Source organism: Salvia splendens, chromosome 1 (assembly GCF_004379255.2).
Source record: "Salvia splendens isolate huo1 chromosome 1, SspV2, whole genome shotgun sequence".
Classification (NCBI taxonomy): Eukaryota; Viridiplantae; Streptophyta; class Magnoliopsida; order Lamiales; family Lamiaceae; genus Salvia; species Salvia splendens.
This window is the reverse complement of record NC_056032.1, coordinates 3,356,733-3,485,461: the sequence shown is the minus strand read 5'-3', so window position 1 is coordinate 3,485,461 and position 128,729 is coordinate 3,356,733. Positions and strand designations below refer to the sequence as shown.

Here is a 128,729-nt window from a genome sequence, read left to right as displayed (position 1 = left end):
ATTTATTTGGCCAATGATTTAAGAAAAGGTACTCTTCAATAAATAATTAAATAATTCTTAATTCATTAATAATTAAATAATTCTTAATTCATTACTAGCGGTGTGGACGTGTGGCGGTAGATTAGTGCAATATTAATATAAATCATAGGCCAAATAAATTAAGGATACTGCAACGAAAGATGTCAGCTAATTGAAAAAGTTTTAAAGGCGGTAACAATTGGAATAAAACGGTGGCGTATTATGGCACAACAGTTCCTGCTGTGTTTTCACCACAGCAGGGGATCCACTCCCGAAAAAATAGATAAGTTAAGAAACATAGGGAGAAATCCATGACTCCTAGCTCAACAGGTTGAGAAGGGAGGCAAGGATACCGCCCATTCAGGAGGTCTTGAGTTCGAATCCTGGATGGTGCTACCTGAGATTAATTTCCCATGTGGGCCTTTACAAGGTTTGTTGCCTTGGGGCTTGGCAAGCTGATGAGCCTTGACCCGTCCGGGACAGCGCTGGTCTACGGGCCGAACCCGTCGGAGGGTGGCTGGTCTACGAGCCTGACCAAGGCTAGTTCACGAGACTGAATCCGGCTGGAGGGAGGCTAGTTCACGAGCCACGAGGGGAAGGGCTAGTTAGCTTGCTAAATGTATCACGAACTCCGATGGTAAATTATGAGAGAGGAGAAAATATGAGAGAGAAATTTTATATTTTAAGAAATTAGACTATTTTATATGGACATCCCAAAATGGCAAAATAAGACTATTTTTCGTGGACGGAGGGAGTAGTTGTATACAACATGTCCAACTTATCTTTTAATATTCCCTCTTCATTTTGAAGGAATACCCACTGGGGTGAATTTAAAATTTTATATTTATCACGTTCCATCATATCTTTGTCCCATAAAAATAAAAATAAAGATACTTTTTTTCCATTTCACAAAAATATCTCATTTCCATTTATAGAAAGTTCTCCTAAACTCGTTACCCATATACATCAATTTAATTACAACTTATACCACTAGGGTCACCATTAAACACTAGTAATAATGTGTATCTCATTATCTAGTAACAGTATTTTAACTACCCTTCTCCGCATCTCTCTTACTTTACCAATTATCCATTAATTCTCGTATCGTCCCAAATGTTGATGCAGAAACGCTCTGATACCAAATGATGCAGAAACGTATGAGAATAATTGAACTGGTAAATAAAGAACTCAACTAATTGAGAACTTCAGAGTATAAAAACTCAATGTAAAAATAATATTCAAAGTCTGTCTTTTAAGATTAACAATGAGGCCTTTATATAGGTAAAGGGAAATCCTAAACTTATGGAAAATAAAACTAAAAGGAAAATAACTAAAAGAAAAATAAGCAAAAAAGGAAAACCTAATTTATTAGAAGGAAAACAATTACTCTTAATATTTTTCCTTCTACGAATTCTATTAACTAGGAAATAAATAAAACCTAAAATATAATTTACTTAGCCTCCAAATCTTATATTCCATAACTGCATCAAATGTCTTTATTTTTTTTGGGACGGAGGAAGTATAAAAACAACTACTGCTAATAATTTTTAGTGCATTAACTAAGTAGGCTTCTTTACTAATTTCTTTAGCTGTGCTAGCTTTCAAATTTTCTATTATAGTGTTGAGGAGCAAGAGCATGACCATGATCATGTTCATGGTGTTTTGAAGGATGAGTATCTTGACGACGGTCGTGGATGTGATGAGGAGATTGTGTGTGGTGGGCATGAGGAGATGGTGCATGATAATGGTTTAAGACACCTCTCCAACAAAAAATAAACTCACAACTTGATTTAAAGGAATAATCATATGATTATGAGTCATTGGAATCACATACACCTACGTCTATTACAAAAAGCTCAAAATGTCGCACAGTAACTAAAATCATATCAAATCCAAATAAATTAAGAGAAAATTGATTATGACATATATTTCGAACATTGTCGTAAATTAGCTCATTGAATATGGTTTTAAACCGATTTTTCATGTCTCATCTAAAATAATAGGAGTACATATTATCACCATAAAATAATTATCGATTTGTGCACCATTACATTATGAATAATACCTGATGTTTATCATATAATTATTTAAATCATAAATAATGTCTTGTGTATAAGAAACTCTCATAACAATGGAAGTGCTAGTTTGTTCTCTTAAAAAATGAAAACATTTCAAAACAATTCAGGTGGAGGAGCATGAAGGTGATGGTGGGGAGGAGGAGCATGGCGGCGGCCGTGTTTTGGTGCGTCGTGGCTATGAGGAGGAGGAGCATGACGGTCACGACGGCGATGGCGGTGACACTTGAGCGACTCAATATTCAACATCTCATCATCACCGAAATCTTCATTTAAATTTGAATCTAGCAATAATGCATTGTCATCTAAATCACGAGCAAGATATGGCGTAATAATAAGAACCAAGAAACCAATAAGCATTAAGAGAGAAAAAGCACGAGACATTTTATCTTCTATAAATAAAATTGTTTTCTGATGAGAGAAATTGAAGAAGGTTTATAACATTTTATAGTGGAAAAATGATAGTAACTAGTTAAGTTCGTGGGTCAATAATATAGATTACATATCTGATCTCATCGATATTCATTTAAAAAAGAGATATTTAGCATTAATGCAATTTCTCAAGTTAGCCCCCTAAATTTAGGGGATTGAAGCTATAAAATCACACCCCGATTACAAATCCGGCTAGCCCATTCAGGTTGGCGGATTAAGCGGGTCAGTCGGGCAGGCTTGGTCATGGGCTATAAGAAAATACTACTTCCTCCGTCTCACTTAAGATGACACATTTTCCTTTTTAATTTATCTCAATCAAGATGACACATTTATATTTTTGGTAATTTTCTCTCTCCGACTAATACACTAAACTACTTTTTTCTCTTTCCAATTAATATTCAACTTTCTATCTCTCACCATTTAATACTTTCATACACTATTTCTCTTTCCAATTAACCACATTAACCAACAACTTCTAAAGTTCCGTGCTGACTAAAAAATGTGTTATCTTAGCTGGGACGAAAGGAGTATGATTTTTTACTCGTTTTTCGTTTGTCTTACGTCGTACCATTTCATTCGAACCATTCATCAATAGTTTTTTATCTTTCTAAACCATATACTCCTCCGTCCCACTTTAGGAGACACATTTTTTTTGGATGTCACGTTCTAATTGACACATTTTCTAAAAGAGTAAATTGCTCATGAACTTTCAAAATAGTTTAGTTTTTCCCATGAACTTTAAATGTTGCATGAAAAGTTATGAACATTACCGGACTGCGCTCGCAGGAGAGTACATTTTAATTTAATAAAAATATACACAATTCAACTACTCCCTCCGTCCCCGATTAATTATCACTCTTTGACCGGGCACGAGTTTTAAGAAATGTAAAGAAAAGTTGGTTGAAAAAATTAGTGGAATGTGAGACCTACTTTTTTATATTGGTTTTATAATAAAATGTGAGTGAAGTGAGTTAATGGAATGTGAGACCTAGTAAAAATAAAGTGTGACAATTATTGAGAGACGGACCAAAATGAAAAAGAGGGACGGGGGAGTAATTTTCATTCTAGTGGGTACTTTTTTTTTTTACCAACACAAATTGTCAAATTCTCAATCAAACCCCTCCATTTCATCGTTATCTCCTCCTCCGATCGCCGCCGCTCCCTCGGTAACCGCTGCCATACTCAAGCATGTCTGTCTCCGTTGCAAGTCCGCCCCCCTCTCTCCGTCGGGATCCGAGTTCAGAGCCTCTGTTAGATTTTGGATACCGTAAGTCTCTTTTACTAATCTCTCTCTCCATGTTTCCAGTAAAACGTTTAATGTATGTATTTGTGTAAATTTTTGTTTTGTGATCGTGATTTGTGTAATTTGATTGATTTTGTTTCTGCGTGGTCGGATTTAGATGATTGGTAAACTTCAATGAAAAATGTATGCGACTTTACCTACCTATGTATTTCAAGTCAAGAGAGTTGATAAAAGGCTTGCTGTATTGGTTAATTTGGAAGTACAATAATCTGATAGTTCTTTAGTCGTGGAATGTCCATTTCTCTACATGGTTGAAATTCGAAGAAACTTTTTTGAAAATTTTCATTGGCCGATGATTCAGATTCCTGGTAGGTTTACTTGCTACCATATGGTTCATACCATTGTATCTCGTGTGATATGTATTGTTGCAGTTATGGTCTCAGTGTACATCATACTTTGTGGGATGGCATTCTCCCTCATTTTCTCCCCTTATCGCATTACCTTGTTGGGCATTTTCAGGAAGAGGGAATGAAGATACTGGAGTATCCAGTAAAGCAGCCCCACTCAAGAAAAAATATGCTATCAACACCATGAAATGCTTCGGGGTCGAATTATCCCCAGATAACATTGCTGTTGCTATGGTATATTTTGTTCAGGGTGTTTTGGGCCTTTCCAGGATTGCAGTCAATTTCTACTTGAAAGATGATCTGCATCTAGATCCTGCTGAGGTAATCATACATATTGAATTAGGTTGTAAATACTGCATCAACATACTACCTGCCTTAATCTTGAATAGCTTTTGGATGAACTAGTTCCTGAAACCTTATATTGGAATATGTTTCTATGTTGTACAAATTACAAAAATGTTAAGACAAGGCAGTGTTGATTGCTACTGCTCAAGCCTGCCAATCTAGACTCTACACGAATTTTATCTGTTAGTTTAAGTTAGTAACTTAGTATTGCCAAGTGTTTTAACAGCTGATGGGAGAAGTGATTATTCATATTGTTGTAAATATTACTTCGAAATTATTCAATGACTAATGATAATTTTCATGACCCTATCATATTAACCATTGCTGCTTGCCCTAATTTGGAGATATTGCTGGATAGTGAATTGAAAGTAGCATATTCTTAGAAAAAAGATTGATGACTAACACTTCTTTATGGTTGACTAGACAGCCATCATATCGGGTGTGTCATCATTACCTTGGCTTGTCAAACCCCTGTATGGATTCATTAGGTGCCCATCATCTTACCATGTTTTTATTTGATCTCCTTACCTTTCCCTTTTTATTTTGGATTAAATGCAATATATTAACTGTGAATGCTCTGCAGTGATTCCGTGCCGCTTTTTGGCTATCGAAGGAGGTCATATTTGGTCTTATCAGGACTTCTAGGAGCTCTGTCATGGAGTTTGATGGCTACCTTTGTCGCCAGCAAATATGGTGTTGCCTTTTGCATACTTCTTGGATCGCTTTCTGTAGCATTTTCAGATGTAGTAAGTACCAGTGTTTAAATTATGAGATTGGTGTGCTTGGGAGGCTGTGAGAAGTCTCTTACTCCTTTACAAATCTCACCTTAGCCATCTTGATATTTTAGTTGATCTGTGCATGAATTACATCCACACCTGAATTTTAGGTGCATATTTTCAATATTCCTCATCCGTTTTCCTCATAAGTTCTTCAGCATGTGCACTATACAGCCTGCCTAGATGAAACCATTTTCATTCTTCCACCTGGTAGCCTATTGTGATAAAGGGGGGTGGCGCAGGTTGTTGACTCTATGGTTGTAGAAAGGGCTCGTGGTGAATCACAAAGCATGTCCGGATCTCTTCAGTCTTTATGCTGGGGTTCTTCTGCTTTTGGAAGCATTGTGAGTTCTTACTTCAGTGGATCCTTGGTGGGTACTTATGGAGTTAGGTATGACGGATCTATCTTCTTTTTAACATATATGGCATTTGAACTTATGAATTCTAAATACTTGCAGGTTTGTCTTTGGTTTGACAGCTTTGCTTCCCTTGATAACATCTGCAGTTGCAGTCCTTGTGAAAGAACAGCCGGTATATGGCTCGACGAGGGGACATAATATTTCGTCGGACACTAATACGGGTTTTATAGCAAGCTCAAAAAGCAGCATACTGCAATTGTGGAGTGCTGTAAAGCAACCCAATGTGTTACTTCCAACCTTATTTATTTTCTTATGGCAAGCAACACCACACTCTGATTCTGCCATGTTTTATTTCACGTACGTGGTGTTTTCATCTTTGAGATCTTGATATTTTCAATAGTTTCATCTTAGTCATCATGTTACAATTTAGATTATTTCTATTTCCAGTACAAACAAACTCGGTTTTACCCCTGAGTTTCTGGGACGTGTTAAGCTTGTAACTTCTGTTGCATCACTGCTTGGTGTTGGACTTTACAATGGTTACTTGAAAACCGTACGCTTGAGAAAAATATTTCTAGCTACTACCGTTGTTGGTTCAACCCTTGGGATGACTCAGGTATGTTTCATGCCCTTCGATACGTGGCCTTTCAGGTATTTTCATCTTCCCGTTTGTATCTTCCCTTTGAAGTGGGTTTCCATGCCATCTTTTAGGTTGTGCTTGTCACTGGATTGAACAGACGGTTCGGCATAAGTGATGAATGGTTCTCAATTGGCGACTCTCTGATCTTAACAGTTCTTGGACAGGTCTCTCTCTCTCTCTCAATCTTTCATGATTAGTCCATCGGCCCGATGAAGAAAACTGGTACCTACTGAAGGTTCTTATCTGCAAGGTTAACAATAAGTTTCCATGACAGGTGTCATTCATGCCTGTTCTCGTGTTAGCTGCTAAACTATGCCCGGAGGGCGTGGAGGCTACTCTTTTTGCGACCCTCATGTCAATTTGCAATGCTGGGAGTGTCCTCGGAGGCCTGATGGGAGCTGGACTAACTCAGCTCTTTGGTGTGACAAAGGATAGATTTGACAATCTTGCCCTTCTCATTATTCTCTGCAATCTCAGCTCATTGTTACCTTTACCACTACTCTGCCTCCTCCCTGAAGATATAGCTAATGCTGATTCGAAAGATTCGAAAGAAGACGACGACATTGAGATGAAATCTAACTGAACCTGATCTTGCCGTCATTGTTACTGTAAGAATAACCACTGGCGGCGCATATTGTAGTTAGAAAAATGTTGTCTAATGGTCTCCCACTCTAGTTTAATTTTATGTCTTAGGGTGAGAACTTATTGGGGGATGACTGATAACAAACTTATCGTCACTCTCCCCTTGTAATGTTGTACTATATTAGTACAAAGTTATCATTTTATCATCTCTCTTCTTTGCATGAAAATGCATTATTGTTGTTTTCATACATTTATTGCCTTGATTGATTTGAAGCCATAAATAGAAATGAGATTATGAAAGAAATTGAAGTGTTAAGAGGAACCTCCCACGTTGGGAAGTTGTGTGTGTGGTCACATCTAACTAGCTCAACCAATTTTTTCAACAACACTATAATAAACAACCAAAACCTACTTCTGTCATAAAAAAGAAAAGGATGATTGATGTCCCTAGTTTGTTCCCTACAAATCTGTATAATGCATTAGCTTGAACATGATGTGTTTCTTCACAAGCTTAATATATATATGTGCCTGTGTTTATTATGTGCTTCTTTAATGGAATGGAAATAAATCAATTGGTCGTACTCTCAATCAATACATGCTTCTTTAAGAGGTTTTATGTATTTTTGGCATTTTTTTAGTGAAAGCTTAATTTAATGTTTTGTATATTCAAAATAATTATATGCGAGTAGTATTTATTTCCTTTTGCAATAACTTTCAATATATCTTTATACATATATCTATTTTTGAAGAAGTAATATTTTCTATAAAACATTTTTGAATTGGTCATTTTATCCTAACCCAACTACACAAGTGGTTCCTCGGGTGTCTCACTATTGATTTTTAAATTTATTTTTAAAATTTTCTTTGATTTCAGTTACTTGTATATTTGGGTTATCAGTTTACAATTATTAGGTTCATAACTAGGGATGTCAATTCAACCCGAAATCTGTGGGTCGGCCCGAATAGCCCGATAAAATGAGCGGATTAGGGCTGTAATTTTATAACCCGGATACAAAACGGGCTAAACAGGTTGGCCCCGAATGGGTTGGCGGGTTAAACGGGTTGGCCCGACGGGTTGCGGGTTGGGCCGATGGGTTGCAACTTTTAATTAAAAATATTGAGTTTTAGGAATTTTTTATATTTTTGAATTTCATGTGGCACAATCATTAGTCTTTTTCAATCTACATTCTACACATTTCCATTCAATCCCACAAATATCAACTTTCAAGTTCAAGTTCAACCTCAACTCATTATTCCATCGTCTCATCATGTGCCACTATTGTTTTACTACCACCAACACTACTCACTAGTACAAAATTTAGAATTTAACCCATCAAAATCTCAATATATTTATCATTTTAATAATGATTCATGTAAGATATGATTTTTAATTTTAAAAGAATTTAATACGAACAATACCAAAATAATGACTCGAACACAAGCTTTAATTGATTAAGATGAAAGACTTCTTTCCAACTACTTTATTGAGGAAAACAATGAAAAATTTGAAGATTTTATATGATTCTATCACTAAGAAAAAGAAAAATATCCAAAATTTAAAATCATTTTATTGAGAAAATTTTGATTACAAGAGATTATTTTTGAAAGTTTTTTTTGGCTCGAATAGCCCGATAGGTTAGCCCGAAACCTGGCGGGTTAGGGTTAGGGTTGAAAATTTATGACCTAAAAAATTCATAACCCGAAAAGTTCGCACCAAAATAGCCCGACAACCCGAGTGGGTTAGCCCGAACCCAAACGAGTTAGCCCAATTGACATCCCTATTCATAACATTACATCTGATTAAGGACAAGACTACTGAAAAGAAAAGGAATTTCAATAATTTCTTAGGCCATCCACAACGCTGTTCCTATACCGTTCCTATCTCGTTCCTTAAACCACTATTTGAGGGCCCCACTGTACTTTTTTACTCCATTCCTTAACTAAGGAACGGAACCTGCAACCCTCCGTTTCTTATCCGTTCCTTAACCGTTCCTTAAATTACTATTCATTCAATTTCATTTTTTATTTTTATTTCCAATCCAATTCAATTAAAACAAACATACTTCATTAAAATTAAAATAACATTACAACATAAAATATAAATACAACTTAAAATTCAAAAAAATAAAAAAAGACATAATTAAAATCCTAAAAAAAATGACATAATTTAAAATATAATTTTATAGAGACATCCTTAAATGTTTTATGTTTCACTTTCGATGTGGGACAAAATCATTCAAGGATGTCTCTATAAAAGAGAAACAACCAAGAATGAGTTTGTCCCACATCGAAAGTGAAACATAAAACATTCAAGGATGTCTCTATAAAAGAGAAACCACCAAGAATGATTTTATCCCACATCGAAAGTGAAACATAAAACATTCAAGGATGTCTCTATAAAAGAGAAACAACCAAGAATGAGTTTGTCCCACATCGAAAGTGGAACATAAAACATTCAAGGTTGTATCTATAAAAGAGAAACAACCAAGAATGAGTTTGTCCCACATCGAAAGTGGAACATAAAACATTCAAGGTTGTCTCTATAAAAAAGAAACAACCAAGAATGGTTTCATAAATTCGCAAGTCCATCAAATATATATGGGATATTACGAATTTCTTGTATTCATTTATTTGTAAAAATTGTTTTTAATTATAAAAACAATTTTTATAAATAAAAGTATTTTTTTTAAAATTCGATTTTTTTTAAAAAAAAAATCGAATTATTGCGTCACCGTGACGACGCCCACTCGCGGGGCAGCGAGTGGGCGTCACGCACGTCGCGGGGAGAGCCACGTCGCCGAAGCGCGTGGCGGCACAGACCGTGCCGCGTCTCGTGCCGACGGCACCCGGGACGGCATGGGCACGGAACCGTGACGAAACGTAGCGCCGCAACGCGTTCCGCTACGGTTTCGTTCCGGAGGAACGAAACGCGGAACGCCCACGGCCCGCGTTGCGGGTGCCCTTAGAGCTTTAGATTGATGGAAAAGGCAAACGCTTAATTTTGCCAACAACATCATGAAAACTTATAGTTGGGCCTGCAATGAAAAACATCTCTAGTGATTGAATCCATTATTATACCTAAAGGTAGGGATTCAATACTTACAATAATAATTAAGTGGGTCGTTACACAAAATTAACTATGCTAACGACATGATTAATTATCACTATAATCGATGCCTGTAAGCACATATGTAATTGGCCATCTATGTGAAACGTTTAGACCCAATTAATTAGCAAAATTGATTTGTACAAATATATGCTTTAAAATAAGCCAATCATGACAAAAAACAGGATTTAACACATCATGATTACCATGCACAGTCTAGCAACCTAAACCCAGTTACTATTTTGAGAGTAACATTCTTATCTATATCTACAACCATTCTCTCAATCCTTCAAACTCAATGCAAATTACACTCAATTATTAAAATATCTTAATAATCTTATCTTTCGACGTGAAGTGAATTCATCATTCGATGTCAAAACTCAAAATTAGTCGATATATTATTAAAATGTGTTAAAATTATTTGATTTTGAAACAAGATCATAAAATGGGATTTAAACTGCAATATTTTTGCACATTTTTTATGGGAAATGCTATGTGGCCACATTATGGCTGGCCATAATAGGATATTTTGGTCAATATACATACCAAATAATTAATAAATTAATAAAATCATAAAGATATTCATATATTCTGATTTAGAAGTAGTTATAGATATTAAACAATTAAATTATAAAATATAAAACAATAAATTAAAGTTTAAAAAAACCGAGTGGATATCTAACATAAGAAACGCAAATGAGCTACATATTCAAAGTTCTAAGATGATTTGACGACTTAGTCTTTTATGTGTATTATTTCGGGACAAATGATAAATTAGTCTTAGATAATTGTTACTTTTAAGATGAACTAAATCCAAGTAAATAAGCATTAAATGTAACAATATTTTATTTTTATGGCCAGCCACATTATGGCCATTTAGCACTACTCATTTTTTATACATGCACTTAGGTGGCTTACATCCAAATAGGAGTATATGTTTATATAATTAAACATCAAATATACGTAAAATTACATATTATCCATGTGAACACCTGAATTTAAGAAATTGGTTGAGGGAAAGGGGCGGTTGGGGGATCAATATATACTTCTAGTTGCATGTCAGTAGCCATGAAGGAATATTAAATAAATACAAGAAGTATAATGCTACCAACAGACAAATCTAAAATTGCATATGATGTGCTGACGTGGATAAACAAGAGGCCATGTGGAGGCCTCATTATATAACAATGGATCTTTGACCAACTTTAATTCTCAAGAATTACTAAACCAAAAAGGTTAACAATAAAACCACATCTAAACGATACTCCATATGACAATATCTTTATTTTTCTCTTTAGTATAATAAAAAGGGATAACTGCCTTAAAAGTCACCAACTTTGCCCGAATTCCAGTTTTTTCCACGAGCTTTAAAATTGGCGTATAAAGTCACGAACTTTGCATTTAGTCTGGTATTTCCCAACCCGACCCGACCCTGTGTTTTCCGGCAACTCAAAATCATATGTGGCATGCCTGAATATTGACGTGTCCGGCATCGGAAAATAGTAAAACGACGTCGTTTCTAACCCCTAAAACGACGTCGTTTTACGCAGTTGCTCTTCCTCCCTTCCTCCGCCAGCCATCTTCTCCCTTCCTCCGCCAGCCCTCTTCCTCCCTTCCTCCGCCACATCCCCACCCCCGCCATCGTCAACAGCCCTGGTGGAGATACAAGGCAATAAACAATAAATCGCAGCCGCAATTCCGGCGATTATCCCAATTGTTCCAACAATGGCGAAAACCAACAGACTTCGCCGCAAACCTCTTGAAGGGGAGCGATCGACGACCACAGACGGCTGCAGAAATGGGGGAATTGAGGCTGCGAAATCGCAATTGCCGCAAATGTGGCCATTTCCGGAACAGAGAATTTCATAAGACGGTGTTTTTTAATTTTGTGCGTTAACTGTTAAATTCAGCTCCTCATAAACCCTAATTCTTCCATTAATGGCGATTTTGGAAACAAATTCATAGCTCAAGCTTCAATCTTCCGCCCATGGCGGCCACAATTCTCCGCCGCACTCTAATCTCCTTCTACTCCGCCAACAATTCCTCACTCCTGCTCAAATCTCATTTCTCTGCCTCCCCCTATTTCTCAACCACCGCCACAAATCCGCCGTTAGACCACCTCACTATCACCAAGTTCGTAATCGACGACCACCGCCTCTCCCCGGAGGCGGCGGCGCAGATCGCCTCAGGAACCAAAAGGCTGCCGATTCAATCTTAATTTTGTGTTTTTAAGAAATATTTTTTAAGTTTTTAATTTTTTAATTTTGTGTTTTAAGTTTTTTTAAGTTTTTTTATTTTGTGTTTTAAGTTTTTTTTAGTTTTTTAATTTTGTGTTTTAAGTTTTTGTGTTTTAAGTTTTAAGTTTTTTAAGTTTTAAGTTTTTAAAGTTTTTTTAAGTTTTTTGGAGTAATTGTTTTAAGTTTTTTAAGTTTTTTTTTCATTTTGTGTTTTAAGTTTTTTAAAATTTTAAGTTTTTTAATTTTGTGTTTTAAGTTTTTTAAAGTTTTTTAATTTTGTGTTTTAAGTTTTTTAATGTTTTTTTCTATTTTTTGAATTTTGTTTTTTTAAATTTATTTCTTTAATTTTTTTCACAGTCACTACATGATGTCCATGTAAGCGGCCACGAGACGCCACATTATTTAAAAACGACACGTCAGCTCACCATTTCGCCGGAAAAACAATCATGGGAAATCGGCGACTAAGTGCAAAGTTCGTGACTTTATACGCCAATTTTAAAGCTCGTGGGAAAAACCGGAATTCGGGCAAAGTTGGTGACTTTTAAGGCAGTTATCCCTAATAAAAATGGGATGTCCAATTTGATATGATAAACACAAGTTCTATATGAACAAACATTACCTCTTAGGGTTATTTGATAGTATGTGTTAGATTAAGATTAGGTTATTAATCTTAGTCTAACATCGTAAAAAAATGTTTGGTATTAAAACCCCTTCTTGTTTCACATCGACAAATTAATTAGTGATCTTAACTTCTCTATAAATGAATAGATAACCATCCTTTAAGGGATTTTAAGAGGGTGGGTGACATATTTCTAACTTGGTATCAGAGTGGGGGTATCAGAGCGGGGCTCAAGTCGGTGATGAGTTTCTAACATCCTCCCTCTCTTTTGGCTGACGACCTAAACTAGAGCCGCCCTGCGTCACTGCTGCCTTCACCTCACGCCACTTTCGGTTGGCCGAGAATGGACCTCACCATCGTTCTGTCCATTCATCAATCAATAAGGGCTAAATAATCAGCCTCTTTTAGCCACAACTAACATTTTTAGGATCATGTTAAATTTTTTTTCATTTCAATTACAGCACCGGGATTAACATCAGCCACAACTCAAAATATTCAAAATTAAAATAAACGACTAAAACTAGTTAAAGAAATTTATGCATAATGACTAAATTTACTATGAGTAATAGATAAGATTAATTGATGAATAAAATTAGATGCTATTGAATTTTAATTAATAAAAAGTAAGAGGCCATGATTTCCCAACTTAAATACTAGTATCTCTATTCACTGCCCACCCTATAGCCTAAAATAACTATTCCGCCAACCCTAGAAAATAGGAGTATATTAGATTCAAATATTTAGAAAAATTCATGATCTTTACCATTTTATAGTTATTGATCTTAGAAGTTGTATGCTTTTTTTCAATTTGAATGTTTATACGATTGGTAAATTTAATTATGATCATGAAATATGACTGATCAATATTATAAAAAACTAACCGATAACAATTAATTCATAGTACTACTATATATAACCCAATCAGGATAAATGTGATAAATTATGGAAATAATGATAGACGTCTTCTCAATTAAACATCCTTTTCTAGTGAGATTTTAAATCAATATTCTAGTACCCCATTCTCTCATACTCAAACTAAAATGATAAAAAAAAATCTTCATTGATATAACAATGAAAGGTTGTGGTAACCCGTATTATACATATATTTTAAAAATCAGTAATAAATCCTCAGTATATATACGAAAGTTTTTATAATTCATCTTTAACACATACTCTAGTAATTAAAAAGATTAATAGAACAAAATTGTCTAAAGCAAATGAGCAATCCAATTTTTTGGCCCACTATATAGAAATTCAAGTCAACACAATTATTTAAAACCAGTACCGAAGAAAGCAACCTTATATCACTGCATAAAAGTAGCAACCACTAAACTATGTCGAAATTTTTGTTAACACTATACATGTAGTATATATCATTCTTCAATAATTTAAACGAACGTGTCGCTTCGCTCTAATCAATGATGTGTTCAATATTGCGTGAAAGAAAAGAGATTGGTGCACAAAGTCATAAAGATTAAAAACAGTGGAAATTAGGGTTTAGTTACAATTACAATTTAACTGTGTCATGTTGCCTCAATAGTTATTTCAAGGTATTAAAATTAAGTTAACAAAATACTCAAGACATTCAATTAGCCGACAAAAAAATGAAAAGATGGACTAAAATACTCAGAGATTCAAAGATGATGTTTACATTCAGATATAATGCACCATATAACATTTATCAAACTTATTTATTTTATCAAATACTATAAACTGATTTTACTTCCTTGATATTGGATAGTTGCATGAGTAGGTAATCCAAAATCCATGTGGATTATGAATTGGATATAAAGTATAAACTAATGATGTGGATATATAGTTAAGCATTTCTTAAGACTGTATGCGATATTTGATTTGGAAATAAATTTGAAAGATGGGTCAATAATTGTTGAAATTTATATACCCCAATATAATTCCGTGGGCACAATTATAGTTCTATGGTTAGAATTATGTGCTTGTCTGACTCAAATAAATATTGCTTTAATTGCCCAATCATAGACTCTGGGCAGTTGACATTAATTTACAGACAACGAAATCATCTTTCAATTTTTTTATTTTAGTTACACTTGCCATAAGTTCTATTCAAATAAAAACTAATTCCTTTTTAATGAATTAGCAAATATTTAGTTCATTAAAATAATTATTCTTATTAAATCATCATCTAGCTAGAATAAATATAAAAGAGATAAAAATATATATTAAATCATCTTTCAATTTTAACTACTTGCCACAACTTATTTTTCTTTAATTTAATCCTTTTCGTTTCTCCCATGTCATTGTCTCATGTCAAGATTCTGCATACATTAAATATGACATGAAAGAGTTGAAAATTGAATAAAGTTAACTAATGTAGAAGAGAAAAGGAAACTTTTTCAGAACAAGAAACTCGTGGAGAATTACATCGTTACGAGTTCAAAATGTAGGTGCTAAGTCGTGAACAATTTATGTCATTAATCTTATCCGTTTGAAAAGTGAAAGGAAAGAGTATTCGATAAAATGTAAACACGTGTAGATTGTGTAATTAAAGGAACATAGTTAAAATATCGTTGTAGTACTAATTTCTAATGCTCTTAACAAATTATTATTAGAACTAATTCAATCTTGTGCCTTTTTTTTGTTTTTTCTTTTGCCTTTCTACTTTAAGCAATGCATACAATCCTGTCATCATTTTGTATCAAGAAAATATGAGCAATTATTAAATAATGTTATGCTGGATGTCATTTCTCAAAATAAATATTCTTACGATAATATATCTGGTCTGCCTCTAAAGTGCTAAAATCATACTATGACTTAGGATTATCTAATATGCTGAACATTATCATAGATGGACTAAGGGGTCGTTTGATAGCCTGCATAGCCAAGAAATAGATTAGTATCTAGTTATTTTCGTTCATTTGATACCCTTGTTGGGCCACCATATCAGCCCGTTTTTGTACTCTGGCCCGCATAGGCCCGCAGATTGAGCAACAAATGCACAGATTATTATCTTGGACTGTTTTTTTTGGATAAATAAGCTGCATCAATTATTGGACCCACAAAAGGCACGCAAATTTCATTCTTCCACTTGGTGGTTTCTCAAATCTTCCCACATACGCCATTTTTGACTTCATTTGCTCTCAAACCCTAGCTGCAAATTCAATTGTGCATCTCAGTTGCATCTCAGGTTGGAGGCGATGGCGGTGGGGCCGGGAACGCGGCGGTGGTCGCTCCGCAGCTTGACGAAGATGAAGATGAGGAGCAGGTGAGGGCTCCGATGGCAGATATGTTGATGAGGTATTGGATGTTGTCGTGCCATGCGTCCTCGATGCTCCCGTCTCCGTCGTCGGAGGGCGAGAAGGCGGTGTCCGCCATGAACGGCGGCGACAGCGTGGGGTTCATGGCGAGAAGCGGAGATTCAGCGCCTCTGAATTGGGAATCGAATGATCGGAATTCGATAAATATTGAATTCTGATTTGCAATTCATCCGAGGGTTATGGATCCTTTCAAATTGGGATTTGGATTGGAAGATGTCGGTCTATAATTCTTTGTTTCTGACAGCAATCCAACCCAAGCAATAAGATTATTAATGAAGGTTTTTTCTTTTTATTTATTTTATTAGTTTGATCAAAATCTTTATTTTTGTAAGTTTATATCAAATAGTAAAAAAAAAGTATGAAATTCATAATTATAAAAATATGTTTGAAAAATCGTAAAGTTTAGACTGTTTTCATTATTTTATGATGGAAAAAATTATATGGTTACATTTTTCGTTTTTTTTATAGACAACATTTTCTAATTTATTGATTTGTAGTATATGGTTGTAGCATATCATGATTTTTCGATAATATGTATCAAAGTATCAAACAATGACAAAAGAATAAGTAGGCAATATATCTTGCCTATCAAACGGCTGTTAGTGATAACAAATATTGGCCTACGGGCCCTCCATTCCTTGATTACTAACTGGGCCCCTTTTATCCTCCATGGGCTATCAAACAAGTCCTAAGTGTTATTAGGAATTATTCATCCAATCAAATCCAAAGAAAGGGAATGGCCACATTGTTTAACATTCCACAGCCCTATATGTGACCTTATAACATGGAGTAAATTATTACAGCTTTCCCTCTGATCTACTACAACTTCTCTCAAGAAAGAAGAAAGAAGCAAGAAAGCTATATATATACATAGGTGTGTGATCAAATACTAACTTTTTATAGTAATAACTAATAACTAAATATCAATTTTGTACGTTAGAAATATCAACATAAAGACATAAATTTATCAATCTTTCTTGCGTTGATAAATTATGTCTTTGTGTTGAAATTTAAATTTACATGTTATTGATATAATTATGTCTTTGTGTTGATAATTTTAATACACAGTATTGAAAGTTATTAGTTATTACTGTAAATTAGTTAGCACACTAATGCAACCCTATATACATAGAGGGTTGTGATATTGATATTTTTTAGCCTAATTGAGAATTGAGATGCATTATCAACCACTCATTTTTATTAAATTAGTGGTCCAGAATTTGGAACATGGAAAATATTTTTAGATTAATTAATTATGAAAGGGCAGAATGATAATTTCCCTAAAATTTGCAGGCCCACTCTACGGATCATGAGATCAGGGAAGAATCCCAACCCAAATAATGGCGAAAGTGAAGAATTTCTCCACCCCCTTTCCGCCGACCTCCCCTTCACTCAGTGCTTCGAATCTGCGTGCCAAGCCGCTGTCCTCCGCTACAGCTACTCCGAGGACCGCGATCTCTACGTCGTCGGGGATTTGTACGACAACGAAGTCCTCACTCTTGCCGTCATCGTTGTTCCTCGCCGCCGTGTAAGCTCCTTCTCCACCCCTAATTTTTCTCCTAATCTCTAATTCCGATGTGAGGTATTCGATTTGAGCGACTGAATCGCTTAATTGTGAGCTGCAGGGGAAGGCAGTGTATCCTAGAGAGAGAGGGGAAGAATCAGAAAGATACGATCCAACGTATTTGCTTCCGTCGTTGCCGGAGGTTGAATTCGCGGAGGTGTTCGATTCCGCTCTCAATTTGATCGGCGAGAGGTTCAATTCGAACATTCCTTTTCTGTGGAAGATCAATCACGTCCTAGGTTTGGGGAAGAAGAAGAAGCTAAGGGGGAAAATCGACGAGGTTCGTGAATTCACGAAGAAAATCACGAGAGAGAAGGAATCGGAGCTGCGGCGGCGACCGACGCTTGAATCGGAGGATTTACTCTCTAACTTTCTCAGATCTGGTCAATCTGACAAGGACTTCGTCGTTGACGTCGTGATCTGCTTCATCCTCATCCGCGAAAAACAATATCACAAGTTGTTGACAGGCTGTTGACATTTTGTATAAGTTGTTGACATTTAATATGCAGACTATTGACATGGGTTGTATGATCATGATGCCAGAACTTGTGTCAAATAAAAAAATTAAGATAAAATAGTTGTTATTTTTTAATTACAAGAATTGTTTTTGACTTGTTGACACTTTATACAAGTCATTGACAAGCTGTGAATTGTTTTTGCGTTGTTGACATTTCAACTTTTATTTTTCCGCCATTTTAGAAATTAAATGACGATAATACTCATAGTTCACATAATTTACTTGCAGTTGACATTTCAAAAATTTTGTGGATGAGTGGCTGAAAATGCATTTCAATTCTCAATTAAGCTAAAAAATCTCAACCTAAGAGGACCCTATATATATATATATATATGTGTGTGTGTGTGTGTGTGTGTGTGATAAACTACAAACCCTCTATAATACAAACTATACAAACTTTAATCCTACTCACTTAATACAATTAATCAACGGTTAATATAAGAGATTTTTCTAATGTCAACATTTCCTACAAATCTGTACACTCCGTTGACATCGAACAATCAGAATTTGTACACCCCGTTGACATAATTTGTACACCATGTTGACATCAGCCCCAGTTGACAGAATTTATACACTTCGTTGACATCAGTTTGTATAGTTTGTATTATAGAGAGTTTGTATTTGATCACACCTCTATATATATATATATATATGATTTGGGCATGTGTGTTGAATAAAATGGAGATAGAAGTGGTGAAGTGTGAGTGCTGCGGGCTGAAAGAAGAGTGCACGGAAGAGTACATAAAGTCGGTGAAGGGCAAATTCGAGGGGAAATGGCTGTGCGGATTGTGTTCGGAGGCGGTGAGGGATGAACTCAACAACCAATCCGCCATTCATGAAGCTCTCAAAGCTCACATCTCCTTTTGCCGCAAGTACAAATCCAACCCCGCCGTCCGCGTCGCCGACGCCATGCGCCAGATGCTCCGCCGGAGGTCCTCCTAGTCCTATAATTTGTTACAATTCTCATCAATTTCCAATAATATTTATAATATATCTTCTTTGTACAGCCAATTCTTATCCTATGTTTTCATCAATTTCTTATCTTGTTTTCATCAGATTTTGATCCATCATTAAATGAAAAAGAACACATAATTGTGAACAAATTTAAACTTAACAGATCAAACTTTTAGACTTGTTTTCCGTCCATTACACTAAAATGTTTAATGTTTTCTGGCCATGCTTTAAAAATAAGTAAACCGACTTAGGGTGAGCTCAAAGGTATCTCTGATCATAATATGGCCAAATATAATAGAGATGTATTCATAATTTAAATATGAGAGTACTAAATTAGCACAATATATAATTAATTAGTTAAGTGACTTGATCAAAGAAGGCAGTAATTAACAAACTCAACTAAATCACAACTTGAATTTTGATGATTTCATCAAAAGCAACCATCATGAGCGGTCAACTATTTTGCGAACGTGAGATAGATACCTACACTAGACGAATATTTAATTAATGTATACTACTATTTCACAATACACCAATACTCCCGCTGTCCTCGAATATGAGTCCTATTTAGTTATGACACGAGTTTTAAGAAAGGTAAAAAAAAATTAGTAGAATAAGTTAGTGGAATATGAACCTCACATGTATATAATATTTTTATAATAAAATGTGAGTGAAATAAGTTGATGGAACGTGAGACCTACTTATTTATGGTAAAAGTTAAATAAGACTCTTATTATGAGACGGATACGGGGGAGTATAATATAGGAGTATTGATTTCTTCTAATGCGATTAAATTTGCAGTTGGAGAATGGCAGCCAAATCTTATTTAATTATGTATAGTTTATATATTGATTTCTTCTAATGATGCCACTCTGGAAAGTGGTAGTTGATTAGCCATAATTATGTAGCAATTAATTGGTCTATCTGCACAATGGTTTAAAATAAACGGAAGGTAATTTTATTTGTATAAAATTACTTGGCACTTATTTTTCCACTCAAAACAACTTCTAATTGTATTTTAGGATTTGCATTATTTAGATGCCTTATTATGCCTTGAAAATCAACCGAAAATTATTACTGCTTAATATTTTATTATATTTATTGTTTTTAATTCAATTTTACGATTAATAGTGACATAAAAATGAATTATTGAATACAAAATATGTATATTCTTGTTGGATCAGATTTAAGTTAAAAATAACATAGTTTCATATACTAATATTTTATACATTCACAATATTAGAAAGTGGTAACCGTACGTAGACGTAGGAAAGGTCGCAATCCGTTCAAAATTGAATATGCTACACATGAATTATTCATTCATTTGTGAAGCACGGCACATTATTGAATAGTAATACAAGTATCTTAATCGAACCCAAGTAGTAGTATTAATTGCTTTAATGGGATTTAGACTTTAAATGAGAATAAGAAATAAAAAATGGTGATTTATGAGGATAGTTTACAACCACAGCTACATGCGAATAACTTTTCTATCGAATTTGTTCCCTTTTCCTTTCAAAAATTTTGGACCACTTATATTTTATTTTAGTTTTGGAGCCGCTCGTTTTGATCAAAATTAGACGTTTTTGTTAAGAAACTGTTCACAATCTCATGCTCCAAATGTTTCATTTACTCCCTCCGTCCCTTTGTAGTAGAGACGTTTCTTTTCAGCACCGGATTTAAAAAAAATTGTGTTAAGTGAGTTAAATAAATGAATAATAAAGTAGAAAAAGAAAAAAAGGTAGAGAGATGAAGAGAGAATAAAGTAAGAGAGACTAAAGTAATAGAGAAGAAAAGTTGTTGCTTTTTGTCAAAAAAGGAAACGACTCAGCTACAGTGGGACAACTCAAATAGGAATACGACTCAGCTACAGAGAGACGGAGGGAGTATTTCTTACAGGGAAATGTGATTTCTATTTGTTGCACACTTTAATACAACTAGAATAGTATCGGATAAAGCTTTGTTTGGCACATATTCTAATTCTAATTGATTAATGATGCACATCCAACAATAGAATCTGACGTTGTAAATATCATATATTAGAATGACTTGAAATTCGCACGGTGATTGCGAATCGAGCTGAGCAATGATCGCAATGATGAACGGTGGATTTTGGCCATCTAATATCGTTTAGAGGACTTTGATTCCTCAGCTCGATTCGCAAGCACCGTGCGAATTTCAAGTCATTCTGACACAGAACATTTTCAGCGTCACTAGCGTCTACTACTGGAACTGGGTTGAAAAATGTAATGTACTGGTTGGAACCTAGTCCGATCAACATAGTTTGAACCGGGTTACATAAGTGATGAAAGATTTAATTTTGTAATATTAAATAATATAAAATCAACCTATATAGTAGATGATCGTATATTCCATTTTTCTAAATCGATTTCCTATAAATGATAAGTAATGGATTAAAGTCTATCACAATAATGTAGAATTATGTGATTAATTTATCATGGCACACTGACATATCTCTTTCTTATATAAGTACTTTTTGTAGATGAATATCGACACATGTAAATATTCATTGTACTTATATGTTACCCAACCCAATCTTCATCCTCAACAAACTTGAAAAAGAAGCCTCTACCACATACCACACCTTTATAAGATTCCACACCTTCAATTTTCACCACCCATAATCAATGTTTTTAATCACAAAATATTTTGATCTTATATTCCAATTCTATAACTATATAATATACGTAGCATATGCAAGAACTCCACTCCTCACAAAAAAAAATGGAACTAAATTCCCACACAAAGCTCAGAAAATTGCCTCACGTTTTTGGAAAAGTCTTGGAGCTTCCTCTCCGGTCGGACGCTGACGTGGCGGTGGAGGAGGGACCCGATTTCTTTCGATTCATCGCGAAGAGCAAGGTCTCGGGCGGCGTAGTAAGGGCTCACGCGGTGGAGATACATCCGGGCGTGATCAAGATTGTTGTTAGGAGTGATGATCACAAGCTTAATAGTAGTTGTGGTGTTGAGTTATTTATAGACAAGTTGGAGCTCGACACGTGGAGGTTCCGGCTGCCGTCATCAGCTCTGACGGAGCTGGCCACGGCGGCGATCGGTGACGGGAAGCTCGTGGTGAAGGTGCCCAAGGGAGGCGGCGGTGATAAGAGACAGTTGCCAAATGTATATGCATCCCCATTTCTTCCACAAAACATTAACCGTTATAGAAAAAAGGGGTTTGCATGAAATTTATTTTCTTTTTTTAATGTTAAGTGATTGTTTTCAAGTTAGAATATTTAAGATCACAATGCATTGTATGCATAGATATATATATTGAAAGTAGTACATTATTGTTTCTATAAAAAAAGATGGTGCATATGATACTTCTACTAGTTGATACGAAAGTGATAGTAGTAATATTAATAAATAGTACTAGTCTATAAACAACATATTGTTATGATAAATTGCCCGAAAACCAAGTTTGGTTAATCTCTGATTAATATCACGAGTTAGAAAAATATATAGTAGTAGTTGATTATATCTTTTGATATATTTCTCAATTTCCTATAACCTCGGGTTTGGAAAAAGTTATCTACTCCATTTGTCTCATTAAATACGAAACATTTGCTTTTCGACACGAGATTTTATGTAGTGTTGTGTTGTGAGTTAATGAAAACAGAATAAAGTAGTAATAGTGAATAAAAAGTAGAGATGATGTTGTTTCTAATTTAGAAAACGTTTCATTTTTAATGAGACATCCCAAAAGGGAAAACGTTGGGACATATGTAGTATGATGTAGTTGGAAAAAAATATTATATGGACAAAATATTTAACTACGTAAATGATGTTTAATATGCTTAGTCAACCACATCTTTAATTTTTACACATATACGTGTCATGTCAATAAATTCAATACTAGCAAGCGCCACAATATTTTTTCCCCAAGACAATTGAAAAAAAAATATGCCTAAAGATAATTTTCTTCATTTGAGATAGCCTTGCTTATTAAATTTTATTAATTTATTAAATTTTTATAAATTGAATTTACATGTTAATTTAAATTATGTAAAATATTGTGAACGTTGTGAATGCCTTTTTTCAGCCCAAAAATGAGCCATCTGACCGGACTCCTTTGAAAAGAGTATATGGCACTGTGGATATATATATATATATAGCCTTTACAAATAGTATTCCATCCGTCCACTAAAAATAGAAACTTTTGAAATGATACAAATTTTAATACAAAATTGGTAAAGCAAAAGAGAAATAGAAATAAAAGTGTGTAGTGGAAAATGAGTTCCACCTTATTAGAGAGAATGAAATTTCTTAAAATAAAAATTTTTATTTTTAGGAGATGAATAAAAAATGAAAAGTTTCTATTTTTAGGAGACGGGGAGGGAAGGGAGTAATAATTTATTTAACTCGAAATCAACTGATTGGTTAATAGATTTGATAAGGTAAGCTCGAAAATTTAAAACCCAATTAGTATGAAATGATAAGGCCCAACCAAGGCCCAAATATTTGAGTGGACCGACCTTGATGGAAAATTTCTTGTTATTTCACTTTGGCAATTGATGACAAGATTTTGTTATTTGTGGAATATACTTTGGTTTTCTCCTAAACTTAATAAAGAACTCTAACAACAAAATTATTGAATCAGTTATATTATGTAGGTTGTTCTTCAAAACATCCACTTTTGTATATAATCTAGGCTCAAATTTATTTATTTAAAAAAACTGATTAAATATCCTTTCTACTTTTACTATTTTTCGTAAATTAGCTTTACAACCAACTAACTCAATTCACTAATTCTTTTCACTCGTATTTTATCATAAAAATTTAAAAATAGAATTTATATTCCATTAAATTTTTTCATTAATTAACTTCTCTTTACATTTATAAAATTCATGTTGAGTCAAAATGAGACATTTAATAACACATTTTAAAAAGTTCAAATATTGCAAAACTTTCAATCTAAGTTTAAAGATATATGGTGATATTTTTTAAATAAAAATCGTAAATAATAATATTACAAAATTTTGGAATAAATTTAGAACTACTAGTTTTTCTAAATAAAGTAGTTTTGACTAATTTTCAAATAAATGGTCTAGTATATTCATATAATTTCAAGTAGTTTTGACTAAATAAAATAAATTGTCTTGTTTTAACTAATTTCAAAATGTCAAACATTTACTGAACTATAAATGGAAAATACAATTATATTCTTTTTATCATTTCAAGTAGTTTTGACTAACATTTGATTATCATTCACGGATTTGAAAATAATAAGGGTAGTGATTTAGAGACATAATGTCTCTATGCCATAACCTTAATTTAAATATCTATTAATATACCCTTATTTTAGATAAAAGGAAAATTAGTAGTTACGTATAACTGTTTATTAGGGAAGGAAAGTCAAATCTAATCAAATTAACTATCTATAACTAATTAATACATAGTAGTATCAATTAAGATTCACGTTTATTAGCAAAATTTTAACAAAATCTCAACTATTTTCACTACTTATTTTCTTATTGATATCCAACAAAATAATATTTATATTCAATTATTTTATTATTAAATAATTCTTAAAATTCTAAATAAAAAAAAATAAATTTAATTTATAAAAATTAGAAGTAAATTATAATTATAATAGTCATTGTCCTAATTATTTTATTATCAAATAGTTATGAAATTTGTAAGTTATAAAAAATACTTGATGTCTAATATAAAATAAATTAAAATGATACTCCATTAAATAGTAACATTTAAATTTTAAGTCATATAAACGATTATATATATTTAGTGTTAAATAGTCATTCACATAAAATTATTTTATTAATATTAAATAATCATTTAAATGATAAGTTATTGAAACAACTACATGTATTTGCACTCAATTTCTCAGTGTTATCGTTCAACGAAATAATATATTTGCATTCAATTATTTTATTATTAAAAAGTTATTAAATTTTTAAGTTGTAAAAATGGCCACATGTATATATCAAGATATATATTACTCTTGTTTCCAAAATAATGAACAGGATTAGATTCCATAATTTTAGGAATTGTTTAATATGAAAATAATTGATGAGACTTCTATTCACATTTTAATTCATTTTAGTGTATTATATATCAACTACTAATTGATATTAAAAATTAAGAATATAAACAATCACATGTTTTAAAAATTTTAAGAACATGTGCTTGATTGATCTAGCTGTGACATTCAAAAAGTTAAAAATTTGAAGAATGTAAAATTTTGGAATGCAAAAATATTAAAAATAAAATTATGAAACTTTAAAACCAAAACCGTGAACTCAACTAGTATTAATATACTATCATATATCAAATTATAATTTGTTGCATGATATAGTGAACCGAGCTAAGGAGTATAATAGTTTGTACTAAAAAAAGAGAATATAACTTAAAATAGTAAATAACGAGTTAAGAACATGTGATTATTTTTTTTAGATGTTCAATTGTAAAGTTCCAAATATTAAGAATTAAATAAATTAAATTTTTGAATGTAAAGAATTAAAATCATAGCCAGAAACTCAATGAGTATGATTATTATATACTTTGTATCAAATTTTAATTTATTGCATAATATAGTAAATGATCCTATAACTCTAATAATTTATAAAGAAAAAAAAGAAAATGTTAACTATATACTTTTAGAATATTAATAGATGGGTTAAGAATATGTGATTTTTTTTATTAAAATTTGATGTAATCTTTCAAAAATTAAGATTTTAAAAGAAATTAAATATTTTGAAAATAAAGATTAAAATTATAAATTTCTTAAATAAAAGCTCTAAACTTAATAATAATATATGTAGTACTATCATATATCAAATTTTTATCAAGATTTAATTATAATATTTCAGAAATTAAGAACTTATGAAAATTAAATTTTGGAAAGTAAATTATGTAAATAAAAATTCTTAAAAACGACACAGCAAACCAATTAGTATTAATATATGATATAGGAGTATCAAATTTCAATTTGTTGCATGTTAGGATGAATACAACTAAAATCTCTATTATTTTATAAAAAGTTACAAATTATATGTCTTTAAAACATTAAATAGATGAGTGAACAATATGTGATTTTTTTTTTATCAATTTCAACGTTAAGTTCCAAAAAATTGAGAATATAAATAAATTTTAAATCAGGGAAGTTAAGAATTAAAATTTAAATTATGAAAATTTTTTAAATGAAAACCATAGGCTTAGTTAGTATTCTTACACTCATATACTCAAATTTTAACGCATTGCATATTACAATGAATTTGAGCTAAAACTCTAATATTTTATTAAGAAAATGAGAAAATAATAATTATATGTATATTTAAAATATTAAATAGACGAGTTAAAAACTTATAATTATTTTTATGATAGGGGTTCATTAACGTTTCAAAAATTATAATTTCAGAAAGCAAATGATTAAAACCGAAATGATGAAATAGTACAACTCAAAACCGTATACTCAATGTTGTAGTTAATTGAGTTAATAACTCTAATGTTTTATTAAGAAAAGTAGAAAATATAGTTCACATATCTTTAACATAGTATTAAAGAGATGAGCTAAGAACGTACGAATATTTTTGATTGAGGTTCGAATTTGATGATCCAAATTTTAAGAATATAAAGAAAATAAAAAATTAATATTAATATTATTTAATTTTTTAAAATCAGAATCTTAAACTCTATTAGTAATACTCCATAATATATCAAATTTAATGTATAGCATGTTATAGTGAATTGAGCTAAAAATTTTAATACTCTGTATAAAGAATCTTAAGAATAAAAAAGTGATAAATTTTAATTTATCAATATTAAAAATTAAAGTTTAATTGTAAAATAATTAATTTTGGCCATATTTTGTAAATCTAATTCTTTTCGGTAACAAATTTTAATACTTTATATAGCTATTTATTTTATTAAAATATTTAAATTAAAATTCGTAAAAACTAATTTAATAAGAAATCTGTTATATAGTTCATTTTCTAATAAATACTAGTATATCATTATTTTGTTAGGTAGATAAATGTACACTAAATATATAGATTCAATGAAATACAATATTTTAAAATTTTAAACACGTGTTCTTAAATAAATGCTATAAGATGTAAAAAAAATACCATCATAAATATGAGGATTGCATGCTAAAAAAATTGTAAACGCATAATTAGTGTAATGTCCTCAAATAAGTATATTTAATGAATACTTTAATGTGAAGGTTAAAAAATAAATAAACATAACATAAATTTAAATAAAAATATAATATAGTACATAATTACTATTTTATCCTCGTTATGGCAATGCCATTATGTCTCTAAAACATTTTCCAAATAATAAATAGTCAACTGAAGCCAATTGCATTAATGGTAAATATTCTCTGTATTTAAAATCAGTACAATGAGTCGGATATTCCAAAGTTAAATAAATAGTCAACTATAGGGAATATTTTCTCTAGCACAAGACAATTGCATTAATGGTAAATATTATCTGTATCTCTTAAAATCAGTACCAAGAGTCGGATATTCCAAATTTAAATAAATAGTCAACTCTAGGGAATATTTTCTCCAACTCTGGACAATTGCATTAATGGTAAATATTCGTATTTTAAAGGGAAAAAAACATTTTAAGGTGTTGTACTAATATATATTTTAGGGTTAATAGCCATTTAAATTACGAAATTTCGTCAAATTCTAGTTTGTCCCATAAATTTTGTAATTGGAATGTTAAATCACGAAGTTTCATTTTTTCTGAATTGTCTCATCCATGCGCAAATCGACGTCTTTTTGTGACGTTACAAATGACAATATTTTAATCAAATAAGAAGAGAAATCAGAATTTAAAAGAAAAAACGTATTTATATTAATGAAAAACATCGTTTTTGAATAAAAGTTAAATGAAATAGTATTTCGTGAGATGTTTCAAATAGGGGGGACACATGATAGATGCCATATGGTGTAGTACTTTTTATCTAAAATAGTGCGTATACCATTTATATGTAGTGATAACATAAATGTAATACTTCATTCGTCATAAAAAAAATAGACTAATTTTTTTTATCATTTTTGGTCGTCCCCGAAACTTAGACCAATTTAAATTGGGACAGTTTTTAACTAATTACACATCACTAATAATGTGGGCTATACCATTCACTAATACCACTTCTCCTACTTTTTCTCATCTTTCTCTTACTCTTAAATAATGGAGTATTACACATCACTAATAATGTGGGCTATAAAAGATATTACATTCACTTAAATAATATTCAGCATGAATAGAAATACTGTTATAGATACAAATAATAATTTAGAAAAAGGATTCTTTGACCATAATTGAAAATATAATAATAGAATATTATATAGTGAACTGAAACTTAGAGTCGAGTGTCTGAGATCGATTATCGATAGATAAGATGATTTTACATTTTACTCTAAACAATCTTGTTAAAGTCTGTCAAGCTTTTAATTTATTGATTGGGTCTTATAAGCTGGATCAAATTAAAGAACCTTTGAGTTTAAGTACATCCCTTAATTCAATGGAAGAAGGTCCAGTAAAACTTCAAAGAATTAGTTGCACAACTCAACAAAATTCGTTCCAATCATTTTTAGAACATTCTACTTAAATTGAAATATATTAGTAATTTTTAGCAAATAATAATTAATTCATTTTTACTTATTTTCACTTCTATTTTATTCTCTATAGTACTTTTTCATTTTATTCTCTTTTCACATAATTATCCAAACATCAAATTTTCTTCAATCTCAACCCAAAAGAAATGAGAGAGTAATTAATATAGAAGCGATGAAAGTATTAAAACGTCATTAATATCAATTCACTTAGTTATCAGATCTGGGAAATTTAACATTAATGTGAAATTCAGTTTTCATAATTAAGTCAATATCATTAGTCAACATACTCTATACGCCATTCTTATTGTTGACCAACATCATCTATAAAATGGGAGAGACCTTATTCATTTCCTCTCGTCACATCACAACACAACACCAAGATAGCAAAATGTCTCGTGCATATTCCATCTTATTTGTTATTGGAGTTTTGATTTTATTTGTCACTCCAACTCTTGCTCGTAGTTTAAAAGACGAAGATGATAATGATGACGATGGCGAGCGGGAGCACTGCCCCGACCACTACCACCACTACAAGGGCAAATGTTACCGCCACGGGCATGAATACGATCCCTCTGCTCACGCTCCATCTCCTAAGAGCAGCGGTGACCACAAACAATGCCGCCGCCACAAACGTGTCAAATGCCGCGCTCCATCTCCATCTCCATCTCCATCTCCCTCTCCTCAGGGCAGTAGCAGCAGCCAACAACAGGCTCCCTCTCCATCTCCTCAAGGCAGCAGCCAACAGCAGGCTCCCTCGCCCTCTCCTCGTCACCTAGCTCCCTCTCCATCTCCTCAGGGCAGCAGCAGCCAACAGCAGGCTCCCTCACCCTCTCCTCAAGGCAGCACCCACGCTCCCGCTCCCGCTCCTCAGGGAAGCAGCCACCAAGCTCCCACTCCCGCTCCTGAGGGCAGCAGTCACCAAGCTCCCTCTCCCGCTCCTGAGGGCAGCAGCCACCAAGCTCCGGCTCCCGCTCCTCACCACCTAGCTCCCTCTCCTGCTCCTCAGGGCAGCGGCCATCAGGATCCTGCTCCCTCTCTGCCTCCTCGCGCTCCGGCTCCATCCCCTCAGGGAAGCAGCAACCAGGCTCCATCCCCCTCTCCTCGCGCTCCGGCTCCCGCCCCTCAGGGCAGCAGCAACCAAGCTCCATCTCCCTCTCCTCGCGCTCCAGCTCCAGCTCCTCAGGGTAGCAGCAACCAAGCTCCATCTCCCTCTCCTAACCACCACGCCCCCACTCCCTCTCCTCAAGGCACCACCACACTCCTCTACTAGAAACATTTGAAAGTCTTCGGATAATATAACTACTAGTTTTAATTTCAAATCCTGATAAACTTTTTTTATATGTAATAATATTACCTTATGAGTTTCTAAATCATCGTTGATTATTAATACTCCCTCCGTCCCGCACTACTCGCACGTATTTCCTTTTTGGGCGTCCCAAGTTACTTGCACTCTTTCCATTTTTAGTAAAAATTTTCACCTACAGCCGTCATTTTTGACTTTCCTATACACTCATTCCTTAATCTCCGTGCCGAAAAGGAAATGAGCGAGTAGCTCGGGACGGAGGGAGTATTAATGATCGGTTTTCCAACATGCATCTTTCATTTTATATTTGATTCTAGTATTAGTTATACATCATTGACACATATTCCAACTTTCGCTTACCTGACCAAAAATTGATAGAGCATAAAAACATACTCGAGAAATAAATTGAAACAATGCAACTATGCAAAGAGAGAACCGTTGCTTCGATGAATAGAAAAAGGCCGGGTTGTTACTATGGCCCGTCCATGAAATCTAATTAATTTTGTTTTATCATGAATTGAATGTTTTTCAATCATTGACCAACAAACTTAGTTGAGTGAGTACAAAAAACTAATCAGCAGGTGTTATGTATTCTTTCCAGAGTAAGTCAAAGTCAAAGTCCTGTTGGCAATCCAAATGGGTTAATTTCAGTTTATATTTCGAAATTTCAACTATAAAAATAAATTTTATTCTAGAGATTTAAATTCGGGGAAACAATAGTAGGAAAATGGGATATTAACTTCTAAATAAAGTGATGCATGAAACTAATTTCTCAGGCAACACTGCAAATTAACGAAGAAAATTGTCAAATTATACGATCTAAACGATGTGTTATAGGTTGTGGAATATAGATATTCACACCGTATGGATGACAATGAATCCTCCTTTTTTTCACGAAACAATGTTCACATTTCTCATTTCAGTTCATCCAACAAATAATGTCCATATATTTTTTTCATTTTTGATAAGTCAATTTCACTCTCCACTAACACATTACACTCACATTCTATTATATATAAAAATATAAAAATGAGACCTGCATTGTACTTACTTTTTCTCCCTACTTTCTTTCACATTTTTAAAATCTGCAGACTCAATATGGGACTTTTAAATCGTGGATGGAGAGAGTAGTGAGTTATTTAGATTTTATTATTGTTTATTTATTAGACTACCTGCTAATTAAGATTTATTTTCTTCTCTCAATTGGCGTATCTCTATTTTTCTTTAACTATTATATGAATAGTAGATTATTGAACTTTGTTGTATAAGATATCATAAATACATTTCTAGGGAAATTAAATTTGTGTCATATTTATTGCAATTAACTCATAATATACAGGATATCATTGACCAACAAATTTATTTAACGGAATAAACAAACTAATTTACCATTTTGTTCAAAAACAGATTGCTGGCTTGGCCTAATGGGGAAAGGCTAAATATAAGTTTTTTTATACTTCCACCATCTTATGTTATTCGCATTTTTCATTTTAGATCGTGAATTTAGGGTTTACTAGTATTTAGTATAATTAATTAAATTAATATTTTAAATATAATAAAATAACACTTAATTATTTCTAATATCTTAATGAATATTCTAATTCTTTTACTTAAACTAGAAATAGTACAAATAGTTTGGGAACCGAATCAGAAAAATACAAGTAACATAGGACATAGATATCATTTTATAAATATTAACTTTGCATACGCAAAGTCTAGTTTAAAATAAAATGTTTCAAAGTATTAGTACTTTATAACAAGAATCGTCATATTTACTCTTAAAGTCTTATTTGCTTTTCTGAAAATTATTATATATTTTAATTAAAGTTTCATTTATTTCATGTAATGTAGGAAATATATTTATAATTTTAAAAAAATCTGTATTATTTTTAAGAAATATCCTATTTTCCGTAAAGAAAGCACGTGCAATCGTATCTAAGTATTACGAAAATGCATTTATAAAGTGCGATAATAAAGTTATTTATTTGATTCTAATAAAAAATCTTGCTTTGAAAATAATTATTAGTAATAAATAAAAATTTTATTGATTTTAGGGAGTAATAGTTTAACGACATTGGTTATCAACTCTAGACAAGAAGAGACAGAGAAGATAGAGCTTCCCCTCAAGCAGCGGCGGCTGCTGCCATGTGTATAATCGAAGCCACGCTGTCCTTACAAGACCCCCGCCACCTATCATCATCCACTATTCCTTTCATTATTTAAATGTTTCATCTTAATCAGCTTCTGAATTGGGAAGTTATTGTTAAGAATGGATCAAGAACAACCGCAGAGGCCTCCTCCGCAACAGCCCATCAAATACGGCGATGTCTTTAATGTTTCCGGCGACCTCGCCGACCAGCCCATAGCGCCGCAGGATGCCTCCATGATGCAGGCCGCCGAGGCCACCGTGTTTGGGCAGACGCAGAAAGCTGGCCCAGCCGCCGCCACCATCTACGAGAGGGCAGGCCTCGTGGCCCACGAAGACGCCACCGAAGCCGCCCGGCAGAGAGGCGTCGCGGTGACGGAAACTGAATCTCAAGGGACTCGTGTGATTACGGAATCTGTTGCAGGACAGGTTATAATCTACTCTTTTTGCCAACTTTTTTTAGTTATGAAAGATAATTAAATACTCCATTAATTGGCTCGGTTTGACTCTGATTTTGAGTTTTAAGATAATAATGCAAGTGTAATGATGTAGCTGAGTGTCTGATCCACTTGTCAAAAATGGAAAAAGGCAAACGTGGATAATAGTTTGTGGACGATTCAAAATAGAAATTTGGACAATATTTCGTGGACTGAGAGAGTATTACTTATATTATCTGATATTCTGATTGAGAAAAGGTAGTTGGAAAGTTTTATGAGGCGACGCCAGTGTTGGCGGCGGCCGGAGCAGGGCGGCAGGCCATGGTGACGATAGGAGAAGCACTGGAAGCTGCCGGCCGGGCAGCTGGAAACAAACCTGTGGACCACAGCGACGCCGCCGCCATTCAGGCTGCAGAATGCAGAGCCACCGGCTCCAATCTCATCACTCCCGGTGGCCTCGCCGCTGAGGCCCAGTCTGCTGCGGCGTACAATGATGGCTTCGCCGGGAACGAGGGGAGAGTGAAGCTCGCGGACATACTATCGGTATCGGTTTATTACTCTTCATGAAGCTTAAGTACTATTTTTCCTATTTTAATCTTTTTTTTATTCTATTTAGGGGGCAGCGGCGAAACTGCCGGCGGACAAGGTGGCGACGCGGGAGGATGCGGAGGGGATAATGAGTGCGGAGCTGCGCAATGATCCACATCGGAAGACGCATTCCGGCGGAGTGGCGGAGGCGGTGGGGGCGGCTGCGAGTGTCAATGAAGAGGGCGGTGTTATTGGTGATACCACCGTCTGAACCTTTTGTGTCTATGTATGTACGTAGTGTAAATATAAGTGTTGTATGCTTAAACATGGAGTAGTACTAGTATTTATAAATGAAAACTTCCTTCAATATTATTTATTTTATACTTATTTATCAACTCAATTTCTAAAAAAATCTATATATTATTTGTAAATGAAATAGAAGAAATTACTCCCTCCCCTCCCCTCCCCTCCCCTCCCCTCCCCTCCACAATTACAAGAATTATAATAGAATCCACAATTACAAGAATTATAACGAGAATTATAATAGAATCCACAACACAATTCCACAATTACAAGAAAGAATTATAATAGAATCCACAATTACAAGAATTAATTATAATAGAATCCACAATTACAAGAATTAATTATAATAGAATCCACTATTACAAGAATTATAACGAGAATTATAATAGAATCCACAATTACCATAGAAATAATTATAATAGAATCCACTATTACAAGAATTATAACGAGAATAGAATCCACAATTACAAGAATTAATTATAATAGAATCCACTATTACAAGAATTATAACGAGAATTATAATAGAATCCACAATTACCATAGAAATAATTATAATAGAATCCACTATTACAAGAATTATAACGAGAATTATAATAGAATCCACAATTACCATAGAAAAGTGGACTGAAAATGTTAGTAAAAAATAAGTTTTATTTTTATATATTAGTTTTATAGTGAAATATAATTAAAATAAGGTGAGGTTTATTTTTAAATATAGTATAAAAGTAAAAAAAATAAAATATGGTTTATTTTTAAATATAGTAAAAAAGTAAAAAAAATATTTATTGATGAATTAATGAAATAGCAAAATAGGACGATTATTAGTAGACGAAAGTTCAGTCCAAGACTAAAAATTCACTAATGCAGACATATCATACGGTATATTTTGTGGCATATCTATTCAATCATAATACTCGCATCTGTCACCACTCAAAATGTACGTATTCATGAATGACATGAGATTTTATGAGGAGTTGTTAGGTGGAATAATAGAGTAAAAGAGTAGTTGAATATTTTAATGAGGAGAAAGGAGATAAAATTATTTCTGAATATAGAAGGTGGACATCTTCAGTGGGACAAACTAAAAAATTGGACATTGAACGGGACGGAGGGAGTACTATAAACTGTCTCCGTCCCATAAATATTGTGATACTTTCTTTTTCGTCTGTCCAATAAAAATATTTCACTTTGTTATTAAAAGTTCACCCAAACTTATTACTCATATTACATCAATTTATTTACAACTTACTCCATCACTAAGGCACACTAGTAAACACTAATAACATTATCCACTAACATTATTTAAATTATCATTCTTTTCGTCATTTTTCCTTTATTAATTATGCTTTAATTCCCATATCATCCTAATTTTTTTGGTATTTTTTTACGGAGGGAGTATTCTTTTCTCCTTATGCCTCTAGCCCCATAGCCGGTCCACCTATTTAATTCATTTTAATAATGGGAAAGAGTAAAATAAGTATGTGTTTATGTGTGGATGAAATAGGTATACTTTTAGTTTAGTAATATTGAATGTATAAATGAAGAGTCAAACTATACACACTATAAATATGTAGTCATGATGTGCCAACTCTTACATTGAAAACATAAAATGTCGAGTCTCATGTGGAAGAGCTTCAACTTTTGCTTCTCCAACTTCAAGTGCTTTCCAACCATATCCCTCTCTCCCCCGCCTCCCTCCGCCGCCGCCGCCGACCAAGATCACCAACTCTCTACCGCCACCAACCCCACACTAATCAAGAATTTCAACTCCTTATACGACGCCAACTACTCCGATTTCTCAGCCTCTAAATCCAGCCCCTTCTCCCCCTCCTCCACCGCCGCCGAAGACTTCAATTCCTCCTCCTCCGCAGAAGACTCCGACGTCCCGGATTTCACCACGGCCTTCGCCTCCCACCGCTTCTTCTTCTCTTCCCCCGGCACCTCAAACTCCATCGTCGAGCCGCTCCAACCGCAGCCGCAGCGGCACCCTGACGCCGTCGTAGGCGGCGGCGTCGCCGTCCATACGTACTGGCCGGATCCCTACTCCGATTTCCGGCAATCCATGTTTGAAATGATCGAAGCTCGCGACGCCACGGCTGATTGGGACTACTTGAATGAGCTGCTCTTGTGTTATCTATCGTTGAATCCCGGCCACACCCACAAGTTCATCGTCGGCGCCTTCGCAGACGTCGTCGTCTCGCTCGCCGCCAAGCCGCCGCCCGTGGACTGCCGCCGACGGCACGGTGTCACTTTAAGTTCATCTATGTAATGTTAATTTTTTTTAATTATGAAATAATCATCGTTATTAAATATGTTAAACAAAGAAATGTAATGTGTGGGGTATTGGTTAGAAGAGAAGTGAGATTTCTCTAAAAATAATGGAGTAATTTTTGGAAAAGTTTTTGTATTGTGTTTGTGTATAATGCTGTCCCAATGAAGAATGTCTTTTTTCTCGTTTTCCGATCGTGTTTTTTTTTTGTTTTGATTTATGTCCTTTTCTTGGGGGATTAAATATTTTTATGGGGTAAGTAGTTAAATAAGGGTAAAGGTTTTGGTGATCACAAATATTGGTTAATGCCTGCCGGTTGGTCGTTACTTTACTATTTCGAGAAATATTGTCATGGATTCTAATGCCTCGTATCAACAGTTAAGACAACTAGTACGGAGTTTATAAACTAAATAAGTCTAGTATATAAAGGGATCGGTCATGACCAATAAGCTAGAACGTTGTTTGTAAATAAAATAGTAGTACTAGTATATAACGGGACCAGTCATGATCAATGGTGACGTTGAGAAGCCGACCAGCCGAGACCAATTACTAGTAGCATTTTAGTACTAAGGTTTGAAAACGGCATTGGCGCCATTTATGAGCATGAAAATAAAATTTTGACATGATATATTGGTTCATAAATAATGTATTAGATGTCACTGTAAACATATGGTGTACATCAATGGTCATTTCATTCATGAAAATAAGGGGTTATCGATTCTAATTAAGATTAGTATTTTCGACTTCAATTATAAATAGAGTGGTAGAACAAATTTAAAAGAGGGGCATCTAAACATAATTAATTGCTAATATAGCCATGTAGTTAACTATGCACCAAACCCTAAATTCATACTAACAAAAAGTAAAATTGCTTTCACTCTTACAAAAATCTATAATATTGCTCTCTCGTTCTCTCTCTAAAGGCGTGCTCGATTCTTATAATTCTTTTCTGTCAACCCAAGTATAGACAAACTAATGAATTAATTTAAGATAAAGTATGGATTCCTTGAGATGTTTATTTCAAGCATATAGACAAACCATAGAGAATCCAAAGAAAGCCTTCTAACTACTACAATACACACTGCAATAAACAAATTAATAAAATAACTACAATTATGCCTAACAATTATGCTTAAGTTAGTTGGTTTAGATAATAATTTACCTAATTCCCATGCATGAATATTGAATTATTTAATTCCAAGACATGCCCTTTTTAGGTATGGACTGTTTAGTAGGATTTGTGTGCTATAATGGAAACAGTAAAAATTTGTTTAATCTTTAGCCTAAATTTGGGAGAGCGAGCTTAAGTACGACAAACTTTACTACTATTTTGTGTCTAGCTTATTTTTTTCGATAATATATTGAAAATAACTGGATAACTTAGTTTAACAAAAAAGCATGAGAACTTAATTTGATTAGTTGCCTCTAGTTTAATTAATCATGTCTGGGACCATATACAGTTACGTAGCTTCAGATAATACGGTTCGGTTATTTTTATATGATTAATTGATTATTGTATATAAATGACGTGACATATAAAATATGAAATTGAAACTGCTCAATTTAATATTTAGAGACAAAAACTATGTTATAATGAGAACAAACTGCAGGACTCTCAAATTATAGTAATGCATAGTTTCTTCAAAGATAATCATTCATAGGTTGAGTGATTAATTTCATGTTACAAAATCAATTATAGGGTGTACGTATTTATATGTATAGTATGTGTTGGCAATTGAAACTAAAATATAACATATAACTTGATACGATGTGGATCGTATCTGAGAGTTTGATCGTCGCGAGGGAGGTCGGCGAACGAGTTAAGGCTGTGTGCGGAGCCTTCTCCGTCAGGCAGCAAGTTAAATTTTTGTGAGAGAAGTTAAGAACTAGAGACGTTAAGGAAGACAAAATGTGTGGGAATAAACTTATCTCCCATTAATGTTGACAAGTCCCCTTTTTATATTCTAAGACCCTAGGGCGGTTCGACTTCCTATCTCCCGGGAAAGAACCACAAAGAAAACCCGAGATAGAGCTTATAACTACGCTCGACTCCCTACTCTATTACATTATATTAAAGAGCAAAAGAAAACACTAAACATCTAACGAGGAACATAGTCTTGGAGACGGCTTGGTTTCTTCCGTATGCGTCGAGCTCTTGAATCCCCTGCATTGTGTCCTTCAACCAGTTGAGTTGGCTGATCCTCTGGCAGTGTCGCTTGACTCGCTAGGTCCGTGGTGTTCTCGTCATTCGACGTATAGTGTGGCTCCTCGGCAGAGTTCTTATCAACTCCCCCCCGGTTAGATAAATCCTTGTCCTCAAGGAAAAGATAAGGAAAACGACGAGTCAAGAAGGATATCAGCTCCCAAGTTGGGGGATCATCGTCAGCTGCAGACCACTGAACCAAGCCCTGCTGCACAGCCTTCCCATTTTGCATGATAGTTCGACGGTCCAGCAGTTTGGTGGGTGTGACCACAGGACAAGACATAAAGAATTCCTCTGGAAGAGAAGCTGGTACATGTTCGTGCGATCCCTGCACAAATTGGCGAAGCAAACTAACGTGAAACACGTTATGAATACGGCATTGAGGTGGTAAATCGAGACGATAAGCCACCGGACCAATTCTCTCTGTTACTGCAAACGGTCCATAGAAACGCCTTGCTAACTTCGCAGATTGAGGGCGTGCGACAGAATGTTGGCGATACTGTTGAAGTTTGAGGAGAACCAAATCACCGACTTTGAATTGGACATCTCTGCGGTGCTTATTGGCTGTGTCCCTCATATGTTGTTGTGCACGCTCCAAGTTGGCCCTTAATGTCACCAGTAAGTCTCCCCTTTGCCGGATCAGATCTGCAACAGCTGGTGGTGTGGACAGAGACGGCGGTGCAGCAACCAATAATGGCGGCTCACGACCGTAAAGGGCGTGGAAGGGCGAGGTCCCAAGACCGACGTGATGGAAGCAATTAAGAGCAAGCTCCGCCCACGGCAAAAAATTAGCCCACTTTGATGGTTTATCTGCTGTAAATGCACGCAGATATTGCTCCAGGCCACGGTTTCGGACCTCTGTCTGACCGTCTGATTGTGGGTGATAGGCTGTGGTGAAATGAAGTTTCGTTCCACTTAAACGCAACATATGCTCCCATGTTTTGCTTAAAAAAATGGAGTCTCGATCTGACACGAGGGTCTTGGGAAACCCATGGTGCTTGACTACCGTGTCAATGAATAGACGGGCCACCCTCAAAGCATCAAACTTGGCCGGTAACGGAGCAAAATGTGCATATTTTGACAGACGATCAACGGTAACCATGATGACAGTGTAACCTCGAGAAGGAGGTAGGCCAGTGATAAAATCCATGGAAACGTCCTCCCAAACTTGAGCCGGGATAGGCAAAGGTTGTAAAAGACCAGCCGGTTTCTGAGTGGAGTATTTAGTAGTTTGACAGTCGACACAGGAGGCAACAAATTGCTGGACTTCCTTCCGCATATCAGGCCAATAAAAGCCTGCTGCTAATCGCCGGAAGGTGCGCTCCACGCCTGGATGGCCGGCTGCCGGAGTGCTGTGATGTTCAAATAACAGTCGAGCTTTCGATGGAGACGCAGGGTCAACATATACACGTCTTTTAAAATAGAGCAGTCCATCACAAAAAGATATATGTGGAGGAGCTGTGCCGTCCAAGACGGACTGCTGAAGCGCGCGCAATGTGTCAGACGCAGCTGTTTCAGTACGGAGAGCAGCCCATAATTCAGGCAGCGGCTGTGCAACCAAGGAGAGCAGCTCGGTTACTTGATCAGCGTCGGAATCACGTCTGGAAAGAGCGCCGGCCACTCGATTAGAAGTACCCGTCTTGTATTCGATTCGAAACTTGTAGCCCATAAGTTTTCGAACATATAAGTGTTGATCCGGTGTTTGAATGACTTGTTGCAGTAAATCCTTTAGACTTTTCTGATCGGTGCGAATTACAAATTCTCTTCCCAACAAATACTGACGCCATTTTTGCACGGCCTCTACAATAGCGTAAAGCTCTTTGTGATATGTGGAGGCACTCCGTCGACGGGGACCAAGTTTCTTGCTAAAAAAAGACAAAGGATGGCCATCCTGTAATAATACCGCACCAATACCAAAATCCGACGCATCCGTCTCTACATAAAAAACTCGATCAAAATTAGGCAGATGAAGTACAGGAGCTGAAGTCATGGCTGCTTTGAGAGCAATAAAGCTGTCATCCGCTGCACTGGTCCAATGGAAGGAATCCTTCTTCAATAAATCAGTTAAAGGACCGGCAATCATGGAGTAATGTGCAACGAAACGACGATAATACCCTGTTAGACCCAAAAATCCGCGCAATTGTTTAATTGTGGTAGGTTTCGGCCAAGACGTCATAGCATCTATCTTAGCCGGATCTGCCATAAGGCGTCCGTCAGTGATCAGGTGACCCAAATAATCAACTGTAGTGCTGCAGAAAACACACTTAGACAACTTGATAAAGAACTGATTATTGGCCAATGTAGACAAAACCTCGGACAAATGAGCACAATGAGTTTCCAAAGTGGGACTATACACCAAGATATCATCGAAGAACACAATTACCGATTTGCGTAACAACGGGCGAAAAATTGAGTTCATGGCAGCTTGGAACGTCGACGGCGCATTCGTTAGGCCAAAAGGCATCACGAGGAACTCGAAATGACCATCATGAGTTCGAAAAGCCGTCTTGAAGATGTCATCTTTATGCATGCGGATCTGATGGTAGCCTGAACGGAGGTCTAATTTTGTGAAGAATTTTGCAGATCCCAACTCATCAAATAATTCATCGGCTGTTGGGATTGGGAAGTGGTCTGGAACTGTGGACCGATTCAGGGCTCTGTAGTCGATGCAAAACCTGAAGGAGCCGTCTTTCTTCCTAACCAATAGGACCGGCGAAGAGAAAGGACTCTGGCTTGGTTGTATGATTCCTTGTTCGAGCATTGCACCCACTTGCTTTTCGATTTCCTGTTTCTGAAAATAAGGATATCGATATGGTCGAACATTTACTGGTTTGGAGTCCGGAAGTAAATGTATACGGTGATCAAACTGCCTGGTCGGAGGCATGCCTTCCGGAAGGCGAAAGATCTCTGAAAAACTGGACAGCAACTGCAGAATGGATGGTGGTAAATCTGGTGGAAATTCAGTGAGTTGTTGTTGCTGATTTTGGTTGGACTCGACTGGAATCCCAATAACTTCAAAAAGATCCACTTGATCTTGGCGTTCCATGAGCGTAGTTAATGCTCCACTGGAAATCCGACGTGGGAAGGCCGATATGCCCCGGAGAACGACAAGCGAGTCATTCCGATGAAATTCCATAGTACGAGCCAAATAATCGTGGGTGACTCGACCCAACGACTCCAACCACTCCATTCCCAAAATAATGTCCGGACCATGGAATGGCAATAGGTGTAAATCAATGGAGAATAAATTACCTTGCAGATCGAGCGACGTCTGCTTGCTGACATGAGAACAAAGTAAGGATTCACCATTACCAACATAAACACGAAAAGGATGTATATTAGTAAGAGGGAGACTTAGCTTTTCAGCGATACGAGGATGAATAAAGTCGTGGGAACTGCCGGTGTCCACAAGAACAGTGATTTCCATGTGGCTGATGTAACCACACATATGAATTGATTTGGATTGCTGTCGTCCGTCGATGGTATTCAAGTGTGATAGATCAGCCGTGATGACATTTTCCTCTAGCAAATCGGAGTTTGGTTCTTCTTCATCAGGGTCATCGGCATCCACACCCATGTAAGCTAGGAAATTATGCTTACAAACATGCCCTGGGGCCCACTTGTCTTCACAATACCAACATAAACCACGACGGGAACGATCAGATTTTTCTGAAGCTGACAGACGCACGACAGGCAGTTTGCCCAGCTCATGTCGTCGTGAACGGTCCCCCGAAGTTCGTGGATAGGCGGAGGGAGTTGACGCGGATTGAAGTGGTGTGGGTGAAGAAGTATATGGATTACGTGACTCCCTTGGAATCCATGGTTTCCTCACATAGTTGGAAGTTGATTGTGAGTGATCCGGTCGGCAGGCTGACAATTCTTTGGCCAAGGCAAACGCAGCAGCAAGTGTAGAAGGGCGATGTAGCTTGACCTCCCGTTGCAATGGTTGTTTAAGACCAGCGATATAAATGGGAAGAAGAATATAATCCGGAACGCCGGAGAGCTTGTTCTGCAATCTCTCAAACTCAAGCTGATAATCCGACACCGTGCCGGTTTGACACAATTTGGCGATTAAGCCAATGTAACTTTCATAACAGTCCGGATCGAAACGAAAACGAACGTCGGATAGAAAGTCTTGCCAAGTAACAAAATCATTATTAGAGCAATAATGTTTTATCCATTCAGAGGCCGGCGGGTCGAACAATGGGACGACATAGTGAAGCCTATTTGCATCCGGCATCATCATATGATCGAAATAATATTGGATTTTGAAAATCCAATTGGCTGTGTCAGTACCGTCAAAACGTGGAGGATCCAGTCGAACACCTCTGGGTTGATCATGATTACCGCGAGGCTGTCGATCCGACGATGGGTACCAACAGGAAGTAGGCCGAGGCCCGACCATTGGAGATGAAAACGGTCGGACGACGACGGTCGGCGTTGGGCCGTACTGTGAATGCACCTGATTAGGTGGTAGTATGTGTGGATGACAAGGTCGAGCATGAGCATATGGATCAGAGCCGTACATTGTTGAAGAGTTGAATTGGAGAGGCTGTTGTGGTGGAACAAATCCGGTTTGTGGAAGTTGGGAAGATGCAGTAACTTCTTGGTAGTGGAAAGGAGGAGTTATGAGCGGTTGTGGAGGAAATTGATGCTCAGTAACTGCTGTATTGAGCGGTTGCTGACTCGGTAGAGGGTGGAGAACCGCTGCGGAGAGTGGAATCGCATATGGTGGATCAGGATCGGGTCGGGGCGGAACACGATGATCTATTGTCCGGTGTTCAGATGCAGCCAATCGTGACTCCAATCTTGCAAACGAGGACATAATCCACTCCCACTGACCGGTGGTCATGACCCCCGAGGCAGGAACGGCCACCGTCGGCATGTTCGGATCAGGCCTAACATCATCACTTTGCGGCAACCCGAGTTGTTCCCGGCTGGGAATGATAGGTATGTCGTTGGGATTGGTAGCCATGAGAACGTCAATGAAGGCACCAGATGATACGATGTGGATCGTATCTGAGAGTTTGATCGTCGCGAGGGAGGTCGGCGAACGAGTTAAGGCTGTGTGCGGAGCCTTCTCCGTCAGGCAGCAAGTTAAATTTTTGTGAGAGAAGTTAAGAACTAGAGACGTTAAGGAAGACAAAATGTGTGGGAATAAACTTATCTCCCATTAATGTTGACAAGTCCCCTTTTTATATTCTAAGACCCTAGGGCGGTTCGACTTCCTATCTCCCGGGAAAGAACCACAAAGAAAACCCGAGATAGAGCTTATAACTACGCTCGACTCCCTACTCTATTACATTATATTAAAGAGCAAAAGAAAACACTAAACATCTAACGAGGAACATAGTCTTGGAGACGGCTTGGTTTCTTCCGTATGCGTCGAGCTCTTGAATCCCCTGCATTGTGTCCTTCAACCAGTTGAGTTGGCTGATCCTCTGGCAGTGTCGCTTGACTCGCTAGGTCCGTGGTGTTCTCGTCATTCGACGTATAGTGTGGCTCCTCGGCAGAGTTCTTATCATAACTGTCCCACATCGGTGTCAAGATAAAACTGAAACTAGTATATAAGTCTCATGGGCCCCTCCTCCTATCACCAATTGGTTTTATGATGGAACCCATGGATTTCTATCATGGTATCAGAGCGGGTCACCGATTGTGGGTCATATTTAACTGACCCAGCAATATATCTGCGCTGAAACCGAAAACTGACCCAGCAGTATAACTGGGCTGAAAATTTGGGCCAAGTGGTCCCAACCGTTCGAAAAAAATTGGACCGATTGTCCAATCGATTAGAAAAAAGTCCAACCCCTCCAAGGTTCACCTTGAAGGGTTTGAGGGAGGGTGTTGGCAATTGAAACTAAAATATAACATATAACTGTCCCACATCGGTGTCAAGATAAAACTGAAACTAGTATATAAGTCTCATGGGCCCCTCCTCCTATCACCAATTGGTTTTATGATGGAACCAATGGATTTCTATCCGTATGTATGGATTAATATACAGTTCTATAAGAACAAACAGGTGTTGGCCTGTTGGGACCATCGAGTCATAGACATTGTAATTTAATTGGTTCCCTGCTAATTAATGTGAATATTTTTGTCGCAACAATGTAGCTATCTTCGATAGTTTAATATTTTATTAATACTATCGTCCAATAAATTAAAGGCTATGAGCGATTTCTAAAATTCCATTGTAATATATAAATGTTGAGCCGGTTCTAGTGACGATTAATTTAATTGAAACCGACCAAACCTCAGCGTGAATTTTGAGGAAATTAATACAATAATAGTATTGCAATACTAATTGGTCATTAATGTAAAAAAAAGTTAAGGACACTAATAAAACCTATGAAGCAAATCTATAGGAAAACGACTTATGATTTGGGTGTTTAGAGTTATTTGACAAACTGATCAAAATAACATGGATTAATCACTAATCCCATCTTTTATTCACCTGCCACATTCATCAACTCACATATTCCAATTAATTAAGATTTTTTTGATATATAATCTTAACTTGTTAACTTCTACACTAATTGAATTCATAAATTAGTAATTAAGTTATATCCTCGGTGCATTCGAATTTATTCAAAAAATTAAAGATAAAGAGCAAACGATTGCATGATGGGAAATTGGTTTGGATGAAACCGCCACGTTGTTACACCAGAATCATATATAGTGAAAATCAGAGTAATAATTGGATGATGACAACGACTAAAAATTGAATGATGCCAAATCAAAAGATTGCTTATCAATGTAGATAAAGTAAATGTCACCTCAATCACTCTCACATAGTTAAATAAGCACATCTTTTTAGTCTCACATGCCTAATTTTGCATAGAATATGTACTATTCACTGCATGTTATTTTACTATTCATCATGGTCCATCCCATTTGTTATTTTGTCACATTATTGAAATTAGGAAATAAGATTCTACTATACGTTCATATGGAGTGATCTATTTCAAGAACAAAAAACAATTTGTCTTCTATTTAAGTAAACCTTGATTTTAGGTTTTTATTTTCCATCTCATGTTCCCATTTAATCATTTCTTCTATTTACGTAGCCCTGAATATAGTTCTAAATATATTTGGTAATGCTAAAATTCCAAACTTGCCCTTTTACTTTTCACCTCATCCTCCTCTTCTTACACACGCTGCTGCATTCAAAGAAATTAGGGATCTGTAAAATTCACTGTCCATTCCATCTCAATCAATTCGAAACTAAAACCTTTTAATCATAAATATCCTCATGATCGCACACGGACAGCTTTGATTTTTGAAGAAAACAAGCAATGAGCATAGGGTTGTTTACAAACATCCACAGATTTCACCGAAAATTTTGACAGAAACTGAACAGATTCAATTGCAAGTGTGTAGAAATAAGGCTACCAACTCTCGATGATTCAGAAACGTGAGTGTGAGAAACAGAGAGCCGGTGCCTGTTCATTATTCCATGGCAAAAGAAAGCTTACAGATTGGTGTGGCGTAGCACAGGAGTGTGTTCACTGCTCGAAGGGCTGGTTCTCAACCTCCTTCCTGATTGATTCAAAGAGCACCGAAGAAAGATATCGCTCCCCAAAGCTAGGGAAAATGGCCTGTACCCAAGGTTGAACAAGATGATTACTGAATGTGAAATCATATTACAAAATGGAATTCTGCAAGTCAAGTCTCAGCTATATAACAAGTACTATCATATCACCTACCACTATGTTATACTTTTACCTATGTAACAAAAATATGTTTCACATCGTATTGACTTTCAGAGCAAGAAAAATTCGACTAGGGATATTTTTGTTTCATTGGTATGTATGAACACATTTGGGGAAAAGTGTTAAACGTTGGGACATTTTTAGTATATTTTCATTTATAATCTGTTTTTGTAAAGCTTCCAAGGGGAAATACAAATTGAGGATTTTCACTATCAACGAGGATAAGAAGACTTACAACAATGAGCTTTCCAGCATTTTCAGGACGTTTTGCAATCTTGATAGCAGATGCTGCTGCTGCACCGGATGATATCCCGACCTGTTGCATATCATCAAAGTGAGAAACATCAATGAGTTCATTTCATACATGAAAAGATGAACCAAATAAATTGATAAAATCAAGCAGGCTATTGAAAAAGACTAAAGTAATGCGAATTACCAGTAACCCCTCTTTTGCCGCAAGAAGCTTAGCAGTCTCTATTGCTTCATCGCTTGAAACCTGGAAATATACAGGGGAAACACCCAAGTTAACACATCACACCTAAAGCTCAACAAAGGTACACGATAAGATTGAAAGAAATATTTCCATCTGGAATGGAAAGAATATGAATCTTACTTGAACTACTTCGTCGATGAGATCAACATCTAGAACACCAGGGATGAAACCAGCACCAACTCCTTGGATTTTGTGTGGACCTGATAATTATAAGAGAGGAACTTAAAGTTAAGTACCTACTTGGGTGGTGGAGTTAAATGGTGCAGGGTTTTACGGTTGAGTCTTGAATTTATATAACGGTTTTATTTTCAAAAGTTGAGCTTGTCTCGATGAGTAGAACCCCAAGAAGAGTATGCTGTATCAAAAATGTTCCTAATTGATGAATGTAAATTTTAATAAGTACACTATAAGACAGGTGATAAAGGTGATAACATGAAGTTATGAACAAAAAAGTGCAATTCTATCATTGGTTAAAATGGAAATAAGATAACAATTTATATTCTGTTATATTTCATGGGTATGTCCCGGTCTTATTGATAAAAACACGATTTTGATATTACTTATTTTAACAGAATTGCTATATGATTTCAGCACTTCTCAAAATTAATAGAACTCACCAGGCTTCCCTCCGGACAGAATAGCACTTTCAGTTGGTTCGAGACCATATAGCTAAAAGACAGATATAACAGAAAGTTAGAAAATCACAATAATCTAACAAATCTAAGACAGACAGATAGTGAACCAGATAGTTGAATTATGCAGAATTTATAGATCAGTACACAATCAAATCAACCACATGTATATACATTCTACAAAATAAAAAAGATGATCTGACCTTTATCTCGGGGTTCTGTTCTTTAAAATATTTTCCTGCACCTGAAATAGTGCCCCCCGTGCCAATTCCAGAGACGAAGCCATCGATTTTTCCATTTGTTGCTTTCCAGATCTCAGGTCCAGTGGTTTTGTAATGTATCTGGAAGATGTTTTTGATCGCTTAATAGATTTCCCCGGTTGAAAATTGTATTAACTATGTCTAGTGCCCTAAAAGTTACTTACCCTTGGGTTGGCTTCATTTTCAAACTGCTGAAAAATGTAAGAGTTGGGAGTCTTATCCCGAATCTCCTCAGCCTTCGCAACTGCTCCTTTCATTCCCTTAGCAGGATCTGTTAGCACCAACTCAGCACCAAAAGCACGGAGAACTATTCTACGTTCAAGACTCATGGAAGCAGGCATGGTAATGATTAGCTTGTATCCTTTAGCGGCTGCAATGAAGGCCAAGCCTATGCCGGTGTTGCCACTTGTTGGTTCAATCAGGACACTCTTTGGAACAAATTGTAAAATAGCAAGAATGGATAGTGCCAAAAACAAGAAAAATATAAATCAACTGAGCATCAATAAATCAGTAAAAAAGATAAACAGAAAATAAACATTGAATTAGTTGATGTGTGTTAATCTACCTCTCCCGGTGTGATAAGCCCTTTTTCTTCTGCATCTGAAATCATACTATGTGCAATCCTGCACGGAGAAAAACATAGATAACAAAAATCAGCTCAGCAGCAAAACTGACAGGATAAGAGTACGCAGTTATCCTTCATGAAATGAATGAGGTACCTATCCTTGACACTCGAGCACGGTTCCATCGACTCCAGCTTGGCAGCGACACGCGCAACACAACCCTCGGTAATTTTGTTCAAGTATACCAAAGGAGTGTTACCAATCAACTACAACATGAGGGAACTATGCTTAGCCAAGAAACCAAATTGGGAAGAACAAAAACAAAACAAGATTTTTAACACTCACACTCACACTCGCACACACTAGTACTCTCAGATTGACCATTTCGAGCCATTGATTAGCTATTTTTATTTGAGTTTCAAACTCATATAACAGAAATAAAAACATACGCACATTCGCACACTCACACACATACTGAGCATAAACCACATGCCAACAACAAAAGGATCACTGGTCAAACAAAAAAACAGACAACAATGAATCTGCGAAGACTTACTTCAGTAACATCATTAGCTATTCCAACCTTTTCCTCAGCCATATTTCTCGACTAATCCTGCAAAATCATCACAAAAACTTGTGACAGATGCACGAAAACACGCACAAAAGTCGAAAACTCTGCTTCTTCAAAGATTAAAACAGTTCATGATCAATTGGGACATACAGCAAACACATTCTCGGCAACTATAACGAATCCATCACAACAAAGTAAGAAACTAATAAAAATTTGACCTTTAAAAACCTTATCCTTATCAAATCAAATAACCCTGCACCAATTTTTAACACACAAAAATTTGATTCCGAAAAATTAATACAAAAATCAAGAAAAAGGTAAACCCCTTTTTCAAGAAAACAACAATTTATCCATTTCCTCGCCTAACCTAAACTTACTTTTTATTACTATTTTGTTCTTCCAAATAAAAAGCTGAATCGATCTATCACTCCATTTTCTTTTCAGCACAAAGCACAGAGAAGAAGTATACATAAACTAAACCGCCGCAAATCAATAGCAGAATTATGAGATTGAGAGAAGCAATCAGAGCTTAATTACCTTTTCGTAGGTTTTTTTTCCTTCTCCACTGCTGGTTGAAATAACGAGAAGTGAAGTGACCTGCTATATTATATGGAGTACATAACCGACTTTATATACTTCTACAACATTAAAAAAAATTAATCTACCAAAATTACTTAAAATCAATTAAAATAAATTATACTCCATATTCTAAGAAAGGCGATAATTACGATAATTACTATTTTTGTTTAAATAATAGTGATGAGTTTATGGAATGAATGGCGCCTAAGGCCATTAGTAATGGGGCGCCCTAAGGCGCGCCCTATATGTTATTAATTTAAATGTTATATTATTGTTTTATTAATTAATGTAAATGTTTTAAAAAATGTAATGCAAACTAAATTAAAAAAACACAACGATTAACTAAAAACCGGCGAAGATTGCATTCATTAAACAAAAGTTACACGTTTTGAGTTGGCTAAAATCTACGCAATTCCCAACTTCCGGCGCAGCTCATCGATCAGCCCCCAGAGATATTCGGCTTCGGCGGGGTCCGTACACTCATCGATTCCGTGTTGAATTCGGGATCGTACTGCGTGTTGTAGTCGAACGGTCGATATTCATCCGGTTCTGTACCCGGCCAACGAGCCTCCCCAAACATCGGACTCTTGGGACTTGAATCCATTTCGTAGTAATAATAAAAATTCGAGTTTCGAGAGTGAAATCGTGAAATGAAACGTTAGAAATGAAGGTGGGGTAGGGGTATTTATACAAAAAAGCGAAAACGCGTGCCATCGTCCGCCGATCGCGCAATGGGGCGCCCGATGGCGCGGACGATGGCTTATCGTCCGCGCCATCGTCCGCCGATCCCACAATGGCGCGGACGATGGCGCGGACGATGGGCCATCGTCAGCGACATAGGGCGCGCCCTATGGATCGGCCGCGGACGAAGGGGACGGACGATGGCGGGCACCCACAATGGGGGCATCGTCCGCGCCCGAGGACGATGGACGCCATCGGGCGCCCCATTGCGGGTGCCCTAATTATGGTCCGGGTACAACGATACATATTTTGTATTCGCATTGTTGAATCATTGAAAATCTGATGTTGATGTCATACATTAAACTTTGTCTTGGTTCTTTAAATATAGAAGATATTTAATATTTACGTATTTTTGTGGAAAAAGAAATATGTAGATAATTTGTTTAGAGAATGAAGATGTGTAGGTGGCCGTGGATAAATGTGTATATGAAAAGATCCTCAATCAATTAATACTTTGAATTGTAGAGTAGCTCTTGAATAATAGGCTAGGAAATAAAAACATAACCTAATGAGTACTACATTGCAAGCGACGACCATAGCGTATTAAATTAGTCACATATTTTGTCATACTTATAATTTAAGTCATTCAATGCATTATCAAGTGTAGACTGTTCTCTCTATGCCAGAACGTCAATTCCCTTTGAAATGGAGTCATATTAATAAGTAAATGCCAATACAATAGACAAATATTACTACTACTATCTATTTTTATTTTCTTAAGTACACTATAGTACATTTTATTGAAATACATTTTTATTCTTAATTAGTGACTTAATTTATCAATAGAGGTGAGGTGTAGTATACCATGACAAACAACACGAGAAATATACATAATGCCGTAGCTAGTAAATTTAAAAACAAAAAAGCTAGTAATATACTTTAAAATATGCAAATAGTGAACTAAGTTCCATCACTACCCAATCCATAGTTTAATTTGGATAAGTAAATAAAATAGACTACTCTACCATATATGCTTTGGTGGGCTGAATAAAATTCTTCAAATATGTAACATCATTTTAATTGCAGCCAAAGCAAACACTATTCAAGATAGTCAAAAGAGAAAAAATGAAGTTAAAATTTGGAACATCAATCTTTGTTCAAGACAAGCAGTGTTATACTTGAATACGGTAAAGACTTACCAGATTACAAGCAATTCTTGCATCTTGTCAACATCTCCAGTCACAAATAAATTCATACACAAACTGCATCATAATGTAACGTCAAGACGTGTGGTACCTACTCACCTGAACGATACAGGGATCATGTGCGATGTGTGAGCTCCCGTGCACTCACGATCGAGACCTTCTTCTTGAGCTCAAACGTAATCTTGTCCAGATCGGCAACAGTAGCTAGATGCCCATAAAACACCCTCTTCTTCTCTCCGGTTCTGGGATCCAATTTCACGAGATTTGGGTTTTTCTCGTCTTCCTTGGCAAGTGTTAAGGGTTGCAGATGGGCCCAGCTCTTCCGCCCTTGTCTCTGTCTCTCAAAATAATCAGCAAGCCTCCGAGCCTCCTTGAGCCCCGATTCGTCACCTGCGAACTTCACTGCGTGCATGCCAAGATGGCCTTCTCTTGCAAACAATGACATCGACTTTCCACTAGTAAATCCAAGATCTGAAAGACACAACAAGTGAAAAAACTGGCATGAGGATCCAAATACATCTTAACCATAATTCAATTCGATCGTCAAGACATATCAATCACGATTTGATACCACATAAAGAGAAACATGCCACCTACATAAACATTATATTACGCTTTGAAAGAGGAAATGACAATATATATATTCCGTAGAATACATCCTGTTGATTCCGTAGAAGAGACGAGGAGTGGGGGTGCTTGAAGAAAGCTAAGAGGTAAACATATTTTTGACCTCCATAAGGATCAGAATTGAAATAAAAATGATTAAACAGACTAATAACTTAGCAGCAAGAATAAATGCATATTGGCCAGCAACATGAACCAACAGTTCATTTCCATCCCCAAATCTAAGAGCAAATGCAGATACACAACAATGAGATGAAAGTGCTACAGAAGGGAATATCCTCTTCACGAAAGTATGACGTCCACCCAAAGTGGTCTATATAGGAGTATATAGAATCGGACTATGATCCGACACACGAACTCATTGTTCTAGTTGTTCTAAAGCTATTACAATAAATTAAGAAAATCAGCAGGTCATGCCAGAGACTGATGATGATTCTGAATCAGTAAGTATGTTTTAGTGCTTCCACACTAAAAAAAACGAGAGCCATGTAGCCCTAAAATGGAAGCTACATGACAGTAAGTAGTTCATAATCACCTATTATAACCACCACCACATAATTAATTGGGTGGAGGTGGTGGAAACAGTTTGTAGAGAATCAGAATTCAGTTAGGTAACCACCAGTCTATAGTTTCTCACTGATACAACTATAATTGTGACAAACTTATTCAGGTCACATAAAAGTTGTACCTTACTAAGATGTTAAACAGCATAGATGATGATTCATCTAGATGAAGAGAAAAAACACTTTAGAGAATGCTTTACTACTGTATAGACAAAACCACTACTGATGCAGCCACCAAAGATGACAAATAGAAAATCTCATTCACGAACAGATGAAAACCGACAGAGAATGGGAGTGTGTGATACCTCTAAGCATACTATCCATTGCTCTGTTTCCTAAACCTTCCATGCGTCCTTCGCTATTTTTTCCCGTGATGGTATTATGAATTAAAACAGTAGGCGGCCACACAATCAGATCATCAATGTTTGTTTCTGCATCATCAGCAGAAAGATTCTGATAGGCTTTGGAGTTATTAGGTTGCGTCAAATAGTTCCAGCCCATTAGAATGCACAAAGCCTTGTGAAAAGCTAGATGATCCACAAGTGAGCCAGCACTTTCCGAGTTGTATGCATGCATGACAAGACTGTGCACGTCTGGAAAATCTTTCGAAGACCTATATTTCCATGTCAAAACCGTGTAGTTGCCTCAGACACCGGGACAAGTCAAGAAAAATATCAAGATAATACGATGGTAAATTTAGCAATATCTGCATCTGGCTGGAGAATTCAAGTTGTGTTCAAATTCCAGCAGATACAATTTACTGCTCCAATAGCCCATTTATCAAACAAAAAAAGAGACAACCAATAAAGATATTGTCATTTTAATTTTACACCAATAAAACAAATTGGAATATTCACGAATGCTTCACACACATATACAACCTCATCAGATATTTGCCACTGTGAGGAACAATGCTTGACATACATTGCATCTAAAAATTTAATCATACTAAATGTACTCAACCATATGCTGACTGGTTTAACTTACAAGCAAGGAATTGAGAATATAATATGAGAACCTAACCAGTACAATATACATCTTGAAATTAAACTCAATATCCCTGACCAGTGGCATCAACACAAATCATTTACAAGTTAAAGCCTACTATACAGCCAGTCATACCGGTCAAGCAACAGCTGCATTGACAAGCACATAAATCATTCAATAGAGGTTTAGGCACACAGCATAAAGAGGCAGCCGGAAGCCTTTGCAATCACTCAATCCCTATCTCAACAAGGAGATATCTATGAATAATTTGTCAGTGCTAGTAAGAAAAGTAGTAGGTAAAAATTGTGAACTGGAAGCAAAATAAGATGGCTGGAGGAAGAGATAGTAAGACCTAATTGTGCACTCAATCAACTTTAAAGTCTTTGTGAGGAATCCAAAGCAGTAATCAGTTAAATATACTAGTACAATCATAATCCAGTAAACAATGATCTCTGCATCATATGCAATGGCTTTGTTAATTATCCTAAAATACAAATCCAGATACCTTTAGGAATACAGACCGATTAAACAATAGAAAATTTAAACACAAAACTACTTCATTATATGGCATCCCAAGTTAAAGCATCACAGAGAATTTATGTTCTTGCACTGGCACAGGCACTACATACACAAATCGAGCAACTCCACTGTAAAATGAAAGAGAAGAATACACGGAACATTCATTTGGAAGGATCATAAGATGTAACCGAATCTATAATTCTTGAGCTTAATAAGACAACAAAGTAGGAACCATAAAAAATAAATTCATTTGAGTAGAGGCACTAGCCAACTAGATTTTGTATCAAAATACCACCATGTTAAAATCAAAGGTAGAAACATGATACTTGGAAATTTCCATATATTCATGTATGGTGAAAGCACCTAATATACACAAGAATCCTAACTAACTAGGATAGCACTATGTTTCTCTAAAAGTTATACCATATGGACAAATCTAATTATAACATGCCTCTAGCTTGTTGTAAAGATGATCAAACCTAACTCCAATGAGAATTATGGCGAAGATGTCTCACAATTGTTGGTCTCGACATGTACAGTTCTGTAGAGTCACAGAGTGCCAGTAAAGGTGATTTATCTGTCAACAGTTCCACTATCACACCTACAAGAATCCTTAGGTAGAACGGGGTTCCAACTCAGCACCTTTTGAGTGAGATTTTGAGAAGAGTTGCTCTTTGGAGAGCACAGTACGATGAAAGTTGTAAGCTGTGTTCGGGGGGGAGTTATTGTCTATCGTTGGCCTCTACAAATAGAATCAGTTGGGGGAATGAGAGGCGGTAGTTTACCCTGCGGCGGATGTCATCGGTCCGCTTATCTCCAATTCATGAACTTAGCCGATACTAAGCTATATAGTAGCAGCAAATTTTTCGGATCCGGCGGTTCAATCTATGATTTCTCATTCATGGACGTTGATAAGACCCATCCATTTAGCAGCACCTTAGGAAGACAGCCTTATAGTTTATAAGGGTGTCTTGGAGTTACCAAAGTACAAAAGCCGCGATCTTGCAGAAAACAAATTTCTATTCAAAGAGTGCATAAATGCATGGATAAGCTTACACTAACCCGACAATTTGGGATTCATCTAATTTGAAATTTCATTTTCTTTGGGAGGAACATGGAAGGAAAAGGAATTGGAGTGTAATACTGTAATCTGATAAGAAGACATCGGATGACAGATGATATTTGTTAAGGCTAGGAAGTAACAAAACTGATACCCCTTTTGCACCCAAGATATCCTAAAAAGATACATTCCAAAGACTTGGGATCCAATTTGGTAACGTGAGGTCTAACATCCCGAACAAAACAAACACACCCAAATATCCTAGGTTCATTTGAAATATAGAGATTTAAAGGGAAAATAACATGAAATAGCCTGTTGTGGAGACATCATCAACCCAAGAGTGTTTAGGAACTTGAATCCTAAACAACAGAGCCCTGACTGTTTCTGTTTCATGAATATGTCTATTTTCTCTTTCAACTAGCCATTTTGGGACGGTGTATCAAAACATAATGTTTGATGCAGAATGCCATTATGCATTATATAAGAGCAAAGTTGTTCAGGCAAATACACCTTAGCATTATCACTTCACACTGTTTTCACAGGAACATCAAAATTGAGATCTAATTTAAGCACAACTGTGAATATCATGGGCAAGTTATTTATAGTGATGACATAGTCGACAGTGAGCTTGAAAATAAGCAACGGGTCCTGTATATGCTGTTGACTCGGGAATTGCATATCCAAAATGTAGAGGCTGCTGCCATGGTTATTTCACTAACTAAAACAAATTGATGTTAGCGAAATTTTCTCTATATGTTAAAGAGTCATAACAGAACTAGGAAAACACTAAGTGGCTCTACAAATTACACCATACATACAAATCTAATTCTTACAAACCACAAATAACTATTTCAAGATTCAGGGAACAAGATTGGTGTGAGTTGTTTCCAGGAATAGGTTGAATCAAATTACTCCAACCTATTCTGTAATAAATATGAAAGGCACGTGCCTAGGCAAGAGAATACATAAGTAAAGGCTAAGATTGGCACTGAAAAACAATAATCAGGACTTGAAAAGCATCATAATCTACTGTGTAACCACATAAGGTTGGCTCAGTACAAAAGAGCAAACAAAGTCCTGCAGATATTTATGTTAAAAAATTAGAAATAATTTAACACTTCTGGCTTGAGAAAGCAACCAGAAAGGAATCAAGAAACAAATACTTTGAACAAAATAGGAAGACTGAATAAAAACAATTTTGAAGAGTGACACTGTTTGCAATTGGCCTAACAGTATAGGCTTTTTGCAATTGGACGAAAAGTATAGCTGTTAGTGTACTAGACTTGGAGTAGAATTGAAAAGAAAGCACAAAAATCTAAGCCTTAAAATATACGATTCATTGAAGGCTATATCGAAGGAATTTGCAATCAGATCCAATATCATATGCCAGTATCATGGAAGTGGTCATGCAAGGAATGGAATTTGAAACAAAAGCAACTAAAGTTTGAAACAAAAGCTCGATCCAAAGCACAAGGCATGTCTCATCACTCATCAGACAGGATCCAAAGTGTTAACTCACAAAAAAGTGGCATCCTTGTAAGAGTAAAAGCTTTGAACCTCTGCCATGCTGAGATTTTTAAGCATAGTACTTAGACAAACACCCGAGAGTGTGACAGACACTATTAGAACTATGATAGGATGCTTGACTATAAAGTGGAGCTTACTGCTGCAGCATGGTTTCAGACATCAGAAATAGAATATGAAAAGATACAGCAAAACATAAACATAAGGTGTAGGTGAGAGATATCTGTCTCATCCTTCACAAGATTAAACCAGAGTAGGTCGTCACAACAATTGATATCAGATTATCACCACAAACCAAATTTAGAAGTGTAGCTAAACCAACCTATGAAATTGTAGTGCAATAATAAAGTGTTTCCTGCACATTGCATATATTAAATTATGTTACAAGGTAAATTTTTAATTCCTTTTAATAAAAAAAGAAGCACTACCAGTCAAAACTTTCAACAGATCAAACCTTCAAACCAAGCATGAAATAAGATGTTAGTCAAAGAAAATCGACCTACATAAATTCAGATACACCTGATAAACTTAGTAAACTATACCAAACTAGCCGAGCATAACAATATCTAAAGTGTCTATAGAAACACCTTAAGCCACTTCGCTATTGCCCAAAAATCTAGCTATTGCTCAAAATTATCAACAATGTACATGAACATGTAAAACAGATACTTGAGTCACACAAGTCAACTAAGAGCATTTATGATCCAAACAATCAGGTCGAAAAAGCAGATATTTCTAAACACACAATTGCAAAACAACATCAGACCTGCGACAGGCAAGACATGGTAGAGGCCCCTGTTTCCCGTCCATCAAAAAACTCTTTTTCTGATTCGGAGTCTCAAAAACCAACTTCACAAAATGCAAAAATGCCACCTTTAATGCATTCTGATCAACCTCACTATGCCTAAGCTTGCTCGAACTTCCCTCATTATATCTCATGTTCTTAGCAGCTCTCATATCACCACCTCTCCCCAAGCCGTACCCAACACTTGGGCCCGGCCCATTCACATTACCATACTGCAAGAGCTGTTGCCTTTGCCTATCAAACCCATCATCCCTTCCGCCCCTCTCATCTTCCCCAAACTTCCTTTTCAAAGAATTCTCAAGTCCCACATTCGGATTTCGGGCCCTACCATCAGGACGTAGGAAATCAGGGCTCATCGGAAAAGGGGGGCGATCAAGCCCGACTTCGCTCTGTGCAATGAATCCGGGCCGGTGTGCGGGCCGCGGCATATGAGCGAAATTCTCATAATCAGGGAGCAAAGCGAAGTAAGACCGCACGGAGCCGTCGGCGAGGACGATGCTGCGGCGGTCGAGCATGTGAAATCCATAAGATGGGGGCGGTGGCGGATCGTTAAAAGGGTAGACCGAGCTCGGCCCTGCTGCGGAATTGGGATTTCCGGGCCTTGGAGATGGGTTCTCAGGCCCCGGCTTCGGCGGTTGGGGTAGGGGCCTATTGGAACCTTTGTTGTTCGGAGCCGGAGGAATTGCGGCGGAGTTAGGAGAGGGTTTGGATTTGGAGGAAGCGGCGGCGGACGACTCCCATCGGGATTTGCGGTGGTTGGAGGGGTCAGAGTGGGGAGGTTTGGGGGCGTTGCCACCTGGCATGCTCACGCCTTTTTCTTCTTCCAATCGACTGAAATCTCTGTGTTGGCTTCTTGTATTTGAAAATTCACGATGACAGTAATCCAAATTTAGAAAATAAAATCGTGTGATATACTAGGATTTTAAACTTTTTATAAAAAAAAATTCAAAAAATCAAAAATCAAATTACTTTTCCATAATTCTCTAAATTTAAAACCCCTAAATTTAGCAATCTAGAATACTCATCGTCAAACCCTTTTCACTCCAAGCTACGGCTGCAGAACTCCGGTACCCGATTTAAAATCAAAGTACTTCTTCTTCTAAATTTAAAATCAAAGTACTACTTCTGTAAACGTATCACTTTTTTCCAGTTGAATTCTTAAGTTGATGCTATCATTCTTTGTTTCGTTTACTTCTTGAAACAGTCATTCTATTTTTAGTTACTGTTTCCCTTTGTTAGTATCCTTATGTAGAAGTGCAGAACTCCTATTTTTAGGAGCTACAGAAACAGTATTGTGTTATTCATGTATCGTAGGCTGACTTGCAAGATTAGAGTGTATGCAATTCAAATGATTTTATGAGCTATTGAAGCAGTATTATTCATGTAATGTTGCAAAATTAGGAGTGTATGAATGGTTTTAGGAGCTATAGAAGCAGCACTATTCATGTAATGTTGCTTGACTTCGCAGATTAGAGTGTAGCACTTTAAATGTTTTCGAATTGCTAAGACCAACCTGCTCAGCTTTTTAATAGCAGCTGATGTTTTAATCTCAGAGCCAGAGGATGATGGGAAGTGCTGAAGGAAAAACTGTAGGCTCATCAGACTGCTGGGAAATTGTTCACATTCCCGAAAAGCCTCCGATTTGCCCCGACCACCAGCCTACGGGTATATATTTTTGTGATTCTTTATACTGGTGCCTACGGGTATATATTTTTGTGATTCTTTATACTGGTTGGAATATATGTGATGATTATATCGTTTTCTTTATTTGCTTGGGCTTTATTTCTTAGTATTCTGTATATGCAGTGGATGTACTGGCTTCCGCAATTGATGCTAAGCATGCGAATACTATAGTCAGGTGTGCTGGTTTGGTTCATAAATTAGTTATTTTAACCTTATATTGATATGTTGTTTATTTTATTTCAAATTTGTGTCCAGAAAGCTAAATCATATAGCTCCCCTGGAAGGCCTCCGCCATGTGAAGCGCATAAAAAAGACTTTTCTTGATGGAGGTAGTTGCAGGTCTTCTATATTACTTTCTTTGCTTTTCAAATTTTTTTTTCATACATAATTTTATATGCAATTATACATAGCGGGATCTGACTAGTGGTTAGTTTTGTCAAAGTATATGTTATTCTAGAAGTTACTTAGTTCATTGTTGATGTAGTTCAACTGTATTTACTCAGAATACTGAAATACCAAGGAAGTTATGTTTTGGCTTATTGAGTTAGGCATGCATGTTCATAAGGCCAAGGAGAAACATGATTATCACATCCTATGCACACAGAGTACTTAATTACTTTTCCATATATTTGTTGTATTTTCTGCTTGATCATACAGATATTAGTATGTTTGATCTAAGACAGCACATTTATCCTGACAGGAAAGAGTCAATTATTTGTGATTTTATGCATGGATCATGGAAGCAATGCTGAGTTTAACTATATACCGGAGGATGTGCTGGGGCTTATGAATGCGTACCAGTTGAGTACTTTCACTACAAAAGTGGGTCATCGTTTTATCATCTTAATCGATGCCAGTTCCTGTCTGAACAATTCCATGTATCTAAAATCATAATACAACCTGGCATGCATGCTGATGCAGTTAAATTAAATTGCACTCTACGGTTTATTGTTAACATTTGAAATCATTGAAAGAGATATTTTGTTAAATCAACTTTCTCAAAATGCTATGGTATCTATCTCGTTACTCATGTTTCAAATCTAACTCATTTCATTGTAAGCATATGTTCCCGTTTACATAAAATTTTTTGCCAACCCTGATTGGTTTAGGTATGCAAATATGCCGCAACAACAAAAGAAGAATGGGAAGAACAATGCAAATTGTGGCCAACTTCCTTCCATCCACCTACGTTGTAAGTTATTAAAGATATCAACTAATAGTGTTTTTAACATGAGGTCGAAGTTCTAAGTTTCTTCATGTAACAGCAATATTGATGGCATAACTGGATTTTCGGAGGCGGATTCATTATCTATTCTCAAATTTATGAAACATGCAGTTCACATGGCGAAATCCGGCGCTTCGGTATGTTCTGATCTATAATCCTATACTAAATGCACACTAAATGCTTCTTTCTCTTCCAGTCCTGGCAAATTTTATGGTTTCTCTCGTATATCTTGTTCGCATTGAAAAAATCATCTTCTTAGCTCATTTTCAATGAAGGAATTCCTTGCTAGTTTTTATACCTAAAATTTAAATCTTAAATTATTACGTTAATCAAATCTGAAGTGTGAACTTTATCGCACTTGGAGCCAATTTGCAAAGTAATATGCCATTGTTTTGTCCAGTGGGAAGAAAATGGCCTTGTAGCTCTATACTCTATTCTTGTTAATGGAGTAGGCGTTATCATCTTATTTGTTTCTTTATTTTTTTTATCTTTGGTTTCATATCCTCCTTGACTTCTCTTCCTACCGTTTATTGGCCTTATAATTTATTAATCACATTTCCTTCTTTTTTATTTTCATTCTCTAGTCCTGATCAATTTAAGCTAAATTTTGTTGTCAGCTTGTCAATGCTGCTGTTATAGTGGATCCTTTATCAGGCGAAACTATTGCTAGCTCGTGTGATGAGGTCTTTTATCCTGGTCCTAAAGGTAGTAGCAAGGAGTCATGCTGTTCTAAAGATCACGAAAGAACTATACAGGGTGGCCCTAATGAAATGGGAAATGATTTATTATCCAATGAAGCGAAGCAATCATATATGGAAGTCTCTTGTTTACATCCTTGGGGATGGCTCGAGCAGCGATTACATTCGAATTCGGATTCTTGGCATCCTTTACGACATGCAGCCATAGTGGCAATCGAAGCTTCTGCTGCAAGAGACGGACATCTTTTTCCTATGAGCCCACGAGGTGCAGATTGTGTTCAAGAAGATCAGAAAGTGCTAGCCCCAACCGGCTCTCCCTTAAAAAGACAAAAGGTGAAGATGACCAATGCTGAGTTTGGCTGAGCAAAAGCTATCTGAAACCTACTTACTCCATCTTATGTTTTCTGTGGACTTTGCTCAAATGCTATATTTTATTTCAGGTAAAGAATGACGAGATATCAGATTGCAACATGAATGGTTCCAGATATGACCCAACAAGACCTTATCTGTGTACTGGCTACGACATCTACTTTGTGTGGGAGCCGTGTGCTATGTGAGTGTACTCTACTTGCTATAGCCTCTCTCTTACACAAACAAACTCTCATCTCTTTTGTGTATGTGGGGCGTTCGATGTAGCTTTAACCTCTTCTTTCGTTGATCACTTTAGTTTCTCTGACCACTCTCTAACTTCAGGTGCTCAATGGCGATTGTGCATCAGAGAATCAGGCGAGTGTTCTATGCTTTCCCAAACCCAAACGATGGCGCTTTGGGAAGCGTCCACAGACTGCAAGGAGAGAGGAGCTTGAATCATCACTATGCTGTTTTTAGAGTCATGCTGCCTAAAGAGATCCTTGATTGATGCAACATTTGCCTTGTATTATTAATTACTCCACATTACGAGTTAAGATAGTGTAGTAAACTTATCATTTATCCCTTGAATACATCTCTTATTGGCTACTTGCTGAAATCACCATGGCTTGTTGAGTTTTTTTTATCAACAAGTTTGTTTTGTTTTGCCATCCACTGATTAATTCCAAGAAAATGAGTAACTTTATCACGAATAGTCTTGATTTAATTTCTGTCTGGTAGAATATAACACTGGAATTATCTTTAAATGTTAATGATTTCCTTAATTATGAATTAATCGACAATTTTAATAGTAGAAATTAGCATTTTTAATTCTATAAGAGTTTGGGTTGTATTTTACTGTTGGACTTGAAATTGTATCACAAAAAATTATAATCCTCATCCTATTTTTATTTATCAGAATACTAAATAAATTTTGTTAATCAGTAAACACAAATGTTAAAAAAATTATACTGACTATTTTGCCCCTCAACGGATAAAACGACCATCAGATTGATGATTTCGCAACACAAAATTTTGCAGAGCTCTCTTTGAAGATTGTAGCTCGACTTTTTTTTTTCATGTTTTCAAATCACTCAAGTTTGGGAGGATATAGGTGTCCTGCCGAAATTAGGATGTTCGGTCCTTGATAATTTGCCATTGTTTCTGCAACACAAATATTTGTGGTGTTAATTGTTTTATGCTGGATTGTTAGGATGAGCCAAGAAGAATCAGTTTCCAACCAATTTTTAGAGTTCTAAACCCTAAAAAATGGCAGCTTTTCCCGCAGCAAGGATTTGCCCCCTTGCCATTTCGAGTTCGGCCGAAAGAAGTAATAGTGAGTTTCCCTGATTGATTATGAATTTGGATGATTTTTACACCGTCTCCTAATTTGTAAATTTTAATCCGTACATATACAAGCAAAAAATAGCTTTTTAGGGCAGCTGATTCTTGAAGAAATCATACATTTGATGAGTTATTCTATATCCGAATGCACCAGCTAATTACCCTTTGTTTTTCTGTATTTTTTTTGTGTATTCTCAGAGAGATTACAATCGAGGTGTAATGCTATGGTTTCCTTCGATGAAACATCAACAAGTCGCCGTTTTCTTATGCAAAATGCTGCTGTTTCTGCACTTGCATTGTTGAATCCGAACTGTGGATTGATGTTATTGCCTGCACGGGCAGAGGAAAAGGCGAAGGATGATGAGGGTCTAGTTGGGGCGTTGCAGTCGTTGTTTGATCCTAATGAGAAAACCAAATCAGGAAAGGTTTTGCCAAAGGCTTACTTGAAATCAGTTAGAGAAGTTGTGAAAACACTTCGCGAATCATTGGAGGAAGATACCAAGGATATGGCGAAGTTCAGACGAACAGCTGATGCAGCAAAGGAATCAATCAGGGAATACTTGAGCAGTTGGAGGGGGCAGAAGGAAGTTGTCAACGAGGCAAGTTTTCTTTTTAACATCTGATATTTCACAAGTTGAGGGCTTTACATTTACTCATTAGAAAATTGTGTGATGGTTGAACAATTTCATCATATTGTCAAAGAGTGGGAGTTTTGGTGCTTCTCTTCTTCACATGTGTTTGTTTACCTATAGTGAATAATATTAGCTAAAACCAACTGTCACACTGGTCTTATGGACGATCTTGTTATATCTTCGGTTATGGTCTCGGTCACGCAATTCATTCTGTGGTTAGCTCTTCAGTGAAATGCATTTAGCATCCCACTTGAGTCTGATGAAAATAGGCATGGATTTACGTAGAATCAAGAATTGAACCGAGTTATTTACTTTTTGCGTATGATGTTGGAACATCCTGCTGCAGGAATCGTATGCAATGCTCGAAAAAGCCATAAGATCGCTCGCCAGTTTTTACTCGAAAGCTGGACCATCCGCTCCCCTTCCAGAGGAGGTTAAGACAGAAATATTAAGCAATCTCACCACTGCAGAAGATTCACTTTGACATGGGATCACAGTTTGGAATATGTCTGAGTTCATAGGCTCCATTTTGATAACTTCATGTATATTGACAGCCTATAATACTTTTCCAAGATTAGAGATTTTTTGTGTTGCTTGTAGTCCTCAATTGGAACAATGACACCATATTCGGTGATTTATTATGTGTTTGATTTTCTTCTAGCTGACAGTTTAGTTGACTTCATTTGCTTCCAATGATATCCTCAAAACAAGCAGGATGTTAAGCTGTGAAAAGGTAATAGCATTTGCAGGCAACAAGATAATAGTAATAACTAAACATAAGATAAGATTGAGTGTGACATATACCATCCAAGTTCATGCTTTCCTCAGCAATAATTTGGAATCAGATTCTCATTCCAATAAATGAAAATATGAGACCTCTGCTAACATATAAGTATATATATACAAATTACCAGATTGATAGCTACATTCAAAACTTAAAAAAATGCTGCCTCTGCTAAAAAATGAGCTGCAAGGCTTGCTACTCGAATCTGATGATATTCACAGCAGACAATCTGTCAGAACAATGAGGGTTTGGAAACCATAAGGAGCTGTTAGGATTTGAAATTCAAATACGACGAAGCATCCTGCAGTAATACTAATACCCTCAAAGAACTGTACACCTAATACTGTTTCTTCTATTCTCTCATCCACAGCACATAAAGCTACAAAACCCTGAGTACCCTCACATTTCAAGGGAACAATTACCTGTTGTTTTCACCATCTGCAGCACTCTCAGTGGGTGCGGGTGCTGCGGTCTGAACCAAAGATTCGGAAGAGGTCAGAGATGCAGCTTCTCCATCAACCTCAAGGTCCGTTTCAGCTTCCTCTGGAGCAGCACAAGACACCTCAAGATCGTTTTGCATCTGGATGTTGGCCTTGCACACATTTCTTCCAGAATCGAGCAAACTTGATATAGGGGTGGGATTGTGATTTAAGTGCACTTTCGCAGTAACATCCTTTGCAGCGACTTCAAAACTTCTCTTGATGCAAAGGGCCTCCCCATGACATCCGTCCCTCTCGTTAAGGATTGAGGATTCCATATCTCCATTTGTAGCACTAAGTGAAGAAGCTTCAAGAACATAACAATTATTTTCAGGTGTGTCGAGGTTGGCATCTTCAGAAACCTTCACCAAGGAACCTATATTACAACTTGTAGATTCTGCAGTATCTTTTCCACTGGCCACAGTCTCGCTAAGAGTTTCAGTTGAAAGGTTGTGAATACCTTCAGTTTTGTTCTCCAAGGGAAAGTAGTCTTCCAGAGGAGGACCCTGCAACCCATTTTGCATGTCGATGTTTTTGCTTTCACAGACTGTGGAGCTAGCTGAGAGTTCTTTTTGGTTTTCTTCCATCTCAGAGTTGACCACTATAGCTTCGTTGCAGGCAAGAGGTGTATTAGATTCACAAACAGAATCTGAAGCACTAGCTTCCATGTTATTACAAAGAGCAGCTGGAGCCGGAAAGGCAGAGTCAACGTCACCAACTTTGTCGTTCTTCTTGGTGTCGTGGACCACTCCAGAATCATAACTCATCTGTTTCTCACACTCCATGGGTGAATCAATATCCAAGTTTTTTACCATAACAGGCAACTGAGACTGGTTTTTGATTGATTCAGAAACCTCCATACCTATAGTTGAAGTAGGGATGGATTAGGAGGGAAGGTACCATAAAAAATAAATAGAACATATACATGAAATCTGAGGCCAGCACATAATTTAGATTTCATTCAAGAAACTGTCGAAATCGTATGAGTGTATCACGTGGAAATTGGAATAGGAATTTGTTTACCATTGGAACGCTTAGCCAATGGTTTCTGCAACATGTCTGTTCCCGGAAACATCAACATGTTCATGGACTTTATTTCTTTCTTGAGTCCATCCTCAAGCTGATGAAAACCAAAAACCTTAGTCCACATGTTCATATGCTCTGATATGGCAGGAATGACCAATTGCTCGACTTTGAGATATCGGAGTTCCTGGAATCACAAAAGTTCAAAAAGTTACAACAGGGGAGCATACGTAGGGGGAGTTTATAGTCAATCAAACATGAATTTGGTAAACAAAAGCTCCAGAGCAAGTCATCACTGTTTCAATTGCCGATAGAAGACGCCTGCACATTCCTTTCTGCCTGTAGATTTCACGAGTACCAATAAATGGCATCTCAGCCAGACAGGTCCCTTGGATCCTAATGAAGAAAATAAAAATCCAATGATCAGATTGGCTCAGGGGAGGGGAAAAAAGCAAATGACAAATGACAAACAAACCTCAAAGGGCTTAGGCTTATGATCAAAATTTAATATCTCCTCAGTAAATAAATCAGTTTGTACTTAATGTTGACATTTTAGTTTTTTGTTTTTTATTTTTCTTCAATTTCTTCTTGTAAACCAGGCAACTTGAAACTGAATAGGAGAGGCTTAATCCCCTTCCTGAAAGAAAAAAATACACACACAAACTAAAGCTTCTAAGACAGTCATGATAAAAATCTTGTGAGGTATTATTATTACCATCTCAAGCTATTCATCAACAATTTTGAATTATTTTAGATGTGAAGCAAAATTAGGAAAAGAATAATGAGAATGGATAATCACAATGGTACTCTAAATGTTATGGATATAGATCCTTGCATCTCAGGTCGTCGCCACCACAGCCACATATAGTATTAAGGTAAAATTGTTTTATTACCTTATGGATGCTGCAGAAACAATTTCGTCACCCCTCTCCAGTATTATGGTATAGAATCCACAGTAATTCAGACGGTTGAAGTTTGATCTGCAAGAGAATCATCTGTCATATATACTGAAGACTAACTACTAAAGTAATCTCTGGATTTATGCATAATTGCATATATATGCATTGTATTTGAAGCCCCAGATTTGACAGCACAAACTTCACTTTTAGATTTATGTCTCCAATTCAAGACCTGTTATAGATAGCATTTTTTGTAATCACTCATAACATAAGAAACAAGCACCAAGCTGTTTGACCAAATATCCACATCAGACTTTTCACTCATTCCTTGCCTCAATTTATCCACCTCTCCACCACACACGTAACCACCACGGGCTCACAGCTTACTATGCAAATAAATACACTATAAGAGTCTAGGATCCAATTCCAAAAGGGCCCTATGATGATACTAATAATAATAAATAAGTAAACAACAACAACATTGTTGAAAACAGCAGTCAATATAATAACCGCTCACACTTTACTGTAGCATTTGGCTCTATATTTCTCCCACACTCACCCCTCTGTCTAAGTAGTGAGAAGGGAAAAACATAGTTTGTGATGCATGAGTGTGTGCACACGCAGGCTTAGCAGTAGGTAAACAACAGCTCACCCGATGTTATAGACTACATTGCGGATCATATTAATCCCACGTCTCCTGTCAATAATGGGCAAAAAACACTCATCCATAACAGACAATGCAACAGCTAGCTTGGAGTTTGATTCAACCCTTTGAGGAAACCATCGGTGTGAGGTATCAGACACATCTGTTCTCTGAATAAGAGACCATGAAAATCCTCCTTCCAGTTCATGTTTGACTCCAAGAATCTTTTGTAGATGATCATAAAACTAAAGAAGGGGAAGAGAGAAAAGAAATTGTCAATATTACCAATACAAGCCAGAATCTGAATGAAGGTTAATATCAATCTGAAGTACAAAAAAACTTCTCATGGAATTAAAAGAATACAGTATCTTTGGAGATGTAGGTGTAATTTCAATGTATTTGAGTGAAATTATTGGCAGAAATATTTGGATGCCATGAAGCAGGTTACCACTAAGTGCCACCAGTTCATGTAAAAGAAGATAAAATTTGGAAATTGCACAAACAATCACCGCATCCACAGCAAGCTAATGACCAGAGGCCTAGATTGGCTGTACTAAGGAAGAATTGTGGACTGTCATTATGCCAATTCATCTATACTATCAGTACTAAACTGAAATCAGGGATACCACAACGAAAATACAAACATGACGTGATGGCTGATACTGAACACATTATCTCAGTTTGTTTACAGCATCAGAAAGTAAAAAAAAACAGCATATATTCTCCTAGTACAATATCAGTAGGCATTCCTTATAAACTACTTTTTCATCTACCAGTTTTCAACAGAAAGTTGAGACAATGGGTTTCCAACTTCCAAGGGTAAAAGAAATCATCATTCTCCCATGATTATCATTTATCCCTATCAAGCATGAAATATTAGCTCGATGAAATTCATTAGTATATAGCAATATCCAAATATACTGAATAGCTTCCAATTGCTCATTTAGCCCTCGGGCTGTAAGGGTGATTAAAGAGAATATCATAATTCATAATGTATTGCTACAGCTAGCTATTATGGTGACCAAAGCTAACCTCTTGACACTGCAGCCCACAAAAGGATGCACCATTCAAACTCATAGACGAAGCAAGCACCTCTTTACTACATGATTTGTGATCTATGAAAATAATACAAAAGAGAGAAGTTTTTCAGGAAATTACTTCAAATAAAAAAGAAAATGTGCATTTGTGTTAGTTAGGGAGTTCAGAAAGAGAAAGGAAGAGCTGTGCAGAATTTCAAGCTAATAAAAACAATTACATTTTCCCTCACAGAAGCTGCATCTGGTAAGTTCATCGACACCACTGTCCCCACAAAATTTGCATATACAATTTGGACAGTGCCAATCACCTGAAGGAAGCATCTGCATTGAACATAAATTAGCCAAAGGCACTCAACTACCAAGAAAAAATAAATCCAATGCCAGTCAGTGTGAAAATTGAATATGATAAACTTGATTTGTGTCTTGTGCCAGTAATTGTGAACATTGCCTACAAGGTGCTATAACTCTCAGAATCTAACTTTTGTTCCATCTACTACAAAACATAAAAAACAAGCCCAAATGATAGATAAATCCCACTCTTTTAAAACCTGAACAATGAAGTAAACAAAATCATACCCAAAATGTAAATGGGGAAACAATGAATGATACAATGAAGCAAAAAATACAAATCGTGCTTGAGACCATCCTGTAATTACCTGCATTTCTAAACAGATCTGATGGAAAGTTGATGGACAACTATCGCAACAGATCAAAGCACCTCCATCACCACAAATGCCACAGGCATCGTCATCTGGATCGTCCCCATTAATGCCAACAGTATGATAATCTCGACAGACAGACTCCCCCTGCCTATTCCAGGCATCTACTTGGCATTGCAAAAGGGAGGTTCCGGACTCCAAGAATATGTTTTGGAAAGGCTGGCGCAACTTGCTGCCAGCATGCAGCTCAAATTTTGAAACGGTAAGGATTTTACTGCAGCAACCACAGTGAATTCCCTCTCTCGTGACCCAGCCTTCCAGCATCACCCGGTTCCTTCTGCGGTTCATATACTGCACTCTCTCACTCAACTGGGTTACTCCCGAATCAATCAGCCAGGCCAGTACAGTTCTTTTTCCACTGTATGGAACATATCCATCAGAGTCCGATTTCTCCCCCTTATCAGAGCGACGAACCAGAAGTGTGCATTTGCCAATCACTTTACTTGTTCTTCCCTGTAAGACATTAAACTTGGAACCAGAAGTATTCATGTCAACTTTTATTTTCCTGGATTTCATTTTTAGTGAACCATTACGTAATTCACCATCGCTCCCTTGACTGATATCAGGAAATTTGGTTCTCTGTGCCTTATGATTCTGTTTTCTACAGGAACTAAGTCTCTCCTCATTCTGATCACTGTCTGAGCTCTCTCCATCATCATCCCTACCAGAAGATCTCTTGGCACTCTTAGTCGGTCCATCTTCTTTCCTCTTCCTTTTCGTTGCTTCTTCAATCTTCTTTTTTGTCTGCCTAGTCAGTTTATTTATCAGATCTTCATCAAGGGGAGCAAACGAAGGAGAATCAATGACCAATTTACTTTTACTTTTACATTTATCTTCTTCCAGCTGTTTCTTAAATGCGTCGTAAGCCTTAATAATTGACCAGTAGGCTGTTCCACTAGGACTAATGTACACAGCATCTAAGTAATCTCTATTCCGCCTTGGTCTATAATCTATAGTCCACCCGGCATCAATTAGCATTTCCCTAATCTTCTCTCGCAACAGTTGCTTTTCAGTACATCGACCCCGCTTCACTTTCCCTTCTTTACCTTTAACAGAGGTGATATTCTCTATGGATGCTCTTTCTTCCTCCTTTTTCACATCTTTCTTCAAGCTAGAAACTTGAAGACCTGGTGGTGCCAGCTTAAGTGCTGTATCAGCAGCATCAGTTTCCTTCTCTCTGACCGTGATGCCTCTGCTCATGCCAATGATTTCTGACTCTCTCGTCTTGACGCCTTTACTAAATTTTGGTTTTACTTTTTCCAACTTTAGATCCATTTTCTCCTTCTCAATACACAAACCTCGGTTTTCTGGTGGCTTTGAAACCGGATGACCTACAACATGCCGGACATTCTTGGGTGCATCTTCTGACCTACAATGTGCTCTTTCTTCAACTCCCCTTGAATCATACCTACTATGATGAGAATGTAACTCCATCTTCCTCTTCTTCTTATTCACCATCACCTTCAACACCCCATTCTTCCCCTGCAGCCTGATTGGCTCATCAGCAACTTCTGGGTGCTTCAACCTGAACAATGAAACCGGCATTTCTTCCTCAACCTCCTCCGAGTCAAATCCCTTGTTCCTCAAACCAGTATATTCACCCCCCTTGCTTCTCCCACTGCTAGATTCATCAAAATGGAAACTATGCCGTCTATCAGCCACCAGATTCCCACGTGATGGTCCGATGACAAAATCCTTTGAACGCACACCACCTCTATACCCAGCCATCTTATACCTATTCTCCAAATACTCTTCCCTCATCCTTCTTTTATCAAATTCATGAACCTCATCAAACTCGTTTGAAAACTCACTCATCCTCCTACTCTCACCACCAAGATCAATCCCTACATTGCTCCTCTCATACTCCCTATTCTCAAACTCACTCCTCCTGTAATCCATGGAGCCATTGTGCAAGATCTTGCTATTCACTTTTCCCTTAAACCCCAATGACTCATCCTCATCACTGGCGCCAAATCCGCCTGCAACGAGCCTCGGCCTCTTTCGTTCATCACCATGACAAGTCAAACCCTCCCACCCCCCTCCCGGATTCCCATTTTCCACCTTCCTTTTTATTATCAAACACCCCGACGAAGTCTTCTTCTTTAACACACCACCCCCTGATCTTACACTATCTTCCATATTAGAAAAATCCCAATCAATTCCACACGCAATTGAACACGAACTCACCCGCGAAACAATATTTTAGACATGGATTCTCAATTCTATAGTCTAGCATTTGCAGATCTGACTCACAACCAAACGCCTACATAAATTCGCGGCACCGGATTAATTTTCAATAAAAAAATGAACCTCTCAACCTCGGCCGAAACCCGTGTATGGGATCGTATTCGAATTAACTGGCGTGATTTTCTGGCAAACCAATCGAAACGCAACGAGAAGAAGAAGAAGAATGTTTTCACAATAAAAAAAATACTTGAACACAAATTGCTTTCTCGAAGATATAGCAAAGTTTGTATAATACTATGCGTATTCTTTATTATTACGGCAGAAAAAAAGGAGGAAAGGAATTCGAAAAGAAAAATGTAAAGAAAATGCACTTTATGATACTGTGATCACAGAATTGTTTGGGAAGCAAAGCAATTGTATAGATTGGTAAAACCAAAACTCTGCCGTTTGCTTGTCATCGCCATTTTTAAAATCTAACTACATACTGTGATCACAGAATTGTTTAGCAATTATTTCGAATAATACTATTTCTTGGTGGACTGTACTAATCACTGCGGTGAAAACGGGAATCCGAGGAGTAAAGATTAATGGTCTTGGTCTTCCAGTTCCTGCTGCTTGCTGCTGCTGTTGTTGCACAGTATGATTGAACGAAGTCAGAATTCTTCATAACTTTTCTGAGTCTTTTCTTTTGTTTCTGCAATTTTGAGGATTTTATTTTTTCTATATTTTTTATTTTGTTTTTTGTTAATGTGAAACAATACCGAAATTTGATTATTTTGTTCCGCATTCAAAACTCAAATTATGTTTAAAATGCAATTGACTAGTTATACCAATAAATATTTAAAACAAAATATAGGTTAAAAAAAAATTTATAGTTCAAACGCAATGAAATCTATTAGAAATATGTACATTGAAATAAAATTAATGAATATAATTATGAACTGCAGCTCAATAGCTAAGACATGTTTTCCTTCTAATTAATAGATTGAAGGTTCGGATCACCATGATATAAATAAGATTCAAGACACTATTAGATAAATGAAGAACCATTATTGGGTTTTTCACTTAAGTTTTAAATTATTTTGTATATATTTTTTCATAATTCCCAGCGCCATATTTTTTGTTTACAAATTCGATATTTTTATCAGTAATTTTTTACTTATCGCGGTAAGTTTAGTATACGATTCAGATCTATGGAATGTGCGAGTTCTTTTCTGATGATTAAGTACATAATTTATATTCTCATTATTCAAATTTTCATAAGTTATTTATATGGAATTGATCAAATAAATTCAATTTCTAATATCGTAGTGATTTTACAAACAATATTTTTGGATTATATATACGAGAGACTACCATTTGAAATTCATTTTCTGTGTTTTCGTAATTGGGCTGGAGCTTTGAAAGGTGCAGTTTATTGCATAAATGGGCCTCAGAGGAATTATCTATAGACAAATGGAGTATTACTCAATATGATTTGCAACACCAAATCCACATACAATATTCATCTATACTTATAACTGATTAATATCACCAGTTAAACACCAACAAAAACATAAACAAATCTTTCCCATTGGATAAAATAATCTGCAGTTCTGTCCTATAAAATCAAATCTTCAAACACTATATCATTGCAAGTCTAGCATATCAATTTCGCTCTAGTGTGACAGATTATTTTTCTTAGGTTTTATGAGTTCAACATGGGAAGAAGGTTGCTGTGGGAGAAAGTAAGAAAAGGAATCTGCTTTTTAGGAGCTATGATTAATGGCTGTCACTCTTTGAACATAAAATTGATTGACTAGTCACTTGAAAAGTACCCAGAGCATCTCCGAAGAACATAAAATTGATTGACTAGTCACTTGAAAAGTAGCATTTCCAAGGGAAACGGAAGAAGATATATAGAAAATGTATATTATATATTTAACTTTTTAAAAAGTGAAATATACCCTTCTAAAAAGTAACACATTTCAAAGAGAAAATGGATACAGAAAGGTAAATTATTTTTTAAAAATAAAATAATAGTACAAAATGCATTAAAAAATATATAATGTAATACCTTCTCAAATACATTTCCATTGGAGAAGGGTTTTTCATGAAAGAAGGCAAATATGATAGTTATAAGATTTTAACTCTCATTGATGGGAGGTAAAGATACCTCTTCAAAATGGGAAAATATATAATACATTCTCAAATATCTCTCCCTTAGGAGAATGGTTTTTCATGAAAAAAAAGGTAAATATGGTAGTTATATTAGTTTACCTCTCCATTTACCTCTCCTCTCGAAGAAGCTCTTCCAGTTACAAACATAAATATGAAAACATGTTAGTTGTGGAAAAGAAAAGGTGAAACTCACATCACATGATTAATGGGATCATGAAGTCTCATTCACATCCTTCTCTTTCTTTCTTGCTTTAATATTTTCTCCTTCAAAAGAGTCATGATCATGGAGAGAAACCTAGTAACTAGGTTGGGCCGTTGGGGTTCATTGAAAGTGGATTTAAGACTAGTGAACCAATTGCTAGGTCAGCACGAGGCAATGAAAGAGACTAGATGTGACAAAAACCACAAACACACAATTTCTGCACAAGTATAGTAATCCAAAGTTGATTTGGTACGCCACTTTCTACTAACAAAAAGGAACCTTTTTGCTCATTTAATTCATTAATTGATTTCTAAAGTACAAAGTATGTTATTCATTGTTATAACTTAATTATTGATTATGTTTTCTCTCAACAGATGGAAGCACGTGATAAAATCATCTAGGCATCAAGCATAAGGTAAAAAAAGTTCAAGAAAATGGACCATATATATTGCCAATTTTGAGGACTTTTGCTATATCTGTTATATGAATAAGTTAGTAATGTACATCCACTCACTCAAAATCAGTGACTTTCAGCTCAAGTTGAGTATCTAAAAGCCACAACAAAACTACATGTAGCTTTCAAGAACCTTATATACGCGTCTTACTTGCTTATTGGACGAGTCTAGAGCTCCGTGGCATCGACTGGTAGTGAAGTAGCCCTGTGGAGTGAATGCGGGAGCAAGCCACCGGAGTAGAAATTCTTGGCTGTGACTAAGTGCACAGGACTACAAGAATTATACGCAGACTCGTAGCTGGCCACCTTTGTATCACTACTGCTTCTATCGGAATCTGTAAGGGGAAATAGAGTGAAATGCTTCCCCTTGTATAATGAATAATCGATGTCTGATTCTTCCGTTTCTCCTTGTGCAAGGTTTGAGAATGATCGCGATCTATCTCTCAAAGCCCCGAACTGTTTATGAGCGAGGTCCCTCTGCTTCCTTTTGTACTTGGCCTTGAACCACCTCAGCTCCTGCCTTATCTCATTCTTGTAATAGTCGTGCGGAGGTGAAACTTGCCCCTTCTCCTTAGAGGACTGATCAAATTGGTCGTCGTTAGATGATGGGGAAGTCACGTCGTGGTCCTCTTCCTGTGCCCATATGTCTGTGAAGTGAGCACCGTCGGACTGGCTTGATCCCACAGGAGCATTATCGGTCTCCAACCCTTCAACTTGGTACGTGATCTCTTCAAAGCGGCCACGGACAGATCCACATGTTTGCAGAGTCTTGCCCAAGTAGCCTGCATCACAGTTTTGGCAGCAGCTACCGTTCTTGATAGGGCTCTCGTCTATGCCAAATCCCGGTTTCCATTCAGGAACCAATGAAGCGATCTCACCATCGATCATTTCTGCTATTTTAGTCACATCTTGGTCCGTTATGTCCAGCTCAGCAACCATTTCAGTCGCAACGCTCAGTGCTGTGTCAGTTTCAATGTCAAAAGGGAAGTATATGTTTCGCACACGACCTGAAACAAACAATCAACCCAGAACCATTTTTAGCATCAGCAGTGGAATCAAATACTACTGAAAGTTTTGAAATAAACCAACCTTCTTTATCAGCTATTCTGAGTCGGAGAAATATGTTGTCGTCCTCGCTCTTTCTCCCTTTGATGGAAATGTCAAGATTTTCCAAATGATCATCGTCTTGACTCGTGAATAAGTTGATCTCAGTTGCTTCGTAGTCAGCGGAGTGAGAATCCAAGTCGTGCTCTTGGTCATAACAAATATAATTCGAGTATCCATTAGCTAAAGAACTCGTTGTGCTATGATAAGCACTGCCCAAGATAGGTTGTCTTAAAAGATGGACTAAGTCATCATAATCTCGTTGATACTGTAACGCCTTCAGGTCATAAACACAATCATCAATCTGAAGGAACGGATCATTGAGAAGCTCCCAAGCAGACAGCCTATCGGACACTGTCGCTAAGCATTTCTCAACAAATCTACGAACCTCAGGATCCTGAACTTTGTAAAGGGAATCCGGTTTTTTCCCCTAGAAATGAAACACATACATTAAATTAATCTACATTATCTAGATTTCAAGTTAGCAACACAACAAAACTAAAGCTAAATCCTCACTGAGATCACTTTCTTATAAATTTGAGCAGGATGAGTGCATTCGCTATACGGATATTCAAATGTCACCATTTCCAAAATGCACATTCCAAACGAATAAATATCCACTAATTCATTGTATTCCTCTTCATACACCTCAGGAGCCATGAACTCGGGAGTTCCTAACAAAAATCAATGTAAGCGATCAAACAAAATCCTAAGCAAGGGTGATATTTTCAATAGCTTGGAACTCACCAACACAATGCGCCGCATGAGATTTCCTGAGAATCGCAGCGAGGCCAAGATCACCAATCTTGACCTCGCCTTGGTTCCCGTTGATGAAAATGTTGTCACACTTGAGGTCTCTATGAATAATAGGAGGATCATGACTGTGGAGATAGAGAAGCCCTTGCAAAATCTGCCTACACCAATATTTGATAGCTCTAATATTTGTCCTCTTATGTTTCAGCCTATACCTATTCCAAATTTCAATAAAAGCTCATTTAGAGTTTAAGCAAATCAATACAATCATCCCAAAAAATATGAAACAACAAACAAACTATCAATACAATTATCCAAATATATAAGAAAAAACAAACAAACTTACTGTCTGAGAGTGCCAGAAGTGAACATTTCTGTTACAAAATTGATGTTCCTATTAGCAGTATCAACCCAAGAAGTGTAGAATTTCATAATATTGGTGTGTTTGAGAGTTTTGAGAAGATGAATTTCACAATACAATCTCTCAAGATCTTCTGGACTTTGCAGAAAGTCATAAAGTTTCACCTGATTCCAGGCTACTTCAATCCCTTCATACTCATCAAAAGCCCTATAACTGCAAGAAACATACTCCATAAAATTGGGGAAAGAAACATTATAAATCAAGAAATCCCAAAATGAAATTAGGGCATTCTGAAATGATTGAGATGAAATCCAAGAATTCAACATACACTGTCTTAGAAGACCCTTTTCCAAGAATCTCATTGTACTGCAATCAGAAAACAAGAAATTAATACTCCTACAAAAATGGATGAAGAAGATTGAATGAGAATGAAAGGCACTTCATAGTTCATACCCTCCCATATCTTCCAGTTGGATCAACTTCTACAAATTCAGAATCCTCTGCATCAAGACCAACAGCATCATTCATTTCTTGCACCTATAATCTGGTTTTTCCTTCTCACTCTTCTTTCAAAGGATGAGGGGAGAGAGAGGGGGGAGGGAGAGAAAGAAAATAGGCTAATAATTTCAAGAATTAATACCTAAAATCCACAAATTCAACTCAAGGTAAAAAAATAAAACTTTGAAGGAAAAAGGAAATAAATACTAGAAGCATGATTTATGTGGAAGAAGATGCATCAATTACATAACAAAAAAACAAAAAACGCATATCATCACGAACTGTAAAAATACAAAAGAAAAACACACAACACAGAGTGATTTCTCAATGTTTCACCCCTCCATTGGGCTAGAAATATAGCTTCTTCCATGTGAGGGTATGTATATAATTTTGTTAACGACACGGCTGGAACAGCTAGCTAGAAATGAAGGACCAACCAAGAATACTGTTAATCATTTTATTATTTATATATGTATGTTTTTGTCAGTGGCACAAGTGGGTGTCAGAAATTAGTACAAATTTCTGGTACTGAATAAGATTTGTATAGAAAGTGGATTTGGGGCAAAAAAATTTACCTAAAGATAGAGGAAAATCGTTGGATTGCATAACTCTGGATTTGGTTCTGGCTTCTGTCTTTCCTTTCTGTTCTTGTAGGATTCGGAAAATAAAAAGGGGATCTTTTGAAAAAGTGAATCAACTTTCACTCATTTTATTTCTAACAATGATACTCAAAAAGTTTAAACATAAAAAATTTGGATAATCGGTATTTGCATAATTTGATTATCATAAAAATTGGGTAAAGTTAAATTTATGTAATTTTATATGGATAATTTTGTAATTTTTATAATTTGCAAAAATAATTATGAATTTCAGCTGCTTAATCACCCTTCATTTTGATTAAGGAATAAATAATGATTAATATTTTCTTAATATAAAAATACTCAGCTTCAAAAATAAATTGTAGTAGGAAAAAATATTCAGATCAATTTTGGATATTTAATGAAAAGGAAAAATAATACTGTAAGGAAATTAAAAAGAAAAAGGAAAACGGAAAAAAAATACTTTATCAATAAAATTAGTATTTATTATTTTATCATGTAATTCAATTTCAATAAAAAAAATGTTTTATTTTTTATTTTTTCATATGCCTCATGATGCTTTATTTTAGAATATTTTACAAAAAAGAAGGAAGCTCTGGAAGAATAACGCAAAAGACAAAAATAATAACTAAAAATTAAACTATAAGATGACTAAATAAAAATGTATGTGAAAAAACATATAGTACTATAAGTATTAACAGGCCAAATATTAAAATTTATCCTAAATTACGGTCAATTGTTTTTTTAATCCTTAATTATGGACTTTGACAATTTACTATCCCAAACTACAACAAATTATGAAAATACATCATGGAATTAGTGTGTCGGTACCAACTGGGTAACTATATATGATGATTAAAAACAAAATTAGTCATGGTTTGAAAAGAAAATTACTAGGCTCCACCAATTTGAAATTAGTACACAAACTTTTAATCTTTTCAAATTCACTGAAACCCAAGTACTGATCGTAGTTTTTTTTTAATCTAACTTTGAGTATGACCTGTACATGTAGTAGTAAATCATTCTTAGTTTTTTTTCTTTTATCGAAAAATTCGTGTAATAATAGGTCTACCTAAATGTTTGTGATTCCATAATTATGAACGGAAACAAAAACATTTATAAGGGTGTTTTGTGATTCATTTTATATTTAATTTAACTAAAATAAGTAATCAATTAAATAAAACACATTTAATTAAGATGAATAAATCTAGTGAACTGGAGCGCCACCCTTTAATGATAAATTATTGAGTTAATTATTATTTAAGGAATTATATTCTATTCACCTGTTTAACTTCTTAATCATCCTAAAAAGATTGGGAGCATATGATACGCATCACAATAATTTTTTTTTCTTTCATAAAAGACAATCAGTTAAAATAAATTATTTTGGACACTTATTTTTGTTAACAAGATGAAATGTGACATGATTTGGTCAATAGTGAGATATGCCAGATCAGGAATTACAGCTTATTTAATGGGTTCAGCAACCCTAAAAGAAATTCTTTCAAATAAGAGTAAAGATTTATTAACTAACATTGTTTATACAAAATGCCCTTATATTTTAAATCGGTTTTATTATTTTCTTACTAATTTACCCTTCTTATATTTATATGGAATATATATCACTACCAAATTACATGGATAATATATGGAAAGTTATGAATATGTGGAAGATCAATACAATAAAAAAAGACGTCATTTATATATGGAAATTTCATAAATTAAGATAATTTAAATTTAGGTAGCCATGATTGTTGCTTATACATATATTTTAAACAAATAAATATACTACTACTAATATTTAGCACTAAACTATCGTTAAATTCAAAATTATAAGATTTCATATCTTAAAATTTTTATACTTATTTCTTGTGTATTAACAGTAAAGTGATGAAAACAAAAAAAAGTTACTTTATAATTTTAAATTAATATTATATAGGAGTATAAATTTAAGGGGAAAAACCAAAAGTTTAAAAGAACCAAGCTCCAATATAGTATCAATTATATACTAATAATATAGTAAAGACTAAAAAAAATATGAATAATTATTAGTATTATTTTAGTGAATGATCATATTAGAAAATTAGTATATACATCTAGTTGTTTATATAGCTTAAAATGTTAGTGATAGTTACTAATAAAATAGTTAAATGCGAGTGATTATTACTTTCTCTGTCTAATTAAATATCAAATATTTGTTTTCCCTCACAGGATTTTATGTGATAGTACTATTATTGTGAAATAAAGAGAGATAAAAAGTACAAGAGAGAAAAAAAATAGAAATAATGTTATTTTTATTTTAGCAAATGTGTCAATTTTGTGGGACAATTCAAAAAATATTTCTTTTTTAATGGAACAGGTGGACTACTTTTGTTGGATGATAACACTAAAAAATTAAGTATATATATACATATAATCATTTGTATGACTTAATCCACATCCATGTCTCAATACTGTCTCATCCCTCAACTATTCATGTGTCCCACTGTACTTTTTACCTCATCTCTTAACTAAGAGACAACACCTGCAACGCTCTATCTCTTAATCATCTCATCCCTTAACTATTCATTCAAGTTCATTTTTTATTTTTATTTCAAACAAATTCAATTAATATTTCATTGAAATATTAAATTAATACTAATAATTCATAAAATCATTCAAAACCACGAAAATTACAACATCCGAAAATACGAAAAATACATAATTGAAATCTTAATATTACAATTTATTGAAATCAGCATAATCCGCATATTTATAGAAGTGATTGGAGGCTTAAAAAATAGAAAAAAATTAAAATATTGGGAAAAAATGGCCATAAACGGTTAGCATTTTTGGGGGATTTTTTTTCAATTTTTCGGATTTACAAAAAAAAAATAACATTTTTTCAACGGATATAAACGACGCTCACTCGCGGGAAGGCGAGTGGGCGTCACGGGAGCTCGCTACATGGCCAACGCGCGTGGCGAGCCAGCTCGCCAACATGTTCTCGGCGGAGGGATACGGGACGAGACGGAGTGGCCGCATCGCTGGCTCGATACTGTCTCGTCTCGTAGAGACGAGACCGAGGTGGCAACGAGCCAGCGCTGCGGATGCCCTTAGAATTTTAAGACTATTTAAAAATAAAATAATTGGATGAAAATGGTTGTTATTATTTCGTTGGATGATAACACTTAAAAATAAAGTATGTGTACATGTAGTTGTTTTTATTAACTTAGAATTTTAAAGATTATTTCCTTGGATGATGACACTAACAAATTATATATACATCCATGTCGTCATTTTTATAACTTAAAATTTTATTAATTATTCACTATTTTAGGATATGAATGACTAATATTATTTCGTTAGATGATAACACTAGTATATATACATGTAATAATTTTTATAACTTTAAGGTTTAAGAATTAGTTAACAAAAAATAATTGGATGTGAATGACTAATATTATTTCGTTGGATGATAACAATAAGAAATTAAGTAATATATACATGTAGTCGTTTTTATAACTTAGAATATTAATATACATAATTAATTACTAATCATTCCTTAAATGCATAAATATTGATTATGAGAAACTTAATCTTTCCTAAATAATCAATGAAGGATAGATATGTAATACAATACATTTTAAAATGTAAAATACCTTAAATGTCCAATTTTATATATACAAATTTTGTTAATTTATCATTACTCTTCAAATAAATAACTAAAATCTTTTTTGTGGGTTTTCAATGCTGACCACTAATTTAAACATATCCACTTTATTCTAGTGGAAATAATCTGGAGAAAGAGTTGTACTATTACGTACGATACATCATCATCTTTTCCACCTAATATTTTAAACATTTATTTTGATATTTTAAACCTTCTCTACTAAATCAAAGGTGCATTGAAGAGTAGTGGAATAAATATCATACATTAATAATTTATTGAATGTAGATGTCTTAATACACATATAGAGTAGTGGAATAAATATCATACATTAATAATTTATTGAATGTAGATGTCTTAAAACTTTACACATATAACTAGGAAAGATATTATGTATCGTTTCAGCGTTTACATATAAATCTTTTAGATTATACTAATAGGAATAAATATCATGTATTAATAATTTATTGAATGTAGATGTCTTAAGACTTTACACATATAACTAGTAAAGATATTATGTATCGTTTCAGCGTTTACATATAAATCTTTTAGATTATACTAACAGGAATAAATATCATATATTAATAATTTATTGAATGTAGATGTCTTAAGACTTTACACATATAACTAGGAAAGATATTATGTATCGTTTCAGCGTTTGCATATAAATCTTTTAGATTATACTAACAGGAATAAATATCATACATTAATAATTTATTGAATGTAGATGTCTTAAGACTTTACACATATAACTAGGAAAGATATTATGTATCGTTTCAGCGTTTACATATAAATCTTTTAGATTATACTAACAATTTGTGTAATGCTTCAACGATGTAACAAAATAAATAAAGCCCATATTATGTACAAGCTAGTCATTTTATAAAAAAAATATATTTAATAAATAAAATTTGTTCGAACATATTATTTTTATTTTTACATGCACACATTTGAATTAGGTCATATCGTTCACGTGTTCCTATATAATGAATCATGAATGTTATGTCGTGTTCATGTTCAGGGTTTTTTTTAGTATAGTATATTCGGCTTTGGGCTTATTGGCGTTTCACATGATGGCGTTATCATGCCAATACGATAACCACATTTTGTGTACAATTTACTAGTCCTATAAATGTGTCATTCACCATCATGTTTTTCGTCCATTCATATCATTATAATCTATATAATATGATTCAAATGTTGGTTTTTCACTCTATTTTTATGATTGTTATTTATACTTTAGAATTTATTTTTATATAAATATTTTACATATGATAATTAGTGTAATAACACTATATAAACGATTAAAATATTTAACAATTTCACCGATAAGTGATTGCACGATATCTTATATTCATGTTAATCTTCTGAAAGAATCACCAAGCTAGAATTGTAAGCACACCTTCATATCTTTGGGAAGGCAAAAAGACGAATTTCGATGATCGCAATAATGTACCAAATCTGCTAGAGAGCTTGCAATAGAAAACATGTGTTCAATAATTTATAAATATGTCTTGCATAGTTTACATCCATCATCCCCAATTTTAATCACGCAAACCTAAAGGCCATGTTTGGTTGCCAGGATTCTGCGTGGGAAAGTAATATGATTCCTTAAATTTTAAATTCATGTGTTTGTTTCGATTTTTAATCAAACTGGGAAAGTAATCAGAATCTCAAGAACAAGGAAAGTTAGTACAACTTTCCAAAATTCTGAATCATAATTTTTTTAGGTATTCTTTTTCACAGTTTTAGGATTCTTACATATTTAATTATTATTATTATTGTTATTATTATTATTATTATTACAATGTTTTAAAAATAATTTTAAATTACAAATCATACTTAATTTCAGAATAATAAATAACTATAATTAAAATGATCATAATTATAACTTTGTATTATAATATTTATATATAATTTTTATTATCATAATAACAATTAATAACTTATTAAATAATTAAAATATAATTATATAATATAAATGATATTGTAATAAATACTAATTATTATTTTATAAATTAATAATTAATAAAATTGTAGTGAAATTCTAAATTATAAAATTTATTTAATTATAATATCCTTAAATATTATAATAGTAATAATAATAATAATAATAATAATAATAATTATTATTATTATTATTATAATCATTTATGATTATAATACTCCATGTAACTATAATTATACTTGTATTATTATATATTGTGATGGATGATTCATATTTAAACTATCCATCATAATAATATATATAATAATATAATTATCATCATTTGTAATTAATAATTTATTAAAAAAAATATTATTCTTTTTATAAATAAAATAATAATAAGTCTATCTTTAGTTTGGTGTTTAAATGAAATACAAAATTTAAAATCTTGGTATTCTCCAAACACAGGAAAGTAAAGTTATTAGGAATCATATTCTAGAGATTCATTTTCCTAGGAATCATATTCCTTGTCAACTTTACTTTCCCGCCAACCAAATATGGACAAATAGTCTCCATCTCATAGGAAGTTATCCAAAAAAAAGTGGATTCGAGCACTAACAAAACTTCTCATCTCAAAGTCACTTCTACACTTTTGATTTTTGAATACTTTTATGTGCTCCAAATTCAAATAAAAACGAAAGTGAAATAGCAATAATATCCAATTTTCTTTTTAGAATATCCGAAAATAGTTAGTTAGCATTAATATATAGCCACAAAAATTGCAGCAGGCATGACTTGTTTGCAGTAATCACATGTTACTGTAATATGGTTGAGATGGTACTAGACTTAGATGTTTTCTCTTGGCCCTAATTGTATTATTTCACAAACCCTTTTGGCATGACTTGTTTTAGGTGTACCAAACTACTTTCAATTTCTTGTAAGAAATTCATGTATGGGAAACAAACTAATCATGTTCTTTGCACATATTATTTCATTGTCTTGAGGAGTGAAATGTATACTAGTAATGAAATTAAGACATTTAACCAATATATAATATTCAATCCTTTTTTTATATATTTAATAAAAAAAATATCACATGAACAAACCTCCAAATAAATGTTAGGGACATTTAACTGATATTCCACCAATCCTAAACTTTTGTGCTGCCATACCTACATTTTATTTTGTCAAAACAAGCCAACCAAAATCAATCCAAACAAAAGTGAGAAGATATGATAAATAAAATATACGAGTCAAAATCGACACTTTAATTCCATAATGTCCCATCAGTCCCTCGTAGGCTCAAACTCTTGAAAATGATTAATATAGTCTCCCAATTAGATGGAAAAAATCACAATGGCAAATACATATATGTGTTTTATATAAAAATATGATTTTTTTCAATAAATAAACATGTTGATCATATCAAGGTGTCAGATCAAGGTGGAGTCTGAGAGTTGACCGATCCAACCATGGGTTAATTAGAGTCTAAAAAGTTTCATTAAATTCGGTATTTAGAGCGTGGTAGCTCTACTCAACCACTCTAAACCTTCAGGGTAGGAGTTTACTTTCGGTCTCCGTTTAGCATATAGTATATATCCTTTGTCAATGACAACCTCACTGTTAGTTTTTGATACTTGGCGATGACCTTCTTGATAGTTTCTGATCTCACAAATTCTATTAAATACATACATACTCACTTGTTGGATCGTTAGTTATTATACTCCCTTGTGATGTGTCCATACATACGCATATAGTGACTATATATATATTGACTTACTCACTTACATGCGTGTATAAAAATATAATAACATCCCCAGTAATTAACTACACGTTACTAGATTCAACAATTTTGACAATGTGTGGAAATTTTGGGATTATATATTTTTCATATTTGCACTACTTCTAGACTATAATTCAGCATAGTTTTGGAAGAATAGCCACTTCTTTTGACTTTTTGAAACGATGAGTTGGATGATGACAATTAACTTTTTCGTACAAGTAGTGAGTTGGATGATGACAATTTCCAGCTTCGGCCACATATATAGTTGAATTGAAAATTAAAGTGAAACAGTGTTATAATGTATTATTGATTCGAGAATAAATATCAAAGATATGATGCCAGTAATCATTGAAACATTACTACTAATATACATATGTGTGTGTGCTTAGTGATCCAATTTCATTTCTTTGGAGACATCATACTTACGAGTCAAAAAAATTCAATCATGGTACTAATCATGTATGGATAACTACGAAGTCGCTTTATTTTGATATTATCTTCTAATTAGTATCTTACTGCGTGCACTAATTTTACTGCAATTTATATACTCCCTCCGTCTTATAAAAATATGTGCTTCCCTTATCCGTCTCATATGAATATACATTTTCTCATTTAAAAACTCATTTCCCTCTAACGAGGTAGGATCCATTTTCCACTAATAATACTTTAGTTACTTTTTCTTTGTAACTCTCTTACATTATCAATTACTATATATTAAAACTCGTGCCCAATCAAAAGTGCATATTCTTATGGGACGGAAAAAATATATTTTAAATAAATGATATAAATATTTATAACCAAGAGTCTCATTATTCACAAATCTAGTTTTAAATACCGAACTAGAGACCAAATTAGGACCTTTAGATCTAGTTTTTAATGGATGAGATGAGATGATGTAGTGAAAATTTTCGCATTCATTAGGTAGACAAATTACTTCAACCGAGGGTATTTTTGTCAAATGACATTTATAGTTTATTACTTCATCCAGTAGATTTATTATTTCATTCCAGTAGATTATTACTTCATTCCATTTTGAATTTGTTTAACCTTTTTACAAAATTTAAAATGAATAGACTTTGTGAAGTGTTTTCAAAATGAAGTATTTATTCTTTATTATGATGTATGTCAATGTTGATGAAGTTATAACCTCATTTAATAAGGTAATGGACTGAAGTAATAACCCAATTGAAGTTCAAGGTAGTTCAAATTACTTCATTACATATGGTCGTAACTTCATCAATTACGTTATTTAGTTCATTACAACTATAATCCTTCAGAAACGATGCATACAACACAGTTCAGTTCATATTACTTCATTACTTGACATTATAACTTCATCAAGTACGTTATTTTGTCCGTTACAATTATAGTTCTTCGCAAACTATGCATATACTCCATCTATTCTTCTCCACTCAGAAATTCCTTCAATCTACCGCGACGATTTCCAGCAGAAATCGTCCAAAATCAAACCAGACCAGACAATATATGCATTTTTTTGAGCAATTCTCCCAACTAGTATTATATTTTTCCACTGTATTCAATTTCCCGTCAGAAATATGCATAACAACTATATAATATGAAACAAGAAAGAAAAAGAAGCACAAACAAAGATTATCACAACTGGTCGTATAACTCAAATACAGTGGATTTGACGGAATTATTTTCTCACTTTTATTCAATTCTATCAAATAATATCGAGCCTCCTCATGATGGCAATTTTTAAATCCTAAATTATATAAACTAATTCAGGCTAAAAGCGGCAAAAGTGGGAGATTCTTCCTCGCAATTGTAATCGGATTTTTACTTAGTTATATGCATAGCTCAAAACAATAACCGATTTGGCTAGAATTCATAATTGAAAAAAACAAAATTAGGATCAAAACAAAAATCCCAATGTTTCAGAGGGAGAAAGAGAGAACGAGATAGAGCAAAATTCCGACGGAAGTCACCAAATCCTGCCGTTGACGCCGTCGTCATCGTACTACTCCACCGGCGGAAGCAAATCCTCCGGCGGCAGATCAAGATCGAAGCTCCTCATTCACCACCGCTTTTCTGAAAAGAATGACTCCGAAGAGCAGCGATAGTTTCTCTCATTCTCCTCTAATTCCAAAAAATTCCCTTTTGGCCATTTGATTGAACAAAAAAAGTAGATGACTTTTAATTTTCAATAACCGTAAATGAGATTTGGTCTCAAGTTTGTTCTTTAAGAAGGGTTCGACATTGATCAAGATGCATTTTAACTCAACTACAAAGTCAGCGAAGTCAAGGAAAGTCAATATTTTTTTTTCCACGAAATACTTTTCTTAGAGAAAGTAATATTATTTTTTTGTTGGTAATATTGGACTTAGCTATCTTGGACTTATTGTCTATAACCTATACGGATTTGAGTTATGCATGGAAAATAATCTAAAAAACATTTTCTTGATTTCAAAAAAAATATATACAGTACTACAAATACAACGGTAGTTCCATACATAGCGCCTATATTTAAAAATAAGTAAATGTACTAATTAATCCCTATTATTTTAATATAAAATAACAATAAACGTTTGACAAATCAAACGTTTAACAATAAACGTTTGACAAATCAAAGTTTCTTTTATACCTTGTCCCTGTTGACAAATCAAAGTTTATTTTTCTTTCTACATGGGACACATTCGATTAATAGGTTTTTTTATGTTGAACTAATGTTTACTCTTCCCGAATCCAAAAATCATCTAAATTTAATAATTAGTTAAATTCTACTATTTTGTTTTGTTAATATTATTATTAATCGAAAAAAATTGTACACATATAATAATAATAATAATAATAATAATAATAATAATAATAGTTTCAACTTTCGAAATGTATATTGTATGTTAGTAATTGTAAAATAGAAGTACAAAATATAAAATAAAATTGCAAAAAGAAAAAAAAGGCCACGAACCATTATATGTGTGGGCGCGCCACAAAATTAACGGGAAAAAAGCGATCAAAAATCAGGAATGGAAAGCAACAGCGATCGTCCGACGGTGATGGTGACGAACGACGACGGAATCGACGCCCCCGGCCTCCAAGCTCTTGTTCGTGCTCTGGTTTCCTCCGATCAATTCCAAGTCTTCGTCAGCGCTCCAGAAAGGTACGTCTATGAGAATATCTCTAATAATACCAACAGACTACTTGATTTTACCAACAGCCAATATTGGGGTTTTTTCGTTGTGAATTTTCAATTTACAAGTTCTAGGGCTTTATTTTGCTAAGATCGCTTCGTTCGAAAAAAAAAAAAAATTAGCTGTTTGAGCATAGATTGACAGATAATTTTCAACAGATCTGTAGGATGAATTTGTTTACTGTAATCGCATTGATTCTGTGGTTTTGAGTGAAATAGTAGTAGTTATTTTACTCTTGATTTGAAGAAAATGAAACTTTAACAGGGAACAATCTGCTGTTAGTCATAGTTCAACAGTGCTCACTGTTATGCATGCCAAGCCTGTGGAAATCGATGGAGCTATTGCTTTTGCAGTTTCCGGTCAGTTACTAGTATTATTTTCTTATGTTTCAAATTTTCTAATAAAACTATCTAGAGAAATAAAATCCATGTACTTACGCAATACATATTAAGTCGAAGCTATTCTTCGATTTGTTCCCAGAGAATGTGTCCTTGTATCGTTTACATTTTTTTGTGCTGCAGGAACCCCTGCTGACTGTACATCTTTGGGAATTTCCAAGGCTCTCTTCACCTCAGTACCAGATTTGGTAATTGATAGCATTCTATACTTGCATCAGATTTATTCACTTCAGCTTGAGGAAATGCTGTCTCTTAGTTGTATCTCTTGGAATAAATCATCGTTTCTGCTCAGTTTATTAGATGTGAAGCGCATCTCTATAGATCTTAGCTTCTCCCTGACTTAAAAAAGACGAGTTGCTTAAAATTTACTACTATTTTGATTTTTTCTTGCAGGTAATCAGTGGCATTAACAAGGGTAGCAACTGTGGTTATCACATGTTAGTGTTTAGATTCTTTCTATTTATGTGTAATTCTGAGTTAAGATTGCTTGAAAATTCTCTCTGTTTCCGCATGTGGATTTTGTTCCTAAAATTGGTTCTGTCTTGGTATCTCTGTTTTTAATTTATCAGCAATTCCCAATGCGAGTATGAGGCCTCCAAATTGTAGTGTACAATTTCATTGCATTCTTAGATATGTGTCACCAACTCGTCCAACCTAGAGAAACAACGTACCAACCAACAATGTTTGCCATCAAAATCTGTATTTGAGTGATTATGTTTCAAACATTCCACCCTTTCCAATCTTAAATCCACCATATATGAGTGAAAATTTTCAAGATTTTATCAATAATATGAATGCATGTCATTTATTGATGAAAAAGGATATTTGACTTTTTTCATAAACCGGTCAAGTTAGACAGTGTTGATGGATCCGTGACAGTGAGTTAACTGTGATAGATATTCGATATGAGCTTGTAAGCATTCCATAGATTGCCTTTGCTGACTTTATATGTGGACAAATGCAGTATTTATTCAGGGACTGTAGCAGGTGCTCGGGAAGCATTTCTGCACAACATACCTGCTGTTTCTTTATCATATGACTGGTATTTATTGTACATTCTACATACAGGTTTTTGCTTAAATGAACTTCTAAAATGGAAAACGAGTTGTAATTGTTGCTTTCTATTCAAGTAATATTAAACTTTCAGATCTTTAGTACTCATCTTATATAATAACCTCTTAAATCTGTTGACTGAGTGATATTTTATATCGAATATTAAGGTACGGTCGGGGAGGGAGGCGCAGTGCTGATGATTATGAACTGGCAGCAGAGGCTTGCTTGCCTATAATCAGCGGTATATTGGCTGAAATCAGGAAGAATACATATCCTAGAAACAGTTTTCTCAATATAAATGTTCCAGCAGATGTTGTGAATCATAAGGTTATCTTTGATTTGCTTTGGCAACTTCCTCAATATTTCCTTTGACAGGTTTCTTCTGTTATTTTTTTAGTTATCTTCGTCATATTAAAACGTTTTCTTTGTTGAGCAGGGGTATCGACTAACCAAGCCCGGGAACAGTATGAATAAACTTGGGTGGAAGCAAGTCACTTCTCAAGCTCAAGGAGAAGAAATGATATCAGCAATGGTTTTGGCTCCACGTCCATCATCAATCCTTGAATCAGGGGCAGTGGGTGATACCAAAAACAAAAATTTTATGTTCATAAGAAAAGTATGATAAATCTTGATTAACAATTTAGCCTGCAGACATGAAGTTCTTCCTTGCTTATCTTAAAACAGTAATTCCTTGTTTCTCCTTCAGCTCTTGGAGTTTCAGGTCGAAGATGGTGGCACGGATTATTCTTCTCTTCTAGAAGGATATGTAAGTCTGATTCGTTTGTGCGAGAAACAAGTCTTAGTCTGTCAGTTGCTTACTATTGATTTGTGGTGTTGGTATTGCAGATAAGTGTGAGCCCTCTAGCTGCTATGTCTCCTGCTGAGGAAGATAGCCACTCATACTTTGCACTGTGGCTGCCACTTCTGAATCAATGCTTTTCTTCCTCTACCATTTGAACACACAAGAAGCAGCAATTTTATTCTAATAAATCCGTCTTCAAATTACGAAAAGCAAAGCATGTATTTTTAATAATAATAACTCACTATATTGTCACTGACCTTCAAAATTATATCATGTATCTATCCTTTAGCACTCTCTTGAAACTAATAAACTACATCCAGAGAGATTTTACTACTCCCAGGTAACTTTACAAGTCCTTTTTCCAACATTTTCTCCCTCACAAATTTAACACCATCCCAGTTGCCTGATGCTGCATGCATACTTGAAAGCAGCACGTAAGGAGCAGAATCATGTGGTTCCAACTCGAAAAGCTTTTCAGCAGCACGCTTCCCCCTCGCATCATCTCCCTGCAATCTGCACGCGTTAAGATAAGTAGCCCATATCATTGAGTCAGGCACAGATCCTAGGTTGTCGATGAACTTCTCCGCCTCCTCAAGAAAGCCCCAACGCCCGAAAAGATCAACCATGCACGCCCAGTGATCTCTACGTGGTTTAACCCCATAAAGGCTTACCATGCTCTCGTAAATTTCTCGACCTTCAGGTACCATTCCTGCATGACTACATGCGGTTAGAACGCCAAGGAAAGTGACTGCATCTGGTTCTACATTAGCCTGCTTCATCTCGTCGAAGATGTTCAGAGCATCTTCTGCATAGCCGTTTTTCCCATATCCAACAATCATAGAGTTCCACAAAATCACATCTTTCTTACTAATCATCTCCCTGAAGACTTGGGCCGAACTATTAATATCTCCACATTTAGCATACATATCCACGAGAGCGCTTCCAGTCAACTCATCTTTATCATAACCTATATGAAAGATGACAGAGTGGATTTTCTTACCATCCTCTAAAGAAGTTAAGCCTGAGCATGCTCTCACGACGCTACAAAATGTCGCTTGGTCTGGCATGGCGTTATGACATCGCATTTCATGGTACCAACGCAATGCCTCGTCATAATGACCATTTTGCGTGCCTCCTGATATCAAGACTGTCCACAATACTGTGCTTCTCGGATGAGGAAGCTCAGAGAAGAAGCTAATTGCTTCAGTATTTCTTTGATTATTGATGTACATTCCCAAGAGCGAGACAGCTAAAAATTCGTCACTAAATGGAAGGCCGACTTTTAGGATAAAACAGTGGATTTGAATCCCAAGATATAAATCAATGTTATCGGAACATGCCTCCAGAAGGGTAGCAAACGTGACTTCGGAAGGTTGCAGTCCCTCAAGGAGCATATACTTAAAAGTATTCGCTGCCTCGGCTAAGCTGAATAGAGCATGGCCAGAGATCAAAGCATTAACACAAACCACACTTTTCTGGGGCATGGAAGAGAATACTTCCGATGCGGTTTCAACTACTCTGCACTTGCAATACATGTCAATCAGTGAGCTTCCAGCATACATGGCTTTTTCTAGACCATACTTGTGCATAAAACAATGTATCTGCATACCCTTGCAAAGATCTTTAAGATTTCCCACAGCACTAAGTATGCTAGCTAAGGACACCTCATCAGGTGCAATCCCCTCCGACATCATCTGGCGAAACATACGAAAGGCTTCTTCTTCCTCCTCATCCTGCACATAGCCCACAATGATTGCATTCCAAGAAACATTATCTCGATTCTTGATTTTCTCAAATAGTTTCCTCGCATTGAGTAGAGCTCCACATTTGGCATACATATCCACTAATGCATTTTGCACATATAAGTTTCTTCCAAATTCATTCTTAATTACATATGAATGTAACTCGCGGCCCATATTGATATTCCCCAAACACGCACAAGCACTCAGCAGACTAGTATAAGTATATTCATCAGGTCGAAATCCAGAAATCTTCATACTTGCAAATAACTCGAATACTTCATGAGCAAGACCGTTCTGAGCATAGCCCCCAATTAATGCATTCCACAACACCTCATTTTTCTCTTCTGAATCCGTAAAGACTGCCAATGCCGCCTCCATCTTCTGACATTTGGCGTACATATTAACCAAGGAGCTCCCTGCATATACATTAGAGCTAAGGCCACGCTTCAGTGCCCAAGAATGGACCTGCAAGCCATATGTAAGGTTAGCCACAGTGGCAATTGCTCTCAACACACTACCTAGCGTTGAACGTGTTGGCTCAACAACAGCAATATTGACCATATTTCTGAACAGTTTGATAGCCTCTCCTTCATTACCCCCTTTTACATGACCCGAAATCATAACGTTCCATGCAACAACATTTGGGTTACGCATTTGGGCAAACAGGCGGCAAGCATCCTCAAGCCTTCCTCGCCCCACAAATGTGTTTAAGACAGTCACAAGCACTATATCATCGGGCACATGACCTGCTTCCTGCATCTGCTCGAAGACTTTCAATGCCTCACTAAGCAAGCCAGCCTGAGCAAGCCCCGAGATCATTGAAGTCCAAGCAACTTTGTCCGGGTACACACCAACATCAAATATCCTTTTGGCAAATGCCAAATAACCACATTTTGCATACATATCAATCAACGCAACCTCGCAATATGGGTCAGTTTCCAACCCTAACTTGATAGAAGCACAATGTGCTAGCTTCCCGAGATCTACATCCATCAACTTAGCACAAGCCGACAAGACGATCGCAAAACTGAACTGATTCCCTGCCACCCCACAACTCCACATCGAGACAAAGTCCTCCAACACGTCCACAAACAACCCTTTACGCGATTTCATACTCATAATTGAATTCCAAGCCAATTCATCCCTTTTCTCGAGGTGCAAAAAAACCTTTCTTGTGTAATCCATGTGGCCGCATTTGGCATACAAATCCAAGATAGAGGTCCCCAATTCCCACTCTGACGATATGCCGAATTTCAAGCTCTGGGCGTGAATCGCTTTCGCTGCATTCAATGAAAAACTCAGTCTTTCGGGAATTCTGTCGAACAGTTTGCGGGTTTGGATCTTCTTGCATTCCCCCAAGCATATTTGTAATAGATAGTCGTAAAAGGTGAGTTCTTGAGACGGAGATTGACGAAATCTTGTATCGTTTACGGGAGGGAGGGTTGAGAATTCGAATTGGAGATGCGAAGATGAAGAATTTGGGTTCAGTCGCTGGGGCCTGATCTTGTTATATCTTGCTAGCATTTCATCGGCTAACTGTAATATAACTTTGAAATGAGAAAATACTAAATCACCGAATGGAATATTTGTACCATTCAGCCGAATCAGCAACGGTTCATCTTCTCCATTCGCGAGCAGATTTGGTGCAATGGCGCCAACGCCACTCTCTATGTTCTGCCACTCGAGTTCAAATTGATTGCGAATTTCGGAATATTGATTCAAATATTTATCCCAAAAATAATCAAATATCACATCTTTTGTGTTGGAAACTTGAAAAACGAAATGAAAACAATATATAAATCTATAAAAGATTTATTTTAAAGTCTCATCTCTACATTTTTGCACGACACAAGTCTTATATTTAAGACCATCCGTCAAAAATAAATTTAGGTCTAGAAAACTTCTCCAATTATATATTAAGATTTTTTTATGGAATAACACCAAATATGGTGCTATTGTAAAAATTTTGTGAGAGATATTACTTATAAATAGTACTCCCTCCGTCCAATAGTAGATGTCACACTTTCCTTTTTAGTTTGTCCCACAAAAGATGTAATATTTCCTTCTCACATTAATTATAAAATTATATTTTCTCTCACCGCTTAACACACAAAATAACATCTTCTAAAATCATGTGTCATCTCCCAAGTGTGACATCTACCTTGGGACGGAGGAGTAATAAATTTGAAATTGGTTTGGGTGATTGAAGTAAAACTATTTTTAGTGTGACATATACTAAAAATTGGTTTGAGTTTGGTGTAAATAGTTGGAGATAAAGCAAACCTGAAGTTGTCTTCTACTCTAGGATTGTTTTTAAACGAGAGGGTTTTTAGTATTTGACAGAATAATTAAAACTAATTTCAAAATGAGTTATTATTTGGTATCCGATTGATTGAGTAAACATGAACCACAAGAATAAAATTTGAATATTAAGTAAACAGGTATCCGAATTAATTAGTAATTTGTCGAATGAATCCACTTCACATTCACAATCCTAAAATATGGTATGAAACCATGAATGAATATTTATTTGATCGCGACACTTGGGTTATGGCATTTAGTTGTAGCTAATCTATAGATTTGACATTTGTCCATGTTTCTTCATGGTAGGGACAATCCATTTAATTTATTATTGAATTTGAACCGACAAATTAATATTGAAAATCACCAGCACTACACCAATTGACTTATATACGCAAACATATGTGACACCACCTCAAGACAGTTTAAGGATTAATTTTTTATTTAACACGTATAATTATATAATTTTAATTTTAATTTTAATTTTAATTTTAATTTTAGTTTTAGTTACCAGTGTTCATAAAATTACAATATATTATTGAAATATAGATCTAAATCTGACGTTTTTTTTGTGTGAGGTTAAAAAAAGTCATACCTCATGATAACATACGAGAATCTAGCTGATTCAATTACTAAAAAACTTTTCAATATTTAAGTTTTTTTAAATGGATAAAAAATCGTAGTATCATTTTTAAAAAGGTTTGTTGGCCTCAAAAGTATTACATGGCGAATTTGACGAAAACGACATCCTAAGGACTGAATTTGATGATGAACAAGTTGTCATATTTTTAATAACTCTAACCTTAATAAAAATGAATGTGTAATTAAATCCTAATAAGATATGGAGTATTTTTGAAGTTTGGAACGACGTCGTATTTTATGTTAGACAATGCATAGGCAATTGCGGTATCGTTGTCATTCAGAAATTGGAGATTAAAAATTCTCGGCACAATTAAAACAAACCCAATCTAAGTATTCATACCAAATTTCGGATTTATCTTTAATTTTTTGAACTACTATTTGAATACCAATTAAAAGAGATACTCAGAGCTTGATTATTTTTTACTATAATGTAATGTACGCAAAATCACACGTTAAGCCACCATAATTAAATATCATAAAGCTAACTCGAAATACTTAGGTTGTGACATCTATAAATATTAAACACCTATGATTAGTCAACCTTTAAACTTCCGAGAGTTGGGAAGAACCTATCCTAACTGCCACATTAACTGCCGGAAATTGACAAACCAACAACATCTCATTTTAATTTACCAAAACTACATCTTCATATATCATCAATATGCTCAACTCATTATTTTAGGAAGGTAGTAAATACTATAATAATCAAGAATACGTATCTCATCAGTTAAACTAGCTAATACTATTGGGATAATAACCAATTGCCCATAAATTTATAAATTAAACTAATCAAATGATACGGTATATATAATATTTATTAGAAAATGTACGTTTTTTAGTAGTAATATAAAAGTGAGTACATAACTCATGGGAAATGTAACTCTATAGACTTAAATAATTTAAGCGCATACTATATTAACTTTACCTCACTCGAACAAGATTGAAAAACCACAATGTGAAAATTGAAAAACGTAACCCAAAAAGGGAGGAAAGTTTCTATCTTAATTATGTACATGTATATGTTCAATCTCTTTGGATGCTCGAGTCACTTGGGCGGCGGTGGCGGCAATGGCAGTGGCAGTGGCGGCCGATGCGACTCCACCAATATGGACCAAAGCACGTGCACGTCTTCGTAAGGGCACGATTTCACATCCTCGTACAAAATGTATATCCCTCTACCTAACCAAAATAAAAACAACAAAAAGTAGTACTAGTAATTAGATTGGAATGATCAAACATACTTACTAAAATGAAGATATGTAATTCCATGATTATTATTTAATTACACATACTCTTCTTGTGAGCGGAATTGAGACGAATCCACAGCTTCTTGAAGGGAGAGAGGAGGGATTGGAGCCACCCCATTTTGGAGGAGAGGGGTGAGTGCTCAAGACATATTCAACAATTTATGCAAGTTTGGAGAGGGAGAGAGAGAGAGAAAGAATTAAACCAAATTTAGAGAGAGAAACTTGAACTATGTTTTTGCTTTAGGTTCAATACTAGTAGTTTCTTTTTATTCCATTAAAAATGTTGCTACAATCCCTTGTAAATTAATCATGCGCACCACATTTTTCTTGGTAAAATGTCTATTTCATACATACCTTTTTCCCTTCTACTACAAGAACCCTCTTTACCTACAAGGAACCTCTCTTTCTCACCCCAATATTTCTCAACTCCAAATCTCGAATATTCACATCATATTTCATCTCATACTTTACTTTATCATATACTCCCTACTTAGTATAATTAATTTGCATTTTTTATATGTTGTATTTTTCAAATATTACTATTATGTGCCATTTTAAATTGTCTACAAATTATGAATTTCCCTAATTTTGTTTTGTGTACAATGTAATGGATACCTTTGTTCCTTGCGTATTTTAAGAAAACATTCGTTGTATTCAAATAATATTGGTCCACCTATGGTATTAGTAACAAACTTTTTCTACGTGTCGATGTTAATTAGAGTTTGATTTGTTTAGGTGATGCTATTCTTTGTTAATTAAGTTTAATAATTGTGTTGTCAATTCTCACACACCACTCTTGTGGCCCACTATATATATATATATATTTATGGATTAAAAATTTCATTCTAGATGAGTAAGGTGGATTTTAAGTTTATTTTCTTACATACCATATGAATTATCAACACATGTTTCATTTCACAAAGCATATTATACATACAGATAAATTCTCTCATACATTATATTGTCACATTCATTGTTAGATGGCTTATGTGTGTCTACATATTTATGTGTGTCTACATATTTATGTGGTGGTGTAGGCCGTCAAAAAAGTTACATTGATGATCCTTATTTTAATCACGAGTTATTTTTCTACAAGTTGCACGCAATATTATTTATAATTAAACAAATAGGAGGACCGTAACTATTTTAAAATTTTCATCTAAATTTTAAAACTATTTTTTGCATCAACTAATTTTACAATAAATTAATGGTGTACATTAGATAATTCATGTTTTGGTTCACAGTGTATTTAGAAAATACAAATGAAACTTAACAACCAAAAGTGATGCATAAAAGTTTATTAGGAGTAGGATACATTGATAACTTTACCAAATAAATAAATATTTCCATTTTTTATTATTATTGTCACTACTAACTAAAAAACTTGAGTTGATAATAACGGTTAGGCCCATTGCACGAGCCCGCTAATGATTTCTTTTTTCAAATTAGCTTGTTAGAAATAATTAAACTGTTTTATTAGTAAACTACATATGGCCCGGCCCACCTAGCATTAGGATCCACTAAAGTCTTAATAATTTTCCCACTATCTTAAACCAATATACTTAAAATGGTGATATTCTAATATTTATTCCCAAAACTAAAGGTAATGTGGTTCTTGCACTTCCAATTTTCTTTTCATTTGTGAAGATTAATTTTGCATACTTTACTTATTAGTGAGATTAACTCTTGATAAGAAAAGGATAAACTCTTACCATTTTCCATACATTTAAAAGCCCAAAAATTTAGCTTTCATTCTATGAAGGCAATTTCGACCCAATTTGTACCAAACTTTGTGCTAAGATTTGTAATGAATATTTCATAGTAAAATTGAAACTGGTAATAGTTTGAGGTCAAATAACTTTGTCAGGTAGATATCTGATTTCCAAGAATTTGAAAAATACACTGTTAATATTTGAACAGTCAAAATTATTATTCACCGATTCAGGTCTGATATTTTTCATTTAAAACAAATAGTAGTAGTACTACATAAGACTGCCCCATATTGAAAACAAAAAACTGCCTTGATGACTATATATTTTCATATGTTAAGAGACAATTTAGTTTAAAATTAGCCCCTATATAGTGCCAAACAATCAGATTACGATTATCAAGAGAATTTTTGAAATATAATGTGATAATAATTGAATGTCAATTAATCGTGTGCAGTAGTAATTAATGCATCAGAAAATTCAGCAGAGCATCTGCTGTTCTTTGTGCCTAAATTGCGGTACAAATTAGCAAACAAAATTGTAACCATCAGTTTTCTGCTGCTGTCTCTGAAATTTCCCAAATATAATAAAGTGTTAAATTAAAAGAGGAGTAGAGACAGTCAGACTAAAATTGAATACAAACAGAATCTAGTGTAGTCCCTCACCTCACCTCACGGGTGCAGCAGTTATTTTAAGCTCATTTTGCTATAAAAACACAACTTCCCTTCGATTTAACACACCTTTTTTCACCTACCTATTTGTGGTAATTCAGACAGCTTTGTACCCCAATTCCATTTTTCAAATACCTAATTGTGTTGTCTAATCGACCCTTGTCGTCTTCTTGCAAGAATGTTGACTTGTCTTGTGCTTGTCAAATGTGTTTTTTTCTCCGCTTTTTACTTCGATCCCAATAGAAATTTTCCGAACCTAATATGGTGAGAAGAAGGGTTGCGATATAAGTAGAACATAATCCACGCCAAGAAAACAAGGCAAACACTTATTTACAAAACCACTATAGAAGAAATCAACGGACAAACATAAGCGAACAAAAGCAAATTAACAACACACGTCCTGATGTTATTATATGCCTCATCATCCACCAAATAGATAAGTACACGATAAGAACAAATAGCACTAAACAAAAAAACACTAGAAAACTATTCTCGCATTTCCCTTAATGCTTTTTATAGGATAAGTAATTCAATTTGTAATAAGAAAAATTTATTTCGAAAAAAACAAAACAAAACTATGTGATGCTGACTTATACCAAGGGAACGGGGTGCATGGCTTATCTCAATCTTATTTGAAATTATTTAAAACATTATATGTAAAAATCACGAAATTAAATAAATATAAAAATAGTACATGAGCCATTACCATTTTATCCTTACGCACTAATTGGCCATCTCTCTAGTGATTACCAACTTCAAACTAAAGCTAAATCAGTCTTCGTTATCTTATATTTACAAATTTAGTACTTCAAATTTTTTTATTATTAATTCTGAAAAAAAATTAATATTACTATCATATAAACCTTTTGATTCCAATATGGGGGGTAGCCGTGTAGTGTAATAGTAAATTAAATTTATAACTCAATACTAAAACTTATACACCTAACTTTTTTTATTTTCTAAATAAATTAATATGTGTAACCATAAATTAAGATTTCTCTAGAGGCTCAAACGATTAGAATGTAAAATAACCAAGAGAACATATTAGTGCCTAAGGTGTCACTGGATAACAACGTTGTACTGTGTGACAATTTTCTAGAGTTCAAATGCAGCTTAAGCTGTGTCAGTCGACAACTACCGGATAATTCAAAGGCAGAGATGATTTAGCCAATTTACCAAAATAATACTCCTACATAATAAGATCAAGATATAGTCATAATTAAGGAAAATAACAATAGCAAAACATAATTAAGTCATAAAAGCGAATCCCAATAGATCATACGAAGAGTAAATGGTTCAAATTAATTTCTGATTTTGTTACAAGAGATGATTTCTATGACCATTCATCCCTACATACGTATACATAGACCTCAAAGTTTGATTTTGATTTTGATTTTGATTTTTTGTCAAGATGCAATCTTTAGCCAAGAGAGTTGGAGGCCATATGATTTAAATTTTGAACAAGATATGTATAGCTTACTTTCCCTACCAATATAGCTTAAACCTAAATCTAGGACCACATAGATTCTGACGACATTTACATAAGTTTCCATTTCCTTTCCCTTTCCTTTTGCCTTTGTAATGCCAGCATTCCATCTTTATTTTCCTTTTTCCAATTAAAAATTAAATGTTTCGTTGCATATATAAATAAATACTTATTACAAGTTAACAGAATAATTATGTATAAACTATAATTACATGGTCTGTTATTTAGATGATCAATTAATCTTCGCTAATTTGTGGTTGGTGCAGTTTTTAATTTGATTGAATGAAATAATCGTATCGGTTATAATAACAAGTTGTTGTGTTAAATGAGTCAATGACCCTCCTCATATTATTGGTTGAATATTTATCCACAATCATATCCTTTGTTGTACTATATCAAATTTATTATTATTTGTACTTTAAATGAAAAAAAAATTCAGCCCTTTATGCTGCTGCCAATTCAACAGCAGCTTCGTCTTTGCTTCAACTGGATCGATGTTGGAGCAACCTAAATCTTCGCTATAATCAACTCGACAAGATTATTGTTTATTACTACTAAATTATATACTTTTAGTCAATCCCATGCAAATAGTTCATATATATTTATGATAAATTTTTCTCCTTTTCTTTACTTTATTATTTATAGGTTTCATTATCCATTATATTATTTCAACTACTTTTTCACTTTCTCTTATATTTTATCAATTACACATTAAAACATGTATCATCTCAATTAGACTATTTTTTATAGGACGAAGGGAGTATCTTACTCCCTCCGTCCCAGTTTAAGAGTCGTGTTTTTCTATTTCCGTCTGTCCCAGTTTAATAGTCTTATTTAGGATTTACCATATTTGGACATAAAATATAACCTCATTTTTTATGAAATTTACACTCAAATGTCATTATTTTTATAAAAATAAAATAAAATAAAATCCTAAACATACAAAAAGTCAAAAGGGTCTCATTTTCCATTACCTCACTCTAATTATTATACACTCCAACAACCACAACCTCACTTCAATTATTACACACTCTAACAATTTCTTAAAACTCATGTCCTAACTAAATTGCACTCCTAAACTAGGACGGAGGGAGTATAAAATAAAAGAAGTAATTGCGCATACAAAATGGACAGTAATTATTGCATTAACTTTTTACTAGTCCACGTATAATATGATTGCGTAGTACTACTATTAATGCAGTATGTAGACTGGAATTTTGATGACGCCAACTATTATACTATATTTCTAGTAAACTTTTCTGCAAACCCACTTTGCTTTACAGGGTCCCATAATGCAATCATAAACTTACAATATAGATTTGGATTTTTATATTACCTATCTACTTACCTATCTACCACCTATAGTGAAAATAGGTCCTATATATAACTAGAAAATATATTGAGGTTATCATCATTTCATGATTTCTCTAGAATATTTTTCCAACTTTACTAGAAGAATTTAGCAACGGTTATATCTCTCGAAAAAGAAGATTAAATGGAGTAAATAAATAAAAAGAAAAAAATGAAATTGGGGTTTTGAGTGGCGTTTCCACACTTGTTCGGTTATTTCACTTTCAATGCAAAAATGCAACCTTAAAATATAGACAGAAAGATTTTTATCTTTTCTTCCCTGTCATGTTTGACAGACCACCCAAAACCCCCCACTAACTAACCAACTAAAGTTAGTGGATTTTTTTTCGAGTGGAAATTAATCATAAAATTAAATCAGGAAAATGGAGTATGCAGAAGTTTGAGTTTATCTCCTATTTTCTATGAATTTTAATGGAAACTATCTTATGTTATAAATTGAGTTCCTCGGTTTTAGTAGTCTGAATTCCTTGTATAACTTCTATCATTTTTTTTGGCGTTTTATGCTTTGCAAAAACGTGTTATTAAGATTATGGCAGTATTTTTAGAGCATGGAAGCCAATTTCTTTTAGATAATTTATCATATTGATGGAGTACGTACTAAACAAGCCCATCAGCCTAAAGCCCAAGAAAGAGTATCAGTTCGGCATGACTAAAGAGTATCAGTCCGGCATGACTAAAGAGTTCAGTTCGGCACAACCAAAGAGTTCGGCCCCAGCCTACAGCTCGGTAAAAGCCAACCAATCAAACTCTGCTCTCAGGTCGGCATCAAGCTCTACTCTCAGATCGGCAAAAGCTGCTCGGCAATAATTCAGCAGTTCGGTCTCAGTATTCGACCGAACTAGGAGATAGTGGACTCATGCAGGATTTCCACCTCCACTACACCCACGATCTATTTAGTGGTGTCAAGCAGTCATTAACTCATGCAGGATAGTGGACCCATGCAAGATCGCCACGATCTCCACGACATCCACTACCTAGTAAATGGTGCTGCATGCCACGATCTTGGTTCAATGTATAAATAGAACCTAGATCAGATAGATAAAGTTAAGTTCTGTTAAGCTCTCTAGAGATAAAAGATCAAATAGCAAGTCTGTATTGTAAGCTGTAGAAAACAGATCAAGCAATACAACTCTGCCCTCTTTTCTTCCCGTGGACGTAGATTTACCTCAGTAAATCGAACCACGTAAATTCTCTGTGTCGTGATCTGTATTCTCTACCAGCATTTACTAACATCAGAAATTCGTGGATTCATCACTGGCGCCGTCTGTGGGAAACAGAGAACCAAATTTGTGATAAAGCGAATTTTTGACCCTTTTTCCACCCCAAAAAAAAAAAAAAAAAAAAAAATGCATACCAGATCACATAACACCCATAATACCGTTCGTGATAACCGTGAGGAAGCTAGTCCAGCTCGCAGGTCTGAAAAACGGCCTCGGGAGACATCTACCTCCGGTTCTCACGAAGAAGGAACAAGCCACTCCAGGAGAGATCGCACCGAGTCTTCCCAGCAGCCCGATTTAAATGAAGCTGTCAAGCTGTTCTTGGCCGAGAAGCAGGAGGAGTTCTTAACCTTCCTGCAGAAGAGCCAACAGCCGGAGAAGACAACGGCGGATTCTCCCTCCTCATCCAGACATGAAAGTCACTACCGCAGTAGTGACGTGTCTTCCAGGAGAAAGAATCCTCAACCCCGACATGTTCCTGTTCCTCCTCGGTACCGGAACCACAGGAGAACTCCATCTCCTCCGTACCGAAGAGATGTCGGGTTCGCCATGTACGGAGCATTAAAGACTCCGTTCTCGGACGATATCACCCGAACTCCTTTGCCGCGGAACTACCGGACACCGTCAATGACTTATGACGGGTTGGTGGATCCTCATGACTTCCTGGGACGCTATCAGTATAACATGGCGAACCAGGGTCTCAATGAGGTCCATATGTGCAAGCTGTTCCCCGAGCTGCTTATCGGGAACGCGAGAAGGTGGTTCGATAGCCTCCCCCAAGGCAGCATTAGATCTTACCGAAATCTAATGGATGCTTTCCACAGGAGGTTCTTTCAGAAAGCGGAAGCCCGGATCACTTCGGCTCAGCTGCTTTCTATACGTCAAGGTCGCGACGAAAAGATCAGCGACTTCATGACGAGATTCCACAAGGAATGCCTACAAGTAGATGATCTCAACGATCTACTTGTCATTTCGGCATTCCAAAATGGAATCCTGCCCGGAGCTCTCTACAGAAAGCTCGTGGAGTGCGGTCCGCAAACAGCTCAAGAAATGTGGGACATTGCGGACCAGTTTTCCCGTGCGGATGAGGCAGACCGTCGAAAACGGTCTTTAGACAGCTCATCCCGAGAAGAGAAAAAGAAGCCCGATCTAAGCGGCCAGGTGCTTCCTCGCCGAACTCCTTTTGAAAGAATTCAAAGGGCACCGGTACAAGGCAGATCGGGGCCACGTCTCAATCCTGAGAAGCCGCCCGCTCAGTTCGTACCATTAAACAAGTCAAGAGCGGAAATTTTCGAACTACATTCCGATATGTTCGAAAAACCAAAGCGGATGACGAAATCAGCCGCGCGGCGACCTCAGGATCAATATTGCTCCTTCCATCAAGCCCACGGTCACGATACCGAGGAGTGCCGAAATTTGGCTGCAGGTATTGATGTTCTTGTGAAAACAGGAACGTTAAAAAAATACCAAAGCAAGCAGCCGAAAAAGAACAAAAGGCAGAGAGGTGCGAACTGCAATCCTCAGGATCCGAAAAGGCATGAGGATCCCGAAGACGACGACGAGCCGCAATATGATGGAGTAATCCAGACTATTGATGCTCTCCCTGCCGGGAAGACTAAGTCGTCCCTAAAAGCAGAACGCAGAGGTTCCAATCAAGAGGAGCCAACACATAAAAGGCTGAAGAAAGACGAAGTGATTACATTTTCAGATGCCGATCCCGTCCCAGCCATCTCTCCTCACCAAGACGCTATTGTCATTCAAGCCGGAGTGGCAAACAAACTGATCCACAGAGTATTTGTGGATACAGGAGCGTCAGTCAGCATTCTTTTTAAAGAATGTTTCGATAAAATGGAAGTGGATCCAGCTCGGCTCAGTCCGGCTCCACTTCCTCTGAAAAGTTTCGCCCAGGAGGACACCCGCCCTGAAGGTATTATCAGCCTTCCGATCACGGTGGGAAAAGCGCCTACAAGCTCCAATACGATGATCGAGTTCTTTGTGGTGAAAGCTCGGTCCCCGTACAACATCATCCTGGGGAGAGACTGGCTCAACACAGTTCGGGCCGTTTGCTCTACTTATCACCTCACCATCAAGATCCCCACTAAAGGTGGGATAGCGGTCATCCGAGGTGATCAAAAGAGAGCAAAAGAATGTCTGCAGATTGCGCTTAAAAGTGCCGAGCAATCAGTTCGGCACCATCAAGCATAGCAATCACAGCAACCGGAGTCAGAGGCAAGCGAGATAACCGAAGTCACTTCAGAGCCGAACTCAATGACCGTTCAGTTATACGAAGATGATCCATCCAGAACGGTCAAGATCGGCTTCGCAGGAACGCCTCTACTCCGGGAAAAGACCATTCAGCTCCTCAAGGAGTACAAAGATGTCTTTGCATGGTCTCCGTTGGACATGACCGGAGTGCCCCCCGAGGTAATCACTCATCGGTTAAATATTGATCCTTCAATCCGGCCAGTAAAACAGAAGCAAAGACTCTTTGCGGCAGAAAGAAGCCAAGTCATCCATGACGAAGTCCGCCAATTACTAATGGCGGATGTACTATTCGAGGTGAAATATCCTTCTTGGGTGGCCAATCCTGTGATGATCAAGAAAAAAGAAGGAGGATGGCGGATGTGCATAGATTTTACCGATCTAAACAAGCACTGTCCTAAAGATTGCTATCCCCTTCCGAATATAGATAAAAAAGTAGAAGCTTTGATCGGCTTCGAAATTTTCTGTTTTCTTGATTTATACAAAGGATATCACCAAGTGTTGATGGATGAGAGTGACGCTCCGAAAACAGCTTTCATTACCGATTTCGGCATTTTCGCTTATAAAAAGATGCCATTCGGTTTAAAGAATGCCGGAGCCACTTATCAAAGGATGGTAGACAAGCTTTTTCGGCACCTAATCGGAAAACAGGTTGAAGTGTATGTCGACGACATAGTTGTCAAAAGCAAAAGCACTTCGGAGTACGAAGACAACCTCAAATCCACTCTCGACGTGCTCTGAAAAGCCAACCTCAAACTCAACCCCCAAAAATGTACCTTTTTGGTAGATTCGGGAAAATTTCTGGGTTGTTGGGTTTCAAAGGACGGACTCAAGGCAAATCCCTCAAAAGTTCAAGTTATTCAGAACATGGCGATGCCGAAGTCCATACACGATGTGCAAAGACTAACTGGATGTCTAGCCGCATTGAATAGATTCCTTTCCCAAGCAGCCGAAAAGCAACTGCCGTTCTTCAAAGTGTTAAAAAAGGCACCAAAGTTTGAGTGGGGAGCCGAGCAGAAAAAGGCCTTTGACGAGCTCAAAAGTTATCTAGCCGAGCTTCCTATTCTCTCTGCTCCAACCGAAGCCGAAGTAATATTCTTATACTTAGCGGCATCGGATCAAACCATCAGCGCGGTGCTTGTACGAGAAGAAGGCCTAAAGCAGCTTCCCATCTATTTTACAAGCCGAGCATTAAGAGGTCCAGAAACCAGGTATCAACCTCTGGAAAAGATTGCTCTGGCATTAGTAAATGCAGCAAGGAGACTGCGGCCATACTTCTATGCTCACAAGGTATGCGTCTTAACTGATCTGCCACTTCGGCAAGTGTTGACCAAACCAGAAGCATTAGGCAGAATCGCCAAGTGGGCTATAGAGTTGGGAGAGCACACAATTGAATATCTACCTCGGAAAGCCATCAAGGGACAAGCCTTGGCAGATTTTCTTGCAGAAGCAAAGTTCGATCAAGCAATTCCTGTTATTGCCGAACAGAAGAATTCTGCCAATGCCGAACTAGCACAGCCCTTGGAATCCGAAGTAGAGCCGCCGGACTGCTGGAGCGGATTCGTAGATGGAGCTTCAAACAAGATGGGAAGTGGAGCTGGTATTTTACTTGTCGCTCCCGACGGACACGAGGTAACCTACTCACTTCGGTTCCTATTCCCCACTACTAATAATGAAGCCGAGTACGAAGCCCTCCTGGCCGGACTCCAGTTAGCGCAAAGTCTGCTCGTCAAATCTCTCAAAGTCCATTGTGATTCACAAGTCATAGTAAATCACATGTTGGGTACAAGTGAAGCTCGTGACGAGAGAATGAAGAAGTATTTGGACAAAGCGCAAAGCATCAGCCGAAGTTTCTCCTATTTTCGGATAATCCGCATTCCCAGAGCGGAAAATAGTCGAGCAGATACCTTAAGTAAGTTGGCCTCAGATCCGAGCTCAAAGGCGGAAGAATTAATGCATCGAAGCATTGATGAAGCCGAGGTACATTCAGTATCCAGCTCGCCGAACTGGATGACGCCGATCTTGCAGTATCTGGATCAAGGACAATTGCCCGAGGATAAGAGAGAAGCTCGGAAGATCACGTGCCGAGCACTTCGGTACGAACTTCATGAAGAAGTCCTCTTTAGAAAGTCTTACCTCCAGCCGTTATTACGGTGCGTAGGGCCAGAAGAGACGGACTACATCCTCAGAGAAGTTCATGAAGGATCGTGCGGTAGCCACATCGGAGCCAGAGCTTTAGCTAAAAAAGTTCTGAGATGGGGATATTATTGGCCAACCATGGTACAAGAGGCAGTGCAGCTCGTCAAGAAGTGTACGAAGTGCCAAATTCATGCAAATGTCCCAAGGATGCCGCAGACCGATCTATACACTATGCAAAGCCCTTGGCCTTTCATGCAATGGGGCATAGACATAGTGGGACCACTTCCTCAAGCTCCTCGGCAAATGAAATTCCTTATCGTTGCCGTGGACTACTTCACGAAGTGGGTGGAGGCTGAACCATTAGCTACGATAACGAGCTCAAAGGCATTGGACTTCGTCTGGAAGAACATAGTGTGCCGATTTGGCATACCCCACATCCTCATCTCGGATAATGGGACTCAGTTCACCGACAAGACGTTCAAGAATTGGTGCCAAGAGCTGAACATTCAACAGCAGTTCACTTCGGTCTCCCATCCCCAAGCAAACGGACAAACGGAAGTAACGAACCGGATTCTGGTGAAAGGGTTAAAAGCTCGGTTAGAACAAGCCAAAGGACAATGGGTAGAAAATCTCCCTCAAGTCCTATGGTCCTACCGAACTACACCCAAAACCTCCAACGGTGAAACTCCGTATAGTCTGGTGTACGGCACTGAAGCCGTGATTCCGGTGGAGATCGGCATACCCAGTCCCCGAACTCTAAATTTCTCAGCAGAAATGAATGACGACGGACTGAGAGCCGAGCTAGATCTTGCCGAAGAAAGAAGAGAATTGGCATGCATAAAAGCAGCCAAGTACAAGGAGCAAGTAGCCCGGTATTACAACCAAAGGGTGAAGAAGCTGCAATTTCAAGTGGGAGATCTCGTCTTGAGAAACAACGAAGTAAGCCGAGCAGAAAAGCTGGGCAAGCTCGAACCCACATGGGAAGGTCCGTATCGGGTGTCAGAAGTCCTCGGCAAAGGGTCTTACAAATTGGCTCACATGTCAGGAGAACAGGTACCCCGAACATGGCACATTTCCAACCTCAAGAAGTTCCATTTGTAAGAGACAGTCCAGTCAGTCAGTCTTGAGTCCTGTTCGGTCAATGTGCTTTCTTTGGTTTACTTGGTCTTTGTTTGTCTCTGTGCGTTTTGTCTGTGTGTTTTGTCTGTCTCTGTGCGTGTCGTCTCTTACAAATGTTACTGAGGTATCTTGTTCTTCGAAGGCTGATCCCCTTCTTAGAACATATACAAGCCAACGATTGTGAGTCAAAGCTTCTAAAGAGGATACAAGACCACAATTCAGCTTACAAGCAGTTCGTCTGAAACGAACTGCAATAAGCCAACGATTGTGAAGTCCAAGCTTCTAAAGAGGATACAAGACCACAATTCAGCTTAAGAATCAAGCACTTCGTCTGAAACGAACTGCAACAAAAGTCCGATTCACGCGATAAAACTTGCCTGAATTAGGACAAGGGAAAGTCCGATCCACGCGATAAAACTCGCCGAATTAGGACAAGGGAAAGTCCGATCCCCAAACTAGGACAACGGAAAGTCCGATCCGAGCGATAAAACTCGCCAAATTAGGACACAAACCAAGTCCGGTCAAAGAAGAGTTCACTTCATAAGACCGAGGACAAACATCAACTTACCCCGTACCTTTATCCAGAATGCCGAAGTGATTCACTTCACTTTTCGGGGGGGGTAGTGATGGAGTACGTACTAAACAAGCCCATCAGCCTAAAGCCCAAGAAAGAGTATCAGTTCGGCATGACTAAAGAGTATCAGTCCGGCATGACTAAAGAGTTTAGTTCGGCACAACCAAAGAGTTCGGCCCCAGCCTACAGCTCGGTAAAAGCCAACCAATCAAACTCTGCTCTCAGGTCGGCATCAAGCTCTACTCTCAGATCGGCAAAAGCTGCTCGGCAATAATTCAGCAGTTCGGTCTCAGTATTCGACCGAACTAGGAGATAGTGGACTCATGCAGGATTTCCACCTCCACTACACCCACGATCTATTTAGTGGTGTCAAGCAGTCATTAACTCATGCAGGATAGTGGACCCATGCAAGATCGCCACGATCTCCACGACATCCACTACCTAGTAAATGGTGCTGCATGCCACGATCTTGGTTCAATGTATAAATAGAACCTAGATCAGATAGATAAAGTTAAGTTCTGTTAAGCTCTCTAGAGATAAAAGATCAAATAGCAAGTCTGTATTGTAAGCTGTAGAAAACAGATCAAGCAATACAACTCTGCCCTCTTTTCTTCCCGTGGACGTAGATTTACCTCAGTAAATCGAACCACGTAAATTCTCTGTGTCGTGATCTGTATTCTCTACCAGCATTTACTAACATCAGAAATTCGTGGATTCATCACATATTTCCTGAACATTTATTTTGATGTGATTAGATTCTGATGGGACTTTATATTATGTCACTACAAAAAACTTATTGTTTAAGGACATAAAAATTAACACACAATTACTTGCGTTGGAAAATTTTTAAAAATAACAACAGTTTAGGGTGCAAAAGAAAGTGTTCATAAATTAAGTTCAAATTAGCTTAATTTTTTGCTTTTCTAAGGGGCTTAACGTCTATAATAGCATGAAAAAATATCCTAAACAAGATTTTTTGTTGTAGTGTGTTGGCGATTAAATTTTTAAATATATATTAGACATTTTTTCATAGATTAAAACGTGAAATATATAATATTAAGGAAAATTGTAATTAAATTAGTAAGTACTAGTAGCTAGTACTAGTGAATTACAGCATCACTTTTACATTTCGGAAGTGTCTCATATAATTAAATTTTTGATTGACTTTTAGACAAATCTGACATTGATCTACCTCATTTTGATCGAATCTAGATGAATATCATGTATATGGTGCATGAATGTATGATAACAAAAGATACAAAAAACAAAACAAAATTACTTTATAAGATAATTGAGAAATGTACAAAATTTAATTCGCTATTTTTAAAAGTTAGTAATGAAATTAACTAAAAATCAATCAATAAAATTATGATTTAAATGACGGGTTTTCTAATACTTAATTAGATGTAATTTGTATGGTACCTGGAGTAAACTGGATAGTTGACTATCGAGTGCCAAAGGCCTGATTTTTGTTAAAGCCAAAAGAGAAGCAACGGACCAATATTTAAACAATGGAGAATTTTTTTTGTCAAAACACACCTTTTTGAGCCTTTTACATCTTAAAGGTTTTTGTAAATAATATAACCAAGTTTTTTAACATGTGTGTGATATTTATCATCTTTTATTTGCAAGTATGCCACTAGATAAATAATCTAGTGGGTGTGATGCATTAGAAAAACTTTTAGAAAACAAAATATTTAATATCTCTCTAGGGATGTGATCAATTGCTAACTTTCTCAAGTTGCTAACTTGTTAACTTATCAACACAGTGTATTAAAAATGTCAACATGAACATTAAAATGTCAACACATAATTTTGTTGAACTTCAATATAATGGGTTGATATTATGTATTGACATTTTAATGTCACTGTGTTGACATTTTTAATACACTGCATTGATGAGTTAGCAGAGTTAACAACTTAAATAGTTAGCAATATAACGCACCTCTATCTCTCTATATATGAATATTTACAATAAATCTAAATTATTATAGTTTATTATAAGAAATGACATATATATAATAAGTTGTTGTTTTAATTTAAAATTCTCAAGTATCTATACTTTTTAAATATTATTAACTACGGGTGAGGAAAAATACTGAAATACTGCATTTACCGTACCGAAAAATATCAAATATACCGATTTTTTGGTATACCGCAATTTTCGGTACGATACGGTAACGATATCAATTTTCCTATATCGTGACATACCGAATTTTCGGTATATACCATATATTTGGTATACCGCGGCATACCGAATTCTCAACATATAATGAAAACCCATATCTGTTGAAATATTATACTATATAGTATGTTATATATAATGTATTTATATAAAAAATAGAATTAAAAAGAAAAACCCTCTAAATCACTACTTTTAGGTTGTTATCTGTATAACAATATTACGATATACCGTATCATATTTCGGTATATCGTAAAAGTGTGGTATACCGCAAAAACGGTAAGGTAATAGTGTAAAAAATTACCCATACTGAATTACTGAATTCCAGTATACCAAAAATTCATATGATATCGGTATGATATTTTGTCATACTACAGTTTCTTATACGGTATGCGGTATAACATTTTCGGTATAATATATCATACCGATCCACCCCTTCTTATAATGTATACACTAGAGGAGATATGTCACATAGTACAAATTTTTAGAAATCTATCAAATAAAATAGGGGTTGATTTAAAGCAAATCAAGTGTAACACCACCGTTAAAGCAAACAAAGAGGCCCCACTTCAGTAATTTGGCCTATTTCCACCATTAATTAAAGCTTACCTAGCTAACGACATTTTTAAAAATTAAATAATAAATAAATGGCCTTTCGCAGAAATACAGTTGAACATCATTAGCTTAATTGATAAAGTTGTGCACAACGCATCCAACTCAATTCTTATAATTTGGTTGAAACTTAATTTAAATAAAGCAATGATTAGACTATGATATGATGAAGAAATTACAAGTCGTGCTGTGAAAAGTGATGTTCAAATTTTGAAACCAATATTAGGTTAGGTGAGGATGAATCTGACTTTATGGCACACCATGCCACGTGATTGAAAATTTTCTATCGATTGAGAAAATTCAATTTCTAACTACTACTCCTATTCCTATATACATAAATTTTAAAAGTATTATACTCCATAATTTAGTAGTAATATTTCTCGTATGTATTAAGATATGTAATCTGCATATGAGAATCTGAGATTCAATTTAATCCAATTCGAAAAGTTTGTTTTGGACATTATAAATGTTAGTACTATATTTTCATTTTTTTTTGGGTAATTACCTGCTCCATATCCAACGGCTTGACCATTTGATTAAAGTTGGATGAGTCTCATACGTCATACCACTCGACTATATCCCTTGGGTTAGATTTTTCGTTTTTCACATATACTTATGTTACTCCTACTTAGTGTTGTGCACCGGCTAAGTGTTACGGAGTGGATCTATCACAATTAAATACTAGTAGTAATAAATAAGTAAATTATACTGCTACTTGAAAATTAATACTAGTAAACATTATTTACAAATCTTATCTTAAAATAATTAACTAATTTTTGTAATTAGTAAGGAACGACCTCCCATGAATTTTTACTAGGTTTTAACAGCAACAAGCCAACAATTAAGGACGAAATGGAAAGCAGAATGTTAGTAGTACTCCATTTATTATGTCCCATGAAACATTTAATGTATTTTTTTTTCTTCAATATTTGACGTACAAAATATCTAGACCTAAAAAGTATTCCTAATTGATTATGGAATCACAAAGTATTAAAGTCAATACTCCACTAATTGCATAACTCTTAGATAACTATTGAAAATTTTAGAATTCATGCACTTAAACAAAGACTTCTACCTGGGGAAAGTAAGGAAAATGGATTTGTAAACGAATCTACGATATCTTTCAATGTGGACAAATAAATGAAATATTCACAAACGACTGCTTAAATATTTTATTCCTCTCAATAAAACTTGTCTCTTTCTTTTTTATACTCTCGAGAAACTCTAAATTAAATTATTTAATTAATCACGTTAAACCTCATTAATAACCTAAACTAGAAATCGAAGTGGCAATCAAGCTTTAATTCTTATTTTAGCCAATTAAAGTTTGTTTAATCATCAAACGCTATTTGTTTTGAATTTTAACGGAAATTAAGTGACATTTTTTTAGGACTTCACTAACACTTTAGTTCCATATTTACCTACTTTGATTACTAATTAACTTTCCAATCTAAACTGTATAAAGGGATTTTGGTTTTTGAATTTTCTTAAATATTAGGTGAGCACTATATATGTAATTCTTAGTGACTGATAAATAAGTACGTGTGTTTCTATTTCACCTAAATTAAAAATGGTTACTATAACGTTTTTATTGACTTTAGAGTATCGAAATCCACTATTAAAGTAATGTAAAATAGTTGTTTCGTAATTAACAGACACGTGAGGGATGTCTGATACTATTATGCTGTGTTTGTGCTAGCTAAATTAAGTATTTACTTAAAAAATTAAAATAATAGTATTATAAATTGTACTCATGTGCATGCAATAACTTGTCTTCGCCGTAATGAGAACGAAGGAGGACATATTTCAACTATCCAAGTGTTGGCTAATTAATGCATGCTATGTATTTGTAGTAATTTTTAAAAAATGTTGACGTTGCAATAATATTGCATTACACGATTTTCCAAGTATATAAATTTTGTATGAAAGATTTTTTATGGTATATTAATAATAAGATAAAAGAAATCCAAATAAAAATGATGTATCGAATAAATGATGATAAATAAAAAAATAGATTAAAAAAAGAAATATGCAAACTCCATTGTTCAAAAACTTTTTTTGGTAGTTCACTCATTTTTTATAATACAAATATGATTAATTCGTTTGAAAATGACGAAATAAAATAAAATTATTGTCCTCTGCAAAATTCGAACCCAATAAAACGAATTCATCGAGCAAAATAGTACTAACTAAATCAATTCACCATATATCTTCACTGTTTCAGAACTGTGAATATGTTTTTAGTTTAACTTTTACTTTATTCAATCTAACTATGATGGGGTACGGACTAAACAAGCCCAACAGCAGTGACGGCCCATCAGCCCAAAGCCCAAGGAAGAGTATGAGTTCGGCATTACCAAAGAGTTCGGCCTCAGCCTGCAGCTCGGCAAAAGCCAACCAATCAAGCTCTGCTCTTAGGTCGGCATCAAGCTCTACTCTCAGATCGGCAACCAAAGCAGTTCGGTCTCAGTTTTCGACCGAACAAGGAGTTAGTGGACCCATGCAGGATTTCCACGACTTCCAACATACCCACTACCACGTGGCGTCAACTCAGGCCACGATCTTAGGCCATGACCTACACGACCTCCACGACCTAGAGTGATGATGTAAGCCACGATCTTAGTTCAATGTATAAATAGAACTTAGATCTGATAGAAAGGGGTTAGAAGCTCTCTAGAGAAAAATACCATATAGCAAGTCTGTGTTGTAAGCTGTAACCAGATCAAGCAATACAAACCTGCCCCCATTTCTCCCCGTGGACGTAGATTTACCTCAGTAAATCGAACCACGTAAAATTCTCTGTGTCGTGATCTGTATTTTCCTGCATTTACTAACATCAACAATTCGCGGACTCATCACTGGCGCCGTCTGTCGGAAACAGAGAACCAAATTTGTGAAAAAGCGAATTTTTGATCCATTTTTTCCACCCAAAAAATGCATACCAGATCGCAGAGTACCCGTATTCCTGCCCGTGAGAACCAGGAGGAAGCCAATCCATCCCATAGGTCTGGAAAACAGCCTAGGGATAAATCCACCACCAGTTCTCATGGCGAAGGAACAAGTCGCTCCAAAAATCGTCCCACTGAGTCTTCCCAGCAGCCTGATTTGAATGAGGCTGTCAAGCTGTTCTTGGCTGAGAAGCAGGATGAGTTCTTAGCCTTCCTGCAAAAGAGCCAAGAGCCGAAGACGAAAACGGTGGATTCTCCTTCCTCATCCAGACATGAAAGTCACTACCGCAGTAGTGCCGTGTCTTCCAGGAAGAAGAATCCTCAACCCCGACACATTCCTGTTCCTCCTCGGTACCGGAATCACAGGAGATCTCCATCTCCTCCATACCGAAGAGATGTCGGGTTCGCCATGTACGGAGCATTGAAGACTCCGTTCTCGGATGATATCACCCGAACTCCCCTTCCACAGAACTACCGAACTCCGTCGATAACCTATGACGGACTCGTGGATCCTCATGACTTCCTGGGACGCTATCAGTATAATATGGCGAACCAAGGTCTCAATGAGGTCCATATGTGCAAGCTGTTCCCCGAGCTGCTCATCGGGAACGCCAGAAGGTGGTTCGACAGCCTTCCTCAAGGCAGCATTAGATCCTACCGAGATCTGATGGATGCTTTCCACAGGAGGTTCTTTCAGAAAGCGGAAGCCCGAAATACTTCGGCTCAGCTGCTTTCTATACGTCAAGGTCGCGACGAAAAGATCAGCGACTTCCTGACGAGATTCCATAAGGAATGCCTACAGGTAGATAATCTCAATGATCTACTTGTCATTTCGGCATTCCAAAATGGAATCCTGCCCGGAGCTCTCTACAGAAAGCTCGTGGAATGCAGTCCGCAAACAGCTCAAGAGATGTGGGACATTGCGGACCAGTTCTCCCGAGCCGATGAGGCAGACCGTCGAAAACGGTCTTTAGACAGCTCATCTAGAGGAGACGAAAAGACGCCCGATCATAGCGATCAGAGGCTTCCTCGCCGAACACCTTCCCCACCAAAGGAGGGATAGCGGTCATCCGAGGTGATCGAAAAAGAGCAAGTGTGTTCGCAGATTGCGCTTAAAAGTGCCGAGCAATCAGTTCGGCACCATCAAGCATAGCAATCACAGCAGCCGGAGTCAGAGGCAGGCGAAATGACCGAAGTCACACCGGAGCCGAACTCAATGGTGTACGGCACTGAAGCTGTGATTCCGGTTTAGATTGGCATACCCAGTCCCCGAACTCAATTTCTCCTCAGAAATGAATGGTGACGGACTGAGAGCCGAACTAGATCTTGCCGAAGAAAGAAGAGAATTGGCCTGCATAAAAGCAGCCAAGTACAAGGAGCAAGTAGCCCGGTATTACAACCAAAGGGTGAAGAAGCTGCAATTTCAAGTGGGAGATCTCGTCTTGAGAAACAACGAAGTAAGCCGAGCAGAAAAGCTGGGCGAACTCGAACCCACATGGGAAGGTCCATATCGGGTGTCAGAAGTCCTCGGCAAAGGGTCTTACAAATTGACTCACGTGTCAAGAGCACAAGTACCCCGAACATGGTACGTTTCCAACCTCAAAAAGTTCCATTTGTAAGAGACAGTCCGGTCAATGTGCTTTCTTTGGTTTGCTTGGTCTTTATTTGTCTCTGTGCGTTTTGTCTGTGTGTTTTGTCTGTTTCGGTGCGTGTCGTCTCTTACAAATGTTACTGAGGTATCTTGTTCTTCGAAGGCTGATCCCCTTCTTAGAACATATATAAGCCAACGATTGTGAGTCAAAGCTTCTACAGAAGATACAAGACCACAATTCAGCTTAAACAAGCAGTTCGTCTGAAACGAGCTGCAATAAGCCAACGATTGTGAAGTCCAAGCTTCTAAAGAAGATACAAGACCACAATTCAGCTTAAACAAGCAGTTCGTCTGAAACGAGCTGCAATAAGCCAACGATTGTGAAGTCCAAGCTTCTAAAGAGGATACAAGACCACAATTCGGCTTAAAAATCAAGCACTTCGTCTGAAACGAACTGCAACGAAAGTCCGATTCTCGCGATAAAACTTGCCTGAATTAGGACAAGGGAAAGTCCGATCCACGCGATAAACCTCGCCGAATTAGGACGACCAAGTTCGGTCAAAGAAGTTTACCTCATAAGACCAAGGACGACCATGTCTAGTCAAAGAGGTTTACTGCATAAGACCACTTCGGTTAACTGGGAAAGTCCGATCCACGCGATAAAACTCGCCGAATTAGGACAAGGGAAAGTTCGATCCCGGCGACAAAAATCGCCAAATTAGAACACAAACCAAGTCCGGTCAAAGATGTTTATGTCATCAGACCAAAGACGAGTCCGGTCAAAGATGTTTATTTCATCAGACCAAAGACGAGTCCGGTCAAAGATGTCTATGTCATCAGACCAAAGACGAGTCCGGTCAAAGATGTTTATTTCATCAGACCAAAGACGAGTCCGGTCAAAGATGTTTATTTCATCAGACCAAAGACGAGTCCGGTCAAAGATGTTTATTTCATCAGACCAAAGACGAGTCCGGTCAAAGATGTTTATTTCATCAGACCAAAGACGAGTCCGGTCAAAGATGTTTATTTCATCAGACCCAAGACGAGTCCGGTCAAAGATGTTTATTTCATCAGACCAAAGACGAGTCCGGTCAAAGATGTTTATTTCATCAGATCAAGGACCAAGTCCGGTCAAAGAAGTTTACTTCATAAGACCGAGGACAAGTACGATGAAATTTTTCGCTAAGCTGTAAATACAGTGTTAGAAGCGAAAACAAAATTTCATTTTTCAAATCTTGTTCGGCACACAACTCCGCTACCCTACGAGATGGCGTTACGCTATTACAAAGGACTATTCTACTGCCCAGGGTTGCTAAAGTTGAGCCATCTATTCACAAAATCCTCGTGAAGCTGAGTTCGGGCGTTCCAGGCAGCCGCAGAATAAGCAGGTCGACGAGATGCTCTAATCGACCTGCCACCTCTTCTCTGAGCCCGGGAAGCCCTAGCACCTCGGCGGCGAAGAGTCTCTTCACGAAGCATTTGCCGATCTTGCTCACTCATAACCACAGCTCTTCTGCGAACTTCAGCCCGTCCTTGACTTGACGTCTCCGGTTGTCCCTGAGTTCGTTGCTGACTTGGAGTAGGGTTTTGAGCAAGTGAATCAGAGGTTTGAGCTGGAGTACTAGCATCTGTTGGCGGGAAATGCCGGAGGAATCTCTCAATTGAGGGACGCCGGGCAAGAACTATGTCGTACCGAGAGGCCCAGCGCCGCAATGATGTCACGACTTGTTGGCAAGCCGAGCTCTCCAGCGCATTGTTCCTCCGGAGTACATTATATTCCTCCCACAGTTCGTCAACTCGACTCTGAACATCTGATATGGTCATTCCCCCGCGCACACGGATGTAATCCTCGTACGCAGTCCTCTCAGCAATGGTCGTGTTCAGCTCGGCCTCCAGATCATTCTTATCGGACTCTAAGTCCTTATTATCGGCCTCCAGCTTCACTAAACGAGCCAGAAGCTCGTCATTCTTCGTCTGATCGGCTATAGCTCTTTTCTCAGCTTCGTCTAAAGCCGAAGAGTACAGCCGTTTCCAGTGAAGTATCTCCATCTCCTTGAGTACAAAGCAGCTACGTCAGTTCGGCATTTCAGCTTACCGAGCAGGTAGTAAACCACAACAGGAGTAAGAGAGTACGAAAGGCTAAACGAAGACACAAGAGCAGAAAGAAGAATTTTTTCATTCATAAGAAAAAAAATTTTCTATACAAGGAGGGCTTCAAGGCCATTTTACATAAAGGAAGAAACTAAACTAAGAGAAGGGAGACGAAATCATACTTCGCTAGCCTCGTCTCCGCCTTCTCGGTGAGGTTCAGCTTCCTTCTCCTTATCTGCTTCAGCTTCAGCCTCTGCCTCCTTGCTCTCCCCAGCCTGTTCGGCGCCACCGTAGCCGATCTGCTGCGCCTCCTGATCGGCCTGCTTATCGCCGGCCTCCAGCTCCAGCGGCTCGGCCTCACCCTCTCCGTTGTAAGTCGAAGCGGGTGAAACGGGTCCCACGGAGGCAAAGATAGCCTCCAGGTTCTCGTCCCGATCAGCTCGACAACTCCGGACTCGGTCTGCAGAAAGCAGGACCGAGGATGAAGCGAGCTCCTCAAGGAGCGGCAGATTCTGAAGCCGAGCTGCTATCTCTCGGCTGTACAGAGGCAGCACGACGTCGGCCCCCTGCTCGCCCTTATCGGCAATTAGCCTTACCAGACTACCGACAAAAGCCGAGAACTGGCTGCTCAAAAAGAGTTTCTCCGTGTAAACACGGAGAGCCTCCCCCTGGGCAACCACGGCGGCAGCACCACTCCGTTTCGTCTGCTCTCGCTGGATGACGAGCTGGTTTTTGGCAAACTGAGCTTCATCCTGGGCCGAAATCCTAGCAGCTCTGGCTTTCTCAAAGTTTGCCTCAGCCTGCTCGGCCCGGTGACAGGCAGCCGCCAATTTCCTCTGCATCTCAGCATAGTCGTTGGACGCTTTGGAGAGTTCGACGGCGACGAGCTTGGAGAGCATGTCGTTCCTCTGAAAATGGATAAAGAAAAAAGTCAACAGAGGGCACCAAAAATACAGGACAGAAGCAAAGCCAAAGAATCAAGAAGACAATTCACCTCGGCAAAGTCCGTGGGCCATAAAAATGGCTCACAGATATGCTCCGAAGGAGGCGCCAAGACCATGTCTTTCTCTGGCGCTCTCGGGGGTTTCTGGGTCTTCCCCTTCCTACTTGCCGAAGTCGACTCCGGCTTCTTTGGACCCGAAGAAGTCTTTTGCCTCTTCGGATTCTTCTCGGCATCAGGCGCCGAGCTGGTAGCCTTCTCTCTCTCCGGCTCCTTGGACTCCGAAGATTTTCGGGTAGCCTTGTTCAGCATGTACACTGCCAAAAAGCAAGAAAGCAAGGTTAGTTTTCTTCGTTAAAGCAGTAGAGCATAAAGATAAAGAGAAATCCTCACCCTCGGCCTCTTCGTCCGAAGACGAGATGTCGAACACGACGTCGCCCTTGACGAGCTCAGACTCCGTGTATTGTTTCCTAACTATGGGAATCTTGTTGAGCTCGCCATCGAGCTCGTCCAACGGTTCAGGCCGAGGATGACGGATAACGGACTTCGGCCCTCTCCAGGGAAAACTAGGAGCCGCAGTCCTATTATAAAAAAAGAAGCGATTTTGCCATTTCGGCCATTTGGTTTTACAAAAGGCCCTAAAAGGCTGTAAAGGGACCAAGTAAAACCAAGATCCCTTCCTTTTAAACTGGAAAAAATTAAGGATTGCCCTCAGAGACAGATCCTTATCTAGCCTACGCAGTTCGGCAGCAAAAGCCGATAAGTGCCTCCAAGAGTTCGGAGTCACCTGACCTAAAGGGAGTTGAAAAAAATCTAGCAACTCTACAAAGGCAAGGGGAAGGGGGAAACGAAGCCCGCATTCTAAGCTGGCTTCGTAGACGGTGGCGTAACCTTCCGGCGGCGAGTCCGCCCTATAAAGGTCGTCAGGAATCGCAACCTTCCCCCCAGGAAAAGAGTATTTTTCGTGAAGGGATATCACAGTATCCTTACTCAAGATACTGTGAAAATACTCTACGGTCTTCTCCCCGGATTCTTTCCGGCTAGAAGACCCCTTACCCCCTTCACCACCGCTACCAGACTCAGACGAAGAAGAAGCAGACATGGTCCTTACTCTTTGCAAAATCTGAGGAAATTTTTGAAAGCGGAAGAAAATCTTTCACGCAAAAGATAGAGAGTGCAGAAGAAGCCAATAGCAAAGGTGTTCAAACGATGAAGAAGGGAGGTATTTATCAGATTCGGCGAAGATTTCAAAATCGTCACACCGTTTCGAATCCCACCTTTTCAGGATTCAACGGCCGGATTTTACTGTCGCATTTAATGCAGTCACGTGCACGGCACGTCCCCTGACGTCAGCCTCCCCCGTACCTTTATCCAGAATGCCGAAGTGACTCGCTTCGCCGAAGTGATTCACTTCGTCTTTCGGGGGGGGTAGTGATGGGGTACGGACTAAACAAGCCCAACAGCAGTGACGGCCCATCAGCCCAAAGCCCAAGGAAGAGTATGAGTTCGGCATTACCAAAGAGTTCGGCCTCAGCCTGCAGCTCGGCAAAAGCCAACCAATCAAGCTCTGCTCTTAGGTCGGCATCAAGCTCTACTCTCAGATCGGCAACCAAAGCAGTTCGGTCTCAGTTTTCGACCGAACAAGGAGTTAGTGGACCCATGCAGGATTTCCACGACTTCCAACATACCCACTACCACGTGGCGTCAACTCAGGCCACGATCTTAGGCCATGACCTACACGACCTCCACGACCTAGAGTGATGATGTAAGCCACGATCTTAGTTCAATGTATAAATAGAACTTAGATCTGATAGAAAGGGGTTAGAAGCTCTCTAGAGAAAAATACCATATAGCAAGTCTGTGTTGTAAGCTGTAACCAGATCAAGCAATACAAACCTGCCCCCATTTCTCCCCGTGGACGTAGATTTACCTCAGTAAATCGAACCACGTAAAATTCTCTGTGTCGTGATCTGTATTTTCCTGCATTTACTAACATCAACAATTCGCGGACTCATCAAACTAATTCCTATATATTTGAATTCAATTGAGTTGAGCTGGTTCAACCCAACTGTAATGCGATAGTATTAGTAAGTAGGAGTATTAATCATAGTAAGACAACTTATAAGAAGTACAATAATTTCTGTTGGTAAATATTTTTTTTACAAATATGTAGGGACGTTAAAATAGTTTGGACTGGTGTATGGCCACGAGAAAGCTGTCAAGAAATAGGTAAATAAGCATCAACAAAATCCACGACTACTTACAACGTATCCTCACCGAAGTAGAGACCATAATAATAAGCTAGTCGCCAAATACATATATATGCTCACGGATTTTATTTTTCCCAAATTTCATCATTACAGAAAAATAATTAAAAAAATCATTACAATGTGGCAATTTCTCTGCATCTTACTATTTAGTACTGCCAGATTAGATTCTTTCCATATTTTCTTCTTTCCTGCCATTTTTAATTGATTAGATTCACATGTTTAGGAAAAAAAGAAAAGCTATTATTGCCTCTGTTACAACTTACATTGTTAAAATAAACACACAAAGGTCGATTGGAAAATATATGCAGTGGTTTCAATAATAACCTTTTTTTTAAAAGGAGAAATTTGAGAAGTGAAAATTTTACGAGTTCTTTGATTATATTAATATTAGATGGCATCACAAAAATATATTGTATGAGTTATTGATATTGAGTTAGAAGTTAGTACTTATATATCAACGAACGAACTGATATTGAGAAAAAAAAATTAAATATATTTTATGATATCAACTAACATCAATATATTTGTAAACTAATACTATAATGTTCTGATTTAAAAAAAAGGTACGTCAAGATCCATAAACTTTAAAATGTGATGTAGTACTATATATCTATGACTATATAGCGAGAAGTTCCAAGAGCAAAATTGATTGTTTGAGCTACGTTACATTTTCAAATAAAAAATTGTATATCTAAATTAATTCTAGTGTCACTCTATCAACAAAGAACAATGTTTAAGGTGCCCGCCACCATATAGTATAACAAGACATCCTTAAATGATACTACTACTAATAACATCCCAAACCTCATCTCTTATTTGTATATTTGTGGCTATGATTTGCCTCCTATATCATAATTTTATTATACTCTGTACTTTTAAGATAATTATCAGGTCATTTAACCGGTGGCGGGTCGATCTATATATTTTTTATTATTTCATAAATCATAAACATTAAATCAAACTATCAAAATAGTGATAAAAGGACAAGATAGTCATCAGAAAAATTTATAAGTTGCCTTTTATCTTTGACAAGGATTATATATATATCATTTCACCCAATGCATTTTTTATAAATTAAATGAATTTATTAAATGCATTTTTTATAAATTAAATGAATTTATTACGCATTTATACATAAACTTCTATGAGTCTGATACGATCCCCATACCCTAGGAAATCTTAATTATTTAGTATCTTTTGATTCATCATATCTTTTCCATATCTTTATTTTCTTATTCAATAAGTTAGGGTAGTAGTATTCTAGTACTCCCTCCGTCCCGGGCTACTCGCTCATTTCCTTTTCGGCTCGGAGATTAAGGAATGAGTGTATAGGAAAGTCAAAAATGACGGCTGTAGGTGAAATTTTTTACTAAAAATGGAAAGAGTGCAAGTAACTTGGGACGCCCAAAAAGGAAATAATTGCGAGTAGTGCGGGACGGAGGGAGTATTATAAATAGGAGAGGATGTTATCATTTTAATCATTCAATAAATATATTATTTTGGCCAAGTCCCTTGCATAATACGTTGAATCCTTAATCCCTACGCCATTTGCTGCCCGACGGAATCTCACCGCGCACAGCCGGGACGTATATCTGATCTGCAGTCGCTGCCCGACGGGTTGGAACCCACGCACAGCCACCCAGATTCTTCCTCCGCCGACCCTCACGGGCGCCGGATTTATCTCTTCATAGTTGTTCTCTGTTCTACCGAACGTTAAGGACCTAAATCCCTAACGTTCGGTAGAATGGAAAACAACTATGAAGAGATAAATCCGGCGCCCGTGAGGGTCTGCGGAGGAAGAATCTGGGTGGCTGTGTGCGGGTTCCAACCCGTCGGGCAGCGACTGCAGATCAGATATACGTCCCGGCTGTGCGCGGTGAGATTCCGTCGGGCAGCAAGTGGCGTAGGGATTAAGGATTTAACGTATTATGCAAGGGACTTGGCCAAAATAATATATTTATTGAATGATTAAAATGATAACATCATCTCCTATTTATAATACTAGAATACTACTATCCTAACTTATTGAATAAGAAAACAAAGATATGGAAAAGATATGGTGAATCAAAAGATACTAAATAATTGAGATTTCCTAGGGTATGGGGATCGTATCAACTCCCCCACGGTTGAAATCCACCTTGTCCACAAGGTGGAAACCACAAACCAACGACGAGAGTAGAAAGCAGAAGCTTTAGCTAGGCGTCTCCTCCTGGATCAAACACATATCGAACAGCTGAATGTCTCCCTTTATCACCTCCAAGAATGCTCAAATATGGCGTGTCATTGAATGGAGGGATGAATCGTGTATCGACGTCGAGTGATGTCGAACGATGAACAATACTTGGAACATTGCCATCAAAGAAATCCACATCGAAATAGGTTGTTATCCTTACACTAGTGCAAGCACTTCCCATCTTAAACCAACAATTCGTAACATCCTTCGATGACATTTGAGCAACATTGAACGATGCGATTATCTTTTCCACTTCACCAATAGAACCATCATCTTCTTTATCTTCTAGTAATGTCTCCTGAAGCAAAATCCCAACGCCATCCTTTATCTCCAATTCCTTGTGTGTTGGAACAACAAGATCACTAATCTCATCATCATATGCCACGACGAGCACTTGCGGTGACTCATTGTCGTTCTTGACAATCCATTCGTTCTCGACGAACTCTTCAGGGGACTCGTTGTTTGGAACATCAAGAGAAGCGCCATCATTGTGAACATCGGTAATGTCATTGGGAACATCATCACCGAATACTATCGTGGGAGTATTATTAGTTTTCTCTTCGGCTAAATTTTTATCTTGAATGTTCTCCTCAAACCACGCGTTCAAACGGGCGAGCAAGCAGCTTGCTCTAACCTATAAATACGTAATTTCTCGTTGTAATCGTCTAAGGCCGCTTGTTGGATAGGAGTGAGTGATCGAACCATGAGTTCGGGATTATTGGGGAGACCACGCTTTTGCCTCGAATCCCTAAACTTTCTGGACTTTTGAGGCAGGTGCACAGAGCTGGATCGGGTCCGCGCAGCTGCAGGCAGCATCGTTGTGTGGTGACTCGGAGATTGGTCGAACTGCTGTGGCTCTCCAGACGGGTGGTAGCTGCGGCGGGGTTGGTACGGCTGATGCCAATCCAGGGGGTCGGTAGGATGATTGGGTGGTGGCTGGTATGATGGCAGATGGTGGCGCCGGGGCTGGCGGCTCATGTACGGGTTTCTATCAAGCTGATAGGGATGTGACTTGTCCGGTTCCAAACAGGATGGTTGTTCCCCGCAGGTAGAATGACGCACGGGCAGTGGTGGACAGCGGCGATTGGTTCGATGTCTGGGTGGATCCCAACAACTAGGTGGACGCGGCGGTGGCTGATCATAATCCGAGTATACCTGCGATGCCCGGTAAGGCGGTGGTTCCCAACAAGAGGGCTGCCGCGTCGGTGGATGGTCATAGGGATCGAATTCCGGGAGTGATCGGTTACCGGGAGGATCCGAACAGGTGGGGTGGCGGATCTGGACCGACTCCATTTGGTGAGGCGGTTGTGTATCTAGGTGGTATTTTGCACGGCGCCCAACTTCGGTGTAGTTGCGTGACATATGGTGGTGGTCGGCGTATGCGTATGACATGTTGATGGATTGAGGCGTTGCTGTGGTGGATGATGATCGTCTGACTTCAATGCAGCACGCTGGAATCCTTCCCGTCGGGCGTTGCAGAAGTAGAATTGTCCGGCGGATAGGCGGGTCTCGACAACCAAGGCAGTTGCTGTGTGCGGAATGGTTTCCGTCGGGCAGCGGTGTAGCTTCGGTTCGAGATGGTGGGAGGGTGAGATCACGATGAAAGCAACAGTTGTTAAGGACCTAAATCCCTAATGTTCGGTAGAACGGAGAACAACTATGAAGAGATAAATCTGGCGCCCGTGAGGGTGGCGGAGGAAGAATCTGGGTGGCTGTGCGCGGGTTCCAACCCATCGGGCAGCGACTGCAGATCAGATATACGTCCCGGCTGTGCGCGGTGAGATTCCGTCGGGCAGCAAGTGGTGTAGGGATTAAGGATTCAACGTATTATGCAAGAGATTTGGCCAAAATATTATATTTATTGAATGATTAAAATGATAACATCATCTCCTATTTTTAATACTAGAATACTACTAACCTAATTTATTGAATAAGAAACAAAGATATGGAAAAGATATGGTAAATCAAAAGATACTAAATAATTGAGATTTCCTAGGGTATGGCCATATACCTATCTATAGAAACAAATTTAGTAACAACCTTTTCAAAGTAAACTTCTTTATTCCGAGAGAGTTATTTTGTTTGTGTAGAATGAAATTTAAAATTAGTAAATTAAAAGGAAAAGAAAAAAGCAAAAAAATGGACAGAAAAGGAAAAGTAGGAAACCCGTTGCGTGCTGATTTTTGCCATAACATAAACACAATGAGTGTGGTAATAATTAGAGGGGTAAAACCGGAAATCCGACGCATTCCGTTACACTTAACGGCTTCCGTCACACGGCTATAAATACGGGCTCTTTTTCCCATCGCTCTCACATCTCTCACACTCACTAGGTGTAAAAACCACACATTCTATGTTTCAGTTGGGAGTTTGAAATGGTTGCGTGAAGAAGAAGAGTAGTATCTCTGCGTTTTCTTGATAATTCCACATAAAAAACACACACACACACAGTGATAATCATGGGAAGGAAAGACAGCAGCAGCCAAGCGCAGAGGGAGAAACAGAGAGTTCAATCCGTGGTTGAGCTTCTCAAGAAACAAGCCCCACTCACCATCAAACAGGTTTGCAATCACACACACTCGCACCTCCCACTGTGTGTTCCTCTACAAATTGAGGCAATGTTGGTGTTTAATTTGCAGGAGAAGTTCTGCAACAATGCTTGCGTCGAGAGATTTTTGAAGGCGAAAGGAGATAATGTGAAGAAAGCGGCTAAGCAGATTAGAGCTTGTCTTGCTTGGAGAGACTCCATTGGAACTGGTCTTTTTTTTTTCTCTCTCTCCTTTTTCTTTTTCTTTTTCTTTTTCTTTGTTTGTTTGAATTCAGAATCTTGCTTTTTTTTTTGTATTTTGAAAGTGTGTTTGTAGCATGCAGTAAAGCGAAAAATTGGATAAGCACCAATTATTACTATTATTTTTTATTTTAAATTATCACTGATTTTAATGTAATTTTATTTTGATTTTTTTGTAGATAATTTGATGGCTGATGAGTTCTCTGCTGAGCTCGCTGAGGGAGTAGCTTATGTTGCTGGCAACGATGATGAATTAAGACCTGTTGTGGTAATTACTTTTCTCTTTTTTTTCGTTTGTTATATTAGCATTAATTTCTTTATGCAGATTTAATGTATATGTTGCTCAAATTTCAGATGTTTCGAATCAAGCAGGATTACCAGAAATTCCATTCTCAAAAACTGTAAGTTGATCACCAACACCTTAGATTTTAATTTTCCCCTAAATGATTTTTTCATGCTTAATTAGTGGAGTAATAATTTTTTTTCTTTTTTTTTTTATGAATATAGGTTTACCAGGTTGCTAGTGTTCACACTAGAAGTTGCAATTCAAACTATGGCAAAAAATGTTGACCAATTTGTTCTCCTCTTTGATGCCAGTAAGTCTCGATCCTATTACTACTCTTTTTTATTATATGAATGTGTATGTATATATATATATATATATATAGATTGAGAATAAAATTAATTTGGTGGAAAAATGAAAGTATTTAAAGTTATCAACACATACTCTGTCATACCAAATCAGAAACACAGCTTTTATCCAGAGTTGGGAGCAGCAATGAATGTGCATATTCCTATATGCCTGGGGATTCCACAACCACTTCAAAATCACTCTGAAAATACCCTTTAACACACACTTTATGTTAATATTAATAACATGATTTAATTTCTCATGTCACGCCTAATTATTATAATTAATGTTAAAATCATATTAGCAGTAGTTGATATTATGTCGGAAAGCAGGCATATGATGTCTGAAACTTTTTCAGAAATTGCCTGGAGTGCCCCTGTGGTGTCACGGTCACGCTTGGGGTGTATAGGGGTATTTATGGTAGTTTAATATTTTTTTAGTAAAAAGTGATGTTATTCTCTTTACCTATATGTCAGAATGATCCAATCGCCCAACAGCGATTTGAATTTTTCTTGACCTTCTTTAAATTTTTAGTAACATTGATTATTGGATTTTTGGGAGTTTGTTAATATTCTTGTTGACTAATGTGTATTATTACAGGCTTTTTCAGGTCAGCCTCTTCTTTTATGAACATGTTACTAGCAACATTAAAGATTCTTGGGGATCAATATCCTGGCCGCCTTCACAAGGCATTTGTTATTGATCCTCCTTCTCTGTTTTCCTATCTTTGGAAGGTATGTGTGATCATTAATTTGTGGATAATTTTGTTAATAGTGAAATGGTAGTTAATGATTGTAATGTGATTGTCATGTAGGGTGTGAAGCCGTTCGTCGAGCTGTCGTCGTCGACCACGATCGTGTCGTCCCTCGACTTTGAGGAATCGATCGAATTCAACGACTTGAGTTGCTACCCACGCGCGGCCTCCCTCCGGTTCGATCCCTCGACCGCGGCCAAGCTCGGCTCGTGCTCCTCCTCTCGGTTCTCGTTTACTGTCTCGCACCATCTCGACTCGTTGAAGCCTTGGTACCTATCTTTTGGGGACATGTCTGTGTCCAAGGTGGGCCCCGCGAACCACCCCGTGGCATTCTCGGGTCCAGCCATCTCACCGCTCAACGCTAGGTCGTACTCCTTTGCATCACCGGTTGCGAGAGGGCCACACGGCAGCTTCGATGTGGGTAGGAAGGGCATGTTCCCGTCGACGCCAATGCCACAGAGGACTCAGAAATTGGACTTTGACCCGTCCACGATCCGCCATCCGAGGACTCCGAACCCTTCGTTCTTGAAATCCCCGGCCATGTTCTTCCGAAGGGACTCCCAACCGAGCCGGGTTGAGAAGTCCCGTGATTCGTTCACCCCGTTCGTAAAGTTCTACCGAAGACCTTACGATGAGATGATCTACAGATCGAAGATGAGGCCCCCTCTTGGCGGCCTCATCTCGATCGTTTCGCCTCAACTCAGACGCAACCGACACATCTCAATGTCGCAAAGGTTTTGAAGTCTCTATCAAGGAAAATAGTACATACTACTAGAATCTTCAATTAACCCTAAAAGGTCTCTTACCTCATTTATTGAATATTGTTTTACCTAAATCTTGGAAGATCAAAAGGAAATGTTATTGCATAGTACACTATTTTCGTGTCAAAAAATGTGTCAAGAAAAGACTGCGTGCAATGTGGGATGTGAAATGTCGTGCAATAAATATTAATGTCGCTCTAGTGCTACACTTGATTTGAGCAATTGGGAAAAAAAGACAGCGTCGAAATAAGAAATCGTGGTCGAAACGGTGAACAAATAAATGTTTTCACTTTATTTATTTTTTCTCTATGTTTAATTTATTACTAATGTGATTTTTTTGGACGTGGACTTGCCTATTGGGTTGAGTTTGTGATATCAATGATATTTGTAATATATTTTTCCATACCTCATTTTCATCGTATATCATGTTTTTTTGTTTTTTTCCTTTTTCTTTTGGACAAAATGCAAGAAACAAAATGTTGATTCCGACGACCTCAAGATCAATTGTTATCTTGTCTTAACATTATTGATAAAAAAGAACCACCATTTTCTTTAAAAAAATTAATGTTCCAATGTTTGTAAATAGTAGTAGTATGATTTTATATTTTTAGAACCAATTAAATTAACCTTCATACGTGTTTAATTATACTATATGATTATGATGTATAATGATATAAACCATCTCCAAACTTTATATATAAAAAAAACTTATTTTCGTGCTTGTTCCATTTGAAAATTAATAATGGTGATTTTTCTATAAAATTATGGTATATGCACTATCCATGGAGTACCTATAATTACTATAGTTAATTATAGTTTGAATAACGAAAAAATTGACCTTAAGTTTGAAACTCATCTTCTTGTAAGCTTGTTATTGTAGTATGTGGTGGTGATTAATATTTTAATAAAAATTGTTGGTTTTGACAATGGCAGGGTATTTGGTAGGAATAAATGTGTCTTTTTTGCTGTTTGTAAGCAAAAGTCAAAATCCAACAGATTAATATTTTCATATTATTATAAAGTATAAACCATATAGGGAACTGAAATTGTTACACACAAAAATTTGAAAAGCACACTAGAATACACACACTTGCACACATT

The 128,729-nt window shown here is 36.5% G+C and overlaps 13 protein-coding genes and 1 long non-coding RNA gene across 19 annotated transcripts; 8 read left to right on the top strand and 6 right to left on the bottom strand.

Annotated features, from left to right (window-relative positions):
- Positions 1-3,637: 3,637 nt before the first annotated feature.
- LOC121794090 (folate-biopterin transporter 1, chloroplastic-like) lies at positions 3,638-7,083 on the top strand. The gene is made up of 9 exons (XM_042192095.1): positions 3,638-3,792; positions 4,288-4,496; positions 4,944-5,008; positions 5,104-5,266; positions 5,539-5,687; positions 5,755-6,012; positions 6,103-6,271; positions 6,367-6,459; positions 6,570-7,083. The coding sequence occupies exons 1-9, from the start codon at positions 3,714-3,716 to the stop codon at positions 6,876-6,878; spliced, it is 1,494 nt and encodes a 497-aa protein (XP_042048029.1). The 5' UTR covers positions 3,638-3,713; the 3' UTR covers positions 6,879-7,083.
- Positions 7,084-21,814: 14,731 nt separating this feature from the next.
- LOC121803066 lies at positions 21,815-22,517 on the top strand. Its single transcript, XM_042202780.1, has one exon. The coding sequence runs from the start codon at positions 21,883-21,885 to the stop codon at positions 22,369-22,371; it is 489 nt and encodes a 162-aa protein (XP_042058714.1). The 5' UTR covers positions 21,815-21,882; the 3' UTR covers positions 22,372-22,517.
- A 9,833-nt stretch (positions 22,518-32,350) lies between these two features.
- Positions 32,351-33,463, top strand: LOC121757659 (late embryogenesis abundant protein D-34-like). The gene is made up of 3 exons (XM_042153173.1): positions 32,351-32,656; positions 32,923-33,207; positions 33,281-33,463. Exons 1-3 carry the CDS (start codon positions 32,351-32,353, stop codon positions 33,461-33,463), a joined length of 774 nt encoding a protein of 257 aa, XP_042009107.1.
- A 1,641-nt stretch (positions 33,464-35,104) lies between these two features.
- On the top strand, positions 35,105-35,953 carry LOC121804204 (transcription repressor OFP12-like). Its single transcript, XM_042203734.1, has one exon. It carries the CDS (start codon positions 35,105-35,107, stop codon positions 35,762-35,764), a length of 660 nt encoding a protein of 219 aa, XP_042059668.1. The 3' UTR covers positions 35,765-35,953.
- Positions 35,954-45,154: 9,201 nt separating this feature from the next.
- Positions 45,155-48,834, bottom strand: LOC121808716 (cysteine synthase). Its single transcript, XM_042209313.1, has 11 exons — positions 48,739-48,834; positions 48,187-48,243; positions 47,787-47,896; positions 47,633-47,690; positions 47,232-47,495; positions 47,011-47,148; positions 46,793-46,844; positions 46,296-46,375; positions 46,119-46,178; positions 45,918-45,998; positions 45,155-45,568 (listed from the first exon to the last, which is right to left on the bottom strand). The coding sequence occupies exons 2-11, from the start codon at positions 48,226-48,228 to the stop codon at positions 45,476-45,478; spliced, it is 978 nt and encodes a 325-aa protein (XP_042065247.1). The 5' UTR covers positions 48,229-48,243; positions 48,739-48,834; the 3' UTR covers positions 45,155-45,475.
- A 1,735-nt stretch (positions 48,835-50,569) lies between these two features.
- Positions 50,570-57,555, bottom strand: LOC121808679. The gene is made up of 3 exons (XM_042209275.1): positions 56,710-57,555; positions 52,159-52,466; positions 50,570-51,137 (listed from the first exon to the last, which is right to left on the bottom strand). Exons 1-3 carry the CDS (start codon positions 57,549-57,551, stop codon positions 50,782-50,784), a joined length of 1,506 nt encoding a protein of 501 aa, XP_042065209.1. The 5' UTR covers positions 57,552-57,555; the 3' UTR covers positions 50,570-50,781.
- A 161-nt stretch (positions 57,556-57,716) lies between these two features.
- Positions 57,717-61,411, top strand: LOC121808688 (tRNA-specific adenosine deaminase TAD3-like). Of its 4 annotated transcripts, none has more exons than XM_042209284.1 (10): positions 57,717-57,835; positions 58,302-58,413; positions 58,555-58,606; positions 58,687-58,760; positions 59,132-59,253; positions 59,541-59,623; positions 59,697-59,793; positions 60,274-60,687; positions 60,795-60,907; positions 61,048-61,411. In XM_042209284.1, exons 2-10 carry the CDS (start codon positions 58,311-58,313, stop codon positions 61,211-61,213), a joined length of 1,224 nt encoding a protein of 407 aa, XP_042065218.1. In that variant the 5' UTR covers positions 57,717-57,835; positions 58,302-58,310; the 3' UTR covers positions 61,214-61,411. The 4 variants fall into 4 exon arrangements, with proteins under 4 accessions (XP_042065218.1, XP_042065226.1, XP_042065233.1 ...); XM_042209292.1 differs by having other exon boundaries at positions 57,762-57,864; XM_042209299.1 differs by having other exon boundaries at positions 57,781-57,815.
- A 308-nt stretch (positions 61,412-61,719) lies between these two features.
- LOC121808666 (photosystem II D1 precursor processing protein PSB27-H2, chloroplastic-like) lies at positions 61,720-63,338 on the top strand. Of its 2 annotated transcripts, none has more exons than XM_042209271.1 (3): positions 61,720-62,032; positions 62,245-62,645; positions 63,025-63,338. In XM_042209271.1, exons 1-3 carry the CDS (start codon positions 61,972-61,974, stop codon positions 63,160-63,162), a joined length of 600 nt encoding a protein of 199 aa, XP_042065205.1. In that variant the 5' UTR covers positions 61,720-61,971; the 3' UTR covers positions 63,163-63,338. The 2 variants fall into 2 exon arrangements, with proteins under 2 accessions (XP_042065205.1, XP_042065200.1); XM_042209266.1 differs by having other exon boundaries at positions 61,721-62,038.
- Positions 63,339-63,479: 141 nt separating this feature from the next.
- LOC121808646 (increased DNA methylation 1-like) lies at positions 63,480-71,086 on the bottom strand. Of its 2 annotated transcripts, none has more exons than XM_042209235.1 (9): positions 68,200-71,085; positions 67,762-67,864; positions 67,539-67,621; positions 66,516-66,751; positions 65,858-65,944; positions 65,261-65,360; positions 64,965-65,151; positions 63,885-64,803; positions 63,480-63,691 (listed from the first exon to the last, which is right to left on the bottom strand). In XM_042209235.1, the coding sequence occupies exons 1-9, from the start codon at positions 70,399-70,401 to the stop codon at positions 63,658-63,660; spliced, it is 3,951 nt and encodes a 1,316-aa protein (XP_042065169.1). In that variant the 5' UTR covers positions 70,402-71,085; the 3' UTR covers positions 63,480-63,657. The 2 variants fall into 2 exon arrangements, with proteins under 2 accessions (XP_042065169.1, XP_042065178.1); XM_042209244.1 differs by lacking the exon at positions 63,480-63,691 and having other exon boundaries at positions 64,165-64,303; positions 64,402-64,803; positions 68,200-71,086.
- Positions 71,087-73,236: 2,150 nt separating this feature from the next.
- LOC121808657 (probable serine/threonine-protein kinase WNK9) lies at positions 73,237-76,625 on the bottom strand. The gene is made up of 8 exons (XM_042209257.1): positions 76,557-76,625; positions 75,937-75,983; positions 75,812-75,849; positions 75,469-75,696; positions 75,117-75,337; positions 74,886-75,043; positions 74,355-74,799; positions 73,237-74,272 (listed from the first exon to the last, which is right to left on the bottom strand). Exons 1-8 carry the CDS (start codon positions 76,585-76,587, stop codon positions 73,434-73,436), a joined length of 2,007 nt encoding a protein of 668 aa, XP_042065191.1. The 5' UTR covers positions 76,588-76,625; the 3' UTR covers positions 73,237-73,433.
- A 10,249-nt stretch (positions 76,626-86,874) lies between these two features.
- Positions 86,875-89,677, top strand: LOC121808637 (5'-nucleotidase SurE-like). Its single transcript, XM_042209224.1, has 9 exons — positions 86,875-87,060; positions 87,356-87,450; positions 87,613-87,677; positions 87,883-87,926; positions 88,454-88,531; positions 88,710-88,869; positions 88,979-89,158; positions 89,249-89,308; positions 89,389-89,677. The coding sequence occupies exons 1-9, from the start codon at positions 86,927-86,929 to the stop codon at positions 89,497-89,499; spliced, it is 927 nt and encodes a 308-aa protein (XP_042065158.1). The 5' UTR covers positions 86,875-86,926; the 3' UTR covers positions 89,500-89,677.
- LOC121808629 (pentatricopeptide repeat-containing protein At3g09040, mitochondrial-like) lies at positions 89,631-92,901 on the bottom strand. The gene has a single exon (XM_042209214.1). It carries the CDS (start codon positions 92,608-92,610, stop codon positions 89,647-89,649), a length of 2,964 nt encoding a protein of 987 aa, XP_042065148.1. The 5' UTR covers positions 92,611-92,901; the 3' UTR covers positions 89,631-89,646.
- A 1,922-nt stretch (positions 92,902-94,823) lies between these two features.
- LOC121803972 lies at positions 94,824-95,536 on the bottom strand. Its single transcript, XR_006051104.1, has 2 exons — positions 95,322-95,536; positions 94,824-95,208 (listed from the first exon to the last, which is right to left on the bottom strand). It is a non-coding gene; the product is annotated as an uncharacterized LOC121803972 (long non-coding RNA).
- A 29,485-nt stretch (positions 95,537-125,021) lies between these two features.
- LOC121794080 lies at positions 125,022-127,702 on the top strand. Its single transcript, XM_042192085.1, has 7 exons — positions 125,022-125,255; positions 125,334-125,451; positions 125,662-125,750; positions 125,837-125,883; positions 125,990-126,078; positions 126,714-126,847; positions 126,928-127,702. Exons 1-7 carry the CDS (start codon positions 125,154-125,156, stop codon positions 127,606-127,608), a joined length of 1,260 nt encoding a protein of 419 aa, XP_042048019.1. The 5' UTR covers positions 125,022-125,153; the 3' UTR covers positions 127,609-127,702.
- Positions 127,703-128,729: the final 1,027 nt, after the last annotated feature.

What these genes read in the sequence shown, in the direction of transcription:
- LOC121794090 (XM_042192095.1), top strand. Translation starts at nt 3,714, where the DNA reads ATGTCTGTCTCCGTTGCAAGTCCGCCCCCCTCTCTCCGTCGGGATCCG. An exon ending in TCTGTTAGATTTTGGATACC is followed by an intron (nt 3,793 to 4,287) that starts GTAAGTCTCTTT and finishes GGGCATTTTCAG; the next exon opens with GAAGAGGGAATGAAGATACT. An exon ending in CAACCCTTGGGATGACTCAG is followed by an intron (nt 6,272 to 6,366) that starts GTATGTTTCATG and finishes GCCATCTTTTAG; the next exon opens with GTTGTGCTTGTCACTGGATT.
- LOC121803066 (XM_042202780.1), top strand. Translation starts at nt 21,883, where the DNA reads ATGCAAGAACTCCACTCCTCACAAAAAAAAATGGAACTAAATTCCCAC.
- LOC121757659 (XM_042153173.1), top strand. Translation starts at nt 32,351, where the DNA reads ATGGATCAAGAACAACCGCAGAGGCCTCCTCCGCAACAGCCCATCAAA. An exon ending in CGGAATCTGTTGCAGGACAG is followed by an intron (nt 32,657 to 32,922) that starts GTTATAATCTAC and finishes GATTGAGAAAAG; the next exon opens with GTAGTTGGAAAGTTTTATGA. An exon ending in AGCTCGCGGACATACTATCG is followed by an intron (nt 33,208 to 33,280) that starts GTATCGGTTTAT and finishes TATTCTATTTAG; the next exon opens with GGGGCAGCGGCGAAACTGCC.
- LOC121804204 (XM_042203734.1), top strand. Translation starts at nt 35,105, where the DNA reads ATGTCGAGTCTCATGTGGAAGAGCTTCAACTTTTGCTTCTCCAACTTC.
- LOC121808716 (XM_042209313.1), bottom strand. Translation starts at nt 48,228, where the DNA reads ATGGCTGAGGAAAAGGTTGGAATAGCTAATGATGTTACTGAA. An exon ending in TAGCTAATGATGTTACTGAA is followed by an intron (nt 47,897 to 48,186) that starts GTAAGTCTTCGC and finishes CTCATGTTGTAG; the next exon opens with TTGATTGGTAACACTCCTTT. An exon ending in AACAGAACCCCGAGATAAAG is followed by an intron (nt 46,845 to 47,010) that starts GTCAGATCATCT and finishes TCTGTCTTTTAG; the next exon opens with CTATATGGTCTCGAACCAAC.
- LOC121808679 (XM_042209275.1), bottom strand. Translation starts at nt 57,551, where the DNA reads ATGCCAGGTGGCAACGCCCCCAAACCTCCCCACTCTGACCCCTCCAAC. An exon ending in CCATGTCTTGCCTGTCGCAG is followed by an intron (nt 52,467 to 56,709) that starts GTCTGATGTTGT and finishes ATGGAAATATAG; the next exon opens with GTCTTCGAAAGATTTTCCAG. An exon ending in AATGGATAGTATGCTTAGAG is followed by an intron (nt 51,138 to 52,158) that starts GTATCACACACT and finishes TGTGTCTTTCAG; the next exon opens with ATCTTGGATTTACTAGTGGA.
- LOC121808688 (XM_042209284.1), top strand. Translation starts at nt 58,311, where the DNA reads ATGATGGGAAGTGCTGAAGGAAAAACTGTAGGCTCATCAGACTGCTGG. An exon ending in CATGCGAATACTATAGTCAG is followed by an intron (nt 58,607 to 58,686) that starts GTGTGCTGGTTT and finishes ATTTGTGTCCAG; the next exon opens with AAAGCTAAATCATATAGCTC. An exon ending in CTCCCTTAAAAAGACAAAAG is followed by an intron (nt 60,688 to 60,794) that starts GTGAAGATGACC and finishes ATTTTATTTCAG; the next exon opens with GTAAAGAATGACGAGATATC.
- LOC121808666 (XM_042209266.1), top strand. Translation starts at nt 61,972, where the DNA reads ATGGCAGCTTTTCCCGCAGCAAGGATTTGCCCCCTTGCCATTTCGAGT. An exon ending in TTCGGCCGAAAGAAGTAATA is followed by an intron (nt 62,039 to 62,244) that starts GTGAGTTTCCCT and finishes GTGTATTCTCAG; the next exon opens with AGAGATTACAATCGAGGTGT. An exon ending in AGAAGGAAGTTGTCAACGAG is followed by an intron (nt 62,646 to 63,024) that starts GCAAGTTTTCTT and finishes ATCCTGCTGCAG; the next exon opens with GAATCGTATGCAATGCTCGA.
- LOC121808646 (XM_042209235.1), bottom strand. Translation starts at nt 70,401, where the DNA reads ATGGAAGATAGTGTAAGATCAGGGGGTGGTGTGTTAAAGAAGAAGACT. An exon ending in GTTTCTGCAGCATCCATAAG is followed by an intron (nt 65,361 to 65,857) that starts GTAATAAAACAA and finishes TTTCTTCATTAG; the next exon opens with GATCCAAGGGACCTGTCTGG. An exon ending in TTCTATCGGCAATTGAAACA is followed by an intron (nt 65,152 to 65,260) that starts GTGATGACTTGC and finishes TTGTGATTCCAG; the next exon opens with GAACTCCGATATCTCAAAGT.
- LOC121808657 (XM_042209257.1), bottom strand. Translation starts at nt 76,587, where the DNA reads ATGCAATCCAACGATTTTCCTCTATCTTTAG. An exon ending in CGATTTTCCTCTATCTTTAG is followed by an intron (nt 75,984 to 76,556) that starts GTAAATTTTTTT and finishes GTCTTGATGCAG; the next exon opens with AGGATTCTGAATTTGTAGAA. An exon ending in CAACTGGAAGATATGGGAGG is followed by an intron (nt 75,850 to 75,936) that starts GTATGAACTATG and finishes TTCTGATTGCAG; the next exon opens with TACAATGAGATTCTTGGAAA.
- LOC121808637 (XM_042209224.1), top strand. Translation starts at nt 86,927, where the DNA reads ATGGAAAGCAACAGCGATCGTCCGACGGTGATGGTGACGAACGACGAC. An exon ending in TTCGTCAGCGCTCCAGAAAG is followed by an intron (nt 87,061 to 87,355) that starts GTACGTCTATGA and finishes AAACTTTAACAG; the next exon opens with GGAACAATCTGCTGTTAGTC. An exon ending in TATTGCTTTTGCAGTTTCCG is followed by an intron (nt 87,451 to 87,612) that starts GTCAGTTACTAG and finishes TTTGTGCTGCAG; the next exon opens with GAACCCCTGCTGACTGTACA.
- LOC121808629 (XM_042209214.1), bottom strand. Translation starts at nt 92,610, where the DNA reads ATGCTAGCAAGATATAACAAGATCAGGCCCCAGCGACTGAACCCAAAT.
- LOC121794080 (XM_042192085.1), top strand. Translation starts at nt 125,154, where the DNA reads ATGGGAAGGAAAGACAGCAGCAGCCAAGCGCAGAGGGAGAAACAGAGA. An exon ending in GAGAGACTCCATTGGAACTG is followed by an intron (nt 125,452 to 125,661) that starts GTCTTTTTTTTT and finishes ATTTTTTTGTAG; the next exon opens with ATAATTTGATGGCTGATGAG. An exon ending in ATGAATTAAGACCTGTTGTG is followed by an intron (nt 125,751 to 125,836) that starts GTAATTACTTTT and finishes CTCAAATTTCAG; the next exon opens with ATGTTTCGAATCAAGCAGGA.